At 40.1% G+C, this 109,603-nt stretch overlaps 2 protein-coding genes and 1 long non-coding RNA gene across 3 annotated transcripts; 2 read left to right on the top strand and 1 right to left on the bottom strand.

Annotated features, from left to right (window-relative positions):
- Window positions 1–2,725: 2,725 nt before the first annotated feature.
- myt1la (myelin transcription factor 1-like, a) lies at window positions 2,726–96,087 on the top strand. Its single transcript, XM_085381652.1, has 24 exons — window positions 2,726–2,900; window positions 26,098–26,195; window positions 27,269–27,323; window positions 28,079–28,112; window positions 36,824–36,886; window positions 51,686–52,179; window positions 54,943–55,573; window positions 57,041–57,462; window positions 59,273–59,407; window positions 63,315–63,405; window positions 69,922–70,032; window positions 70,912–71,135; window positions 72,630–72,913; window positions 74,945–75,169; window positions 81,423–81,547; window positions 84,536–84,604; window positions 84,996–85,058; window positions 85,177–85,260; window positions 87,066–87,287; window positions 87,517–87,608; window positions 87,790–87,893; window positions 88,841–88,984; window positions 90,502–90,564; window positions 92,441–96,087. Exons 3-24 carry the CDS (start codon window positions 27,269–27,271, stop codon window positions 92,579–92,581), a joined length of 3,876 nt encoding a protein of 1,291 aa, XP_085237778.1. The 5' UTR covers window positions 2,726–2,900; window positions 26,098–26,195; the 3' UTR covers window positions 92,582–96,087.
- Window positions 17,551–31,203, bottom strand: LOC146652740 (uncharacterized). The gene is made up of 3 exons (XR_014907545.1): window positions 30,948–31,203; window positions 29,414–29,511; window positions 17,551–19,818 (listed from the first exon to the last, which is right to left on the bottom strand). It is a non-coding gene; the product is annotated as an uncharacterized LOC146652740 (long non-coding RNA).
- A 2,283-nt stretch (window positions 96,088–98,370) lies between the features above and the next one.
- On the top strand, window positions 98,371–103,879 carry e2f6 (E2F transcription factor 6). Its single transcript, XM_085382909.1, has 9 exons — window positions 98,371–98,626; window positions 99,047–99,349; window positions 99,940–99,974; window positions 100,156–100,211; window positions 100,478–100,664; window positions 100,910–101,065; window positions 101,764–101,878; window positions 102,099–102,249; window positions 103,318–103,879. Exons 1-9 carry the CDS (start codon window positions 98,510–98,512, stop codon window positions 103,353–103,355), a joined length of 1,158 nt encoding a protein of 385 aa, XP_085239035.1. The 5' UTR covers window positions 98,371–98,509; the 3' UTR covers window positions 103,356–103,879.
- Window positions 103,880–109,603: the final 5,724 nt, after the last annotated feature.

Here is a 109,603-nt window from a genome sequence, read left to right as displayed (position 1 = left end):
CAGTTACTAGTTACTTCTTCAAAAAAGTAACTGAGTTAGTAACTGAGTTACAATATTCTAAAAGTAATTAATTACTTGAAAAGCAACTATTGCGTTACTTTAAAAAAAACAACCCTCTGTGGTCCAGGGTATAATTGCATATTTTTCACTACTTTTGATGTTTCCTCTACATTTCACCTTTAAAAACTATTTAATTTGCCTTGTTTGGTATCATTCTTTTCAACACAACCTTGCGTGTCTGAATTTACAGTTATGTTTTCATTTTGACATACTGTATTAACACAATTGATCTAAAATCAGACAACAAACAAAATCAGAGTAGAAAAAGTTATATTTTGTACTGTAACAACCACAAACATGTTTATTGAATCACATTTCATAACTTTAAATGCAAATATAAATTGTCATTGTTTTAAAATCATATGCAGAAGTTTTGCAAACAACAAAGTTATTTGCAGCCATTTACCTTTTACCCCTTTTTTAAAATAATAATTTCAAACTGTTTACATAACAATCAGCTGTTCTGCAGTCAATAAGATGCCACACAAATTATTTGTGCCACTTCAAATATTTCTGTCCACTATAAAGGAGAACATCACAGCCTGATACCTGCAGGTCTGACAGCAGCAGGTGTATCACTCCTGTTCTTTACCTGAAGACAGCAGTCACCTCATTGTTCTGACACACAACACAAAACTATCCACAACACTACACACTAACTACACAAGACAACACATTAACTACAAACTACAAACACGTTAAATGTCACAAATCTCTCACATCTCAAAACTCGCTCTCTGTGTTTCTGCTGTCTTTCTCTCTCTCTCTCTCACCGTCACTCCTAAAACTTCCCCCTCTTCCTAAACAACCAAATGTCATGTTGCCATATAGTTTTTGATCGGTTGGCATGGTGCATTTTTCCACCAAGATCAAAAGGCTGTTTTTTTGTTTTGTTTTGGGTTTTTTGGTCATAAGCATGGAGTGCTTGCTAGCGCTGTCCTTGGACGTTAAACATGAAGAAACTATTAAGGAAAAAACGCCGCTTATATATTGTTTATCATGACTCTGGTTTTACGTGGCCTATCAACACAATTTAAAAAACTGGTGTATATCACCTTGTTGCTTTGTCATCTTGATGTGGTCATGTGATTGGCTTACCACGACTACTTTATGCTTCCTCAGTCAAACAGCAGCACTCATGCGATTGTTTTGCCCCTTAGCTCCAGGTGTTGTGCCAAAAAGTGATCGTCGGGCAGAAAGTGATTGCCTTCCACGGGAGCGCGCGCAGCTGCTTAAAGCTGTAGCGCCCAGATTACTTACAGCTACTGCCGTGCAACTGATATAAGGTAAGCTGAACACAGCTTCAACCGTCTGTTTGTTGAAAAATAGTAACGCGACTGCACCGGTAACGGCGTTGTAACGATAGAAATAGTAATTAGTTAGATTACTCGTTACTGAAAAAAGTAATGTCGTTAGCAGTGTTGGGGAGTAACGGAATACATGTACCGCCGTTACGTATTTAGCTATTTTTCGGCTACGAGCCGACAGGGACCCCACCGTATTAGTCAGAGGTCCCTTTACTACAGTTCGGAGTCGCGGACCTTCAGTAATAGTAATAAATCACACAGCAATAGTACATTCACGTTGTTGTAAAAAGCACGATAATATATTAAGTAATCCAAAGTATTCAGAATACGTTACTCTCATTGAGTAACGTAACGGAATACGTTACAGAATACATTTTGGGGCATGTATTCTGTATTTTGTAACGGAATACATTTTAAAAGTAACCTTCCCAACACTGGCCGTTAGTAACGCCGTTACTTGTATCGCCATTATTCCCATCACTGGCAACAACCACAGAGTCTTGCAAGGCAAGTAGAGGCAAAACAAAGAGCCTCCACCCCACAGCATCTACTTTAGATGAGTTATAGGTCATTTATTTTAGCAGCCATCCTCTAAAATGACACTTGTCAAGCATGCTTGTCTTTTTGCCTCTTTGATGCACCAGGGAAGCAGTTCCACTGGACAGTCTGAGCGCAAATCCTCTGGAAAAGCTGCAACACATCTGTGCCAAATAAAACCTGGAGAAGGAGAAAAGGACACTTTCACAATCTGACACCCCAAAAGTTGTGTTAATGAACATTTTACTCTCAAAATAAAACTGCAGTGTGAGTAGTGGCCTACTCCAGCTACTACTAATGAAGAGAGTCTAACCTCTTTGTTCACACAGAGCTGAACAAAGGGAATTACACACTGACACATTTCAACGCCTATGGAGAGACTTTTGTCTGTGTGTGTGTGTGTCTGCAGGGTGCAAAAACAACACACAAGCACACACACACGCTCTCAGAGTCTACAGGCTTGAAATTAATTCAGAAAAAAAGCGAGTGAGAAGGAGGGATGAGGAGGTGGCGCGGTGGTGGTGAATGCATCGCTATCCTTGGAGCCTGCACGCGCGCGTGCACACACCATCGGGAGCGTCGCTGGGCTTGCGTGCGCGTCCTCGAGAAATAAAGAAAAGAGGATCAGGAAGAAGGTGAGAGAGAGAGAGAGAGAGGGAGAGAGAGAGGTAAAGGCGCCGTCTTCTTCGCTCTCTGCTGCAGTGTCTGATTCTCCCTCCACCATCTTCATCAACATCATCATCCTCTTCTCCCTCCTCTCTGTCTGTCTGGCCCCCCCTTCTCCTCCTCGCCCTCCTCCTCTTCCACCCCCTCCTCCCCCTCCTGTGAAGGCATGGCCAGATATCACAGCGACAAAAGAGAGAGACAGTGGTAGAGAGACCTTTAGAGAGAAAGAGAGAGAGTGAGAGCGAGGGAAGAAGGCTGCAGACTTTCAGACCTGAGAGGAAGAGGAGAGGAGGAAGAAGAGATAGAGGAGTCTCCATCTTCGCCATTTCAGTATGTTTTCCTTCTCTGAGGTTTCTCTCATTCTCGCTCTTTCTGCGGCTCCGGTTACGTTGAGCACACTGCTGTAATTTTCCTATAGTGTCACGCTCGCGTTGTTTCACAGCTCAGTTGTGTTGACAGTCCTCTTATTATTCCCGTAAGAGCGCGAGGCTGTGGAGTGTGTCTGTGCCGCTTTCTGCGCGCCTTCGCGGGAACATTGTCTGACTGTGGCACCTCTGTAATCTCCCTGTAGTGAGTCAGTCATGCTTCTGTTGTTCCCATGATATTTTGCACATGTTTGTCATGTTGTGCGTTGTTTCTATGGTGCCGTGGCGCTTTGCCTCACTGTGCCTTTTGTCACGCGTTGTACTGACTTTAATATTCCTGTCCTGTGATATTCCCATCGCAGCGCCACAGTGAGCTGTTTGAGCTGCTCAGTCTGTGGTGACCTTATGCCACCTCTTTGATTATGTTTATGCTCATTATCGTGCTCGTTTATGATTTCACTTTTATTGCTTAGAGGTGTGAGTGAGCAGACCCGGGGCTCCGTAACATCCCTGTAATATTTATGTAATGTTCCTACTGGGTGCCATGAAGCCTGTATTGTTCTGTATGGTGAGTGTATAGGATACCTCTGTAGGATATGATAATCTGGGCTGAGACCACTGTATGTAATGCTGTTTATTCCTACTGGGTTACCAAGTAATTTTCCTGTAATGATTTATGCAGAGCTGAAGTGAAGTCTGCGTTGACCTTTTGGAACCTTTAACATCTCTATTTTCAATTTGACATGTTTGAACAATCTGCTTTTCCCTGCATGGGAAGAATCTCCATAAAATTAAGGTAAATTGCTTAAATCCTTAAGAGATTATTGACTTCTACAGTAAAAATAAAAAAGTAGTTACATTTTTAACACTTAAAGTAACTTAATGCTGCATTTTCATTGTTAACTTTTAACAGCAGGCAAGAATGCAAAAAACGTCATACAATAACATAAAATACATGCTAAAATTGACTAATTTAGATTATGCGACAGCTTCACATGAAACCTGGATTACTTTTAGACTTCATCATCCAACCCAACCATCAGTGGATTATATAGGAAAATCTGCCCTGGCTTATCTTCAGTCTGCTAGCTGTGCAGGCGCCTATGCTGAGCTTATTGTACATATTTATGTCGAACCCAGTGCGCAAATTAAAGTTGCTTAATTTTAAAAAAGGGTTAGTACAGCCATGGGAAATTACATCACTGAAACTCTTGAATAAGAACCACCTGATTTCCCTGCAGGGGGAAATTTTGGGGGGATTGGAAGCTCTGAAGCAAAATCAGGGCATCTTTAACATTTATGACTCGTGTCTTTACTCAGATATTAACTCTTTTTTTCTTCACCTAAAGTTTCAGGAACTTTCCCAGAATTAAGGTTCCTTCAGTGCATTTCCACACAAGGGTCAAATCCACAGGAAGATAAAGCAAATTATAGCCTGCTGACACATCAAATCTGGACAGCAAACCCAGTTTTCATTGGTATAAAACCTCCTGTGCTTCCTGATTATCATCTGCTACAAACTACAAATAACAAAGAACCGGTGTGCAGCTGAAAGTTTTCCAAAAAAACTGGGTGAATAAAATTGCTGTTAAAGGCACTAACACAATCAGTGCATTCCCGACAGGTACAGTACACGTTTATGTTTCCCCAAGGACCAATTACTGGGCCCCAAAGTAACCATGTGTTTCTTCTTAAGGTCCTCAAAATGCACATAGAAGTTCTCAAGCAATAATATTTGTGCAGCTGTTTGGTAAAAATAGAAAAAATAAATATTATGATATAAAATATTAACTTTATTGTTTCATTAAAATCAATATATATTACAAGCTTCCTTCTTTTTCGTCTTGCATATCAGCAGCAGAGGTTTGCACACAAGAAGGTCCTGGACTTTGAATCTTCTGGAGGTCTTTGTGATTCTAAATTGGCCAAAGATGTTTAAAAGATAAAGAGTTGTGAGGTGAGCAAGGCTAGAAAAGTGCCTCACAAATGTCATTTCCACATGTACGAATGAATAATAAAAAATAAACCTGTAAAAGCCCCTGAGCCCAATTTTTCCTTTTTTAAAGGGTCCGTTTCTGTGCCGTCACATTAACGTGCAGAGTTCTTACCAGAGGTTCAACACCGGCCTCTGTAGGGAACCAACCCTGAGGGTGCAAATAAATACCCCCAGTCCAGGGTACAAAGGCAGGTTGTTAATTAGGAAGTTCATAAGAAGGTTTTGTTGCCGTCATGAGCATCCGATCAGAATGCACTTAATTAATAAGCTATTAGATTATTATCCAGTGAACAAAGGTTTATTATCTGACTTAAAGTTAATTTCAGCCACGATGAGAAATGTGAGAAAGATGTACACTGACTGCTAAATTGGAACCGTCGATGGTGTGAAGGTGAAAAAAGTGAGTGCTGCCCTCAAATAAGGTGTGACAGGCGAATTCAATGAGGAAATGAGCAGGTGACAAAGGAACAGGAGAGCAAGTCAGTGATGAGGAAAGGATGCGAAGTGAAGAAAGTAAAGAAACATTAAAGCCTTTACTCAATTAGATAAATATAATATTCTACAAAAACCATGCGCTAGCAAAATGGAATCTCATTTATTTATTTATGATTATGTTTGTTTGTTCTTCTTCTGTAGTTTTCTTTATTCTTATACAGATCTTATAGTTGGGGGTGAAAAGCTAAAGAAACTAGAAATCTTTCCTGCAGCAGCGCCTTAAAAAGCACTGCTCAGTGTTGTAACTACTGGGGAATCATTTTGGGGGTTAAATCATTCTCACTGGAAATGGATTTAGACCCTGGCTTCAGGTACACTTGACCCTTGAAACTGGAGAGGTGGGCCGCTGTCTGGACGTACAGTATAGTCAGAAATCAGGGACAACATTCAAGCTTTTCCATGAATGAGTTCCGATTTAATGCAGGATTTCTTTAAACTGTCTGAGGTGTTCACCAGTGAATATAAAAGAGAACTTTAGAGGTCAAAGGCAGGCCGTCTTAGCGTAGGATGAGTGTTTGCATAGATATCCTTTATATATAAAATATACTTTATTCCTTGTGTTTGTTTGGTTCCATTTAAAGCAGAAGTTCATAGTTTTGCAGGGATAGCAAAGTGTCGAGACTGTTGTCTCGATCAGGCGTGAGGACTTTTGTCCAGTTTCCAGCGGCTTTATTCCCTAAACGTGTATTAAAAAAGAGAGACTCTCAGATGCTTCTATACATGACGAAAGATTTTATGAATTTCATGTGAATGCGCTCTGCAAAGTAATGAAATATTCTAGCTCAGGTGTTGGTTAAAGTCTATATTGTACTTTTAAGTGAATCATTTGCTGCGTTAGCATCCGTTCCTGTAGAAGGTCCACTGCATCAAGTGGTTTTTCTCCACTAACCGACCTTAAGTTGATTTAGGTTATAAAACCCACCAACAGCAAGTCGGCACACTATTCAAGACAGTTTGTGATGGTACAACTGTTTATGTCTCATGTCAGGGAAACTCCACCTACTTATGAATTATGCGTCATTAGATTTTTGTGAAAAATGTCTTCGTTTTTAGATGATTTTGTAGCCTTTGAATTCAAATTTTTTTGAATTTGTGTTTGAAGCTTTAAGTGTTGTTGCAGATGCTGAAAGTCGATAGTTTTCTAAAACTTGTTGCTGTCCTACCTGCTAATTTAGAGCCTGAGGTTGTGTAGGGTGAAAGGCCCAAAACTTTATTTACTTTTTCATCCTAAGACAGTATGTCTATGTCTGTATTTAGACATTTATAGATGTCTGTATTTTCACCTTTTGTCATCATTACTGGGTGATCACAGTGTTCTTGGCTGAGCGAGCTTTGATCTTTGACCACGTCTCTGTTGTTTGTCGTATCGCTGTTGTCGGAGGGAATGAAGTGGACTTTAGTTCAGTGATGTCAAACTCGTGCTCCAACCCGGACAGATGGGAAATTTTCTGTGAAAAGGTTTAGGATCACGCTTGTCGTTGATCTCAGCATGTGGTTTTGCGTAAACGGTCTTCTTCTCTGCTGCGATGAAGAATGAGAAGAGACCTGACGAAATATAATCTTCCTGTCAAACCGGGTGTTGTGGCTCTGCATGAACCGTAGGAGATTTCTCTCCTGGCTGTTTTGCTGTGTAAACAAAGACACCAGGTGAACTCAGTTGAGAAGTAATGAAAGAAAAACTCCTTTATTTTCTGTCGGCTCTCTGCAGAGTCTGAGTCAGAGACAGGCCAGAGCCCGGCGATCGTTCATAACTGCAGAGGAAAATAAACCTGCCTCATCTCCGCAGCCCAGCACCACCTGTGTGTGACAGAGGATATTAAACACAGGTTCAGCTTACACTTGACCAGTCATAGCAGACTGCTGGTCACAGATAAATTCTCCATTCACACCTGTGGGTCTCTTCACATCACAGATAAAATAATTCCTGCTGCTGCTCTCCGTGCTCAACGAGCTGTTGTGTTTCAATTTGCAGCATTCGGGAAAGTTCAGCTCAGTTTCTTTACAGCCGGGATGAGGATGTCACTTTGAACATCAGGCTAAGCTTCTACTACGCAACTGACTTGCAAATCAGTGGTTGAATGCAGATTTACAGCAGTAAGGTGGGGAAGTTGGAGGAATTTTCGCAAACTACAATTTACAATGTAGTGGTTTACACATTCATCTAACACATGAGAGATCTCGGGTTCAAGTCTTGGAGGAGACAAAAATGCCTGGGAGGGTTGTTTCGGTAAAAATCTGCCAAATCAAATATGTGGGTCCATCTGCTGTGGGATCCCCTCGTGAATAAGGGAGCAGTCAAAAGAAGTTTTAAACGATAGTTTGCAACAACTTTTAAACGATAGTTTGCAACATGAGAAAGTTTGGAACATTTCACCTAACAAACCAAAGCTATACTGGTTACCCAGACACGAAAGAGCCCAGTCATTTAAGAAACAAAGCATAATACTGTCACAAACTAATTTTTGGTAGTTATGACAACCAAGGGGAAACTTCCTGTGTTGAAGTACCAAAAACTGCAATTCCTCTAATGGCCACTTGAGGCTTCCTCTAACAGTTTGTCAGTCTTCCTGACATCTAAATGTCCAACTTTAAAGCAGAAATAGACAAAAACAGCTTGGAGCTCCTCCTAGTTCCCTATTCTTAACAGCTGAAACACCTGAATTCATTCATGTGTGTTTAGGCTTAATTTAGGGGCGTGGATGCTGTAGCTCAGCGGTCCCCAACCCCCGGGCCTCGGACCGGTACTGGTCCGTGAGTCGTTTGGTACCGGGCCACGAGAGTTGAGGCTCAGGTGTGAAATGTATGGTTTTCAGGGTTTTTATCGGTTTTCAGCGTTATTTTGTTATCGTTTTTATCATTTACTCGGTTTCCCTGGGTCTTTTCACGTGTGTTATGAATAAATCTTCTTTTTTCGGTACCGGTACTAGTTTTATTTTGTTGTATTTATCCGCGACACCTTAAAGGCCGGTCCGTGAAAATATTGTCGGGCATAAACCGGTCCGCGGCGCAAAAAAGGTCGGGGACCGCTGCTGTAGCTTATTGGTGTATGGGCCTCACTTCCACTAATTTAAGTAAGTGAACTGCTGTGCAGGTAATTGTAGTTGTAGCTGTTGCAAGTGAAATCCTGGTATTTAATTAGTCTGTCACTTAGTAATAATTAGCAGGGATTGTTGCATCGCTATATCATTGAGCAGTTCTTAAATCCACCCATTATATAATAAAAACTATAACTAATACCAGAACTAAAAAACAAAACAAAAAAGAACTTAAATGAGCTGAAATTTGATTTAAAACTAAAACTGCAGAATTCTCGCAGTGAACGCTGTGGGTCAGCAGTCAGACCGTTCTCATTCTGGGGGTGTAAAATAATGCTGTTGTATAGCAGCTGGTATGCTGTTGGTTATGGTAGTAGTAAGATGGTGCAGTCAACCTGCAGTTTTTCAGTGTGAAGGATTACAGGGTGTGTTATAACCCAAACCATGATCTTTCGGCTTTGGCGCTGGTACAATTCCACCCAGAGACTTAAATTCCTATTGGGGTGGGGTCAGTGAAAGCATCCTAAGAGCTACCAACTGTGGCAACTCCTTTTGGTAAGGAGCAGCCGACAGTAACTTTCTAGTAGCGACTGTGCAGCATTCAGCTGTCGGAGACAGACATGAAGTCACATTGCCTTGTGAAAATGTGATAGATGGCAGCACCATTTGGATCTCTGGGGTTCAAAAAACTCTGCACCCACAGAGCTGATGAAGACTGGAGGAGAAGCTGAAATTAAATCTCAACAGGGCAAATGTTATAGCAAACGGTTCCCTGGTTATAAAGAACATCACATATCAGAATGTTGGTCGTCATGTCTGCAGACAGCTCAACAAATGAGGAAACACATGAGGTGGTCCAGGGGCAGCGCTCGATGTCATTTTAAGTGGGCCAAAATGGCTTTTCCTTCATAATGTAGGACATAGCAGCACAAAACATAACAAAATGAGCTATTTTCTTCAAATTTCACTTCTTGTCTTATAGCCATCATGAAAGACTACGCATTCTTAACACATACACATGCAGTGCCATTTCAGTAATGGTGTATGAACTGTAAACGAGTACAAAAATGACTTTAGCCAGCCTAAAACACCATCAACCCCAAAGATATGTTACAAGGAGCAACCAAATTGCTTTTATTGTTCTATCAGTGGCTCAAATAACAACACTGCCATCGCCATTTTACCTTTGCAGCCTTCATTCATGTGGTGGATCTCTAAGTTGGCATATCAACTTTGAGAAACACTGCCCTAAACACAACCAGCAAGAGAAAGTGGGAATATAAGAATCAGCTAGTGGTAAAAACCAAACATGAATAAATACAAACTAAAGCCTCCTGGCTGGTGAACCTAACACTTCGAGCTATCCAAAAACGGTTGTATCTCTCCATGGCCAATATTCCCAGTTGGTGCACCAACACCAGAAGACGCCTTGTGTCTAACAAAGGCAGAGGAAACATTACGTGATGCTCTGTGATTAGAACACACTGGGTCTGTGCTGGAATTATAACTGACATCGTTTGTGGTTTTCAGAAAATTCCAGCTCAGGAAGACGAGCACCATACGAGACATTGGCATGACACCGACATTTGCAGGTTTACGTAACATCTGAACATCTGACAGTCTTTCTCTGTGATGTCACACTGTCAAGTCAGACCGACACGACCTCATCTGAACTGCCCGCCTGCATGTCTGTCCGTCTGTCTGCCTGTCTGCCTGCGGTTTATTAAATCTAAGCTGCTGCCAAGACTGCCATCAATCTGATTACCTCACTCTGATCAATGGAGGTCACACACACACACTCACACACAGACACGATGCAGAAGGCTTCATCACAGTCTATTGTGGAGCCTCGAATGACTCATAGTGTAAAAATCACAGACGCACACACACTCTCTGGATAAGGACACACACATTTTCAGTGATTCAGTGTGGGTAGATTCTGTTCTCTATGAAGAGTGTGTGTGTGTGTAAAATCATTCATGTTAGCAGACCGACAGCTGGTTTCTGTGGAGTCCGACTCAGAGCGTTGATTACTGGAAAACTTAGTAATATTTTTTCCATCTTTTATGGCCTCTGACCCCTGAAACATCTGTAATCTTATCTCACAGCTGGAGTCTGTCTGGGTGAAAAACTCAAATATCTTAATTGTTAGGCTTCCTTCCTTCCTTTAAAAATGATTCAGAGAGTCACCTCAGATTTGGTTGGATGTTTTCTGTTCCTTCACTCACACACACACACACACACACACACACACACACACACACACACACACACACACACACACACACACACACACACACACACACACACACACACACAAATTCAAGCAGGAGTAATGATTGTGGATCTCTGTAGCCACTCACGACCTGCTTTGTCTGCTTGTTACAGATCATTAAAGCTTCACACATTGACCGCATCCACTCATCATCCTGTCAGTCACTCAGCCCCGCCCCGCTGCTCTTTGCCACAGAGGTGAATGATGGGAGGTGGAGGAGTCGTTAGCGGCCAAATCTGTGTCTACATGATGAAAAATGACAATGACGTGAGCTGTGAGCTGGTATCTAACACGTCAGTTTCTTGCTTTTAGAAGCAAAGTGTTGTTTTTGCTCCAGTAAACCTGCTGAAGGTTGGATAAGATTTCCTTACTTTTATTCATTTTTAATTTTTATTTACTTTAAACCTTTTGTCCTCTGTTTAGTTTTTGTGGATGGTTGTTTCATTTGAGTGCTTTCTGTTCCAACAAATGTTTAGTTTCACTTAGGTTTGTAATAGTTTTAGTCTTTATATAATTTGCATAGCGTTTGTCAGACAAGCCAGTTGTCAAATACCAGTCATGTAGACATCACAGCCTCAATAAACAGAAGCACCAAAACCTCCTCATGCTTGTTTCGTTGAAAGGCATCAGCCCAAACAGTTGTTTCTTCTTTATCTTTTTTAATTTATAAGAATACTATATTATTACACCTGAGTTTTATGCCAGTTAACAGAAACTTTTTTTCAAGGATCCACTGCCCCAACTTTGTCCAGCTCCTCCTAAGTAAAACAAACAAACAAACAAAGAAATACTATAATTTGACACTGAGTTACATTGTAATTAACTTTATGGAAATACCCGATCCAATACTTGTGTTTGATCAATAAGCCAAATTCCTCACTCTGTGGAAGAGACTGGGAATCTTTCACTGACGTTTAGGGCAATGTTATTTTACCACAAGTACAACAACCGTTTTCCAAGAACGTGGCACCAGTATGGGTCGCCTATTTAACCCGTTGGTTAAATAGGCGACCCATACCATATGAGGTAAGGCTAATGTGAATGCCTGGGTCCAAGTCTGCTTGGATACCATTTACTGAATGTCTTTCTTCCAGCTTTCCCTGTCTTGTCTCCGCTAGCCTACCAAACAAAGACTAAAATGGTTGCAGTCATTGGAGCTCTTTAGTCCTGTTGACTTACTTAATCACAGTTTGTGTTTAAGCACAAAAAATTGCAGACATACAAAGAGAAGCTGTTGGTGTAGCACAGCTGAAACGCCTCCAAACTGCTGCCACTTTGCTGTTAGGCTCCTGGATGATTTCTCTCAGTAGAAATCGCTGCAATGCTTTAAAGGTGCTGCAATAAAAACACAGAACAGCATGAAACTGAATTTGATACTTAGCTCATCAGTGCATTGCGACCTATAGTGTAGTTTTATTGAACTACAATAACAGTAGATGTCACAAATTCATTTCCACATATAAACAATTACAATAAACAATTTTTATTTTTAGAAGTTTGGTCAGTCAGTCACCGTACTCAGGCAATTAAGATGCAAGCAAGTTTGCATCATTGCTCTCCAGGCTCTTGTGGTCAGTGCCAGTCTTTGATACTTTTTGGATAAAGTAATTACACTACATTGCAGAGTGTAATGTAGTGTCATTATTTTATCCATATAGGGGACATTATTTAAGCTGGTTCAGCCTTCATAGATTTGCTTCTGTCGCTGCAAGCCTCTTTGCAGCCCACCTCAACTCCTCCGTTTCATGCTACATTTGACTTAATCAGTGTCATATCGCTGGTCACTGATGACTGCTCTGTCTTATTTTTTGGTCTTGCTCATGCCTTCCTCACTTTTTCGTGTTTTCTTGTCTGAACACGTAAGTACTGGAAGTTTCAGAATAGAGCCAGACTTTCAAATCCACCTTACTGCAGACAGAACTCCCGTCTTGCATCTTTTGGAGAGCAGTTCTTGCCCTAACATCCAAATTTGTGTTCATCAAAATTGACTTGATGCATGCTCAATCATCCGGGTAAGGAAATCCCAAAAAGTTCATTCTGTTCATCTGGACGTAGGTGAAGAAGTCCCTTGGATGAGTGACGACTTGTTTCTCCCGCTGAAAACATTCCAGATGAACAGAATCAACTTTTTTGGGCATCAAAATGAACGTTTAGCTTTGCTTCCTGTTTAATGTTCTGGAGTGTTCATTGTAAGAAGCACAAGTTACTGTACATGTTCTCTACACACACACTTATCTTGTTATTAAGAGACAAAAAAAAGCACACTCAAAGTGTGTACTTTGTTACTGGAAAACACAGCATAGAGTAATGATTCAGACTGACACTGCTGGACTGGGTTTGGAAGTAGTTTTGTTTCAGTAAAGTTGGAAGTTTATTGTCAGGGATCAAAACTTTGTGCTGAGCCTTAGCAGGAAGTAAGAGCCTTCCTTAATTCTTCCATATCCCTAAGTAAGCTTTAGAAGACTAAACCTCAAGATAAAGTTATTTGAAAATGAAGATCCTGAATGTCCATTGAGCCAAATCCTTCACGTTCAGTACATTACCCTGTGGAGTTTTTTTCTGCATCCTTCAAGCCTCCTCCTCAACACGAACCTGAAAGAAATCGAACTCATGTTACTGGAAAAAAAAATCCAGATATCGAGAAGCACGACTTGTTGCTCACAGTCATCCTGTTAAGAATTCATAGCATGTTAAGATGCTGACTTACATAAGAGTGCTGCGAGTTTCTTTGTGAGATGAAAGCAGGATTATAATATAGTGATCTGATGACTCACTGACACCCATGAATTAATGTTGGCCTTTAGCCTTTTGGCATTTTACGACCTTCTGCTGTATCTCTTTTATCAGTTTTTCAGTTGTCTAACAGAAACAGACACATACCTGCATGTCAGTGATTGACAACCACTGCTGTATGGGATCATTTGAGGTCAAATTCAGCTTTTAAAACTGTGTCCGTGTGTGAATCTTCACAGTTATGAAGTGAATAATGTTTGACAGAAGCTGTTCCAAGAGCTGAGGAGGAGTTTTATCTCCTCTGAAGTGCTGACGTGACACCTCAGACCTGGTCATCTAACTGGAAGAAGGAGGAGGCCGGCAGGGTGTTTGTGTCCAGGTCTGAGGATATGAAACATGGCACTTCAGATTCCCACATTTACAGGAGGGCACATGGAGTGCAGCAGGGTTAATTATGGCCAGCACACCCTGCAGGAGAGTCAGGTCTTTGGCAAGCTCATGTGTGAAGTGGGCTCATGTATCCGTACATTTATGGAAAAAATTACGCCGAGGCAGAAAACTGCATTTATTTCCGAGCTGCAGTTACCAAGAGCAAGCGTAACAGGCTTTTGTTCATATTTTGCGAATTATAAAAGTGATTTTACTGAAAAAAAGTAGCTGGGAAATTATGAAAATAATAATGAGCTTCAGTCCTGTAAAAAGTCATTAAAATGACTCCACTGTGAACAGCAGCAGCGGAAAATGACTCTCACAGTATTTTTGCTTCTTTTAAACACAATTCTCCTGATTAGCCTCTCATACTTTTACTTAAATATCTCAACAGCTCAACCTCACCTTGCAGCAGAGTGATTTTACGCTGTGATATTTGCCTGTCACGCGGCACCGAACGCTTCTTGATCGACTCGAGAAGATCGTTTTTTGTTTTGTTGTATTTCGCCGTTCGAGCTTTTGGATTCTGCTGTGACCGAACCTGCAGTTCACAATGAGCTGCTGCTTCTCAGCCTCTCTCTGTGATTGGTCAGAGGTTAATTGACGCGGCTAATCACCCGATCAGTCCAGTCTCCATGGAAACCAGAATGGAATGAGGGAGGTGATGAACGAGGAGTCGAGGCCTTCACACCAGGCTTAAATGCTGCAGCTTTTTTTTTTAATAGTGTCTGTTTACACCACAAACTGTACTGCAGTACTGTTTGTGCACCAGTGTAACAGCGTGAGGATCCGCTCTGTCCTTTGTATCAGCTGTCAGTCCTAATAGCACGAAAATATTTATCTCCAGGCTGTGAGTGCAGAGGTTGAGTAAATGTGGTCATCTTTTGTAGACACACCTTTACTGTGTTAATATGAACTTTCAGAAAATACAATGGTTCAGGTGAATGAGCAGGTGGTTACGATGCAAACGAGAGCAGTGGATCTCCACTTGGCTTCTTGCTATCTTTCCTTTATTCCTCTCCACTGTCTGTGTCAAAATCAAGACAAAATTCCTCAAAATAAATCTTAAAATAATAGAAATAGCATGGAGTGAAATAGCTATACATAATGTAATCTGCTTATGCACAAGATGTTCTTTGACGCTAGCGTCCTAACGCATTACCTGCTGATAACCGTTGCATCAGGGTACAGATGGTAAAGGATAGCTTATGCATCCATGAGCCACAGAGACCAGCTTGGACAAATAGCACTATCTGATGCCACAGGAATAATACGGACTGCAAATATAGCCCATTCCAATGCCTGGACGCCCTTTAGATAAGCAGAAGTTTTGGCATCTGTGCCTTGATGAACTGGAAACTCAATGCCGGGACATGACGGCCTCTTTTAACAAGCTACAAAATCCTCATTAGGAGGTTTGAAGTGTGGCGGTGGAGTCAGTTGCAAGTTCTTCACCTTCAACACCTTGGTTCACGTCTCGTGGTTTTATTTTTCAGTCACTTCTTTTCTTTTGATTTCACTCGCTGATGTTTGAAGAAATTAAAAATAGGGCTGGTCTCACAAGTGAACTCGTTTTGGTGGATTTCCTGATTATCACAGGTTTAGACACAGAAATAAAAAAGATTGTTACAATGAGTTAAGAAACTAATGTGAACACTGGCTTTATGGTACTTTATTATTGTTGTTGTTAGACAACTTCTGGGACTGACTCTGAGAGACACTGGCCATTATTTTTTATGCCTATGCATGGTTAATATGCTTTTAATTGCTGAGGACTGTCTTGCTGTGGACTACAACTGTATGGCTGCTCAATCAGGCTTTAAAATGTGAAAAAAATAGAACAGTTAATTAAGACGTTCTGCAGAAATTTCATGCCAATCCATCAAACAGCTCCACTGATATTTTGGCAAGACCTTAAGTGGTCAAGCAGCTGCCATCGGCTCTAGACTCGCACGGCTCACATAAATAATATTTTATAGGTCACCAATAAAAGCAGTTTACATCCAGAATAATAAAAACATTCTGCAATGATATGAAGACAAACACGAGGCAGCACTGCACCTCTCTCTCTCTCTGTTCATTTGTGCTGTTTGGTTTGTGCACTGCAGCATCACATCACACACCAGGTGTTTCTGTTTGTTGGGTTTGTTAAAGTTCTCTGCTGTAATAAAACACAGAGCTGCTGTCTGGCTCTAGCACAAACACACACCTCACCTGGCTGCCTGATCTGCGCGTGTGTGTGTGAGTGTGTGTAAGCTTGTTTGGACTCACAAACATTTGCCTGTGAGTGTTTGGATGTGTGCAGCAGATTCTCTGCTCCAGCCTGAAACTGGAGCAATTTTAGGGAGCGATGACAAATGATTTACAATCATTTTTAGGTATGAAAGTGGGTCCTCGGGTTGTTGAGTGATTTCCTGTCCGTCTGTCCATTCATCCATTTTCAGCTGCTTATCTGCAGTCGGGTCAAAGTGGCAGCAGACTAAGCAAATTAGTCCACACGTCCATCTTCCTGGCAATATCTTTGAGCTCCTCCTGGGTGATGTGGGCGGCATTTCCAGGCCAGATGAGATAAATCATCTCTCCAGCGTGTTCGGGGTCAGTTCTGGAGTCTCCTACCAGTTGGTTGGGTCTGGAAATTCTCCAATGGAAGCCACCTAGGAGGCATCCTGAAACACGTAAATTGGCTCCTTTCTGTAGCTCCTCGCTGTGTGAGTCCAGCCACCCCGTGGAGGAAAATAATTTCAGCTGCTTGTACTTTCTAATCTTTCTTTCAGTCACTACTCAGAGCTCATGACCGTAGCAAGGACTGAAACATAGATCGAAAAGTTAAGCCCCTCCTTTGACATTGAATTCCTTGTCTTCGGGTTGTTCTGTCGTTTTCTTTAATTGCTGGGAATTACTTTATGCACTCTAGGTTGAAGTAAGTGTCATTACAGCAGGACTTTTCCATTACTTGTATCAAAAATCCCTCAGCTTGGAGTAGAACCCTGGACTTCAAACATTTGGCTTCAAAGGTGGTCCCAACTTCAATTTTAAAGCACTTTTTTGTGGTACTGATTGATTTTCAGTCATACGCCAGGCATGTAAAACTCGTCAGTTTTCAGCCCACTCTTGTGTACTTGAAGGGTCTCTATGGCTTCATTACACATAGTACAGTTATTGTACAAAAACATCAGCTGATTCAGGTCTCATTCTCTCACAGTCTCACCAACAGCTCAATCCAGGCTCTGCACATGATCAGGGGTCTCTGGCTCCTCCCACCAGGGTGCTGAACAAATGCAGTTCATGTTATGGATACAGTAAGCCACATGTTTCCTGCAGTACACGGTTAGCATGCATACAACCCTCATGAATCTCTTTTGTGTGCATGCATGAATGCCACAACGTGACTGGTTCATGTGTTTCAAGGATCGGTTTTTGATTGGCTCGTTGGGGGGGCAGGCCATCTCTAAGTGCCATGCCTCTCCTTTCTAATGTCTATGACATTGCACCCCATGGTGTCTTGATATAGAAAGTAAATGATTTGATGGTGCTTGCTCCGCCTCCTCCATGATGTTCTTACATTGTACTGAACTTTGGCACAGTTTTGCTAAAAAAAACAAGCCCGTCACAGATATAGTTACTAAGTGCTGAGATGGCTTTGACCTACAGGGCAATCTGCAGCCACCATTTCTTTTTAATGTGGCACCTTTAGATTGTTTTCAGGCAAAAAAAATAGTGCAACAAAAATGAGAACACCGTAATGTACATTTCTGCTGTAACCCAAAAGTGCGTGAAACTCGAATGAATTTGTGTGCATTTGGAAGACTGTGTGTGTGTGTGAGGGTACACGCTTTATATTGAAGTGTGTTCCTCAGTATAGGGGAGCTCTGCATCATATTGTACCAGACAGGCAGAGTGCTGGACTGAATACTAAGCAGCAGGAAGCTCCTCTTCACACAGCGCCAATCCAGCCATATAGGACACAGTGACACATACACTCGCTGGCTGAGAGCTTCTATTTCTTTCCATTTTTCACTTTACTAATTCAGGTTGGTCTTTCATAGCAAAATTAATGGACATCTAAGAGGCGCACTGTATTATTACACGGTAATTACTACTCCATAGCTTAATATTTCTTATTATTAGACAACCAAACACATATGTTTGTATGCTCTTCTTGCAGGGGTTTCATAAACATTATGCATTTTATAGCTAATAACATTATTAAAACCACAAAATAGTGAAATTATGAAACTTGATGTTCCAAAACGGCTGCTATTTTAAAATAATATACATTTGCAAACCTACAGTGCATCCTATGAAAACAACACACCTTTCCTTCCAGCTGAGTCCTTTCAAATGCCGTGTGACTTTCAGAAGTTTCTAAGAAAATGCGGGAAGTTCCTCATTTTCTAATGTAATTTTCCAACTTAGTGTCATTTTAAATGTTCCTATTTATGTCATTGCTCTCAAAAAATAAATTTCTAATGGTTTCAAATATGCCCTTCTTTTTGAAAATGTTTTTCCTCACTCGCAAACGTCTATAACAGCCTTTCTTTCTCCATAATTCTACCGTCTTCACCAAAAATGATGCTATATGAAAATATCCTTTTTCATATAGCATAAGATTATTGGATAATATTGATATCAGAATTTCCCCATTTTCCCAGTAAGTCCTTTAATATTATTTCTTCTCTCCAAAAATCTGATAAAATATAATTTAAAAAAATCACAATTCAAATTAATTTTTAAAAATGCTGTTCACCAAAATCTGTCTTCTTTCCAAACACAGTCTGTTCTGACTCTACTCAAAATCCCCCCAATTTGTAGAGATGCTCTCACTTTTCAGAAATAAGAATAAGTTATAATAAGTTAACTTAAAACGTTCTTCTTTCCTCCCTTTTCTGAAATGTTTTTAAAATGATTTTTTCAGAATTAAAAATCGGTTTCCACAAAATCTCCTCAATTCCTTGTTTTCAGAAGTTTTTTTCTTCTCCCTGTTATAAAGAAGTCCTTGTCCTCACTCAACAGAAATCTTCTCTTATTTCAATAAGCCCTCTTTCCAACAACATTTTCATTATCCTTGACTTATAATAATGCCCTTCCCCTTAAGAAACAGAAAGAGAAAAAGAAAACAAAAATAATAAAATGTTAAAATCAGTTTCCCAAAATTTGACATTTTGTCTCATTCTTTTCTTATTTACCAAAACATGTTCTTGATTAAAAATACAAAAATATTACAACTTTACATAGTTGTAATATTCATCATAGTTTAGCATGTCCTTAGTTTCTAAAATAGCTCACACTTTCCACTTGATGTCTTTCATTCATGTCAGTGCCAAAATGTCTTTAATTCCTCTCTTTACAGTATTTCTTTCACTCTTCTTATAACGACTTGCTGTTTAACAATTCCAGATGTCCTCCCTTTTCAATAATGTTTTCCTTTTTCGAAAAAAGTCTCTGACTTCCCCCTCCTCTTATTATTCTATTTCACATTACTGTTATTTTGTCCCAGTTTTCCTCACTTTCCAAAACTACTTGTTATTTCCCCCTTCATTCCGTCTACGAATATACCTCTCCACAAATCTCCTCGCTTTCCAGAAATGTCCTCGCAGTCCTGAAAGTCCCCGTGTCCAAAACCTGAGCGCGGTCCTCAGAAAGACAAAGAGAACCACAAAGAGGATGCAGCCTATAGAAATGCACATTCATAAAGGCGCAGTAGTGAGGTTAGCGCACCCTCTGCACGCGCTCAAACTCACATTACTGCGCGCACATTAAGCGTGCAGCCCACTCAGTCGTATAGTTTCCAGGGGAGGTGGAGGAATTTTTTTTCGGCTCAGCTCTTCACAGCAGAGGGAGGGAAGACTGTGTTTGATGTAGGGCGCGTTGGAGCGCCCTCAGTGAAGTGGCGGCCTTAGATGCACCCAGCCTCGGTATGCTGTGGAAACATAATGGGAGCTGGTTGAGAGTTCAGGCGAGGCTGTCCAGAATTTACATTTATATTAAGGCTGCAAACCCCCCTGAGCTGCACTGCAGCCGAGGAGAGACGCACTCGGAGCTGCTGTGTTCACGTCTTCATGATCAAACTCTTGTTTCACTCTTGTTTCGCTCCGTCTTATGTTGCTCTTTGCATTGAAATGCTCGCAGCAAGATGCTGTGGAGATTTTTGGGGGGCTCATTTCATCGCAAGATGTGGTTTTTGCGTTGCTTAAAATGTCAAAAAGATGCAGTGTGTTGGTTCGGTTGGGATTTTACTGATCTCAGCGCTGCATTAATGGTTTTTTAACATTGCATCATATTTCACAGAAGAAGCACATTATGAGAATCTTAAACATTGCCCTAAATCACTCCCAGTTTCATTTATCATACTGTGTGCTGTAGTCACACTATACTTTCTCTGGCATCTAAGTGGCCCTCAACAATTCCCACAGTGGACAAGTTAGTGTTGATGGCATGCACTCAGCTTTCTACTACCTATTTAAAAATGCAGTACATCATATAAGAGATTTCTTCCTTCGGCTTCTCCCTTTGAGGATCTCCAGAGCAGACCATCAGCCTTCATCTCACCCTGTCACACCAACCCCTGTATGTCCTCCTTCACTACATCCATGGGTCTTCTCTGTGGTGTTCCTCACAACAAAATAAGATCATTAAAAGGTTTATGGCAAAGAACCTGACCTAAAATGAATCTATTCTGATATTTAACTATATTTAACAATATTCCAGTGCAATCCTTGACCTGCTATGATGCACATGAAGATGAAACTAATGAGGAGAGGTAGTAGTTTTGTTACATAAAGGCTTAAGGGTTCAATTTAATGGATTCTGGCCAGATGAAATCTACTCGATTGGTAATAACAAGCATATTTTTCATAATAATTAATCATTTCAATTCAATTTTATTTATTCAGCACCAAATCACAACAACAGTCACCTCAAGGTGCTTTATAATCTAAGGTAGACCCTACAATAATACATACAGAGAAAAACCCAACAATCATATGACCCCCTATGAGCAAGCACTTTGGCGACAGTGAGGAGGAAAAACTCCCTTTTAACAGGAAGAAACCTGGTAAAGAGATGTTAGAGATTAATAACAAGTATGATTCAGTGCAGAGAGGTCTATTAACACATGGTGACTGAAGAAGAAATACTAAATGCATCATGGGAATCCCATTATCCCATTATTCCCATTATTTCAATAAGACTATATAAGACTATATATCTATATATATATATATAAGACTATATATCTATATATATGTATATTAGGGGTGCAACGATACACAAAATTCACGGTTCGGTTCGGTTCGATACTTTGGTGTCACGGTTCGATATTTTTTCGATACAAAAAAAATGTTCATGCCTTTTTAATTTGTCATTTATTAAAATTATAAATATATATTTTAACTCAAAAGTACAGTTTTTAAATTTAACCCTAACCCTTGTGCGCGTTTTTTATTTTGACAGCGAATGCGCACCTGCGGACCACTTATGTGCAGCCCTGGTTATTTAGCTCGTCATATTGCAGCCACAGAAATTCTTTTGTCCATGAAACCATGAAGCTGCACTTTCTTTTTGCCTTATAGTCTGATTTGTCATAACTTCTCCGTTTTGTGGTAAGCTTTTCTTTGGCTGTCACTTCTTCACCCTGACCTGTCTTATTTGGCTCAGAAGAAATGAAATATATATCCTCAACCTCTCACATGTTTAAGCTTGCTGCGGGAGATTTCACTTGTCATGTTTGCATAGTAAGCTAACGATTAATAAGACGATGTCAGAGGAATTGGTGCACAAATTTTCATCACTCACAGATCAGTGCTGTCGCTCTCTATACACAGTTCGCGCGATTGCAAAGTGAAAGCAAAAAAACAAGCGCAAATTCAAACGCGACTTCAATATGTCACATATTGACAGTGGCTCACCGATGCCAATGACATAATTACCCAGCTACATTTCTGAAAGAATGCAAAAGCATTGACATATATTTTTCCTTCCTACAATAGCCCGACGGGCAGGGAAGAGATAGATTTTGGTAGCCCGACTGAAAAAAATCGCTAGCCCCAGGACGTCGGGCTAGCGATATTGCAAGCCCTGTATCTGATTGAGGAATCACTCATCTTTGGAAAAGAGAGTTTATTACAGAGAAATGTCTCTTTCCAAAATAAAAGCTATACTATCCGCTTCTTCTGGGCTATATTCTCAGCAGCATAAGGAGAATCATGTGCTAACAGCTGTCTAAATGACTCGGCTAAAGTTAGTAGCATGCTTGTTGTTTTTGTCTTTGCACTAGGATGATGTCGGCGTAAATGTGCAGTCATATTCGTTGTGTTCCCACTAGTGATTTCAGGTTAATCTCGTTGAAATGACCTTAACGCCATAACACGGCAAATCTCCGTTAACGAGCTACCGCCGATCGCCCCGTGCATGGGGCTAGACGGCCAACACGTTAACGAGCTAACTGCGCTAACACACTAGCTCCCACCCATGTAATTGAGCATTGCACGGCACATCCAACATACTGTTTTACTTTAGTCCATGACTCGCTTACCTTCAGGGTCATACGTCACATGAAAACCAAAATAATTCCAAACGCCAGATCTGGAGAGCTTAACTTCTGTCTTGCTAGCTTGCCCTGCGCTCTTCCTTCTGACTATGCTGTCTGTGTTGAGCACTCAGTGGATCTGCGCTTGACAGTGCAGCCTAGGCGGAGTAGTCGAACGCAGATTCACTGAGCGCTCAACACAGACAGCATCGTCAGAAGGAAAGTTGATAAAATAAATTACAAATGTTGTATTGTTCGATACATATGCGTACCGAACCGAAAGCACTGTATCGAACGGTTCAATATCGATACGAATATCGTTGCACCCCTAATGCATATATATATATCTATATATCTATATATATATATATATATATATATATATATATATATATATATATATATATATAAGACTATATACGACTATATATCTATATATATATATATATATATATATATATATATATAAAAGACTATATATCTATATATATATCTATATATATATATATATATTTCAGTTACATTTTACTAAAAATGTTTTTGCTTCAAGAATATTTTTTTCGGTGTGAAACAGGAAGTGGAAACAAGGGAGGCAAGCAAAAGTACCACATGTTCAAAACCGAGGGAGACAAAGTATATAAACATCAGAAACATGAGAAGGAATAACAAATCAAAACAGTGACCAAATTTGGTTTTACTTTCAAACCCTAACAGAATATATTTACTGTGAAAGTGTAAAAATAAAAAAATAAATCTGTGGTTCAGTGTAGGACTTGAAACGTGATCTCTGGTGTGATCGATCTAATTATTCTTGCCTCTTGCCTCCGAAACGTCGAGTTTTGAGCCCTGCAAAATCTCAGCTTCGTCTACATGTGCAAAACTCAACAGATGTCGACGCGGCCTGATGAGAAATGTGTTGATGGGAAGGAATTCAAGCCTCGAAAACACATAAATACCACGACTGTTTCAGGAACACAAATGTCTGCCTGCAGACACCGACGCCGACGTGTGCAAAGTCATTAGGAGAAGACCTTTCGTGCGCAGTTTCAAAGTGCTTTTCTTCTGCGTTAAAAACGGGGAGGCTCTGACCCTCTTTTAAAGGTGACAGATGTCGAGGCTAGAGCAGGGCGATATGGCCAAAAATATTTATCACGATATATATTTGAAAATTTGCGATAACGATATAACCGACGATATAATTGATGCGAGACAAAATACAACTCCACAACATTACTAGTGCAAAAAGACAACCTTTCATTTATTTTCACATAAACAAGAAGCTGGTTTTTATGTACATTAAAGCTTTATAAAAATTTAACAGTGCAAATGCAAATTCCTTGCTGAAAGTTTAACCAAAAGGCATTTCCAGTAGAAATGGGCTGACATATCCTGAGCATAACCATGTATAATATCCACTGAAGTTAAAAAGAGGTGCTTTGCAACATTAAACTGCAGTGTGCAGTACGCATTTTTCGGACCATAAGGTGCACGGGATTATAAGGCACATTAAGCGAAACAAAGCAGTCAGATAAATCAAACTTTATTAAACTCATTCTTCTTGCTTCCTCCACTTCTGTACCATTGATTCATTAATGTTGAATTCTCTGGCAGCTGCTCTATTCCCATGTTGTTGCAGTATATTAATGACTAACCTCGTATTGTGGATGGATTATCTCAGTTGTTCTCCTGACTGAAGTTTGGTCCGTTTACAGCATCCTGCCATGCGATTGCATTTGTCTCTAACCATGAAGAACCTTCACGTTAACTTTTATAAGTGGAAAAGTGTTAGTGTTCGTCCTCCAGCTTCACTGTTTATGTTATGCTAACATAGCTGTGTCGCTAGCGATCACGTAGCACATCATTATATACCAGCTAGCCCAACTTCAGTAACCCTACAAACATCACTGCTGTTTAGTTTCCTGTCTTCATTTATGTTGGAAGTGATAGCAGAGCTGTACGTTTGATTTTTTTCAGAAATCTCTCAGTCAGAACATGCTATATCAGGGTGATCCGAAGGGCCAGCTCTGTTCTAGGATGCCCTCTGGACCCAGTGGAGGTGGTGAGTGACAGGAGAATGGCGGCTAAGCTGTCATCCCTGTTGGACAACGTCTCCCACCCCATGCAGCAGACTGTGACAGCACTGAGCAGCTCCTTCAGTGGGAGACTGCGGCACCCACGGTGTGGGACGGAGAGATTTCGCAGGTCTTTCCTCCCCACTGCTGTCAGACTCCACAACAAAGACTTTAACTGAACAAACACACACATCCACACATGTGCAATAACACTAAGTGCAATAATCTTTTCTGGCATCGTTGTATTTTTACTCAGTTGTATATAGCATTCGTATTCTATTTTTATCTTATTGTATATTTTTATTCTATTTTATTCTACTGTATATAGTATATTATTTTATTCTATTCTGTACAGCTGTGTACTGTATTTATTCTTATTGTATTCTAATTTTTGCGTCATAACTTTTGCACTGTCCACTTCCTGCTGTGACAAAACAAATTTCCCACGTGTGGGACTAATAAAGGTTATCTTATCTTATCTTATCTTATCTTAGGTAACTAGCGAAACTAGCGAGCTAACTTCCGCTAGCTTCCTGCTAACTTCTAACTCCGTTAAATGTAATACATTTTGTTTTCATGGATGCCTGGAAGTTAAACTTTATAGTTACACCTGGTAAAGCAGCAATGCTGATCGTTTTATTAAAGATGAAAGAATTTAGACAGTTTTTAACTCTAAGTGATGCTGCAGTGTTGTTTGACCTGAAGCATACAGAGTTTAGGACCCAGATTACTCCCAGATTTAAGAGCATCTTAGTCCGACAAATATGACAATAACAACGGCCGCTTGCATGTTCTGCAAAAAAATGTGCTTTGTTGTGTATCTGACGGACAAACACCAAACCAGTTCCACATCACGGAAGTTGCACCATTTTTACAAACCAATTCTGGTTCATCTGTTTCACTCAACAATCGGCCATGTGCGTATGAAAACAAAGGCACCGCGCATGCGCGTTTTACTCCCATTCTATCGCGATATTTCATTTTCCTATCGTTGCCTAACATTATACCGGTATTACCGTGAACGGTATAATATGGCCCAGCCCTAGTCGAGGCGTGGGGGAGTTTTGGGTTTTTGTTACTTGCTGACTAAAATGCTGCTTGTGCTCAGATGCTCCTTAGGAGTCATAGTTTTTTATGCCTTTACATAGACTTGCACCTTTTTTCATCAAACGTGCAGGGAGATGCTCTTCTTTTATGCTGATAATTCAGACAGGTATGTCTTTGAAGCACGTTATCCTTCCAGGGGTAAGATTTCTGTGTAGATGGCCTTATTATCCATAATTTGCAGGTCATGCTACGGGTTTCTGAAATGTGTTTAGCAGTGACTTTCAAGGACCTCTCTCGAGAAACACCTAATTGACTGGATGAATTAAATCTCACATTTGAAAATATCAGTGAAATGTTTAGACGGTATTTGGTACCAGTCTCTCGAGTCGTGAAATGTCATTAGGCTTCATAATTATACATTTCACAGAGACAATGAAGTTCGCCACCTTTCCACACATAGTGTCTCGCTAAAGGAAACTACTTCAGAGCAAACAGCTGCAGACAACAAATGTCTGGCAGCAGAACTGAGAAAGTGTTTTTTGTTTTTTTGCAGATCATGACTCTGGAAGATGGTGTCTGAGATTTGAATTTGAAGTCTAAAGCTACAGGACCAACAGCAGATACAGAGGTGCCACACTGAGCTACAGCCAGGTATCGTCACAACTGACTGGTGTTTCTATTCTTTTTGGCTCAAAGTATGGTGGTAATTGCTTTTTTATAGTTGATTTGTTCTGATCCTGGGACTAAAACCTCAAAAATTTTAATTCCAGCAGCAATCTGATGATAATCTCTGCAATTAAACTCTTTTTGTGCACAAAATCCGGATAATTTCAAGAGAGTCAGATCGGATGGGCTTTCTCTCACCTAGTATTCAGCAGGAAACAGGGAGCTCCAGAGCTAGCAGGTTAAAGACTGACTGATTAGTGTGTCTACAGGGTGTGTATGGTTGTAATGGCTTCAGTAGTCCATATAAAGAGTTGTTCAGAGTGGTTTCCAAGTGGTGGTTTAAGTGGTTTTATATCAGCCACATGAGAACAAAGAACCTAAACCGAAATCTTAAGATAGAGTAATGCATTAAATACTTGCTGTAGTTGGTGATATCATTATTTGCAAACTTGTGCACTGGTGTGTTTGGGTTCTTCTGCAATCACAAGAAAAACTAAGCTGAACAACAGCTGAAACACAGGAAGGGGAGAAGAAATCAGGGCTGATTGAGTCTAAATGTTCAGCAGATGCTCACTCCGCTGCACTATTACATTTTCTTTCAGGAGGTTTGGTCTTTGTGGTAGTTAATATACCTTAATGTGTTTGCACAGACAGACCTATTAGGATTCTTGGGGTGCAGGCCAGGCTACAGTTTAGGCTGGGGTATAGAGTGACGCCGTAGCCTTTATGGTGGGTTTAATGCAGAACTATAAATCACGCATTCAGCTGTTTTACTGCAGAACTGTCTATATAAATTAAATGTTACTTTGACATATCCACATTAGCTTTTTGTTTGCACTATTTAGTCTAAACAGTATCTGTCGGAGCTTTTGGAAACTTGGCTTTCCCGCTTGTAATTAATGACTTTGATGCTGATGTGAATGATGCAAATGGGAATTAAAGTCCTCATGTCTCCAAGGACAGCTTAAAGCAGAGGTGGCACAGTGCCTCACGGAAATATGAACACAACTACTTCTGCCACTGCAGTTTCAGGAAGCTAACTCGTTTTCCCTCTGCAGATGGAGGTGAATGCAGTTGAAAAACGCCATCGAACGCGATCCAAAGGAGTCAGAGGTATGTGTCTGTCCATCTGCCTGTCAGGTTTTACAAATGTTTTTTTTTTTTTTTGCCAGAGTGGCTCAAGACCGCTGAATGAATCACCGTGTATTAGGAAAAAGCCAATTTAGACATCTAATATGTTAGCTGCTCCTGTCCCAAAACTTTTATTCACACAAATTTGAATGTAACAAATCTTTCAACATCTTTTCCTTGTGAAAAGTCTCCATGTCAAAGTGTCCCTGTGCAAGATATTGAACTCCAAATTGCCTGTGATGCATCCATTGCAGTGTGATTGTGTGCATGATAAAGGACATATAATAAAGAGATGTATGAATGAATGTGTGTGTGTGTGTAAGCGGGTCAATGTGGCTTGTACCTTAGAAAGATCTCTAAGGGCTCAGTTAAGGTAGAAAAGCACAATGATGCCTGAAAGCAGGACCCAACCTGTTAACCTGCACGCAGGATTAGGTTTATATATCATTTTTAGCGTGGGCTATTATTTCTCTTATAATCCTCGGTGACCTGTTGTATTATAAAAAGGAAAGTAAGTTTGTCTACAACAGTAAAATTAGAAGATACCTTTCTAGTGATGTCCAGTTAGTAAATGGGGAAATTTTAACATATTTTACAGGTTGTATTTCTGCCTCCACTTCATGCTAACTACAGTGGGATCATCTGAAGCACAATTACAGTGGATGTGTTTATTATTGTTAGCTCGTGACTGTTGAAAGCATTAACATTAATCTTTGGTGTTGTGTCCCTGTCTGCAGCCGCCGTGGAAGCAGTAACACAGGAGTTATTCAGGTAGGTAAACCTCTGCTGATCTCGTGCATCCATCACTGTACTGCTCTTTTTTTTCTTCTTTTTTTATTGCATTTTGGCTTTGTATTGAGGCAGCAGCTAGCATTCATCAAAGAAAATATTACTGAGAGACTTTTCCTGTATAATCAGTTATATGTCATTTCTATCCATCATCTTGCAGTTCTTATTCTCAGGCCCACCACGTCTGCTGCTGGGGTCCAGCCTGTGAAATACAGGAATTGGCCTGATGCAGTACATCAGATTTTTGAGCCTGAGCTGAGCTCGAAGGCGATAAATAAATACCGTCGGTCGCGTGTTAATTTGTCCAACGCTGTGTATTACACGAACAGCTAATTTAAATTAAATGCAGCCAGTAATTCATTAAATTTTGATGACTGACTAGAGAGAATCAGCAGCAGCTCCTGACAGTGACTGCTGAATACCACTGCTACCTGTGTGTGTGTGTGCGTGTGTGTAAATGTGTGTGTGTGCGAGAAGGGCAGGTTTCTGCTTCACTTAATCTCATTTAGTAAAACTGACAAATATTGGTGTGTGCAGCAGATTATGGTCGAACCCAGTTTGATCCAGGTCAGCGCTTTACTGTAAACAACATGTCCTGCCTGTGCCGCGTGAGCCCGGAGCGAAGGAGCAGAAAACTCGGCGTGATTCACCCTGAATTTAAATCTGATGGGTGCTGGTGAGGGCCAGACACGGACAGGACAAAGTCAGCAGTAAATCGTGGAAATGATTCACAGAGTAAATACTGCAAAATATTATAAGAACATCATGACCAATCGCTTAAATGTGTTCGTCAGTTTTATTTTTTCATCACAGTTGTTGACTAATCTGACTAATCTTCGGGGATAAACATGTACAAATAAATTTGTCATTGCGGTGTGATGCGGCAGATTGGGGGGGGGGGGGGGGGGGGGGAGTGAAATGAAAATTCTACCATGACTTAATTTAAATTGCTAAATAAATACATCACATCTGTCAGCTCAGTGGGAATCAGAGCTGCAGCTAATGCTGCACCACAGCGATGAATTTTAACTTTAGCTGCAGTAATTTCTGGGATGACTAATGAGTACAGCTAATGGTGGACATTTACAGTTCCCTGCGGATGGTGTTTTGGTGGCCCCCTTGAACTCTCTTCTGGTGTAACCATTGGGCTGCAATTTCAGCTTGTACCCAGGAAATGTCAACATTTGATGAGCACACTGTGGGGACAAACTCTCGTCTAAATCCCGGTGTGCCTGATATGTTTCTGGCTGCAGAAAACAAAAGGAAGAAAGCAAAAATCATACCTGATTGTAATCTAGCTGTTATCCCCTTCAAGGTTGACTCCTTTTGCAGTCCATTTCTGAGCCAAGAACATGTGCTCCCACGATGTGATTTGGATTTCCTTTGGGGAAGAGGACAAAGGGTGCATCAAGTCACATGACCCTGACCTGATGTGTCAGATCAGTTTCTTATGCAAATTTATTAGCTTTGTTAGCTTTTTCTGCATTAACTCAGATCACGCTCCTATTCTAATCTCAGAATGATGAAGCTTAACTGAAGTTTAAATAGGCAATGTCACACCTCTTATTCCGGTGTTTTCAGCTGCATTGCCACACAGGTATAAAATCAAGAACCCAGCCACAGTCTGCCTTAAACAACTGGTGAAAGAATGTGTCGTTGTAGTCGAGCGTGGTGCTTTAACAGGACGCCACCTCGATGTTTCATGATCAACTGATTTTGATGTTATTAGCAAGTGGAAGTGCTGTGGCAACTCAGCTGCAAAGTGGCAGGATTGGGGAGTGCCAACCTGCACAGAATGCTCTGGTGACTGAACAACTGCAGAGCTCTGAACCTCCTCTGCCTTTAACATCAGCTCAAATACTGTGTGCCGGGAGCTCTGTGGACGAGCAGCTCCCTTGAGAAGAGCTGGCCAAACAGAAGAAGAATGAATTGGATTGAGGAGATGAGCTGACTGAACGGACAGGATACGTAAAGTACAACTACAAGATAAAGAAGAATAGTTTTTAAATATTAATCATGCATACTCCAAGAAAAGTATGGAGCTAGTATAATGGGTCCCCTTTATTTGATATTATAATGCATGACTGGATGTTTGGTGGAAAAAAAACAGATTGGGTGAACATTTTTCTGTTTGTGTGTCCACCTATCTGAGACATACTGATAGATGATAGGAGTGGGAATGGGATACTTCTTTCTTTATTAATGCAGCCCTGCTGTTGGTAATCAGTCATTTTCAATCAACTTCAATCAGTGGATTTGAATAATTGCAAACAATAATCAGAGAAACAGAAGATCAGAGGGTGCAGATTTAAAGAAAGCCATTGTATTGCGTCACATGACTGTGTCTAAACTTTAACTCAGGGAGGGTTAGCACACAGCAAGCCATTCAATCTCACAATGAATCTAAAAATGCTCTTCAGATGAGAGCGACTTGAAACTGATTTCAATAGTACTGTATGTCACTGTGCTGACATCAGTAAGACTGATTATTACACTGTGACCGGGAGAATAATGCTGAAGTCAAAGGTATATTCAGCTGCTGTGGAAACAAGTGGAAATATCTCACCGCACAAGAGAAACAACATTTTGTAATTTCAAACTCGGGCTCGTTAAGGTTAAGGTCGCACTGATGCATTGTAAAAAAAAAAGTTTTACCGTGTATGTTTGGCTCTAACCACACACACACACACACACACACACACACACACACACACACACACACACACACACACACACACACACACACAAAGCTGTGGTGGGATCAATAATGCAGTGCTATCAGTCTCAGCTCCCACACCGGGTGATGAGCTGCCTCACCTTGAACAAACCATCTCCTTCTCCTCCTCTCCTCTTTCTCCTGCCATTCCTCCTCCATTTGGCTGTTTTTTCCTTCTTCTTCACCTCTCCGTCACTCTCTTTTTGTCTTCCTACTTCTCATTTTCCCTCTCTTTTACTTCCACTCCTTGTTCCAATTCCTCTCATTTACCTACCTGCAGTCCTACTCTTCTTCCTCCTCTTTAACCTCCTCCCCTCTGTTCTCCACCTCCTCTGCCTCCCTGCGCTCGTGAGCCTCACCTCTATTTTCGAGCAGCTCTCATTTTAGCCCGAGGTTGCAAAGCATATAGATCAGGTGATGTTGGGTGGGTGGAAGGGTGGGTGGAGCTCTGCAGTGCGGGGTCAGAGGTCGTGCTGGGTGTGGAGTCCCTGAAGGCAGGCAGCGTGATTTGGCTGAACGGTCTGCGTGTCTTCACTGCAAAGAGGTTTGAAAGCGTGACTCAGAGCTCGGGAGAAATCTACAGCTGTGATGCAGAAATAAAAAAATTAATTAATAAATACATAAAGAGATAAGAACTGTTAAAGCTGCGGCTGACAGATGAAAATGTTCCACATCTGTCTTAATGAACCAGAACAAATGCTGATAAAAAAAAAAAAGAAAGATGCAAAACATAATCCAGGAAATCAAAATTGGATCACAGATGTGATTTTTAAGGTTTTGTCCAACAGCCAGTGCTTCACAGGGTTTTATGATGCTGCAAGGGAAGACTGATAATCATAAAGGGAACAAGTAGAGATGCACGTGCAAAGTAATCTGCAAACAGTGCATGCTTGTGTGTGGGTTTTTTCATGTAATGAGAAGACAAACAAGCTAAATCCCTGGGACAAAAACATCATCTCCTCTTGCTGCGCTGCTTTGCTTCCAGCATGACTAACAACTTTACATCGCTCTGTCAAAGGCTGCTCTCTGACCCAAACACTCGCGTTTCTGTCATGTCCGCTGGATCCCTTAAATTTGAATTTCATTTTGGCAAAGAGGACAATATTGCACGGAGCCAAGTCTCGCAAAATTTTCTGCACACTGCACATGAGGTCCATACTGAAATCGCAGGTGCACGCGTGCCTGCGGTCTGAACGGGATATCCATGAAGCAATAAAACAAAGACAGCAGCCACACTGGCAGTGGTTACAAGAAGATGAAACTGAAAGTGATACTGTTAATTTAGATAGGGCACTTTCTTTTCTTTCAGTGGGAGGAGTGGTCCAGTGGTTAGCACTGTTGCATCATAGTAACAGGGTCTGAATCCACCATGCTGGCTGCATGGAGTTTGCCTGTTTCTCTGTGCCCGTGGATTCTCACCAGCTACTCTGGTTTTCTACAACACTCCAAAGACGCGTGTGTTAAGTTAACTGGTGATTCAAAATTTTGTTGGTGTGAACCGCGTTAGTTGTTAAGAGGATGGATGGATCCTTCTGGTGGGACCTTCTAAATAAGCTCGTTTTTCGGCAGACAGGTCTGAGTCTGTGAAGTTTTTCTGTATCACAACAGACCATTAGGTGCTGTGGGTCCCTAAGCATGAAATTTCAAAATAGACCTATTATGGTTTTCCTTATTTTCTGCTGTTACAATGGAAAAAATATCGAAACCAAATAACGATCTATTCAGGACAAAAAAATCCACACTGAGAAAACAAAAAGCCCACTCTACATGATTAGATCTATGAGTTACTTTTCCAAAAATATTATCTTTTATCTTTTGGGTTCTTAAACAACTGAGGTAGAAACTCGGTAGAAACAGCTCTGTAGAAACAGCTTTGGTTCTAGTGGAATTTCCTTTGAGATAATTTTCTCATATGCCATGCTGAAATCTTTCCAGAATCTTTCTGTGAAGCATCTCAGTACAACTGTTATTAGGTCATAAATATGTCTTTATGATATTGGGTAGAAGTTACACTTGTTTGCGATAACCAGTTAAAATTTATTAATCCGTGCAAGCAATGAGCATAAACTGATTTTTGATCTGCTAGTGAAATTTCAGTTTCCAAATCTTTTGTTGTAACCTCTCTTGGGAGACAGACACTATCTCTACTTTTAAGATTGGGCTTAAAACTTTACTTTTTGATAAAGCAGTTAGGGCTAGATCAGGTGACCCTGAATTCTCCCTTAGTTCAAGTATGCTGCAATAGGCCTAGGCTGTGGGGGATTCCCATGATGCACTGTTTCTTTTTCAGTCACTATATGTTTATACACCAATCTGCATTTAATTATCAGTTATTATTATCTCTGGCCTCAACCACAACTGGTTGCGGCAGGTGGCTTCTCCTCCCTGAGCCTGGCTCTGCCAGTTTCTTCCTGTTACTGTCCTCTGGTTGTTGGGGTTTTCTCTGTATTATTGTACGGTCCTTATCTTACAGTATAAAACGCCTTGAGGCAACCGTTATTGTGATTTGGTGCTATATAAAAAATTTAACCTCTTTGATGAGCAGGATGTAAGGTGATAATAAAATTTAAACATTTGTTTGTCGTCAGTATTTCAGTCAGTTTTTCGGGGCCTAGTAAGTGAATTATGCTTTTATGTACAATTGCTTGTATTTGATTGGCCAGCACTGCACAGTTTTGCTGGAAAAGGTCATCATATGTGCTGAAGGAAAAAAAATAAAACTGTTATCCTTGCATTTTTGGCTGAAGCCTTTTGTATTGGTGCCCCTGTGGATTAGAAATGAATGAGGAGGCTGAGTTGAAGCGCTGTTGTCTGTCTGATTGCCGACTGTAAGAATAATCCAATGAAAAGCAGTGGCCTTGAATTTAGAGGAACTACAATGGAGTCCAGTGGTGAAAAAAAAAATCACAGATAAGACAGTCCAGATCACAACAAGCTAAATGTGGACAAATGTGGGATGTTACTAATGCTGAGTTTACACCAGCTTCACACGGTTGTGAGTAGTTTTCCATTTTTACCTTTTCTCTGTGCTAATGTCCACGTTATTCACTTTAAATCTGTATAAATTTTGACTTTGTGGTAATTCACATTTCTTCCCAGTTGGGCTGCTTTTTTCAAAGTTACTCTCTCTCCTGCAGCATTTACCTTTTAGAACTAGAGGCCCCAACACGTGAAAAATGGGATATTGCTGTACAATCTCAAATAATTTTAGAAGAAGCCACCTCCTGTGGAGTTCAGAGATGATGGTATAAACAGGATTATGCAGCATTTTTTTTTTTTCCAGAGGATCATCTTGACTTGGACAAAGTAACTGGTGGCAACCAGTGTTGGTCAAGTTACTTGAAAAAAGTAATCAGTAACTAATTACTGATTACTTCCCCCAAAAAGTAATCCCATTACTTTACTGATTACTTATTTTCAAAAGTAATTAATTACTTAGTTACTTTTTAAAAACACGATTTACAACCTGAAGAGGTGATAAAGCGATAGATCTTTCAGCCCAATTCTACTTTTTCTGCATAATCCATCATACAAAATGTAATCAAATGGAAAAGTCTCTTTTTTTAACTTGTTTTATCAGTTTTAATCTTTTAACTTTATGCATCAAGCAAAAATTTAATTATATGCAACATTCTCTGACTTCAATAAATTAGTTTAACATTTAAAGCTATTTTCTGCACATTCCAGCACATAAAATAAAATTTTTTTTGTGTTTACACTCACTCTTTCAAATAGATGCAAGTAAAACACAGCAGAAAATCAATAAAGTCAAAGACTCAGCGGTGCTGTTGCTCTATTTTCACCTGTAAAGCAGGACTGGCATAGGCGGAGGTTTACCCTGGTGCAGTTGTGCCGCGGTCAGTTGAAGAATCCGCGACTTTCTCTGTGAATTTCCCATTACGTCATGGCGCACTCGGAGCTTGCTTGGAAGTTTAGGGTTTTTTTTCGCTGTAAAAAGAAGTTTTCTTCCCACGCACAATGGACGCTAATGTTTTTGTCACTTTTTATGGAATCAAACTCAAAGTAAGGTCAGTACTTCCACGCTTTAAACGCTGCACGCTCATACTCTCTCCTGCACTCGATATGTGATCCATTGTTGATCTGCACACAGCTGTTGTCACTAACGGCGCACTCGCTTACGTCACTGTCGTGAGACATTCTCGCAAAAAATCAGGTTTTAGTAACGCAGTAACGCAGCGTTCCTACGGGAAAGTAACGGTAATCTAATTACCGTTTTTGCAATAGTAATCCCTTATTTTACTCGTTACTTGAAAAAAGTAATCAGATTACAGTAACGTGTCACAAGTAACGCGTTACTGCCCATCTCTGGTGGCAACACAAAGCTGAATAATTTTAAAGGTGGAGTGTTGGAAATCTCACCACTAGATGTCAGTATATTGCAGATTTCATTCAACTGAATTCTGGTTTCCTATCCCTCGAAATTCAAGTGTAAAATCTCAGCTGTGGTGGTGGCCACTGCAGAGCAAGCATGATAACCGGCAGTGACGTAATTTTGTGGAAAATGTATTTCTTTTTCCTATGGGGCATTTACGAAGTTATGCTGGTGCTTTTAAAATTCATGTTTGAGTTTATGCCTGTGTTTTTTGCAAGTTTGGATTATAATATTTTTGTTTTGTTTTGTTTTTCCCGCAGTACATAAAAATTGGTGTATCTCAAAAATAAAACTATGAAGACACTCAAAATAAATTTCCTGTGCAACTTTTTGGCATTTACAGTTTTGAGGGATATCTCTCTAAAAATTCTCTAAAATAGAAATATGTGTAAAAAAAACCCCCAAAATGATTTTTTTTTTTTAGTTTATTGCGCTTTTTTGCCATTCATGTAGGTACTATGGACTTGAATGAATTTGGGATATAATGGTTGTATTGATATAGCAACTTGAAGTACTCCCAAAAATGGCACTACAGCATGTAAAAATTTAAAGATGAGCTCTGGGTTCTATGGTAGGTCTTAAAGGGTTAAAATCTTTCTCTCTCTGTATTTAATGTCATTTTTTCCCAGCGCTGGTCGGGTTGTTGCTTTCCTTTATTTTTTCACTTCTTTGTTGTAGAGCAACCATTCTCAAATGATAAAACTTAGCTATGATCCTTCATATCTTGGGTCTGAAGGTGCAGACAAGAATTTAAATTTTGCCTCCACCACAGGTAAAACACCTACGATTTCTCCTCTCCTACATGTTTTCCATACTGCATATGTGTCTTTAGCCACATACACAAAATGCGGTCTAACTCGTCCACTGTATTCAAGATGGTGGAACAACATGGCAGCTTCCACAAAGCGGTGCCCACACCTATGTGTTTTTAATGTTTTAATGTATTAATTCTGAGTTTATGAGAGTGCTTCAGTTTATTGGAAGACGCACTTACACACTATTCAGTGTATATTTATGTGTACAATATTTGTTCTATTAAATAACCTCAAAAAGTAACTCACTGTACCTTTATACTGAACAAATTTCATGGCCATTAGAGACTGCTTTGTGTACAGAAGCTACTCTTTCAGATTAAAACCCTTGTAAGTGTAGTGGTATCAGGTAATAACATACTTATAAGCATCTATTTAACTTGCATTAATCTGACTGTATTGTAACCTTTATGAGGATATTTTCTCTCGATGCATGTCATAGATGCAAAAAAGCATACTTAACTGTTAAAAAATGCATAACAGTGTGTACACAAGGAGAACAGAAATACTTGGAGAATGTAAAAAGTCAGAAAAACACATGTAAGCGAAAGTCTTAAGAAGCTATACAAGCTATAAAAAACTGCAGCAGGGCATGAATGATAGATATAAATAGGCTGAACGTGCAGCCCTGGATGAACCTCAGATATCATTATATTTTGCGTGCTGGATTGAGATGGTCTGCGTGCGGTACAGGAAAAATAAAATCCAGACTTGCTGAAGGACAGATGATGTGCTGCTTGTTTCTTTCTGACCATGTGTGTTTCCTTCTCAGCTGTCCCACCCCCGGCTGTGATGGCAGCGGTCATGTCAGCGGGAAGTACGCCAGACACCGCAGGTATGAGATGCTCGACATATTTTCTACAGTGTAAATGACGCTCTTAGATACTCTTAGAATAATGTTAGGTGTTGTAATATATTGTCATGTCAGTGTCTTTGAGCTGGCGCTGGTCTTTATTTTCCTTGTGCCTGAGATATGAAGCTGCTTTAAATGAAGCCAGTGCAGCTGAGGTCTGAGGGAGCTCTAAAATATGTCCTGTATATATGAAAGGTTGGGATATCGTCCTAATCAGCACACGTCATCGGCTCGGTCCTGCCGACACTTGTGGAACTAATCATCTTTATTTAAGCACTGGACAGCAAATAATCTGTTACAAGGTCCTTTAAACTGAGTATTCAAATAAAATTAAACTGATGACATGAACAGTTGTAAGCTAAAAGACAATTTAAAGAAGGATATGACCTGAAATAAAGTGGAAAAAAATGAATATAGTCAGGGAAATACTTGCATAAATTTTCAACAGTCCATTTTAAATAGGGGTTTAGGAGATGTTAATGACACCACCAGCTGGTTTCCTCCGTTTCAGAGCCCCGGAGCCTCGACTTCAAAGACCGCTGAGACAGATAAAACACCTCAGCCTGTGAATTGTAAACGACATACCGAATTGTATGGTATTACAAGGTCATGTAGCTGAGAGAAGAGGCTTACTAGTGAGCCATCAACAGGAGCTTAAAGTGAAATCGTAAATGCACTAGTTTACTAAGAAACTAAGATCAATTTAGCAGCAGCTGAGAGACCAAGAAGGGAACATCTAATGGTAATTTTTTTGACAACTTTTTGACTGCTTGCTTTTGCCAGTAAAGCTCATCAAGAAGTTGTTTTTGGTCCACATAAAACTCAAGGTAATTTTTTAGATTGACAGAGAGTAAGTTTCTTAAACAAAACTGTGGATTTTTCTCTTTGTGTTGGACAAATTATCAGTATATTCTAATCATCTGAGGTGCAAAAGTAAAGAGGTTCATTACACGTGAATGTTTTCTATTTTGGGTGTTGATTGACTCTTAGGTTGTGTCACATCCGCCATCATTAGCATTCCTGTTCAGGATTCTTTTAAAATGTCACTGGAAATCTTAAGCTAGATCACAATTGAAGATTTCTGCATGGTCTATCACATGACCCAGTTACTAATGGACAGTACTGGCTCATTCTGGAGCTATTTGGGTAAATGTACACATACAGATGTGTGGGCTGTGGCATTGCAGTCTTGTGCGCCGCTATGGCACAATCCTGCCGTAACGATCAGGGTAAAATTGATTGCATTGGAAACAATAGCTCAAATTAACAGACCTTCATTTGGATGGAGTGATCCTGTCTTTCACTGACATGTTTCAGAAATATGGCTTGGCGAAGACAGAGAATTTTTGGACATATCTACCACTGACAGACTGTATTACCAAAGGCCAATTTATCATGGACAAGAACCCAGTGAGGGAATTTTTTGGATTCTCCTGAGATGGTGCATTAGGCAGCTGTGTTTTATAAAATATTCAACCAATTTAAAAATGATGCGTTTAATAATCCGACGATTATTTGGCAAAAGGAACGTAGATACATTGTAACTATGTATTACATTTTATTTTTTCTCCCTCTAAACTTCATAGTAAATAGACTAGTTTTTACATGATGCTGTTCTGCTCTACTTGAGCACTTGGATACAACATGCCTCATTCACACACATGGGGGGAAAATTGGGGTTTAGTATCTTGCCAGGGATTGAACCACCAATTTTCTGATTAGTAGCTGACCTGCTCTAGCTGCCCCCAACCTTATAGCTCCTGGTATTTCCCAATGGTCTCCCATCTGAGATCAGACAAGATTGGGCTTGCTTACACTTGATGTCCAGCGACATATGCTCGAAATGCAAAGCAGGAATATTTATACATTCCAGTCAATCTTGGCCACTTTCTCGATCAGTTGGAATCGTTGACCCTATGACTAAGGAAAGACACTTCCTCCTCAAACATAGAAGCTACGTTAGAAATGATATTATATTAAAAAAAACATGTTGGCAAGAGATCATAATGGTATTGAAAACCTCAGCAGATCTTTGGGATGGATTTTTATTGGCGATGTTTGAAGTTGTAAGACATGGTTGTTGCCTTCTTTGTATCTTTCTGTTTCTATGCCGTTGCCCCTTCTTTCTTTCTGTATTCATGTACTTAAGTAAAATAATGGATACAAATTGTGTATATTGTGAAATATGACAATACAGGATTTGAACAGATAAAATGGAGAGAAAAGTGAAAAAGAATAACAAAAAAGTTGCAGACTTTTCTTGGCGGTGGCTCACAGGCTTCAAACGTCTCACTCAGCAGCTGAGAAAACGAATCCTACCAACATTAAATGGGCTCATGTCACGGTTTCAGACCTCCTCGATCGGCAGGTCACAGCCTTCATCTCAGTAAATTCGTCCCTCTGTCACGAGGCTGCAGATAGAAAAAAAACCCCAATCTGGTGGAGTGTGGCGCTGCGAAGTCCTCAGGTCACATCACTCGGGCTGTAGGACAGATGGTTTGTGCCTCAGATCTCTATCACCTCTGGAAATAGTGAATTACCAACATAATTAGAGGAGCTCTAAAATTTAAAAAAAGCATTAAAAACTTTTTTTCTTGCCAAAAAAAGACAAAAAACAAACCTGAGGAAGTTATGTATGCACAAACATAGAAGTGAAACAACATGAAACCACCAAACTTTTTCTGCACAAATCCTGGTAGAACACGTATGAATTATAAAAACCAGGTGAAATATATATCAAAGCAAGTCTGCTGTATCTCCACTGAAGTAGACATGGATCACAGAGGTTTTCCCTCAAAGAAGATCTATTTGAAATCTGAATATGAGAATATATATATATAGATATAGATATACATATATACATATATGTATGTGTGTGTGTGTATTCATAATAAATGTATATATAGAGATTATATACATATTATATATATATATAGAGAGAGAGAAATTTATTATGAAATCCAAGCACTTGGATTTCATTGGAGTATGTCCAAAATAAGCATAAAATATCTTTTTTAAGTGTAGGTGGTTGGTCTGTGTGTGCGTGGGGGAGGGCGGCATGCAGAGGGTGCACAGCTAAGGACAGCATTTCGATAAAGCCCGTGGTAACAAAGAGATAATGAGGAGGGCATGATGGTGAATCGCTGGCAGGGCAGACGGATGGCGCAGCGAAGGGCACAGAGGAAGCTCGGGAATTTCAGTGTTGGGCGAAGAAAGAGTCAAACGGGGGGGAAAGAGTGTCAATATAGGAAATGCACACCTGTTTATTAACGGTTTCATGTTGGTGAGACGACAAAGATGGGATTTGCTGTAGTATTGCCCTTACATCCTTTTTCATTACTCTGGTTTTACTGTTACTCAAAGTGTTTATTCAGGCTTAAGGAGTTGCGATGTCGATGCATTTAAACTAGATTAACTCTGTTTTGCTGTTGCTTGCTGGTAGTTCAGCACAGTGATTCAGGTAGTTCAGTGAAAGGGAAAATATTTATTTATTTATTTATTTATTTTATTTCACCGTTTTTTTCTCTATGTAATTAAAGACTGTTCAATAACATTGCACTCTTTTTTGTGATGATCCTGAGTGTGTGACATGCGCTGCAAATAAAGGCTGCATGTAGTTTCTGGGTCTGAAAAGTGAAGTCGGGGCAGAAGTGGCAGTCATGTTTTATGCTTTATTGTTAATTTGACTCTAAATGGGATTGCAATGTACAAAACAACCGTCTTTTTAGTTAGAAAATGAGATAATATTCCCATTGTCATCATTTTCTTTTTACTCAAACCTTAAACCATGTGAGCATAAGCTTCATTTACCAAAGGTCTGCCTTTTATTTGGAACCAGAAACCTCACCCCCTATTAGCCACTGGAAAAACTGCAGCTTGTGGTACTGCTATATTGTCTTGACTTTGCAGATCCAGAGGATTTGGCCATCTTTGTATACAGTCTACTATGTTCTGTCAAGAAAATTAGATTGGATTTTTTTGGCAGTAGCAATAAGAAAAGAACCAACATTTTATTATTTAAATCAGTCAATAATATTATATATAATTTTCTTATCTCATGGACAGACTCCAGTACAGTGCTGGACTGCAGTAGGCGATGGCAGTCCTTGTTCTGCTTTGCAGCCTTGCTTAGTTACAAAGCAGTGGCAGCAGCTCTCCAGCTGCTTCAGGTTTTGGTTTGAGTGGACCTCCAGCTCACAGCGCATCTCAAAAGAACAAGGGCTGCTGTTTCCAGCTGCAGTTCAAGATGGTGGGCATAAAATGGGACTTGAGACAGCCGAATTACATTGAATGTGAAAAAGTGAGTGGTGTTCTTGTGCAAGACAGGTTGCTGATTCGTGAGGGACTGAATTTCAAAATAAGAATAATGGTATTGTCCACCAATCCTTCAGTCGTCATAACAGATAAAAATACAAATGAATTGCAAATTTTACTTTGGTGGCTGACAAAAAAAAAACAAACCCTAAGCAACCTGTCCAAGTACAGTGTGCATGAGAAACCCTGGAGTGTATATCACTCTAGAGAATACTACATACCACAATGTGTTACATTAGTGTGCTGTTTATGTGCAGTTTGAGTTTCCCATGTGGAAGATTTTGTGTGTTTATATGGGATTTGTTGGCAGTAAGCTTTATCCCTTTGTCTCGTCTTATTCCCCAAACCCAACCTCCTGCTTTGAGGATCCATTCACAATTTCTCCCTATTTCTCCCTATTGTTCTGCTGGGATCAATAACTCCTTGAGGCAGAGACGCAGTTAGTGCTTTCAGTGCTGCTGAATGAGTTTGGGGAGGAGACAGTCAGGTTCAGAGTCACTGTCTCTCTCCCTTTCTCCATGCTTCTGATTCTCCCTCCTTCCCCTACCTCTCTTTCTCTCTCTCTTTACCTCTCTCGCTTTCTCTCTGGAGGATGTCACCATGGCGACAGCACTGTGCGGATGCTGCAGTATGAGGACCAGGAGGGATGCAGCCTGTCTCCCATGGCAACTGCTAGTATACGATGTGAACATTGTGTCGCCCACACCACCTCCCCCCCACCAACTCCTTGTATCACTGTCACCACCCAGTCTCTTATAGATCTCCTCTGTCACCTCTGGCACCAGAGCTGAGGGCACTAATCCCACACATGCTTGGATATAATTATCACACAGCTGCCGGTTTATTAACATAAGTAATAGCAAATGGAAAGCTGATTTTAATAAACAATAATTTATCCTCTTAATGGGGAAAATATATAACTGTTAGTCTCACCTTAGCAATGTTTAATAATAAATGAACCGCAGTCATGTTATAATGATTTCTGATTTTGCTGACAGGTGTTAATATGTACGATTAAACTGAAGCTAACGCTGATGCTTTAAGCTCAGATAGACTGACTGCAGGGTAAACTGAAATAAACGGACTCTCTTTGTTACTTTGGTAAGTCAGCGTGTTCATGTAGAGACAGTAAATCCCTCACAGGTGTCCTCAGTGGAAAAAAAAGTGACTCTTGTACTTGTTTCACACCAACACTTGGTGTCAATGCTGGTTGGAGCCCAGTTCTCCCTTGGTGCCTCGGGAACCAGCAGGTTTAGTTTGAAGAAAATTATGGCAAGCAGAATCTTGTTGGATCCATCTGTTATTTATTGATGAATTGATTTTGACAGATTCAGCGTTTTATTGGCCAGTTTTGCATGAATCCATTTCAAGACTGTGTACCTGCATTACTTTGGTGGATCAGAGGTTTAAGAGCTGAATGAGAATACTCTCTAAATCGAATAATGGAAAATATTTTGAATTTTCAGCCATCTAGTCATTGATCGTGATGTAGATATAAAAATGTGTAAATTCAAGGTGTGCTTAAAGACAACTGCTAGTTGTCACACACAGACAATATAAAGCACTCCAGCTTTTGTTTGAGTCTTCCCATTCTGAGCTTTTTGGCCATTGGCATTTTATTTTACTGCTTCGAAAACAACACTGCATGTTCATTTGCTATAGCAACTCGATGGCATGAGAGTTAAATCCTAAAGCGAACCCTTTAATGTCTATTTGACTTTAAATAGGGCAGAAACTTAGACAGTGAATAACATGAGGAATTTAATAAGACATTAAACTAGAGATTGAGACATAAACTCCTCAGAAAGGTGTTTAATTAAATACATAATCAAGAGCAAACTATCAATTTTTTCTCACAGACTGCTACACAATGTTACCTCTATTTGCAAATCGCCACCTGCTGGCCATTAAAAAGACACTGAGACAAAAAGGAATATCAGGTGTAACTTTAAGAGACCAGAATACACTGTTCCTTTCCATACAGAAAAATAATGCCCTGTAAACAATTGATAATCTACAGAAGTCCTCATAGAAATGATGATAAATATGTGGGTGTCTTTGTTAGGCACCTCCACTTGTCCTCATAGCCACATAAATGGACTGCAGTTTGTGTCACAGAGGCAGTAATGGACTCTGGCTGTCCAAAAAACACACAGAGTGTCCACTTAGACACAGTAATGGATAAGCTGTCATGCAACACTGTGTAGAGTTCGCTGTTGCGTTGCATTCTTTATTTTATAAAAACAATATCTGATGTTGGATATTCTAAACTGCACCAAGATCCAGATCCTCATATAGATAACCAATAAATTATTAAGTGATTCAGCCCACAGTATGTATTCAATCATAATGCTTCAAGACTGCAGCACACCAGTTTAGAATGAAGAAAAAATGTAGTGTGTAAACCCACCCTCTCTTGTTCCCTCTCTCTGTCGCTCTCTTTTCCTCCCCGTAATTACCATGCGTAGTCTCTCGCCCTTGTCTGCAGTGTTCCCTCGTTTCTGATCTGCTTTAATTACCACTGGAATTTTAATTGGCGGGAGACAGCAAGGTGGCCGAGGTCACACTTGCACACATGCACAGGCAGGAAGGAAAGTTGGCAGCCTGACAGCCTATAAGGTAAAAGACGAAGGGATCATTTGAGGAGAAGCGTGTTTGCATGTGTGCGCGTGTCATCTTGAAGGAATATTCACTGCAGTGGTTTGTGGTGAATGAGCAGCTTTTAATCACTGTGCTCGCTCTGTTCTCCTTCTACACTCAAATCTGAGTTTTAAAAAAAATCCAATGTTGTTGAAATATTTATGCAAAGCATTTAGTAAATAAAGAATAAAATAATAGATGCCTTTTATTTCCCAAATCAGTGATTATATATAATGAAATATAATGATGCAATTTTATACATAATTTCTTGCAGACTAGACATAGATTCATCTGTATATTAAGCCATATTAACTTTTAAAATGATGGTAATTAAACCATTACTTGAAAAGCTGTCACATGACTCAGGCATCTTATTTAATTGTAGACCAATCTACAGACATCTATCTAAAAAAAATCAGCAGTCATACAACAGCCAACTGACGGCAGTTGATTCAGAATTCATCACATTTCATGAACAGTCCTAAAAGCCCTGAGTTCAGTGTTTTATGCTGTTGACAATAATATTTTATTACAGTGATTAGAGCATGCTTTATTAGTGGTTTAGTGGTTTGCATCATATCTATCCAATAGACTCCATTTTATTCATGCGAATGGATCCCTTAGCTAATAGCATTATAACATTATACATTTTCATTGCTTTGCAGATGACACCCAACTCTATCTATCCATGAAGCCAGATAACACAAACCAATTAGTTAAACTGCAGGAATGGCTTAAAGACATAAAGACCTGGATGACCCTTAATTTCCTGCTTCTAAATTCAGATAAAACTGAGGTTATTGTACTCGGTCCTAAAAATCTTAGAAATATGGTGTCTAACAAGATGCTTGCTCTGGATAACATTACCTTCAGTAAAACTGTGAGGAACCTTGGTGTCGTTTCTGACCAGGTATGTCCTTCAATACACATATTAAACAAATATGTAAGACTGTTTTGTTGCATTTCCACAATATCTCTGAAATTAGAAACATCATTTATCTGGGTAACTTTGGATATGGCCAATACAAAGTCAAGCTCAGGCTTCACTGTTGAACATCAGTTACGGCAGAGGATGCTTTAAAACATGTATTGTTGAAACATTTATTCAAAGTTTCCCTGAATGTAACAAAAGGAAAAAGGGACAGGTCACGTTCTTGTGTACTTTCAGAAAGATTGGATTTGGCATTTTCATGGTGCTTTTAAGGACAGGCTGACGGTACACACCTGCCTCTACAGATTTTCCCTCTTTGTCAGCTTTTTGAGAAGAAAAATTGGCTGAAGCTACAGCAGGAGATTCAGATTCAGCTGCCTGTTTTGTTTTTCCACCGTCAGAGTTTGAGTTTCAGACCGTTCTGGCAGCTCATATAAACAGACCGCAGATTGGAGAGCATTGGGTTAAGGTTATGTACACTGGTCTGAGGTCAGTGCATCAGAAACCTGTGCCAGCAGAGACAGACTGCATCTGTTGTGTTAATGCTAATAAGCATACTACTGGTGAGATGTTTCAGAACTAGCATGACTCTGACTCAATTTGGTAGAAAACAGTGTTTGCATGTGGGACTGTTTCAAATGTCTTTATTCATGTTGCCAGATGAAAAGAGACAGAAAAGCAAAGAAGTAAACAAACCCATTTTTTAATAGACTGCTTGTGATAAAATGAGCTCATTATCGCCTAATGAGGCTGATTCCTTCAAAAACTGTCTGACTGACTCTTGGCCTCGTATTTTCATTCAGCTAGGAAGTGTAGCAGACAGACGCACTACAATGTGCTAAGAGTTTTGCAAGCTACAAATGTGTGTCACTACACCATTTATGGATTTTATCTGCTTTAATCAGATGATTGATGTCACTCAGGTCTATTTTCAGCAATTTTGTACACTCATTTGGTCACTTCTGAATGTTTCTTTTAGCATAACAGATTTACTTCTTGTTCTTCAGATTATAAGATAATAGGAAGCTACTTACTCCTGCTTGAGAAACAAAATATATGTAGTCAAGTCAAACAAAGTCACTTTTATTTGTGTAGCTGTTTTGCAAAACAGCAGGAGTTAACCCAAAATGCTTTCCAGCTGATTGTACAAAAGAAGCATACAGAATAGATAGTGACAGCACCGAATAGCTAGTGCTAAAGACTTTGAAAGAAACGACAAGAGAAACATGACAACCACAAAATGTAAAAGCCACAAAAACATGGTGGCAAATAGCGTAAATAAAGGAATACACTATAAAACAAAATCGGTACAAATATGTCCCGGTAAGTTTCTTTCTTTTCTTTTCTGAACAGTAGTTTATGTGCATTTCAAAGCAAAAAGAAAAAAAAAGAATCGTTATATGTAACTAAGTGTAAAGTAAAAGAAATCTTTAAAACTACAGTTCAGTGAACTGTTTTAAGATAAAGAAATTTACAGTATTTCATTTATTTATCTATTCTTCTATACATTTTAACCACACATTTAATTGTACCATTTAGGAAAACCTTTGTTAGAAGAAAATTACAAGCATTTGTTTTTTTTGTTTTTTAACAGTGTAACTTACTAAATGTAAGTTAAATGTAAACAGAGTCCAGTAACTTAACAGAGTAACATGAACTAAGTAAAAATAGATGGCTTTTAAGACCTAATTTAGCATTTTTAACACCTGGACTTGACTTTATGTGGACTGTATGCAGACTATTGCAGAGCCTGGGGGCAAGCACAGAGAAAGCATGGCCACTTTGGAGAGATGAGGACTGAGAAATGTTGGTGGGAGGATGACCTAAGAGACCTGGAAGCAGAACGTATAGTCAGTACATCTGTAATATCATCACTGTGTTACTTATCCATTTAAAGTATGACTTCTCATAAGTACTTTTTTGTACCCTTGTTGTGTACCTGTGGTGACAGATTTTGTACAACCTTAATATTATGGTACAAAAAATGATATTAAAAAAACCCCCAAAACTTCAAAATCTGACATTCTTGGCGGTGGTAGGGGTGTACCCATTATTATTATTATTATTATTATTATTATTATTATTATTATTATTATTATTATTATTATTATTCACACACTTAAAATTGCCATTTGTGCTGCAATGTTTTAGTCTTACTGTCGCCACTTACCCTAACATGCATGTCATTTGACTGTGGGGGGAAACAAGAAGAAGAACGGAACGAGCTGAACCTGAAGCCTATTTGCTGAAAAAGATCTCAATTCTGCACCTTGCTGCCAATGTACAAGACTAAAATAGAATTAAACTTATATAACTTATAATTTGTTCATGCATGTCTTTAAATGTATCACTCTAAAATCTAGGATCTATGTACCTTTTACTACATAGAGTACATATTTAGTTACTTGACCCTCAAAAAAGGTTCATATAGTAACTTGAGGGCCAATATTTAGCCCTACAGAGTTTGTGTGTTTGTATCTGTAGGGCCAAAAATGGACTTTTACTATACCTATTTTTTGACAGTACAGTGAAAAGCCTAGCACCTGGGTTTTGAACCATTTCAATCAAGAAAGGTTAAAAATTAAAAACTGTTTTAGATACTTTGCCTGAATATAATAAATGTTACACATATTTAGCATCATTCTTTGATTCTTTCTTTGTGATTCGCATGTTGCTCAGCTGCCCTTCCCTACCTGACCCTCACCATTTATCCCGGCTTGGGAAGCGGCTTGTTGCCCGCTGTGGCTGGGTTGCCGCTTTCTTTAGGGGTCTGTGGTGAACTCTAAAGGGAACCGCCAAGTAGAGGAAGAAGATATGAAATGTCACATTTATTGTTGTTATTTTTATCATTAGGGAGATAAATATGCTTAAGGAGGGGTAGATTTTTGTTGTTGTAGCAGTTGCTGCTTGTTTGCATCACCCACGCACGATCCCTCATTTCTCAAACTGGGATTTTTTGGCTTCGGTAGCAACAAAACCTAAATTCTAGGCTTCAAATCATCCCTTTGGAAAATGCAGAGGGATCACAGGAACACTACAGATGTGTTCTTTCTAGGTTAAGAAACTCTCTTAATGAGCTGCTTGCACTTTACTGCTTTAGGAAGGTTTCAGAATGATCTCAGAAAATTCCTGGGACGGTTTCTTCATGGGCAATGATTTAGCAGTGAGTTCAGTAATATAGACCAACGCCAATAGGCACTTTCCTACATTGTTGTTGAGCCGGTGAAATTAAAAGAAGAAAGTCTTTTGTGCAGGTTTGTGCAAAAAACACGCAGCGGTTTTTGTCAGAAAGACACAGCCACCTCCTCCATCTCGCCCTCCAAACATAAAATAAGCTCTTTCATATGGAAATGGACTAATTGATTTCCTAAAATCCACATTAAAGCCGTGTATAATTGTGCTCACTGTTTTGGAGCAATTAAAGCAGAATTTTCCCAACAGTTAATGACTATTATGGGATTTGCGTAATTGAGGCCCCGCTTGAATAAGCTTTGTTTGGTTTTTTTTTTTCTCGCAGCAGATTCTGGGCCTCAGCGAGAGGAAATCCACTCCAGTGTCTTAACACATGAGCACACAGCAGTGGGAGTCACAGCTCTTTGACCTTTGAACCTGGTGCACACAAAGCCATTCACACTCATGACCCTCACAATGTCTGCACACATCACACTCTTGGTTTCTCTGCTTGTTTGAGCTAAAAAGAAACAGTTTTCAGGGAAAATCTGACTTCACACTGTAATGTGACATGTGGGGAAGATTTGGTAAAATGAGTGAGATGGCAATACGTTTTTAACAGCATATATTTATATATATATTTTAATACTATATCCTTTGAAAAGGTCTTGGAACGAAGTAAATGTTGGTATGTTGCTCAGTGTGTTAAAACATTCACCTGAAGACTCCTCGTGCTGTTCACCTTACTAACAAACACTAAACATTTTATTAAAATTGTTTTCTACTTTTTTTGAATGTTTTTGTTTGCGCTCACTTGTTATCGACAGTATAATAACTTTTTGTGATAATAGCTTTTCCTAAATACTGTGCGGATGTGTTCATGCCTACTGTACACGCATGTATAATTTGTCTGTGGAGAGGTTCACAACAAAAACCAACGCAGTGTATTGTCAGGAAGGGGATGAAGGAGGTGTGTGCTATTGCAGACAGCAACTCTTCAAGGCCAAAACACAAAGAACTCATTCATTCAGTCATATGTTATCTCATGGGAGCAGAAATGTGTGAAAAGCCTCCATCACAGATTTCAGAGAGAGGAGGAAGGATCCAAATGCAAGACGCATAAAGCGGACGAAACTTTACAGTAGACGTATAATTAGAGCAGGGCGATATGACCAAAAATATTTATCACGATATACATTTGAAAATTTGCGATAACTGACGATATAATTGACACTAGACAAAATACTTTACAACTCCACAACTTTATTAGTGCAAAAAAACCCTCATCAATGTATTTTCACTTAAACAAGCAGCTTTTTTTTATGTGCATTAAAGTTATATAAAAACGTAACAGTGCAAATTCCTTGCTGACAGTTTAACCAAAAGGCATTTCCAGTGGAAATTGGCCGACATATCCTCAGCATAACCATGTATAATATCCACAAAACTTAAAAAGAGGTTATACACGCACAATACGGTAATATTATGTTGAAGCACAGTACGTATCACTCCGCCAGGCTCCTGCCTACGGTAGCCGTAATGTGCTGACAATCCATCAAGCAGTGCGGCTTCGTAGCTTAGCAAAGTCGTACTGAAACATTTGACAGATTTTCGAGCGCCACGCAATCGTTTCGAGGTCAGTAAACACAACCAGAATTCATACATGAGGCACACGGATTATAAGGGGCACTGTCGATTTTCAGAAGAATCAAAGGATTGATTTTTAAGTGTGCCGTATTTTCCAAACAACACGGTAATAACGACGGCCCGCTAGCATGCTCTACCAAAAATAGTGCTTTGTTGTGTATCTGACGGACGAAAGCCAAACCAGTTCCACACCACTGAAGTTGCAGCTTTTTTACAAACCAATTCTGGTTCATCCGTTTCAATCAACGATCCGCTTACGCCCTTCTCATTCTGCATCGCCGCGCATGTGTGTATGTAAACAAAGGCACTGCACATGCGCGTTTTACCCATATTCTATCGTGATATTTCATTTTCCTATCGTTGCCCAAAATTACACCGGTATTACCGTGAACGGTATGATATAGCCCAGCCCTACGTATAATCAATTTCAATCCAAAAGACAAAACAGCAATCATCAGTAACAACAGCACAAGTAAGCAGTGGTTCCTGTTTTTTTGAGATGCTAGAGGAATGTTTCTGTTTTGTTTAGAAGCACATTATAAAAAGGAATTAATTGAAACATAAATTTATACCTAAAGTTTCTCAGCACAGTGTGAAAGGTAGGAACATTACTCATCACAGGTATCTGAGTTGCACTTGCCCATCTTTGAAGCTTGTGCATCAAGCTATATGCTACACATATATAACAGAACATTCCTGATCATGTGACTTTAATATCTGACTTTAGTTACCACATTTAAAACTTGATATTGAAACAGAATGAGGGAACAATGTGGTCAAAGCGATCAATATTACGGGACGCTTAGATTTGAACTCAGTATCACACGTCGACATCCACAACTTGAGCAGCTGCTGCAGCTGCCACTATAAGGAGACAAATGATCAGCATGCATCATATGATTAATAATGCTCTCTGCATTCATACATTCAGTGTTCTGCTTCTTTAATGTTTTAGAAAGTTCATCATACCAACTGAACAGAACAAGGTCCCACCTTTTCAAACCCTGCTTTTTACTCCTGCCACCCTGGACTTACAGAGTTTGATAAGGATACCAGTAATATTTAACATCCTTTCCAGATATGAGCCCGTGCTCTTGTAACTTAGTCAATAATTTACAATAATTAATATGGTCAAAAGCTTTTGATTTTGAGGAAGCACATAAATATAGTTGGGTTTTGCCTGTTATACTTGTAAACATCTTATGTGCACAGTTAAACTGTCTTTAACCCTTGTATGGTGTTCGGGTCTGTGAGACCCGTGTTCAGTTTTTTTCAAAAGAAAAATTAAACAATTAATTATTTTTTCACGTGTAAATGTGTTGTGTCTTTCCACTCACTCCACTTGATTATAACTGATTTATTTATAACATTTTATATAAAAGAAAAACGAGAAGCACATTAATTCATAAATGTGATCTAACAAAGGTAAAGGGAAAAAATTAACCATGTTTGCTGTTCATATGTCTTGTAATTGGGATGAAGTAAACATCTGTTGAGTAATTTAACATAAAATTGTTTGATAGTGTTAATTTGGAAAGCCAAAACTCTAGCGGGTCCACCAGACCCATGAACACTGGCTGAGTAACAAAAATACGAACACCACACAAGGGTTAAGTCAGACAGAGGTCATACTTGTAAAACAAACGCTTCTGACAAAAAGGCAAGAGGCACAAACAAGAATGTTAAGAATTACTCTTAAATTTCTCTAAGAGGAAATCAGGTGGTATTAATTATAAATAACACACCTGCCTCCTGCACCCCGTCCCCTTCATTTACAGTATGATCGGTATTACTCTTCTGGATTCATATTTCATGGTAAATTTGGAAGTTTACCTGCTTCATTGGTATGAGAGGCCAAATACGAGCGCTCTCTCTGGCCAACCTGAGCTGATTATGGCTAAGTGCCGGTATGTGTTCTGGCTCAGCAGGATCAAATGTGTTTGTCAGATTTGGCTGTTTTTAAACTTATTTATCCTCTGAATCTGTTGCAGTTTGCAGCAAAAGGGCAAACGATCAAAGAGTAAATAGGAGAGCAAAGATGGTTACTGATCATGTGTGTGCCCTCTGTCCCATCTCAGCATCTACGGCTGCCCGCTGGCCAAGAAGAGGAAGGCTCTGGAAAAACAACCGCTGGAACCGGCTGCCAAGAGGAGGCCCTTCCTCACCTCCTGCCCGGGTGAGTTGGAGGAGGATGCTGGCAGCTATGGCAGCTATGGGAACGAAGCCATGGAGGTGGGGCAGGAGGGGAAGGAGCAAGGGGAGGTAGTTGAAGAGGACGAGGAGGAGGATGAAGGGGAGAGGGAAGGAGATGAAGAAGAAGAAGATGGCGAGGTGGAAGACGAGTTCTCGGAGGACAACGAGGAGCAGGGAGAAGAAGAGGAGGAGGAAGAGGAAGAAGAGGAGATAGAGGTGGAGAGAACAGATACAGCAATGGAGGGTGAGCAGGTGGAGGAAGAGGAAGACGGGATGGATGAGGAAGAGGAGGAAGACGGCTATGACGAGGAGGAGCAAGATGATGAGGGAGAGGAAGACGAGGAAGAAGAGGAAGAGGAAGAGCAGCGTCGTCAACAGGGTGAGTGTGCGGTTTGTTACTTTAGTTGCTTGGATGAGAAAAAGATGAAGGACACGAGCCACGTCATAGTTTTGCTTTGGTTCATGCAGATTAAACGAGTTGCTTTTCAGGATCTGGAGCTCCAATCAGGAAGAAGAGTTTATTGTTTCAGCAGCCACGTAGCCTAATGTATGACTTCAGCTGTTCATCAGTTTGAGGCCTTCATTGTTGTGTTTTTCATTTCACAATCTGCCAAATGTTTCCATTTAGTGACGGGTCGAGACTGCCTAACTGCCAAATGGTCTGAAGGTCGCGGCCATTCAAAAACTACAGCATTGCCACACAGTGATTTTTGATCCTCTGAATCTTTTAAAAGCCTTGAGTACATTATGTGATAAAATTTCCAAAATTCTAGAGAATTTGTTAAAATTTCAGGTAATAGTACAGGACACAATACAGGACACAGTTAAAATAACTAAAAGTGAATTTTTTTAGGTTGAATGCAAAAGTCCACAAAAGTCCACAGGCTTAAATCCATGAATAGCGAATGTGGACAAAGACTAGATCACGGAACAAACAGACAACCAACAGAGTGTAGACATGTCTATATAGACTCTAAGGGTAATCAGAGAAGTGGGAAGACACAGAGGAGGAGAGAAGAATACTCAAGGAGAAAGTCTATAACTAACACAAACACCTAACACACAGAAAACGTACAAAATCCACAAATTATAAATAACACCTAGGAAACTGTCGAGACTAGTAAAAGAGAGAAATCAAACCTTGAGGAATAGTTAAACTCAAATACAAATAAAAATTCAAAAATACATGAAAGTCAAGAACCAAACTGATCATAAAAACACAAAAAGAATTCAAAATCCCAAACTCAAAAATCCTGTGTAATACTAAAATCCTTTTAGTATTACACAGCTTTTCCAGTCCTTTGTTCCAACCTCTATAAAACACATTGCCTGTTTCAAAATGACAAAATGAGTTTATATTTGTAAAAACGCTGTGAACTTTTTCACATTCAACAGCTGATGGGTTGTCCTTGTGCTCTTTTCAATTAAATATAGGACTTAAAAATGATTTTCAAATCACGACTTTCTCTCTTTATTTTAACACTTCGTCCTTACACCTTTGGAAATAGGGTTGGAGAATAATCAACACTTGAGTCATTTTTAAAAAAGGAATGTACAACAGTGTCATGCTAGCAGTTAAATTCATAAAGTGAACTGAAAATCAAGGTGGAGTGGCAGGTGGTTAAATGAAAAAGTACTGTAGTGAATAACTGAACCACTGCTGATGCATGGTTTATCAGTATAGCACATTTCAACAACAGGGAAATTCAAATTGCTTTACATAGCATACAAAAGGCCTTGGTGTAAAACAAGCAAAACGAGACAATGCAGATAAAAGAAATTAAAAGACAAAAGAATAAAAATTTGCAGTTAGGGGAAGAGCAACTTTTTGTATTAATCAAAAACTGCAAGAACTGATTCAGATGTCGAGTAGACAAAGACTGACAAGCTGCAGACTAAAGACACATACAGGGGAGTGAAAGACAGTAAGACACAGGTGAAGTCAAGATTATAATGATTATAGGAGAAGGAACAAAGGAGAAGGCAAAGAAGGAGAACCTTTAAAATAAAACAGGAAGTAAGTTAAAAAAAAGGTAGAAAAACCCAGAGAGCACATGGAAGGAAAAGACAGGCTCAACATTATAACTAAGCTTAGAACAAAGCAACAGAAAGAACACATGGGCTTGCTAAACAAATGCTGTAAACATTTGTTGTTGTTGCACTTTTCATGAAACCGGTGCTTCTGGCCGGGACATGCCTTCAGTGTTGTGTGCCAGATATTCTGCGAGCACTGCAGCTCGATCCGTGACGGGGCCACCGTGTTTGTGCAGATTCGTGGAACTTTTCCAACCTACAACACGTAAAGATGCCAAAAAGCTGTCGAATTAACAGATGGATAAACGCAGCAATGTCGCAGATATTCAGGTCTTGTTCTGTGTCGCGCTGATGTCCACTTTTGCATGCGGTTTGCAGAAGGAGAGGACTAAGTGATGAGTGCTGCTGAGGAGGGTTTGGTAGACCAGATGCTCTGCGCTCTCCCTCCCACCTCGCTTCCTTCTCTCCCCCCAAACACCCCCCGTGTCCTCAATCGCTTCTGACAGTGCCTCACGAATAAATGGGAGAGGAGCTCTGCTGAGTTATTAACTCCCTCCCTCCCCTCCTCGTTTGCCTCCTCGTCTCGGCGGACGTGTCACATGTGCTCTGCCTCGGTTTCTCCTCCTGAGGATATTTATGGCTCCTGAATCGGAGCACCTCACACGCCTCCCTTTTCAATTTCTCTGCTCTCATTCGCCGCCTCTGTCCCCAAAATCAACAGCGAGGCTTATCGGAGAGAGCGACACTGCCGCGCACCGCTCTGGGTTGTATGTTTTTTGTGAGTAAACAGTGGATCATAATTGGGAGGGATGAAGATAATACAGGCGAGAATATAACAGGGGGAAAAAAAGAGTTCATCAGCACTGCTGACATGATTAGAGGATAAGGGTTTCATTTCCACTTCATCTGCAGGATTTTGATTCTATAAATGGACTGATAGTTGTGTTACCTGCAAAACAAATCACTTTCCCTCACATTTTTCACAAATTACCTGCTGTTTATGTTGCGTATAGCGTGGGTTATTGCGGGAAACGTTTCTTGGCTGCATTGTGAGATTCCTGAACAGTATCAAGACAAAGGGATTTGTTTCTTGCTTTCCTGATTGCAGAGAACCACTACAAACCCGGTGGACAATCAAAGCTCATTCCAATTCAGAAGGACGACAACAACAACAACAGCTGTACCATCAGCGCCGGTAACGGGACCGGAGAGGAGTACGAGAACTACGACGAGCTGGTTGCCAAGTCACTTCTCAACCTTGGCAAGATCGCCGAGGATGCTGCCTACCAGGCCATGACCGAGTCCGAGATGAACAGCAACTCCTCCAACAGCGCCGGGGAAGACGACGATGACGAAGAGGACGACGGCAGCGAGCAGGGCGAGAGGAAGGGTGAGCTGAGCGTGGACTTGGACAGCGACGTGGTCAGGGAGACGGTGGACTCCCTGAAGCTTCTGGCGCAGGGTCACGGCGCCATGCTGCCTGAAGACGGCTACCCCGAAGACACCATGGTGAACGACGGCAGCCATACAAACGGGCGGCCCGGCATGGGAGTCAGGGGTCAGACTGAGGAGAGCGAGGAGGAGGTGTGTCTCAGTAGCCTAGAGTGTCTGAGGAATCAGTGCTTTGATCTGGCCCGGAAGCTGAGTGAGACTCAGCCGTCTGATCGTCCTGTCCACCACGTTCTCCACCACCAACTCCAAAATCCAGCAGACCACCAGGGGGTGCACCACCTGAACAGGTAGATAATCTCTTAAGAGTTCACAGATATGATTTTAAGATTAAAATAATATGCGCATTACCTCTGTCTGCCTTTGAAATATGTTGACCTCATTATTGAAACCTTTGGTCATGTTTAACATGAGCATCTACAAGTAAACGAGGAAAAACATAGTAGGTAGCTTTTCAAAACTACATAGATGGTACTGATGGTACTTAATACAGCAGTAACGCAGTAGTTCTTATGCAAGCATGCACGCATGGAAAGGGTAGAGGGCACTCTTCTTTTCTTCCATAGCCAACGGCAAACTAAAACTTGTAGTCCTTCTGATGCGTGTTTCTGTTCATGAATGGCGGGACAGAGATATCACTAGCAAAGAAAGCATAGATAAAAGTGCTTCCATCACTGGGTGAATGAGGCAAGTTGCATAAAGTGCTCTGAGTGCTCACAGTAGAAAAACACCATAAAAGAACCAGTTTATTAACCATTTACTATCAGTAATGCATGAAGTGTGAGGATTTGCATAAACAGTGCAATGGAAAAAATGTTTTGTTTTCAGTTTGGCCTGTCTCCCCCTTGAAGGCTGTCCTCCTGTGCATTTCTGGATCTCTTCCTGTATTCCTTTAATTCTTTGCCCTTGCAGCTGTCATGCTGCTTGTCCTCCACTGACTCTAAATGCGAACTTTTAAGTTTAATTCCATTATGATGCAAAGGACAAACCACAGGGAGCTTGTGGGTAGCTTGGGTTTTGGGTGTGTAGGATAAAGCAAACTAAAGCACTACTCCTCCAAAATTTCAGACTATGCTATACTGAAAAATGAAAATCGCTGTTTGCATTCTGAGCTATAGCCTCACACCGGCTCTCATTTATAATGATGATCTGCAAAATAAAACTCAAGGTGATACAGAAGTCAGACAGTGAAGTATGAAACGTGCATCTGCAGGTGCTCATTCTGAATATAATGCTCTGCATGGTCCAGAGGTGCACAAAGAGACAGCCTTGAAGGGGAGGTCAGACATCTTAATCAGTTTTTTGTGGGCACGGTCAGAAGACCTTTGATTTATCTTTATATTAGTCCTTTTTAAATGTGAAAATGTACTTTCACAAACCTATTAAGTATTACATTTTTATAATTATTAAACATTCAATTACAGGTTTCATTTGTAAGGTTGCAGGATCTACTTTTAAAACATAACTTTATCCTTTTTAATATTTGATAACATTTTTTACTTTGACTGTTGAGCATACATTGTATAGGTAGCCTTGCTTCTTAAACTTCAAGGTAGCTCCAACAACAACAGTTCCTAAATTATTTCAGAAAGTTTTTTTAATAAATCAAAACTGTAATAAACCTTTTTGTAGAATACAGCTGAACTGGCAAAATTGTGACCCTTCATTCAAGTTCATTTAGTTGAATAAGTTAGGAAATATAAAACATCCTTTTGATAACCTTTCCACATATTCGCATCTTGACTTCAAACATTCAGGTATGACAGCTGCCAGCAGGGTGCACAAGACGAGCCCCGGTCTCTGGAGCGCAGCTACTCCGACATGGTGAACTTAATGAAGCTGGAGGAGCAGCTGAGCCCGGCGTCCCGAGGCTACCCGACCAGCTGCAGCCAGGAGGGCGACGAGGACACCACATCTGTGGCCTCCGACCGCTCGGACGAGACCTTCGACATGGCCAAGGGAAACCTGTCGCTGCTGGAGAAGGCCATCGCACTGGAATCGGAGAGGGCAAAGGTCATGAGGGACCGGATGGCCTCGGAGCACGCGATGCCCCGTCGGGATCACCACCACCATCATCATCGCGGCCACGGCGAGCACAGCCCAAGGCTGAGTAGCGCTGCAGAGGAGCGCAGGTCCAGGATGCAGCAGGATGGGTTGAAGAGGGCGTACTACCCTAAAGGTAGGCAAGGAAAAACCCACACACTGACCCTGTCTGTGTTATTATCGATCTACACTCTGCAAACTTGGAAAATTATACTGTAGCATATGTCGATTTTCCATGTTCCATGTGTCAGGTCTGTTAAGTAGTTTGGAGCCAACTTAAGGATCTTTTAGGCGTCATTGCTGTTTCGACTTCCAGTGTAAGATGTTGCGTAACATGTTTAAATTGGAAACGTTCCTTCATGTCCACGAGGAGTCTTTTCTTCATTCACACGGTCCTGCATCTGGTTTTTCATGCCAGGACTATTTTTACCACAAAAGCCTGGACACTGAGAAACGAATTTAGTTCAGTCAGCCCTCTGTAGCTCGACACGATCACGCTGCATCTGATCAAAATAAACTTCCTAAAAGAAATGTGCCTTTAATTCAGCAGTAAAGGTTAAATGTGATGGTAATGAACAGGATTCATTATGTAGTGGTTTTACTTCCATGTTTCCTCTTTTACTTTTGTAAAATTGCTGTTTTGCTCTTTGTCCTACAGTAAGCTTATATGCCGTGTATGTGTGTAAGCACTTTGTAGCTCCTGTCTGAGAAATAGATATTGCTTGCATTCCTGCTTCTTCTAACCTATTACTATATTCACAAAGTTGTCAAATAATCATGCTTCTCTTTAAATTCTGCCAGTTTCCCATCACCTTTTCACATCATATTTAACCATAGCCATATTTAACTCAAAAATGTTGACCCCGGGTCAGCAGAGAGGGAGTTTATCTTGTCTGTCTGACTTATTGAAACCCTCAGTACAGCAGCAGCCAGGGGCTATTAGTGCTGCAGCAGGAAAAAAATAATACATAAAAGTAACTTTAATGTCTTTTCCTCCCTGATTTGAGCATTTTTACGGACACTGCTGGACTGAATGAGTTTTCTGACCTCTGGGCTTGGTTAAAATCCGGCTGTGTTATTTCAGAAATGTTGTACATGGCTGCAGACGAGGTAATGGGCACTCATTTTCTGCATTCAGGGCTATACACAATTTGGGGTTTTTTTTATTTTGCAGATGCATGGTTTTCCACTGACAGCAGCTTATGTTGTTAAAATAGGCCGGTGTGGGAACATCAGACGGCCAGCTTGTCAGGCATGAGTAATGGCAATCTGCACGGCCCATTAGAAGAGCAAATCTCATCTGTGGGACGCTATCTGCGGCCTATTTCTCCAAATCCACTCATATACAACCCCACTACCACTGGTAGGGAGTCGGCACTGTGCGGTTATCGTCCTCACTACAGACTCAGATGGGCTTCAGACTGTTTCATTAGCACAGAGAGAGTCTTTGTTAACCCATAAGAAGCTGTTATTAGTCCAAAGGAAGGCTTTTATTATGATGTCTGCATCTGTGCAAGGACAGCTTCACCTATTCAGCCTGATATTGTGGTTTCTTGTTGGGAGGGGGCCTATTTTGTTCTGTTTGTCCCGACTTGTCAGTGATTTGCAGCATGCACACCCAAGTGAATCTCATCCGTGCTTGCTAGCTGAGGTAATGAGTTGATGATGCTTAATTCGGCATGATAAGCTCTGATTGATCAATTGTTTCTTGAACCAAATGAAGCAGCCATCAGTGGATCCAATATCACACCTACAGTGTTTGCCTTGCTAAACAAATCTGAGTTGTGGGTGGTTTTTAAGAACCAGGCTACTGGCCAAATCCATGAGCCATATACGGTCCGTGTTCAGTCCTTTCATGGCCAAAAACTGCTCCGACACTTGGACGCCGATTACCTGTTGACTCAACTCCACCTCCGTCTAATTTTCGCTGCCCCTTGTCTTCACAGACTCTTCCAGGGGAGAGAAGAAGGAGAGCAAGTGTCCGACTCCAGGCTGTGACGGAACCGGTCATGTGACGGGGCTGTACCCGCATCACCGCAGCCTTTCTGGGTGTCCCCACAAAGATCGTGTCCCACCTGAGAGTAGGTCCCTCTGTTTGCATGTTGTACTGCATTGACAACACAAACTCAGTAGCACTCTGACAAGTCATTTCACCCAGAGCGGTATTTCAGTCTTTTGGTGGGGGTGGCAGTTTTATATGTGCAGACATTTCTCAAAGCGCTCTGGAGGCAGGAATCACCTTATTGGTTGAGTAAAACATCAGATGACAAGGACACGTTTGCTGAATCTCCAAACCGTGGCCTGAATAATAAAAGGTACTTTTATGCAGTACGTTTTTAATGCTCTGCTCTATAAAAAGAAGGTTTTCCTTAAAATCCTGAAATCTGATCAAAACATTCTTGGCTACATCAGAAGCACTGAAATATCGTCATAACCTCAAATGTCTGTGTAGATGCTCATCATCCAGGCCACAGTGGTCTTAAACCTGGACTTTAAGGCAGATGGACTTCTTTTCAACTTCACAAAGACATCTCACCGTTTTCCAGAGAGGTGTCTTAACATACAATGAAGTCCCAAGTAATTAATCTGATGATATTAGTCACACTTTGGCTCATAAGAGGATGAACTACACACATGATGACAGGAGAGGTCAGCAACTACGGTAACCGTAGACAATAAGATTCACTAAACACAAGCTATCTGCAGAAAAGGGTTCTCCAGAATAATAAACACAGTTATTAATGAATAAATATTCTGTAGTATTTCTAAATTAATGTGTATAAATGTATAAATAACCACATGTAAGCACTACATAAATCTGTAATTTGTCATCCTTCTGTGTTAAGATGTAGTTACAATATTTTTCTAGTCTAAAATGAACCACTGAGGCGTCAACAGTGACCAACGGTTATCCCATAATAACTTGTAATGAAAAGAAATGGTGACAAAAATTCTGAAAAGCCAACATGGAAAGAAAGAAATCCAATAATGAGTCTAAATCTTAAATTTAGTTAAAAAGAAGTAAAAAGATTCTCTGCGTCTGCTATTCACTGCCACATATTTGTAATACAACATGGATAATGAGTTCTAGTTTGTTTGATGCTTGAAATGACTACAAAGTTGGTGATAAAGGGAGCTGCACTTCAGTGTCACAAACCTCTTTTTTCTGTTGTGTTACATTAACGAGTGAGCTGAATCGTGTTTATTTAGCTGCGCACTTTGAGGTTTTACTCATGCAGTCAGATCATTTCTGCCTCTGAGAGTTATATAAGACTGAGAGCACAAAAAACATTTCACATCAGACATCTACCCCCAAAATTTGTCTTTGGGACCAAATGGAAATAATTTACTGGTCAGAACTGTTTTTGTTTAGTTGTACTTCCAATTTGAGGAGATTTAAGGAATAAATGCTGACTTCAAATGACTTGTTAGATGGATTGTATCACAGTTAAAGTCGGACAGTGCTGGCAGTGTTGGCTGTTCACCATCATGCATCTGTCCTGCATGAGTCTGCATTTGTGTTCTGTCGTGTTGGACGTGCTAGATAATCTGGTTTTAACTTTGTTATGATCACGAGAACTTGTGAACGTCTTGTCTAATCATCATGCGCGAATGAGCTTGTTTAACACATGTTTGATCAACTGAGAAGGTAGACCTTGATTGCTGCCAAACTTTATCAAGGGTTTTGAGTTTCAAAACCAACTGCGCTTTAAATGTTTATTTATATATATATATATATATATATATATATATATATATATATATTAATGTAATTTCACTTCTGTCTGTTAGGAAGTCTCTACTAAAGTATCTTAATTATCTAAAGCAAACATACTGTAGTGCTGTTGTGGACACAAAGCTGCTTCTGTTCATACTCATGTTTACTGTGGCACCAGAAATAGTATTATTTTTCTTTTTTTGGTTCAATTTTGTGAACTGCTTTACTTTCTTTTCATTCTCCTCATCGCGTCTGCCTGAAGTCTTGTTTTGATTTCTGTGTCGCTGTTGTAACGTGAACAGCATGAAGAATCAGTTTGATCAACCTGCTGACTAAAAAACCTCAAAAAAAGACCTACATGAAATTACTTCCAACCATCTAAGCCTGCTTGAAGCATGCTCACTGAACTCACAGGTAAAACATTACATTAGTTTAGATGAGGCGTCATTCACCCTGGTGGAACAATTGAACACATAGACTGTACAAAAGATCGATAAGACATCAGCAGTTTGTTAGTCGTCAGTCATGCATGCCCAGAGACCGGTCAGTGACCCTCTAGTACCTAACGGTCACTAGGAGGAAAAAAAAGATATTCCCAAAGCTTTTTGGGAAGTGGATGCTGGAGTTTGCTGGCTGTAGCAAAGTGAAAAGGATGCAAAGAAGGTGCTGCACCAAAAACCTTCTTGCTTTGGCTATTTGCAGAGTACCACATTCACCCACAGTTTGAATGAAAGATGGCAAGTCTGCAAACACTCAAAACTGAAACTGAAACTCAAAAATGTGTGATGCAAACTGGAGACAAAGACCATTTCATGTCTTACTGCTGAAATCAACACATTTCACAATGTGCAACTTTTACTCTGAAGGTGAATTTTCTCTGTTTCCAGTTTTAATCACAGTTTGTTTGGTTTTTTTGTTTTTGTTTTGTTTTTTACAATTTCCCAACATTTAGCGATTAGTTGGGGAAGGCTTGCAGATAAATTAGCAATCAGAAGGAGGTTTTCAGTATGGCACTATATACCTCTAAGGAAAGAAAAATGAATAATATATAATAATAATATTCACCCAGCAACATCCAGCTGTCTTGACCAGCCACTCGTCATAGGGGAATACACATTTTCGAGGCCTGCATGACTGGGTCTCAGCAGTCAATTTCACAGTGACTAGCAGGAACCACTGACAGCGACTGAGCCAATCAGAATACTCATTTGTCCCTAGCGAACGGTGGTTGCCAGGTGGTTGCCAAGCAGTCTCTTGTCCTCTGTGAACGAGGCCTGTTCAGAAGTCTTGCACTGAACATTTTGGCTTTTAGCATCGTGTTGTTTTGAGACCAGGCATGGTGGGAGAGGACCGTATTTGATCTGTCAATCACAAGTGAGCCCTTGTGTAAACCATGCCCCGCTTTATCATCCTGCCTATTTTTCGAGTTGTAAGTCAGTCTGGTATATAAAACAAAAAGAAAAATGTATTGGCAGCAAAAACATTCAGCCTTCCAAATGAGACTTCACATCCTTTTTTACATGTTGCATACAGAAGATAAGCTATAAGGTAAAAATGACAAAAAGAAATACCTGCATGGACAATACAGAAAGATATTCAGACATACAGGTAAAAGCTTGCTGGGCTTTTCAATATCTAGAAACTTAAACTGTATATGAAGATTATACATATTTGAAAGAAACGATCTGAAACAGAATTTTAAACCTTCATTTATTACCAGACACATTCCTCTTCCTCCTGCGGAGTCATCAGCCATCCTTAACAGTGCATGACGAACTACTGCATCCAGTACAGTCTCATCTCATGAAATTTCATGACATGACCGCAGTGATCAAAAGGCAAATGAGAGCTGTGTTTCCTCAGTAGGAAGGGAATACTTGGGGCAATCATAACTACAAACGGAGAGCAGTTTAGAGGAAAGTTCGTGGGGAAAAAGGCAAAAAACACAGCACATTTACCTTAATCTTTAAAATGATTTTTGTGACAAAATAAGCCCCATGAGGAGGCATGTTTCTTAAACCGATGCAAAACATGAAGCACAGCTGAATCTGAGGTGGCTACAAGGGAAACAAAGAGGAGAACTGGCGACTTCCTGCTGTTGACGCACTTTGTCTTAGCGTTCATGCCCGTTTTGTGAAATTCTTGCCCACTGTCACATCAGTCGTGCAGCTGTAATCTGTGCATGCCTAACCGTCGAGCTGAACACCCGTTAACTCTCCTGTCTGCTCCTAACCCTGGCTGTCTTTCTCACCTTTTCCTCTCTGTCAAAGTCCTTGCCATGTATGAAAATGTTTTAAAGTGCCCTACTCCTGGCTGCTCTGGACGGGGTCATGTCAATAGCAACAGGAACTCGCATCGCAGGTGAGTGAGTGGCCTTTCGCCGGGCCGCTATCAGCTGATCCACACCTCCATCGTACAGATATCGTCAGTGTGTGTGGTTTCAGGAGCACATCTCCAGTCAAACTACTTGCTGATGCTTAGGTCCTGTACTCCATAAACTCATAACTCTTATAGAAACATTGGTTTTATCAGCATTTGACCAGCATTTCTGAACAAGTCCACAGACTGGGCATCATTAATCGCTATAGGGGGTTTGGTCATGGACCCCTGCTGTTAGCTAAACCCTAACAGAAATACTGGAAACTAAGAATCAAAGTCTAACCACAGCATAAGTTAAATAATAGTCACAACACTAAATTGCCTCTGCAGAAGTGTTCGTTGCTTATAAAAAGTAAGTATGTAAATGAATAAAAACACAAGTATGTGCAACTTTACTTCTCAGTATGAAGGAAAAAAGTATAGATAACATAATCTATGTAAGTAAACTTCAGTGTTCCCTCTGTGTGGTTCACATAGTCCAAAAACTTGGAAGTTATGATGACTGGTAACTCTAAATCACCCCTAGGCGTGAATGTGAGTCTGATTGGTTGTCTGTGTGGTTATTAAAAATAGCTCTCTGATTGACTGGGTCACCCCACCCCTCTCCTAGTATAAGCTGAGTTTGGCTCCACCACCCACACAACACACTACAGGGTAAGAAGATGTAGCTAACAGATGGATGGAAGTATCAAAGTCCTAAATGCCTGAGTGCAAGTGAAACTCAAGTTATAAATAAGTATTTCAGGTTTTGAAAAATAAAAATGTGTTAAAAGTCCAGCATTAAAAACTGCTGCTCAATTTCACTTGTAGACTGTATATAAAAGAAGGACAGAGCTCCTGTGACATCACCCACTTGTTTATAAAGTGCTAATCTGGGGCTTTACTGACTCTTTCAAGCTGTTGGATTGCTGTTGTTGACTGTTTGGTGCTATATAAATAAAATTGAACTGAGACTTTGTTATTTGCTAGCTTGGTCCTCAGAGTCCTTATAATTCTTCTTCTAGACTTTAATATTAACAACTTTATTTATAAAGAATGGAAGAAAGTACATAAGTACTTTAGGACAGTACAGTCCAGAATTACACCTCCTAAACGGATTATTAACTCTGTTTGCAACATGTATGCCCAAAATGTAGAAAAAAGTAAATGAAACACATAAAAATGAATGAATTACAAATCAAAATAACGAAATGAGCACATTCTTGGTCTTGATGCTACAGTCAGAAAGCAAAGGGCTATAATAAATTGTATTTATAAGTATAACAAATTCCTGGCTTAGGGTTTTTTCACCCATTTTAGAAACCTGAATATAGAATTTAATATTTTTTTATTTATTTTAATATAATGCAGGGAATTTACAGTGGGGCAAAAAAGTATTTAGTCAGCCACCGATTGTGCAAGTTCCCCCACTTAAAATGATGACAGAGGTCAGTAATTTGCACCAGAGGTACACTTCAACTGTGAGAGACAGAATGTGAAAAAAAAATCCATGAATCCACATGGTAGGATTTGTAAAGAATTTATTCGTAAATCAGGGTGGAAAATAAGTATTTGGTCAATAACAAAAATACAACTCAATACTTTGTAACATAACCTTTGTTGGCAATAACAGAGGTCAAACGTTTACTATAGGTCTTTACCAGGTTTGCACACACAGTAGCTGGTATTTTGGCCCATTCCTCCATGCAGATCTTCTCGAGAGCAGTGATGTTTTGGGGCTGTCGCCGAGCAACACGGACTTTCAACTCCCGCCACAGATTTTCTATGGGGTTGAGGTCTGGAGACTGGCTAGGCCACTCCAGGACTTTCAAATGCTTCTTACGGAGCCACTCCTTTGTTGCCCGGGCGGTGTGTTTTGGATCATTGTCATGTTGGAAGACCCAGCCTCGTTTCATCTTCAAAGTTCTCACTGATGGAAGGAGGTTTTGGCTCAAAATCTCACGATACATGGCCCCATTCATTCTGTCCTTAACACGGATCAGTCGTCCTGTCCCCTTGGCAGAAAAACAGCCCCATAGCATGATGTTTCCACCCCCATGCTTCACAGTAGGTATGGTGTTCTTGGGATGCAACTCAGTATTCTTCTTCGTCCAAACACGACGAGTTGAGTTTATACCAAAAAGTTCTACTTTGGTTTCATCTGACCACATGACATTCTCCCAATCCTCTGCTGTATCATCCATGTGCTCTCTGGCAAACTTCAGACGGGCCTGGACATGCACTGGCTTCAGCAGCGGAACACGTCTGGCACTGCGGGATTTGATTCCCTGCCGTTGTAGTGTGTTACTGATGGCGACCTTTGTTACTTTGGTCCCAGCTCTCTGCAGGTCATTCACCAGGTCCCCCCGTGTGGTTCTGGGATCTTTGCTCACTGTTCTCATGATCATTTTGACCCCACGGGATGAGATCTTGTGTGGAGCCCCAGATCGAGGGAGATTATCAGTGGTCTTGTATGTCTTCCATTTTCTGATGATTGCTCCCACAGTTGATTTTTTCACACCAAGCTGCTTGCCTATTGTAGATTCACTCTTCCCAGTCTGGTGCAGGTCTACAATACTTTTCCTGGTGTCCTTCGAAAGCTCTTTGGTCTTGGCCATGGCGGAGTTTGGAGTCTGACTGTTTGAGGCTGTGGACAGGTGTCTTTTATACAGATGATGAGTTCAAACACGTGCCATTCATACAGGTAACAAGTGGGGGACAGAAAAGCTTCTTACAGAAGACGTTACAGGTCTGTGAGAGCCAGAGATTTTCCTTGTTTGAGGTGACCAAATACTTATTTTCCACCCTAATTTACGAATAAATTCTTTACAAATCCTACCATGTGAATTCATGGATTTTTTTTTCACATTTTGTCTCTCACAGTTGAAGTGTACCTCTGGTGCAAATTACTGACCTCTGTCTTCATTTTAAGTGGGGGAACTTGCACAATCGGTGGCTGACTAAATACTTTTTTGCACCACTGTAGTAAAGCAGAATTTACATTTGATTACATTTGGTTACTGTTATGATGATGATGATGATGATGATGATGATATTGTTGACCAGGAGTTTTCAGTATTACTCCAGACTTGATCAGGTGCATCCAAAGGTGGAGACACAGATATCTTCAGTTGCAGACTATTAAAATTAAAGAAAGTCTCTCACAAACTTTTTGAAGTGTTTCTTATTATTTAATTGTTAGTGGGTTATATTGTTTGTCATGTGTTATAAATGCTTCAGAAAGCACTAATAGCACAACCATCATCATGAGGTCCAGTTGAGGGAGTCCTTACCTGTCGCTCAGAGCAGAAACAACCAGAATAAGACAAAACTTTAAGTGTAAAAAAACATTAAAAGATTCGAACTTTGTAGAGTTGATTTAAAGGGAGAAAACTGCTAGAAAGAACAAACCCAGTTTTTGTAGCTGGCTGTAAACATGGACATTTTAACATGGGAGGTTGTGGGGATTGAAATAATTTTGGGGGGCAACCTCAAGTGGCCATTAGGGGAACTGCAGCTTTTTGACGCGGTGGTTTCAGTTCTCATTTCTGGATGCTTCTGGTTGGGTATTGCTTTGTCCTTAAAACTGCAGAAATATAAATAAGTGCTCAAAATCATCGTAGAATGTGAAATCATAAATAGTGTTTCTGTGTTTTACCTGCCACTGTGTGAGTTTTCCTCTAAACAAGAACAGTTTGCAAAATCAGTTTTGGTTTTAACTCAACTCTGGCACAAAAAAAGTCACATTTTCTTTCAACAGCATGCAAAATGTTGTAATGTATTCCCGTTTAGGTGGAATTGTGGAGAAGGGACTGGAGAAGGAGAACCTGCATCACATCAGCAGTTCAGCTGTTTAACAGGCAGAGCAGAGCATGAAGTGCAGGCAGCACATATATGCACACACACACACAGATACATACTTTTGAATTATGTAAAGTGATTTGCTCACACATACGTAGAGCTTTAGATGACACGCTGTTTCATTTGCACACAGCCTGACACACACACACACACACACACACACACACACACACACACACACACACACACACACACACACACACACACACACACACACACAGTCAGACACTTACAAATGAGCTCACAGACAGCAGCACACGTGTGCTGGCAGACAGAATACACTCACACACACACATACACACTCAGACATGGCTGCAGGGTGTGTTATGTAGCACAGCTCCACTGGGAAAGGAAACAAAGCACTAGCTAGCTAGCTTAGCTACTGTTAGCCACCAGCTTTCATGTCTGGCAGTCACCATGGAAACGCCTTCATAGCAGCAGCAGTAGCAGGCACTGCCGTGCTGATCTGTCACACACTACTCACACAGTAGCCCTGCCATGCTTTAAAACGAGTGTGTGTGTGTGTGTGTACTAATGATGTTTCATAGCCTCTGTGGGTATGAAGCAATTAGGAAAAGCCCAAAGTGGCAGGAGGGAGAAGCCACATCCCCAACCAATCAGCTTCTCCTTTACCCCTGTTTGCGCCACATGAGGGTCAGCAAGTCACACATTTTAATGACTGGTACATCTCAGAAGTACACAGGATTTTCCGTCCGACATCAAAAATTTTCTTCTGTTTATTCCAATTTTAATTTGTTTTTAAAGAAATTCACTTATCATTGTTGATGACATTTAATTATTTTCCCCAGAAGACCAAAAGCAGCTGCTTAATGAATGTGATCTAATCTATCACACAATCAGTCAATCACTGCAGCGGCCGATGAGCAGGATTAGATTTGTGTTTCTGCTTCCTGTGAGGTTGCACTTGGTTACGGAAGAAAAACAAATTTAATGATTAAAAACGGAGAAGGTGTTACCTTTTAACACTTATCACTGGGAGTTGGTGGGAAGTGACAGTTTTGTTAAGTGGAAGTGTCTTGTGGGACAGATAACCAAACTCTCCCAAATAACTGGAGAATACTCCGTGTGTGTGTGTGTTGTTAGTAAAGAGGCATCTGCCAAGAACTATTAATTTAGTCACTTATTCAACCAAGTATTCAGTTGCTGTATAAAGAGTCATGGGAGTAGATCCAGATACAAACACTGTAACAAAACAAATTTCCCACGTGTGGGACTAATAAAGGTTATCTTATCTTATCTTAAACTTTAAAGAGGATGAGATAGAGTGACCAACGAAATAAAGACAAAGGCCCGTTTTGGAACATGTCATTAAGGCTGTGAGGGAGTCTGAATTGGTTGATAAAAGAAAGATCATCAGTTACGCTCGGTTTGGAGCTTTGCATGCAAATCAATTCATAACTTTTATGAATGTTTTTTCTGTATTTTTGATATTCTGTCTATCTCCATTAAAATGGTTCAAGGTTAGAGGTTTTGCCGGTGATGTGTGAAGGAAAAATATGCCAAATCTGTGCTGCTGTTCTGTCAGCTAATCATCTTTGATGATTAGTTGTTTAGTCAGTTTTGTAAATATGTGAAATGGGAGGACAGTAAAGAGATACAAGAATGCTGTCACCTGGTCATTTACATACCCTCACTTAGTTTCTAGTCTCCACTTTTACTAGCCTCACATTATTGTTTTGGGCATCACTATGTTGATGTTTTTGGAGCGAGGACATCAAAGAATGCATAGACAAAGATACCCGGTCATAGCTAGTGCTAAATAACAGCCCAATAAAACAGGACAATTTATTTTCTTGCCATTTCCAAACTACAGCTCATTTAAAAGGTACCAACAGCACAACCACAGGCAAGAGGCCTGTTCTTATATGAAGCTGTAAACATTCTGCTTTCATGGCTGAAGTTGTACATTGATGTGGGAGTGGACTAGTGACTAACTTTTTGAGCCAGCCTCAGGTGGACATTAGCTGAATGCCAGTTTTGCACTGGCTTCATTTTCAGCCTAGAATTTTGCAGTTTGAGTGATGTACAGCAGCGGTCCCCAACCTTTTTTGCGGCACGGACCGGTTTATGCCCGACAATATTTTCATGGACCGGCCTTTAAGGTGTTGCGGATAAATACAACAAAAATAAAACTAGTACCAGTACCGAAAAAAAGAAAATTTATTCATAACACACGTGAAAAGACCAAGGAAAACCGAGTAAATGATAAAAACGATAACAAAATAACTCTGAAAACCGATAAAAACCCTGAAAACTATACATTTCACACCTGAGCCTCAACTCTCGCGGCCCGGTACCAAACGACTCACGGACCGGTACCGGTCCGAGGCCCGGGGGTTGGGGACCGCTGATGTACAGAAGCAGGAGTCACAAACATGTCTGTCTGTAAATTTAAGCAATACCTGTTTAGAAAAAAGTCACACAGAAAGTCAACTGATAAACCAGTTTGTCTTCTGGAAAGCAAGTCATAAAGTCAACACAAAGAAGGCCATTTTTAAATCCATAATTCATTTTGAACTGCTGGTACTGACAGCTGAACCGCTCTTCATTGAGAGCCAGATGCTGCATGTGTGTGTGCGTGTGTTGGTACAGTGTGTAACCAGGCCGTGTGCTGTCTCCCCCTCCCTAATCCTTCAGTCTGTCCGGCTGTCCCATCGCTGCTGCAGAGAAGATGGCGAAGGTCCACGAGAAGACTCACTCAACTGACAGCGGCAGTAAGACCAATCAGGCGTCAGACCGTGTCCTCAGGTACCGCCCACTTCAGTACAGTAAAGCAGCATATTTTGAATTCTGATAGCTTAGCAAGGGATGCCGAATTGCTCACTGAACTCTGAATATGGTATGTTATGGAAGCATTTTTTTTCTTTGGGGTTTTTTATATCTGGGATGTTGAATGGTGCAATGAAATTCCCACACATACAGCTCCAGATCATATCAAACATAAGGAACTGGGGATGCAGAACAACTAGTAATCCTCATTATATCTAGGTGCAGGTCACTAGTACTGTACATTCAACCACATGTGTGACTAGTTCAGATATGGTGGGAATTCCGGAATCAAAAACTATCCTGTGAATAATTAGCAAACACAAACAAAAAATTTTATTACTAAAAGTTTGCACTTATTTTGATGGAGAGCATCTCGCACCACCTTAAATGATCGGGGCAAGCTTAATAGTGTCTTTAAGCTTGAGACTTGCAAAATATTCCATAACAAAGAAAACCTTCATTGTTTTCTATTTGATGATGCAAAATGGTTTAACAATTTCCTGGTATATTTCTGAGTTGTAAGGCAATCTGGGAATATATGTTGCCTTTTTTAAACAGAATGTACTGAAAGCTGAAAGGATGTCAGCTAGCAACTAAATAAAAAGCTGGGCTTAAATATTCTTCCACAAAACAGAAACTCACCATCTTCTTCCACTAATTACCATTCGAAGTTTTTTAGGGATGCTGAATGGTGCAGCCAATTTTTTGGCGTAAAGGTAAATAACACAGACTGTTATTAGTTCTTTGAAAAAACAAAACAAATATAAAAAAAAATCCACTTTTTAATCCGAAGTAGGGATGCTAAATGGTGCAGTGAAGTTCGATCCCAGCCTTATTTACCCTCTGGCTGCCTTTCAGACCAATGTGTTTTGTGAAGCAGCTGGAGATTCCTGAGTATGGCTACAAAAACAATGTTCCCACCAGCACGCCACGATCCAACTTGGCGAAGGAGCTGGAGAAATACTCCAAGACCAGCTATGACTATGGCGGCTATGATGCCCAACACGGCAGCTACGGAAAGAGAGGTCTGACGACCAAGTCCCACCACCACGGACGAGACACCTCCCCGAAGGGATTCGACGGTGAGAAGAATGAACATACACAATTGCAAATCATCGGTCCCACATTTAGATCATGTGACAACAATTTATCGTATATTTTGATTGGTGATTTGCGTCTTTTGTTTGTACGGGGTCTGACATTCTTCTTACCTTTTGAAGAATATTGGAGATATTTATTTGAGTTAATGATGGATCCATGTGTCTAAAAAATTTATTATAGGTAAATTCAAAATCACCGTAAAAACCATGGTCAGGCTTATTGTGATTCCTTTTTTTGTTTGTTTGAAAGGAAAAAGAATCCTTCCAGATGATCCCACTCTTAGGGATTACTATTCATTTTCCTGTTCTGAGGAGAACATTTTGTATCCGATGTTAAAAGCATTATAACGTGCACAACGACACATGCTCTGTGCTGCTTGTCTTCTCTTTGTTATAGAGCTAAAAACACTGATGTTTTCGGCCTCTCCACATGGCTGGAGCAGAGTTATGGAAATGCCAAGCTAAGAGCCTGCCTCCTCTGAGCAGAGGATGGAGGGATGGAGGGAGGGAGGAGGTACAGATGGAGGGATTGTGAAACAGGAGAGATAATGGAGGCGAGCCCTGTTTCTTTGGCTGGGAGCCATTAGTGAGAAGCAGGCAGGAGGGAGATTTTTAGACGAGGTGTCTGAGCTCCCCTCTGTCACGACTCCCTCCCTGCCTCCCTCCTTTCCACCATTCTTCCCTCCATCAGCATCGTTCCGGCCTGCCGAGGCCGGATTCACCACCACGCAGCGTCTTTCTCTGGCTTTGCCCAAACATCTGTTTCTCTGTCTTATGTTGAATGACTCTATGTCTCCCTACTTAGCGCATAAGGCTGGTGTTCATATATGTTTTCTATCTGGCAGCAAATCCTTTAAACAGACCAAAAATGGCCTCTAAATACTTTGCTTATTGTTCCTGTGGGTCCATTTTTACATACTGAGGATACAAATATTGTAAGTAGTTACTTTTTAAAAAAAAGGTCAGTTATTTTCTGGGACAGCTGGGCATTGTATTCTTTCTTTTTTTTAGCAAATGTTACTCACAAAGAAGGAAATGCTGCAGTTCTTAGAATTTGTTCCAAATAAAAATCAGATGTAGACATCCAGTCCAAAGCATTTTCAATTCAGTTCTGAGGCAGGAACAGTCTTAAGATATGTTATCTTGATTTACGAGCTCTGATTTTGGCAAAGTGACCAAAAAAGTTGAACAACTTCAACAATCTCAGGCACTGAGCTTGTTTGAATTTTAGTTTGGAGTGGATTCTTGTTCTGGTCAATTCATTGTTTCCCCACTTAATCCTAGAAAGCCTTAAATTTCAATCTGTTTCTCTCGCTCTTTCCCCTCACCAGTCTGTCTTTTTTATTGCATATTCTTAAAAGCTAGAGGATCTCTCTGCAATTTTAAACCCCGTGCAAAAAACCCATCTGCTGAACAGCTTGGCCAAAAGCCAGCATCAGCCTAACAAATCAGCCATACTTGTGTGCACCCCTGCAGCTAAGCGCTACTGTAAGACGTCCAGCCCGGCCAGCAGTACGACCAGCAGCTACGCTCCCAGCAGCAGCAGCAGCCTGAGCTGTGGAGGAGGAGGAGGTGGAGGAGGAGGGGGAGGCGGTGGAGGTGGAAGCAGCGCCAGCAGCACCTGCAGTAAGAGTAGCTTTGACTACACCCACGACATGGAGGCGGCCCACATGGCGGCCACGGCCATCCTTAACTTGTCGACACGGTGCCGGGAGCTCCCGCACGCTCTGGGAGGGAAACCCCAGGACCTGCTGACACAGGTAATCTGAGGCGCTGCAAGTAAAAATGGGATGCCTGCCTTATTACATCACATCCCTAAACAATGGCAGGAGTGGGGGAAAAATAAGACAAGGCAGCTTTGTCTAGAGAGCGCAACTCAGAGACGAGCATTAGGAAAACATATCTAAATGTAATTTTGCCTAAAATTCTTCATACTCGTGTCGGACTTTTGGGTTTTAAGATATATTATTGACACATCAAATTTATTCTTTCACCATTTTATAAAAAAGGTGACATAAGGCTATGAGAAGAACATTCAAATCGATGTTCGATATTTTTAACTATTTGTATGATTATATTTGACTGATTTCCCAAAAAATCTCATCTCCAGAATTATTCATACTCTTTCTCTGTAGCCTTTATTTGTAGCTGCAGCCTCCAAGTACTTTATGCAGTTGAATATATTTCTACACGTCTCCACAATGATTTTGGTGAACTTCTCCAGGTCCTCAAAGTTTGAGGGTTTCTTTGCCATGATCTTGGTCTTTAGTTCTCTCCAGAAATTCTAACCGGGCTCAGGCCGGTGCGCTGGCTTGGCCACTCCAAAATATTTAGATTGTTGTCTGCAAATTGTTCCTTTACTAATTAGGCCATATGTTTTTGGACTGTAATCTGGTTAGATGGTCCATGCTGCCCAAGAATGCTGGATGAATGATTTTAATGATTCCTTCAGCTTTTAAAAGGTTCATCTGGGTCCATCCCGCCTTAGTGTTTGACCAGTGAGACTGTGTTTTCTGGGTGAATGCTTCACATTTCTTTCACCAAACAAAAGCCACATCTCTGTGGCTGAAGAGTTCCCATCTGACCATAACACTGGCAACCAAAATTGTAGCTCTGTCAGAGCTACAGAAACTAGATGAGCTTGTGTGTGCCTGTGTTGGAGGAGTGGTCACTGTCCATGAAAAGCCCCCTTGGATAGTGTTTGCTGCTGTATCTTCTTGAAATCTGTGTTCTGGTGTTGCTCAGATTTTGTAGAATAGTCTTAGTTGTGATGTGTGGGTTACTGCTGGCCTCCCATAACACACTTCTTCCCAGATGGCGTGTAACTTTGGGCTTTCTACGATGTCTCTTCAGGTTCTTGACTGTGTGGAATATCTTGTTCTTGTTAATGATGCTCTGTGGGTACAGGGACCTGGAATCATTTGGATATGGCTTTGGAGTCCATGGCATCCTTGACAACAATCAAAATATGTGACCAGAGCTCCTCACTTAGTTCTTACTCATAGCACATTCTAGTGCTGACCATGAACTGGCAGCATTTTTACCAGCTCCCCTCAGCTTCTCGGCTTCTGGACTTTTCTAGAAATTGACATGGATTTCTTGCCTAACATTGCTGAAAATACCTAAAATACCTACACTGTAAAGAAACAATAATCCTAATATTGAGGCAGGTGAAGAGTATGAATCATTTTGGACAGCATGTACAAATTATTATAAGTATTAGTATTTTTATTGTTATGCCCATTGTGTAAAATCAACATGCATCTGGAACATTCTATCACAACTACAATAAACTGAATAAAGTAAAATTTCACCCCTGAGCTTTCATGTAAAAGATTTCACAGGAGTACGAATAATTATGGGCATTACTGTTGATACAAATAGAATAAAATCATTTAGGCTAGCATATAGTAAGATAACAGTTAGATTGCAGTGATAGTAAAAGTAAAGGTGCAAAAAAGAAACAAATCAAAAGTAGTAGAAAAGTAGCATCACATTTAAGCATCACCTGGAAGTCTAGGAAATGTAACTGGATGCCAGCAGAGCAGGAGTTTAGTATGGAGAAGGGTTTATACAGGTCTTCTGGTTTGGCAGCAGCTTTTTGAATGACCTGAAGACTGAAAACATTTAAAACCTCTGTGACTGAGACTGTGTGTATACTAGCCTGTAACCTCCTGAGAACTTGTTAGAAATGATAAAATAAGCTTTTTTGAAAAAAAGCAACAATAATCACATAACAAAAATAAGCCCTCTGAATACCTCACCAGTATTCAGATTCCTTTGCTCTTCAGAGTCCAGTTGGCGATCTGGATGACAGCGGGGCGGTGGATGTGGCTGGTCAGCCAGGTGGCCCTGAGGGCAGCGGGACGGTGTTAACCCCGCTGCAGCCGATGTCTCCCCAGCGGCAGGCTCTGCTCAGCAGCCGCTGCTACCAGCTGAGCGACACCGACTGCTGGGACCTGCCCGTCGACTGCAACAAGATCAAACGTTTGGGAGACGAGCAAGACCACAAAGAGGTAACGGGAAGGTCTACACTGTGCAACACTTACAGAGCTTAGAATGAGCATTATGGGAATGAGGTTAAATACAACATGATGTTATTACAGCTTATATAGTTAATGAATGCATTAATTATACATACAAACAACTCTGACATGATACTTTTACTTCTAGAACTTATCATTTGGATGTTATGAACAAAACCTCAGAAATCACAGTTTGCACATATTATAAAGCTACTATAATATAAAATACAATATTTAATACAACACAATATAATATAAATATAATATAAAAGCACATTAACACCTAAATGTTCATAGTTAGAATACATTTCTGTTATGACGATGTTTCCAGAAATTATTATTATTATTTTTTTTTTTGGGATGCGTTCAATTTAAAAAATTTTATTTGCAGTGCTGTTCGAATGTGTGTTTTTGATGCTGTTTGTCTGCCTGCAAGGTTTTTCAAAATCTGCCAAGTGAAATTTCATGAAACTTGGTTGAAAAGAAGAGCACTGACAAAGCACGTCTAAACATATTTCATTAAAATAGATCATGGGCCTTGGTAGAAGGTGTGTTTTTGTGGTTGATCTGATATCCTCGTGTTGGTGTTGTTCCCAGATCATCATACTAAATGTTCCAGGATCAACATTGCAAGTGACCAATCAGAATGTTGTGACGTCATACTTTTGCGACTTCGGGAAAAACCGGCGTAAAACAAAAAACTGTACTAAAGCTGCGTGAAACCGCCTCTGTCCGCCGATCAACGGACCCTGACCCTAACCCTAACCGTAACCCTTTAATAAACAGTAAGCAGAATTGATATTGTCCTTGCAACATTGGAATTTTATAAATGCACGAATGGCTTGGCGCGCAAAGGAATAACGTCACAACAATGTGATTGGTCACTTGCAATGTTGAACCTGGAACAACATTTTCATGATGGTCTGGGAACAACACCAACACGAGGATATCAGATCATCCGTGTTTTTGTAGGTATTTGAAAGTTTCCTATAAATACTGACTTTTTATCATAGGGCGATTAAAAAGTCCTGACACTGTTGAGTTTATTTTCTGTTATTGTTTCCTCACAAGAGGTCTCCCGATTCACTGATATCGTTAAATAGACTATGATGCCCTTTTACAACTTGATGCTGTTTATTATTTTACTTTTTAGAGTAGCTTTGCATAAGTCACAGATCAAAATGAGCCTTACAGCCTTTTTCTAGCTTTTTTTCATAGCCTCTATGAAAAAAGCGCTTTTAGCTCCTTCCTTTAGCCTTCGCTGCGGTGGAATAGTGGAATAAAATCGATGGGTGGATGCAAATTCAGATATTCCTCTACAAATAGTGACGTAGTGTAGTATGGTGATTAAACGATACTGCATCTGTGACATCTGCTTGCAGTTGAAAGTGGTCACCTAGAGGTTGAGTGTGCAACACCCTGAGGCTCTGTAGTAGCTGTGGCAAAGAAATACTTACAATCACAAGGAGGTTTACTAGTGTGCCTTTGCCATTAGATGCCCATATAAGGATAACCCCTCCCAATGACATCATACAGAGCCAAGAGTAGAAAAAAAATTTGAAACTGGGTGTTTAGAGCAGTAGAAATCCTGAGCTTTCAGCTCAAAGGGACTACTTGCACATACACTGACATCATCATTTCAAACTTTGGCCATGTGTAAAATGGGCGTAGGTTATATATATATATATATATATATATAGGTTAACTTTAATAAACTCAAATAAAAAATGCAGCCTTTGTTAAAACTTTGTTAGCTTGTTGTAGATGTTGAGCTGACCTGCTGTGCACTGACTTACAGACCAAATTACTTAAGCAACTCATTTGAAATTATGTGACTTGTAGGAAATAAACAATTATTTATTTGTAGCAACTGATATACGTCGTTCAAAGAGCCTTCATTTGAAATTATAAACCAGTTATGAGGAATTTTCTGGCTTTCAAATCAACTGTTATCTGAAGTTCTGCAAAATACTTTTCAGAATCGCTGATCACATTAGCAGCATCTACACTACATATTTAAAATCTACTGATTTAAATGCAGCAAAGAAGACTAGAGTTTGGTGTATTTAGTGTTGCGGCAGATTATTACACAGCTTGCAGGACTCGTCTTTACAGGAGGTTCTGCACCACTCTAAGTAGTTTATATAGAAACGCAGCAGGGAGCAGATTAATATTTACACTGACACAAACTAATGTAGAGAGTAATTTCTGTACTACAGTATGCTTGATTAAAACTTAAAATATTTAATGATATGGAGGCAGAGACACCTTGAATTTTTCATTTTAGGATTAAGGTGACAAGTGCTTTGAATAAGTAACCTGAAGAGGTGGAAGTTAAATATTTTTAGGCCACGCTAAAGCTCTAAATGTTGCTCTTGCTGCACTCTCTGCCCTTACAGTTATGATTAAGGGTTTTAAGCACTTGATTTAAGATTTATTTAGGCCCCTAATCGTGCAAAGTAAGGATAATTTCAAGCATGAAATTGAGAGATTTAAGGAACCCAGAGTTTATATTATGTGTTCATGCATAGATTAGAAGATGATCATAGTTTATAAGCTGTTAGAAGGGAATCCTTATTCTGCGGTGCAAAGCAGAAAGGGCCATAGAGAAGTTCTGGGCTTATTTTTTGCGAGGGTGTACTTCTGGTTGCCGATTGTTACGCATAATTTTTGCATCACTTTACATACGCAAGAGGAAATTTTGTGAGTTTGGAAGGGTTTATTATGTTTGCATGCACTTCTTCACCAACCCAAGGCATTGAAATGGCACAGAACGATGGTGCTTGCCAAAATTGTACATCGCCGCTCAGTTTCTGCTGTTCACCCCTCACCCTGGAGCCACCAAACAGACACAGTTCAACAAAAGAATAATAAAGAAAGACCGCTGAAGAGAGAGATTGCAAAATCATATAAAAGAAGAAACGCCATCACACATCTCACACAAGAGACTTACAGCCGAGTGTATGAGTGAAAACAAAGAAACAGAGCTTTATTGCTGTTAGTTACCTCAGTGATGTTATTCTGCCAAAGCATAAGTAATTTAAACTTTAAAGTCGAGCTGTGTCTTTTTTTAAGCCTTTAAATAACACTTTATAGTAACCATCACATATAAACTGTAATCGTTAATAAAACATTAATAAGTAATTATTTCGTTTTTTTTAAAAGTAGATATTGCACAATGCATCAGTTTTTTTAGACATTATTTTTGGTGATAAAAGTTTCATTTGTATTTCTCGGGGCATCAAATGTTGTTTAGTTTGTGTTGCTGTTCTTATAATCATGTGTCTTATTTTGGTGAATCTTTGACATGCGAAGAGCAGATGAGGAGGACAGAAAGTCAGACACAAGAATGGGATAAAGAATAAGTTAAACTTTCAAAATAAAACTCCTTTTTAAAATGTTATATAGAAACAAAATGGACTTTATTGTTAAACATGGCAGAGAAGTCCAATTTATTGATCTGAGTAATGGCCTGGCAGCTGTGTCAGAGCACCTGTCACTGAAGATGGCGACGCCCCTAACTCCGTTATACAGTTGGATGAATGATTTTTTTTTTTAAAGCACTGATATGGAGGGGGAAAGATACTTATTTCTGCTGTAAAGTTGGAGATATTAACATGAGAGTCTGAGGAATTATACACTTTCAGAGTCAGCCTCAAGTGGCCATTAGAAGAACTTCAGTTTTGGTGCCTCTGCACTGGCTTCGTTTTTCAGCTCTGGAGGTTACTGCTTGGTCTGCAGAAACTGGGTCTTTTATTTTGAAAAGATACTTCTTCTTTTTTTTTTTATCCAGCTCCTTGGTGTAGCCTCCTAAAAAATAAGTAAATAAAAAAACAAGATCTGACTATTTTAAGCAAGTCAGCATCTAATATATAATCTAATATCTATAATATTAGATATATTAAATATTAAAAACCTGTTGAATTAATTATCCACTTTCCATTTATGAAGATTGTTGTTATTGTGTTACCAGTCTTTAATACACTACTGTGAAATTAACTTTATATTACACACATAAAAGGGAAGTCGCTCATGCTGCGGAGATGCGATAGATCAGAGAAAATCTTACAATGTGGCACGGAACAAAAGGATCAATCGGCTTTAGTCTTTTAGAACAAAAAGTTGTGATGCAATACAAGCATAAATAGGGTTACAGCTCTTCATCACAGCCGTTACAGTCCATCCACGTTGTCAGTGCACTGCAACACTAATCTAAGATCTAAGTGAACAGAGACAAAATAAGTTTGATAAATGGGTTTTAATCTAAAGTTTCTGGGGAGTAAAAGTCAAGAATTTCCATTTTTATCTCATGCAAGTTCAAATTTCTCTGTGCAGTTTGATAAATAACCCTGGCTGATAGGGTGGATGCAGACAGGCTCTCCGGAAGGCTCAGTGCGCTCCCATGTGGCCAGAAGCAGCACTGCATGGTTCAGACTAAATGAACGCTTCAGGAGCTCACACACGGTGCATTAAAATACTGAATTACAGCACTAATACATAAGTAAAACACGATAGATCATCGGCACGCTTTCAATCCTCACAGATCTGATATCACACAGAGCAACCCATGCAGCAAATTGCTACATTTGCCTCGTTGGATTTAGAGCGCTGGAGTGAAAGGTTTTAATCAGGAGAGTAATTGCGTTTGTTAATGAAGCACGACATTGCAGAGGAGGCCGGAGCCCAGAGCGAGGCGTCTGATGGGATTTTCTCCAGACAGTCCACAACGATTTCTGCTCCCGACTGAGGAGGTGTGATGTGTGGACTGCAGAGCAGACTGCAGTGTTCTTAGAGCCACAAAAGCTTTTTGTTCACAAACTGCTGCAGAAAGAAGCTCGACCTGGTTAACAAGCAGAGAGACACGCCTCTGACACCTGTGCTGGGAACACATTTACCTGGAAAATCATCTGGCAACCAGTACAGATCTGCTTATTATGACCAGAACTTCAGGGACACTAAATTGATATGACTCATACAGCTACATTAAAAAAGGGCCTAAATGCTATAAATCAGGCTCTTCTTATTAGTTATTCGTACACACATAAATGCCATAGCACTCGATTTATGTCCACAATAATTCCCTGGTATGTTTATAATTTGTTTCTTAAAATTAAATTTATATAAATATGTTTAAAATGTTCCACCACACAGAGAAAAAAACATAATATACATAAAGCACAGCTATATAACAAACCTGTAGGTACATATAGGCTGTTTATGTGTAAACAGCCTATATGTATGTTTTCAGACCTTATGCTTGGTAGCTCTCTGGGCACTGACACACTACGCTGATCTAAAAAAGGCCAAATGTTTTCTAAAACACTGATTATAATGCACTTTTTTAGATCTATATACCAAATACATTCCTGAGGATTCTAGAATATTTTTTTTAAACTTAATGTAAGGAAACACTCCATATTTTATTCAACTCATGTAGAATGAATCAGGTTTTCTTCTGAATTTTTGAGATAAATGTGTTGTGTGTAACTAATGTGAGAATCGTTCCAGTCATTTTTTTCTCTCCTAATCCTGCTTTTAACTGTTTTATATATAACGCACATGTTGTAATCTGCACATTTTTATAAGTTAGCCTTTAAAACTTTCAGATTGTAACATTTTGGATGACACCTAAAAAGTTTTCACTTTGTGACATATTGATTATTTTTTTTTACATAAATGAGATGAAGCCCTGTTGTGGGTTAAAATCAGCTAAACTACAGTGGAGGGTAATATTCTTACTTACGGCAGGAAACGTACACGTATGAATGACAATAGCACATATTCTGTGAGATGACATAGAAGATTTATACATTCTGACATTAAATTCACAAACTTAATGTCTGACTTTTTAATGTTATTTCTTTACATATTACCCTCTTCGTTTGCATCTGTAGTTATTTTTTATTTCAGTAAATTAAAATGTTCTTTTAATTCTGACTTTTTAATTTATTTTAATTACTTCTAAAGTTGTTATGGAACACAAATTAATTTACTATATCATAGCGATGTGTTCAGACATGAGGAATGTCTAATTAATGTTACAGGGAATCTAACGACTGTTTCACTGAGGATAACATTATCTTTGACTAAGGAAAACCTAACATTACCTGATAATGCTGTTTTCACATAACCTTGTTGTCTCCTGTGTTTGAAATGGGAATGTGTTGTGAAGTTTGTGTAAATTTGCAAACGAAGAGCTTTTAGTGACGCGCTGTAGTCGGCTTATTTCTCGTCCTTACACCAGAGCGACGAGCTGGATCCCTTCCAGGAGCTGCTGGACGAGCAGCACTACCCGGCCGAGGTGACCATGCCCAGCCCCAAACACCACAAATACCTGCCCTGCAAGGAGAGCAAGAAGGAGCTCATCACGTAAGTAATCCGACTGCTGCACGCTGTTACCCAGCAGCCTCTGAGCCAAACACTCTCACGTTCAGGTCGAAGGATGGCGAGAAACCCTCAGTCAAAGGCAGCTGAGGTTCACTATGCGCTATATGTCACTTCACTTTCCTGTCTCATTAAATTGATGGTGCAGCAGTCTTACAAAAGTACATAAATATAGACATAACCCTGAAACATCAGCAGATAGCAAAGACAAACAGCACGAGTTTGAAGCGGGAACGAAACTAATTAGCAACCTTGTAAATTTAGAAACGGAGATCGGCACATCAGTACGTGTTTTAGTCTCCGTGGTGTTTCTGATCTCGTTGAGAGGCTTCATCAGATGTGACACAGGCGTTCGCACCATCTTCTGTCGCCAGCTGCCGAAGAGCCAATAAGACAAAGGCTAACAGCTCAGGATTATTAATGACAGGAATTCACAGGCCAAAAGAAAAAAAAATAGTTTTCATCATTTTTTATTGATATATTGCTTTTCCCCTCACTGTAGCTCAATAAGTGCAGACACTTCACAGCGCACACGTATCAGGAGATGTGTGTGATATAAACAAGTAACTGTGGAGGAGCTTGCTTCGCTTCTTTGCTATGCATAGCATGTGTCCTGATCGAGCCTTTTCTTTGGGGTTTGGGCAACTGGCCAAATTGTTTTTACTTTCATCAGCTTGTGTCACGGGCGCTCGTGTAAGCAAATAAAATCTGAAACTCTTGACTATGAGGCAGGCGTCTGAGTTGGAGGAGGGTCAGACATCAAAATCATCCCAGAGCAGTTTCCCTTAATTGATCTGGTTAATTACTTTGAAGACTGCATAACAACCAACAAACAAAATAAGTAAGACTTCAGGCTGTGAATTTTTTGCATGAGTGAAGCAGGATTCATGTGAGGACAGAGAAAATCTCTGTTATGCGTGTTTAGCCTAATCGTTCCCTACAGAGGCTCATCACTTCTGCGCTGCAAAGTTTACGTTTTACTTCTGCTTAGATGTTATTTGACCTGTTTCAGCAACTTCAAGTTTCTTTCATTTCAAAAATTTTAAAGAAAAAAATTAATTCTCGTAGAGATTTTAGTATTTCCACACTTTGGATTGTGAAATGTGGAAACATGATACACTCAAAAAAAAAAGGATTCTTTGTCATCAGAGTCTAAGGAGCTTGGACGGAAGCGACTGGACTTCTTTAAGTTAAGAGTCGCAGGTATGTAAACCATAGTGGGGAGCAGATGAGCCAAGGTGTGAAAAACGGCATGGGTCATTACCACCAGGGTTTAGGGTGAAACTACTTTGAGACCTAACCTCATTCTACCATGTGACCTATAGAGGTCACCTGACACCTGGGAAAGGATCTTAAGACTCCACAGTTGGTGTCGTGAGCCACCTCCTCTGTTCAGTGATGGACAATCACAGTGGACATGGATGGTCTCTTTTACCCTGCTTTCAAACCATCTGGCTTCCCGTCAAAAATGTGAACATTGGCATCTTCAAAAGGCTGAACAGCTTAACCCATAGTATAAAACTACATGTAATCAGATTACTTTCATTCAGAATTTGGGACACAATTTGGCTGTTACTCCTGACTCATCATGTTTGGTGTGAAGAATAGTGTTTTGTCCCAAATCCCGATCTTTTTCCTAAACCAGTTACTTCATCATCAAAAAAAAATCATCAGCCATCAGTTAACATAACACCGTCAAGAAAGAGGACTTCTATCTATGAAGTGTATGTTAGCTCCACTGTTTTGTTCACTGACCATAAGTAAGGCTATTGTTTTCCAAACAAATGATGCACTTTCTTCTTGTTCCTTGCAATCAAATTCAAATTTTATTTGTCTCACACACACACAACCATACATGACATGGGGGTGAAATGCTTGTAGCTGTGCAATGCCCGACCATTGAATGACAGTGATTTTACAGTATTTACAATTTACAGGTTACTACAAAAATTTACAAATTAACTTAGAAATTTACAGTAAAAAATGTGCAAATAGCAGAAAGAGATTATAAAGATTATAAATTATAGGAAGTGTGCATAAAGAAAAACCAGAGTGCGTGTGGTGATGTGATGTGTGTGAGAGTCCAGTCTTATAGTGATGTAATGTGTGTGGGAGAGTCCAGTCCTACGCCTGGTTCAGGGTCCGAATAGCCTGGGGGAAGAAGCTCCTCCTCATTCTCTCTGTTTTGGCCTTAAGGGAGTGGAAGTGCTTCCCAGACCTCAACAGTGAGAAGAGTCATCAAATCAAATAATCAAGTAATCAAATGTCTTCAGCAGAAGGTGTTTGGTCTTTGGGAAGGAAGGTGTTTGTCAGATCCAAGTCCTTTTTCTTGTGCTTTTGTGTGCTGTTTTTGTAACCAAATAGTTGAACTTAAACCCAACTAATGACTTAGAAATCAAACAAACTGTAAAACTCAAATTTCTAAAGGAAGCACAAATCTTGGTATCCTGGCTAGTAAGCCTTTGGCTTATGGAGTTCATTTTTCCAAGTAAAGGCCTTACAGTATAGTGAGAAGCTCATCAGTCAGGCAATCCCCTGTAAGTGACTGATTGGCAACAGTAGTGAGGAAGAACTGCCCTTTAACAGGAAGAGACCCCAGATTTAGTGGAGCAACCAGAGGAACCCACAAACAATAAGCAGGACAGACACAAAATACAAAAGATGACAAATGTTAACGACACCTGGCGCGAGTAGCACAGTGCTGCCACAATGCTGGTGGTGAGTTTCACCAGCACCACCTAGGTGCTTGCCATAGGTCTGTAAAACAGGATCTTTATGTCACAGTGGCCAATGTTCCTGCAGCCAGTCCAACAAGGCACTGTTGCTAAAAAGAAAAGAAAAATAACTCTTGTGTGTAACAGTGAGACACAGCCATCGTCGGAGAAAACCACATTATGTGTGGCCCTGGGATGAGAGCATGTTTGTAAAACTGTCGGTGGTGTTAAAGTAATAGTGGCTCTTCTCCTCCTGCAGGTTGTCAAGCTGTCAGCTGGCCGACAAGAACATCCGCGGGATGATGACCACTAACTCACAAGAACTCAAGTGAGTCAACAGGATCAGTGTATCACTGGTGTGTTGTTCTCAGCAGAGTGGAAAGTGTGGGAAGGAAAGAATGTTAAAAATATCGACTGCTGTCCATTCAGTGTCCTTTCATTTAAAAGTGTGTAACTTTTTCTATGGTTGGATTTAGAGCCCGCTCTTCTCTGGTTCATCCGTCATCGGTTTTCCTAAAACCATTTCTTCCTGTCTATGATGCTTTGGGTACCACTCTAATGTGTTACTGTAATTGATTTGTGAGAACTGCGAGTGTCTGATGTCAGACATTCACGGAAAAAGAAAACATTTTTCTGGATGTAGTCTTTCTTTTTTTTTTTTTTGACACAGGAACCATTATGTGATAATACAGTTGTTTGATCTTGTATTTACTCCTCAGGTGTCCAACGCCCGGCTGTGATGGATCTGGACACATCACTGGAAACTATGCCTCCCACAGGAGGTACATTCGTAAAGACTATAATATACAACTGCGTGCATGAAATCACAGACAAACAAACAGCAACAGTAAACCATGCTTCACTGAACGCACATGTTTTAAGTAATTTTCTGTTCTGCAGTCTCTCCGGTTGTCCACGAGCCAAGAAAAGTGGCATAAAAATCCTCCACAGCAAAGAGGACAAAGACGATCAGGAGCCAATCAAGTAAGGAGATATTTTGGAGATATGTCACAGCCTTAATATTGAGAATATTGGAAAGTGTCAGATCTAAGCTTAAAAGTAAACCCAAGCAAAATGAGGGGCAAAGACAGTGCCACTCAAAAAACTACCAAAGCTCTGTCATTGAGACATTTAAATATCTGGATAGATTCAAGGTTGTGCATTCATTTAAAGTGAATGCACTTCTTAAATATTTTCCTATGATGTATGAGGCAGTTTTTGCCATATTTTATCAGCTTCTTCCCTGGTGTTGTTAAACTGTCTGAGACAAAGCAAAGAACAAGTAAAAAAAAACAGATTTCAGACCAGTAACTGAGATGTTGCTCATAGATTTTATGTAAGGTCCACAAATACAGGGCTTAGGTGTCCTGTTTTTTAGATCTTACCACTATATTAAAGCTTATAGAACAATAACAGCGCTTTAGAAAAGCAAATTCTAGTTTCTCTTAAAAGTTTTTTTGCTGCTGTTGGTTTTATTCATGCTCATCAGCATCTTTATGTTCCTCTCTTAAATGTAAAATAATTATTTTAAGGCAGATATTGGATTTTAAGAGAATAAATCTTTGAAACAACACCTTGCCAAAAAATACAATAAGTCAGAGAGAACAAAACATTTAGTGATGTCAAACTCTGAGGGGGGCATTCTTTGGGTTGTGCAGGCTTGTTGGTGAGGTCAGTGGGATTGGAATCTGGGGACTTTGGAGGTGTTGTGGAGGATTGCTGCACATGCTAATGGATATATGAAGAATTAAAATAACAGGTTAAACTGTTGCCGTGTATTTTAAACAGGTAGAACAGGATTCTCATCTTCTGACAACTTTTTTAGAGAAAAGAGAGAAGGTGCATCAGTTAGACTTTTCAAATCATCAGCAAGGAGGAAGGACTGGCTTGTTTCGTTGCCTCTTAAAAGCACATTCCAGGTCCCATTATTATGCATTTTTTTTGCATCAAGGTCAAAGCACTTTGTTAATGACAGGTTCATCCATCATCCCTCTCTTAAAATGCTGCCTATGTAGACTGACCTTTCTAACTTTTGCAAAGAATATTGCAAAAGCGGGGAGCCGCGGTCAGTGCTGCACTCCACCTCCGGCTCCCAGCAGACCAAGTCCAATAAAGGTTAGCGCTAGTGAGCCTTTGACATTTGTGTTAAAGCTGAGCCATAATGCTAAGCCAATACGACCTTGTGAATAATCTAAAGTTCAGCTTGTGTCAGTCTGTAGCCAGCTGCCGCCGCCGCCTCTGTTCCATCCACCATCATCATTAACAGTAGAATCATAATTAAGCTTAACCTGAGCTCGGCTGGGGAGCGGCCTGTGGACGCTCGGCTCATTCTAATCAGCCCAAATGTCACAGCGAAGGGCGTTTTGGGATGCAGGAGGCAGAGCTGAGTGTCTGGAAGCTGAGGAGGTGATAGGCGTTTGTCCTGCTCATCGTTACGCTGCTGTGGCCTTGAGGCCTTGGAAGGGTAGGGGAGGATTGTAGATGAGGAAGTGAGTCGTGACTCAATGTCCTCCCCCATTCATCAAGAGTCCTATGGAGTGCTGTGGACAGTTTCTAAAGCAAAGTGTTTCTGTCCAGCTGATCAAAGAGCTGATGATGGTTAGTGTGGCTGGCTGCGTTAGTCTTTTCTTAAACTAAAGCTTTTTGGAGGTGACAAGACTTCACTTCAGGTTAGAACTGTGGAGTGTTTTCAAAGGAGCTTGCAAAGAAAAGCGTCTGGACTTCTTTAAGTGGAGTGTTTTAATTTTTTTTTTGAAAAGCAAACGGAGACCTTTACACTTGTTTCTCAGGTGTCCAGTGCCAGGTTGTGATGGTCAGGGTCATGTGACAGGGAAGTACGCTTCTCATCGCAGCGCATCAGGCTGCCCCCTTGCGGCAAAGAGGCAAAAGGACAGCTACGTCAATGGCTCGCAGTTTGTCTGGAAATCTGGCAAGACAGATGGCATGACCTGCCCGACCCCAGGCTGTGATGGCTCAGGGCACGTCAGTGGGAGCTTCCTGACCCACCGGAGGTAAGATCTTTCTTACTTTAAACAAAGTTTGTCATCAGTTCCAACTTTTTTTATACAATTTTGGGGGTAAATAATGACCAATATTCAGGTCCTCTCCTCCTGCTGTACATGCTGTTGGCTTTTGGTCACCGTTTTTCAAATAAGGCAGCGATTTGTATGACGTTATCTATGCAAAAATAAGATAGATTTTTTAACTTGGAGAAACATTTGGTTTATGTTTTTTTTTCAGTCTCTCCGGTTGTCCCCGCGCCACCTCAGCCATGAAGAAAGCCAGGATGAGTGGCGTGGAAATGTTGACAATCAAACAAAGAGCAAGCAAAGGTCAGAGCTCAAGAAACAGAAGAAGCTTTAAGTGAATTATTATATATATTATTATATATCTGAAAGAGTGAAAAAAACCTAATTTCCTTATATTAGACATTTTACATGTGATAAAATGCGGTAATGCTGCTTTGACTGCTAAGTCAGGGGAGATGGATCTTTTTGGGGTTTTTTGTTTCAGGTATCGAGAACGATGAAGAAATCAAACAGCTGGATGAAGAAATCAAAGATCTGAATGAGTCCAACAGTCAAGTGGAGTCAGACATGATAAAACTGAGGACACAAGTAAGATGGTCTCTGTTTGTTAATGTAACATAAATACAAATACGTAAGACACTAGTTGGGTAAGAAACTAGACTGTCCTGTAATAGACAGAGATAAAGGTGTCCCAGTAAGCTGCTATTTCCAGTAGAAATGTTTTTGTCACATTATTTGACAAAAAAAATTTCTACTCGATATTTTAATTATTTGATTATTTGAAAATGATGCTGTTTTTTAAGTTCATGAAAACCTTCAATGTTTTCTTTTTCTTCTAATAAGAAGAATAAATCTTGCACCTTAACTGCACTCAGACTTTTAATCTGAAAGGGTTAGAGGAACTTTTGGCATTCTTAAAAAATACTTTCATAAGAAAATCCTGCCCTCATCAGCCATCTTGCTTGGTTTCACATGCTTTTTAAGAGGTTGAAGAGAACTTCTTTAAGTTTGTTGAAGATCAATGTTAGTTCTAAAAAATGTTTAGAATTGAAGAAGCCTCTTGGTCCATTTTAAAATCCTAAGATGAAGGAAGATGCAGATGTTATGTGACTTGGATGACTGAGAACCTGCACGGACATAACATCTGCATTTTCCTTCATCTGCAAGACTTTCCTACTTTACCTGACAGATGTGCACGTGTCCAATGCAATGGGTTGGACACAGTGTTTAATCTGCCATCTTTGAGTACAACAATCCGTGTGATCTTTCAGCTAATAGTCAGTCAGTGCATTTAGGGTGGGCATCGTGGGTTTTCACGGAGGCTCCTTAAACCAGCTCCAGTAGTGCAAATGCAAGTGCTGTGTGCTACATGGGAGAGAGGACATCTGTGGGCAATATGCTGACTCAGTTCTCCTAAAATTGTCTGAAGTTAATGTTGGTTGATTGTTTGCACTCTTCCCAGCCTTTTTGCTAATGTCACTATTAATACAAAAGCTTTAAAAGGTCTCCTACTAATTTATTTCCTCATCCGGTAGATAACCACTATGGAGACCAACCTGAAGTCCATCGAGGAGGAGAACAAGGTGATCGAGCAGCAGAACGACTCCCTGCTGCACGAGCTGGCTAACCTCAGCCAGTCGCTCATCAACAGCCTAGCTAACATCCAGCTTCCACACATGGTAAGAAAAAAAATCATCTGTGGCATGAAGAAGTAAACCTAGGATGACTAATAATGTGACAAGTATTCTTTTACCACAAATATAAGCTTCCGTAACGTGTAATTTAAATATCTAGAGACTTATAAATGTCAGTTAAATATTTAAAATTTTGAATTTACTGGTTTGAAAATCTTGTATGTTTAACATCAGTATACAACATGCTTTAAATACAAAGACAAATATAAATAATTACATCTCAGAACAAATATACAGCAGTTTTAGAGCAGTGTTGGCTTTCTTAGCAGTTTAAAGTGGATCTTATTTTTATTCTTGGACTTTACTTTGAATGTGTCACAGTTAAAAAAATTCCCCTCATAACAGAAGGTTTTAAGACCAGGTGGGTGGGGCTTCTGTGCCTGAGATGACCATATTTGGGATATCTCCACTATCCGACATCATGCAGACCCAAGACTAGAAAAAACAACTGTCTGAAGCTGAGTTTTTAGAGCAGTGAGAGTGTAGTAAAGCCTAAAACCAGCATGCTTAAACCAGCATGCATTATCCAATCAAAATGGACTGAAATGCAAATCTATGTATTTATTTCTATGTTCTTTGTCTGACATGACCTACTATATCTGTTACAGTTTGTGTAATGCCACTTAGGAAATGTTATGATTGTGTTTTGAGTGTTTGTTGGAGGCTTTTCTGTTTCACGTGTTGTAAATGAAATGTAGATCTGAGGCCAGCTGTTCATGATTTCAACCCAGGGATTTTTAAAAAGCCTTCTCCAGCTTCTTCCCCCCTTAGCAACACTCAGGTTTTTCTTCATCTGCTTCTTTCTGTTCTCCACCTTCTTCTTCTTTTTTTTCCTCCCAGCAGTTCATGCTGTGCTTCTCCTGTGCTTTGAAACGCCTCACAGATTTTCACATAAAGAAACGGCCCGTTGTTTTCTTTCTTTTGTTGTTGCTTTTTTGTTTTTGGTTGACTTTCAGTGAAGTTGCTCATGGCTGTTTTAACGTCATGTTGTCTCAGTGTCGGAAGAAGACTGGGGCTAATTGGATAATCTCTTAAAGCAGTAAAAACAGGAGGTGCTTGATAACTGGACTCTCTGCTTCCTTTCCTTCTTCCTTTAATGGGCGGGAATGCTTCATATCACACTGTAAGAAAAATATTCGCCTTAACAAGGAATTCTCAGAAAGACGCGATCTCATTACCAGAAAAATACTGAACTGAATCCAAAGTTCTGTTCACACTGCAGGACTTAAAATCTTTGATTCTAATTTAGCTCGCAGTGTAACAGTTAGTTCTCTCAGTTGTCTCTTTATTTTTGGCATTTTATACCTCTTTCAGTTCGTTCTGACTTTAAAATTATTCAGAAACTGGAAGCTTGCTGCAGTCTGAACAGAGCTGCAGGGCGAAAAGACTTGTTAAGGTGGACATTATGTTTTTTTCACTCCTCGGTGTAGCTTATGAAGCTTTGTGACCGCCGCTGTGTGTCTAGCGGGCTAATAGACTTCTCTGTACACCCTCTCCTGTAGAGACCGCTGCCACAGAAAGAGGCCCCAGTAAAGCATAACTGCTGTTTACAGATGCCTCCCAGAGTAAGAGATCCATTTATCCTTTATCCAATTATCCTTCTCTTCTGCACTGTCATCCCCCCTTCCTATAGTTCCTGTAGCTCACTGTGGCATAGGCACATCCTAGCTATCCATTTATCCTGCAGCTTTCAACTCAGCCATGTTGATAGTGACATCAACTGTAGATAACCGCTTTTCCTCTTTATGACAAAAAATATATTGAGAAGCTAAATCTATCTTTAAATCAAATTTAGCCCCAGCAGAGAGTGTGAGAAATTCTCCTGCTTTGTTTTTTCTGACTGCACTGAAATGCTGAAATCATTAGATAGATAGATCATTAGATAACGTGACATTAACTGCAATTCTGCGCCTTAATGACGTAATGTTTTTTGTTTTTTTCGCTTACCTATAAACTAAACCTATAAACTCATCAGGAAAGTACTTAGAGAGGTAAAATCCCCTTGACTACTTTATGAACTGAAGTATGTCTGTAAACATAGGTATCGCCCCCTGGTGGCCAGTAAAAAGAAAGTTGGTTTACGCTTCTTTCTTTCAGTCCCAGAAGCCAAGTCCTGCTTTTTATGGTGTCTATAGTCGAACGGCATTATCTGCTTTGCTATTGCACCAGCACTGAGAAGCTAAAATGAGCATTATTCGGTGGGCACATACACTGAAACCAGATTCACACACATCTTTTAACTGTTTTCAGTCCATTAAACGACTCCTGTCAGTCCCATAGATTTGCCCGCAGGCAGCCTCTTCCATCAACTAGTAAGCTCAGTAGTCTATTATCACCTCATTTAACGGTGGGCATGTCACTGGGATTTTTTTTTTATCCTACTGATTACAGTGGGTGATAACAGTCTTCTGGCATACTAGTATTAAAGGTAGGTTGTCTAAGATCTAAATTGACTTATTAATTAAAGAGCATACATAACTGAAATCTTTTTATTGTCCATTTAAAGCCCTTTAAATGAACAATAGAAAGACCTCTTAGTGGGCTCAGTTGATCGCTTCATTTAAGGATTACAATGATCAGTGATTAGAATGGATGATAACAACCTTCCTGTCTCCTCTTAGTACAGGAGGGCATCTAATGGGGGTATTATGACCAATCATGACCATTAAAGAGGCTAATAACAATGAAAGTGTGTGAATCATTTAACTTGAGACGTGGATATTTGACTTTTATGTGCCAATTAAAGACGGATCATTGGCTTTTTGAGGCTCTGGACTCAAATTCTTTGATTGGCTGAGTCAGTGTGAAGTTAGCAGGATGCAATGACAGCAGTGCAGTTAAGTGCAGGGCAACTGGCTCAGGCACCGAAATAGTCATTTGTATTAGTGTCCCTTAAAACCTATAAATGCCAAGTATTAAATGGAGGTCAGTGAAGACCTCAAAGACTATAGTGACTCTATAACATAATGTGACATTTAAGGTGGGCAATCATCAAATAACCCACTAAAATTCCTGAAGCCAAAGCTGCACTCTCCCAGAGAAGTACTTGAACCACCAAAACTCCCAGTTGGCAAACATGACTTTCCAGTTATGTCTTTCCCATCTGCTCATTAGCATCCCATTAGTTTTTATCATCACAATTTTGTCTCCATGTGCTTAAACATTAACCTTTCATATACCCACCAGCTAACCATCTCTCACCTGGTTTTTGCATGGTTTGGAGTTGCATTTTCGTAGATAATCGGCTGATATTACATCAAATATCGTACATTTACTTTTTAGAAAGGGAGTATTTTAGTGAAGCCATGCTTTCCCAATGGTGTCCCTTCCTCCCCCTGCCGCCCGCCTGTCTTCCAAACCTCCCCCCAGTGTCTGAGTGAAAATAAACCACCACCTTTATCCCACCTGATTGTGTCTACATGGGTTTCTTTCCCCTCACAGGAACCAATGAATGAACAGAACTTTGACACTTATGTGAGTACACTGACAGACATGTACACCCACCAGGACCAGTACCAGAGCCCGGAGAACAAGGCGCTGCTGGAGAACATCAAACAGGCCGTGCAGGGCATCCAGGTTTAACTTTGACTGAGGCCGGAACAACAAATGCAAAGCAAAAGCAACAAATGGGGGGAAAAAAAGTGGAAAAAGCACGGAGTGGGTTGTTTTTTGCTGCTGTAATCTATCATTAGTTCTTTAATTTCTTCTGCGGTAATGCTCTCAACTCCATGGGTATCTCTTTTTTTATTATGTTGATTGTTGTTGCCTTGCTTTGAAAAAAAAGGTTTTAAATGAACATTCACGTTTTGTACATTTTCATATGACCTAATATAATGTGATGTACTGTTTATAGCTGCTAATGTATGCACATTCTAGTGTATATGTATGTATTTATTTATTGTAAGCTTGAATCATTTTTTATTTTAATGCGATTTTTTTCATACATCAGAAAAAAAAAATACAAACTGGGCGTCACGGGTTTAACAGGGAGCAGAGCGGCGACTGGAACATGAAGAGCAACCACTTCTGAAAAGCTTCTCACGAGCTTGGAAGTTGCTCATTAATTCTTTTTGTTTTCCTCTTAATGTCTGGAAGCGGACACTAATGTAAATCTTTAGCAATGATGAGAAGAAGCGATGCTATGAGCAAGAAGATTTCAAACATCACGACACGGAAACTTTTTGGTGCAAAATCCCATCATCCCCTTCGGAGTTGTTCCGTTTCAAAGCTGTCCTGTTCCGCGGCCCGCTTTTTCTTTGTTCGTGGGAGGGAGTGCCAGTGGAAAGACCAATGGCTGCAGAAAATATAGGAGACAATCTGCCATTGTGAATTTATTTGAAATCATCAACCTCGACTAGCTAATAGAACAACGTGTCAGCAATATTGGTATGATAATATTAAAGCGTTTGTTTAGATATGGGATGCAATCTATATGAAAAAAAGTTGTTTGGGTATATGCAATTTCTTATGAATAAAACTAGAAAAGAGCTGATAGATCTTTTTACTAACTATAAATGTATTGCGTTTTGTATAAACCTTTTACTACAATCATGTTTTAGGAATCTGACACGGGTGAGAGGACTTTGGTTCTGTCATGTTCGACTTTGCACAGGGACACCTTTGTTTCCATGTTTTGATGTTTTTATTGCCCGTTAAGAGGCACTTAGCAGGCAAACGGATCTGTAGATATGACTTTTCTTTCTCGAGGCTGACGGCTCCGCTGGACTAACAGGGTCAAAGTTCCCATCCTTCATTGTATATTGCACTCGTTCTGTAGAAAACGTCTTTCCAGTCATGCATCTTGTTGTCTGAGCCACAATGAGACATGATGCCAGACGACGTGATGACCAAGCACCGCTTTTCTTTTTTTCTTTTTTAAGTCTTTGTAATTGAAAAAGATGAATGAAAACTAGAGCCAGCAGTCGTGACGTCTGTGCACTGAATTTACCGACTGAGTATTTGATCTGAATCGGCCTTACTGATGACATTCGGTCTGAAATCACAGTACTGATGGAACATGTTTTCTCAACACCGTCGATCATGCATGCACTTTATTGGAGTATGTTAAAGTATTATCACGTGGTAAATGAAGCAAAAACTGTACAGCGAGTTTGTGGAAACTGACTTTGATAAGACTTTGCGCTGGAGATGCCTGTTGGAAAGCAACTTGAAGCAAATTTCACTGAGTTGATTTATTTAAGGGAAAACTCCCCCTGTGGTCTCTCCCCAGTCTCCTTTATTTCACAGTCCAAGATTTAGCAGAAGAAAACGTCTTCACGGTCAAGCTTTTGTCTGAAACATCACAGTTCAGGATCTCTTCTTTGGTATGCAGACACATTCTAAAACGTGTTTGCACTGGATAATAAGACAATAATCATTTTTTAATATGTCTGCCATCTTTTCCAAAATATGGTGTCAACAGAGTGGAAAACTGTAGTGCCCTTTTATTTTCTGCATAGACATTGTAAGATGACTCCTGGAGGACTTAACCTCCTGAGACCTGGGCTCATGTTTGGGTTACTTGGGATGTAACAGGCCTGTGTTGGTTAGAATGGAAGGAGGGTGTGTGGTTCCAAAATGAGTTGAAAAAATCACATATGTTTTCTGTGTGTACATAAAAACGTGATTATATGTTGTAAGCCGATTACAAGCCCCAATGTTTCCAGAAGATTAATTCAACCAAGTGTAACTTTAGGTTACCCACTAATAACACTAACAACAAGTATAAATCAAACCTAATTCTTTATAGAAACAGATAATATGATGGGAAACTGTGTTTATGCAATGCAAAATGTTTAAACATTTGCACATCTGATGGGCTTCTCTGCATATGCTGACTGATATATTACTGTAAAGCCACTCTGGACCAAATTAAGACATGAATAGTATCACTGTATATGATCCAGGAGCCTCGTGAGAATCTAGGATGGAAATGTTTGAGTATATTTTTAAAATATATTTGTTTGAAATTGTAATACATGGATAAAGACAAATTTTGAAACTTGCACTATACAGCTTAGTTATAGCAGTTAGACAGTTAAAGTGATGAAAGGGTGAAATTTTCCTCACTTATACAAGCATAAAAGTTCAATTTAATGTTTTAAAGGAAAGCAATTTATTGGATTGTTTCTAAATAATACATAATTACGCCACCATAATTACCAGCAGAAACACTTGATACAGCTGGTATCCATATGAAAGTTTTTAGACAAGCGGTACTAATGAAAGCTGAAACTTCAAAGTACAGAAATGTTGATAAATCTTTTATGGAAACTAAACTGCATTTCTGTGTAATCAGGTGCAGCAGTATGTGCTGATATATTTAAACCTGCACAAATAACCAGCTCGTCTAGATATGAATATAAATGAGGGGAAAATATTTACTTGTGTAAAAAAACTACAAATTGTCTCATCATACTAAAATACATTTTTTATGTATTTTTTTTTTCCACACAAGGGAGAAACAAACTGCAAAGGGGGGAGTTTTCTTTTAAGACTTCTTTGGACATTTACTGCAAAGTCTCATTCCCTGACTTTTACATCTTCGTCCAGAACTTGGCGTCTGCAGCTTCCTGCCAGTAAACTTCTGCGTTAGATAGACTGACAGCTTGTATTTTTTATTTAGTCAGTTATTCTTACTGATAACAAAGGAAATGGGAGTAAAAGCACAATTCTGCCATTTAAAGACAGTCGATAGACTAGATATTGTAATAACAGATGTAAAAGCTAAACTGTAACTATTTACATAGAGAATCTCAACACTAACATGTGACACGCTAGAATGCAAAAGAAAATCCATATGAATATTTGTGAAATCATCAATTTATGAAGATGATCGTTTCTTTTCAGCAGTGCACAGATAAGGGGTTTTTATACAACATTCATTTTCTCTCCTTTTACCCCTTTTTCTCTGTTACTTGCAAAACTTTCGACAGCAGTTTTCTTACCACATGGCATGGGTTTCTGTTGATATTTTTGCTGTATGTTTAAGGTCATGAGTTGCTATGTGATATTTTAATTTGACTTGTGAAGTTTGTACAATTTTTATCATGCTGGTGTTGGCATCTCTTGCTCTGAATAAATCTTGTGTTGCAACACTGATTATAACCTTCACTTTGTTTGTCATTTTTAAAGCTGACAGTTAGTTGTGTTAATAGTGTGCAGTCGGCAGACATTTAGGGATTTTTATTATTTATACACCAATGAAAAGAGATCCAGTTGCCCAGTTACCTTTGTGACTGAAAAATAGAATATACACCAATTTGCCAAACCATTAAAACCACTATGATGTAGGAAAAAGGAAAATGTAAGGATCTGTGTGACCTTGACAAATGGTAGTTTGAGTCTGAGACCATCTCCAGTAAAGCAAGCCTTCCCAGGATGCACTGGCTAGTTTCAGTACCTAAAGTAGTTCAGGGATATCTACCTGGGTACTGATGAAACGCATTAGAGTTAAGGCTGGGTTTTTGTTTTAGCCACATTCTAGATAAGCATATTTTAAATTTTATTTGGTTTAGGTGGGCAAGAATTCTGTAAGGAGGGGTGGACATTAAATCGACCCAATCCCTAACTCTGAGTCCTAGGTAGTTTATTGATGGACTTAACAGAAATGGGATAGCATACACAGCTTCTGCAGCTGGTCAGGATCTTACTATCTACTACTGGTGGCACCTACAAGCACGTAAGTGTTTGATCTGAACCAGTGATTTTCTTCAGGTTACCAATACCTTACTAGTACCAGGTTGGATCCCTTTTGTCTTGAGAGCTGCCTTAGTTCTTCATGGCACAGTTTCAACAGGGTGCTGAAAACAATCCTCTGTGATTTTTGTCCATATTGACGTGATAGCATCGCACATTTTTTTGCAGCAAACTCATTGCCATGATCAATCAACCAGTTTGAAACCAACTTTCTGACATGGTGTATTACCCTGCTGGAAGTTGCCATCAGAGATGGGTACACTGTTCATACAGGAATGAACATGGTCAGCAAAGATACTCAGGTAAGCTGTAACATTTAAAGGATACTCAAGCGACACTTAGGGGCCCAAAGTTTGGAAGAAAATGTCCCCCATGCCATCACACCAATAACACTATCCTGAACCACTGATAGAGGGCAGAATAGAGCCAAGCTTTCATGTTGTTGACCCTACCTTCTGAATGTCAGCAGAAATTGACTCGTCAGACCTGCTAATGTTCTTCCAGTCTTGTGATTCTCCAGTTTGGTGAGCCTGTGTGAATTCTAGCCTCAGTTTCTTGTTATTAGCTGAAAGGAGTGGTACTTGGTGTGGTCTTCTCCTGCTGTAGTCCATCTCCTTCAAGGTTGAACATGGTCTTCTGCATACCTTGGTTGTAAGTACTTATTATTTGAGCTTCTGATGCTTTCCTACAAGCTCAAAGCAGTCTGGCTGTTCTCCTCTGGCATCAAGATAAGATAAACCTTTATTACACGTGGGAAATTTGTTAGGTCACGGCAGAAAGTGGACAGTACAAGTTACAAGCAGCAAAAATGAAGAAAAACAAGGAACAGGATAAGATCAAATAGAGGGGATGTTGTCCAACAGGGATGACAGCTTAGCCTCCATTCTCTGGTCACTCACCACCTCCACTGGGTCCAGAGGGCATCCTAGAACAGAGCTGGCCCCATGGATTTGCCTGTTCAGTCACTTTCTGTCCACAGCAGAGATGGTGCTGCCCCAGCAACAAGGCAGAATTGCTGTTTAGTATAAAATAGAATAGAATGCCTTTATTGTCACTATACAGATGTACAATGAGATACAGAGCATCTCCTACTCAGTGCGAACATGTGGGAGAAGAAAGGAGGGTGAGGTGCACAGTTTCTGCAGCACTATACATATGAACACACACTCCCCGTTTATGTATAAGGGGGCTAAGTCTGTGCTGTGCCTCCTGAAGGCGACAGTGACCTCTTTGGTTTTCTTGTTGTTCAGTGCCAGGTTGTTCTCTGAACACCATGCTGCCAGCTTCAGGATTTCCTCTCTGTAGGCTGCCTTGTCTCCCTTTGAGACCCCTCCCTTAGAGATTGTTGTGTGAGCAAACTGAGCAGTTTGAGAAATCTGCATATTGCCTGTCTAGCAACAACAACGCCACTTTCAAAGTCACATAAGTCACTTTTTTATGAAGTTTCAAACCAGCCTGCTGAAGTTCAGTGTCTGCTTGTCTAAATACAATTGGACATAATTTTTGCTGTACAAACATTGTAAATAACAAACTGTGATATGTGAATAAAGCTTTAAAAAGAAATTAAATCCATAAATAATTCTAAAACCACAAGTTCGGTAGAGGGCGCACATGCGTTATCGCAATCGTTGGCCTGCGTTGTTGTACTTCCGGGTGAAAACATGTCCATTTCCGGCGTGGAAGACGACACAAACAAACCAGTCGTGCTGTGGCGGGTTTTTATTCCCCGTGTGCTAACGGTTACAAACGGGCTGCGGATGTGCGCTTTGCCCGCTCGGTGTGTTGAGGCTGGGCGGTGAAGAGACGATTACCATGGTGAAGTGTGTCGTCTCTGGGTGTCCGAACCGCATGGTTAATGTTAGCCGGGGGCTCTTCAACAGACCCAAGAAGAGGTTCTTCAACTTCCCCCAGGACCCTGCGCGTGTCCAGGTAGGGTCAAAAAACTTTGAGAGTTACAACATATTTACAAGCTACATGTTTGAATAGCGATCGTTAGCATCTCTTATATCTGATTCTACCGGCTAACATGACGCTAACATGATGCCAGTTAAACAGCTGCTGTTTAAATAACCCTGATGACATGTGTTAGCTCATTTACTACACAGCTGGAGTGAACAGGAACCCATTTCCAAAACATGGAATCAGCTGTGCTGTTTACGCTATTTAAAGCTAGTTTGGCCAGTAGACGAGTAAATATTGTTTTCTTTTTATTTCTACCAGATAAATGCAGTTTTAATCACAAATAACTACCAGGTTACCAATTTGGCCTGTATCACAATATCTGTGATGGAGTAAAACCCCAGCCAGTCAAACTAGAGATCAATAAAGACTAACTGTAACTGTGTTCAGGTGTGGCTTGCAGCGCTGAGGGAGACGGAGAAGCAGGACTCTGTGGAGCAGCATCTAATCTGTGAAGACCACTTCTTGCCAGAGGACATCTCGGATGAGGGCGTCAGCAGCGACGCCATTCCCATAATGCCCCCCTGCCTGGACGGAGCCCTGGGTCTGCTCAGTCAATGGGGGGCCGAGTCGTCCGAGGAGGAGGATCAGTGGGCTGCTGGAGGAGGAGGGGGTGAGGAGGAGGAGGAAGAGGAGGAGGACGTTAATGTTCCTGTTATACCTTTTGCACGAAGACCTACTCCACATAAGCAGGTAAGAAAATGTCTATCTCTACATTTCTTTGTGTGATGTAAAGTAAGGTCCAGTTCACAGCTGGTTGCTGTTCCCTGTATAGAGTCATACAGCGTCGGTCTGTAAGTGCCAAGTTTGCCAGTTTTGTTAAATACATAAAGGCCTCGATGACCTGTGATTTGGGAGTGAGAGTACTAGAATGTATTTGGCCTCCGGTACCACTGTGAGGAACTTTGGAGTCATTTTTGACCAGATTATGACCTTAGTTGAGTGGGGGGATAAAGGGATGTCACGTCACGTTGATGCATTTTTTTTAAGTTAAAAACTTTTTTGTTTTGATTTTGTTTACTTGTCAGTTCCAAACTAGTGACTTACTGAATATATATTTTACGTTGAAGACATAACTGAGTGTATAAGTAGTTACAATATTGTTTAATTTATTAACCACAGTGTTTGAAAACATGTATTTAAACAATCAGCTTGTAATTGATCGTTTCTTTTTGGGTTGATTCTTATGTTTTGGTGTGAATAAGTTGGTGTTTTATCACTTTTTGGTGGACATGAAATCATTCTGACTTTGATCTGCTTTGTTTTCACTTTTTGAACTTGAGGAACCAGATGCCAAGACGAATTTAGGAACAAAAAGGTAAAAAACCCCAAAACAACCCAAAATGTTTCTCTTTTTTTTTTTTTTTTTTTTTTTTGCTTTCTTGCTACATTTTACAAATGGCGGTCAAGTTGTAATTCCACTGCCTTTTCTTATCTTTTCAAACATTTTAACGATAAATGATAAGTGAATTTAGTTCATTTTTTATCTTTCTTTCCAGGGAAATCCTCAGTCATTTAAAAGAGATGATACAGACCAGGATATCCACCCGACAAGGTGCATCCTTCTTTGATATTTATTATTTATTCAGATTTTTTATTAGGGTTAGGTTAGATTTGAAATACAGAGAAGTAGTGGACAAGATCGAGTAAATGTTCAGCCAGCCAACTGGAGACTCACGGATTGGGACTTTAACAGCCACGTGGTGTGTAGTCCTAACCTGTGCTGTGTTTGCAACATCTTTTAGTGGATAACATAGAAAGATGTAGACTTAAAATGTTTTTATCCCCTTGTTCCGCCTCTGAGTGTCATGGTGGTTTCAGATGCGTCTCTGGGAGTTTTGACAGTGCGCTTCCTGGAGCTTCTGCTGATGTCGCCCGATGGCACGATCGACCTCCGGGAGGTGACGAAAAGCCTGCAGACCCGCAGGCGACGAGTTTATGACATCACCAACGTCCTGGAGGGCTTCAACGTCATTGAGAAGCAGACGGCCAATAAGGTTAAGTGGATGTGAGTGAGCAAAAGTTAATTTCTTACTGTTGAGTTCTGAATACTTTGTGCGTTTAATGTTAAACGCTGACAAAATAAATTTTTTGGTCTCTTTGTGGGTCTTCACGGACATCTCTTGGGTTTCTATCAGTAGAAAGAGGTTGCTTAAAGATGTTTTGTTTAGTTTTTGTTTTCTTTAATTAAACTTAAGGTCCTGTGCGCTGTCTGTGTAACACAGTGTAACAGTGAACTTGTTGTCTGTCCAGAGGAAGCTGTCCAATCTCCAGCTTTCTGCTAAAGAGCAGGCAGAAGTTCCAGAGAGAGCTGGAGAACCTGAAGCTGGTGGAGGACACACTTGACAGCCTCATCAAAAGCTGCGCCCAGCAGCTGTTTGACATGACTGACGAGTGGCAGAACGCTCTATATCCTTCTGCATTTCTATCAGGGACTCAGGACAGTTTGAACAGAAGTAATGAAAACAATGCTCCTGAATGTAAAACATGATTTAACCACATCAAAGTTTTCCTTTTCAGAATGAGCCTAAAAACAAGTCAATTTGCATGACTAGGTCATTTACAGTAAAGGTAAGAAGTTTGTTTTTGCCAATTTGAATGGAAATTAATGTAAATGTTCTTTATTTAAAAAGAAAAGTATGTTATGCTTGAGTAAACAAAACTCCAAGTGAGCTGAGACTCCTCTGGCTTTCTGTAAAAACTCTGAGCACCAAAACGTCCTCTCTTCATGCATGAAAAAACCTGCAGTTTAATTAAATGCCACTTGATGTCACACCTGCTGATACAGAAACAGCCCCTGGTTTGCAGAGTTTGCTTTCGAGATTTTAAGAATACAATTATAATTGTATTCTTATTATAATTCCATATTTGTGCTTCCACTGCCCCCTTGTGGCCATTACATTAGTTACTGCAGGTTAGATGAGAGAACAGAAAATCTGTCAACGATTTACTCTAGCTGCACATCTGAGAGCATCACTCCTGACACTCTATAAAGATTAAAATGTCACTTTCGTCATTGGCATGAAAAGAAACCGTGAGGTCTAAAACCACCCTGTAATAACTGTTAAGTGAATAGAAGATAGTTTTCTTTAACTGTCCTCCTGCACATTGGCCTACGTGACCCATGAGGACATCAGCCGGCTCGAAGCTTTCCAGGAGCAGACGGTGATCGTCGTCAAAGCTCCAGAGGAAACCAAACTGGAGGTTCCTGCACCGACAGAGGTAAAACAACATAAAAATACTAAAATATCACAGACTAGGATAAAGTTCATTTTCAGGATGATCTGGTCTCTTTTATCTGAGTTCAACTCCAATAAATGTAGCATGATTAAAATAGTGTGTAAAGTAATCATTGTTTTTGTTGTTTTTCAAAACCTGATGATAAATTTTTCTAAACATACGCTGAAACTCGGGGTACATTCATGCATGTGTGTTGGTGCAGGACAGCATCCAGGTCCACTTGAAGGGGGGGAAAGGCCCCATCATGATGATGACTTGCGATATTGGGACGGGTGAAGCTGTGACAGAAGAGATGAGCGGCTGCTTTGTGACACTGGAGGAAAGCCGGATAAAGACGACCACACTGCACAGAGGTAAAAGGAAAAAACAGAGTAACACAGGGTGATAAAACCTGAGGTTTCAGTAACTCAACTGGTTCAGAGAGACTGTTTAGTGTTGAGCTACACACCGTGTATAAATGAGCTCAGTGCAGATGACCATCAGGACCTGTATTTATCATGGCCAGTGGGTTTATTATGTCACTAGTTTTTATACCTACATATTTAGCTGTGGAGTGTACTTTAAAGAGAGATCAGTGGGTTAGTGAGGCATGTTGAGCCTAAAGTCTGAGCTTTTAGGGTCACATTATTGGCTCTTTTACTAGCTAGATCACCATGGTAACTTATGCCGATTACATAAACCTGTCTGGATCAAGTTATGTTCCATTTCCATTTAAAGTCAGCCAGTCACGCCTCTTTTACTTTCAGTATGCCTTAAGTGCCATTTAGACATGCAGCCTGTTGAGCTGTACTTTACTGGCATTACTAAAGTTAAGCCTTTCTGTCCATCATTAAAGTTTCAGAGCTCCAATGTGCAGCTGATCTGTTACAACAATAAATGGGAGCACTCGGTAGTAAATCTATTCAATTATGACATCACAAATGTGTCTGACAGAAACAGGCGGCTCTCAGTTTATCCATTTTCCTCTTAAGAATGAAGTGATGCATCGAAGTTGTCCTAAAGCAGAAAGCCTGAGTCACCGGAATGTCGACAACCACCGTTGTGATGCATGAAATCTTTGACTGAGGTTTTAGGTTTTGTCAAAGCAGCTAACATAAACAAAGCTTGGATATGTTAAACTTGCTTCGTAGTATACCCCTCTGATGGAGGATGCATCAGGAAAGCCCTTTCCTCCTCATGAGCCTCTGCACTAGATTGAATAACATTTCAGTGAATGCAGTGGGCCAGGAGCAATAAACATGATCAGATCTCAGTGCGCTCAGAAAGCTTGATTATGTAATAGAACTCTCTAAATGACTTCGAGTATGTTTTTGCACTTGGGTTCTGCAGTTTCTTTTATGGGTGAGCATAAACACTAAATGTAACTCAGCTGATGTTTGTAGTCTGAATTCATGGTCATGGTGCTGTTGTTGCTGTTGCAGAGACCTCGATTCCACAGAGTCCCACACAGAGCACGTAGCTACCAGCTGATCTCCAGAAGTTATCGTCTGATTTCAGGGTTCAGCACAAGGAATTTGAAAGCATTAACAGAAACTGCAAAACATTTCTGAAAACGGTTTTGACTGGAAAGATCCAGAAATGAATTGTCAGCTAAATGATATTCAGCTGAACGTCATCAGCTGAGTCCTGGCATGATGGGGACTTTATTTATGGATCATTTGGCACCATGTTTCATGTAACTGATGTGGATGAGGACAGTTTAACCCAGATGTTTGGAGATTCATTTTTGTATGAAAGACTTTGGGGGGAATTGAGCTGCTGAGCCTCCATTCTGCAGATGAGTGCAGAGATTCTGGAGGCCTTGTAATACACATAACAGTTATTTACTGACGAACATTTCCTGTAAAATATTTTACCTCTTTGTATTTTGAGTTTGTATCAGTGTTTATGTCCTGATATATGAATATTTTCATCTTGGTTTGAACTTTCATTTAGAAACACACCTCCAAGATGCTGTAATGAATAAAAATGAACTTGTATAAACCTGAGGAGATGGCTCATTTCTTTCACCAGCAGCTGAAACGATTTAAATATGTGAATTTTGTGACCCCTGACCTTTTCTTCTCTCTGGTTACACTTACTCAATTCTCTTTTCTGAAACACCTCATCAAAGGCCTTATGGTTAATTCTTGTGTTTAAAATAATATTGTTATGAAGGCTAGATGCATTTCCAGGAGTGGGAGCTTCTTTAATCTTGAAAACTGCATGGCACACAGACAGGCAGAAAAGACCATTCAATGAAAATATCAATTCTGGGGATCTGGAACACGGAAAGTAGAATATCTAAGCAAATGTAACCAGCTAACTTCAAACACCGGTCATACTTTGAGTGTCTCCGGTGTTTTTTCAGCACCGGTTTATACACGCATACAGAAAGACATTACTATGACATCCACTTCAAATTGAACTACAGGGTGATGCTATGATACATGATATTGAGACACACAATTCTAATCTTATATGACATTCTTAGCAAATTTACAGCAAATAAAACAAAGCACAAATTCAAAGTTTTTTTATTTTAAATTTTTTATTTTATTTTGTTTTTCTTGGTTTGGCGCTGTTTCTGAACTCCAAATGTCCTGTTGTAATTGGACATTTTGATGTAAGAAACAGCAGCAAACCCCAACAACACTTCCCTCATGGTGCTTTATATTGTAAGGTCAAGACCCTACAATAATGCAGAAAAGCTCCAACCCCCTAGAGCAAGCACTTTGGCGACAGTGGGAAGGAAAAACTCACTTTTAAAAGAGAGAAACCTCCGGCAGACCAAGGCTCTGGGATGGGGTGGCCATCTGCCTTGGCCAGTTGGTGATGAGGGAAGGAAGTTGGGAGAAGAGTTTCTTTTTAACCACTCTGGTTTGAAAAGTTCATTTAGATGCCCAATCTACATGAATATTTTAAGCCAATTTAAGAGTTCTGTCACATAATTACATGCACGTGTCAGTTCAATTTTAGCGTGCACACGAGAAAACCCTAAAGATGATGTTTGGTCTCCTCAGTTTGGCATGTTTTTTGAAGGTTGCCATGATTAGTTTGTCAACCAATGAGTTGCTTGACCTCAGTATTGAAGGAGGCCACGTTTCTTGGAGTTCAGTGTATATTGTCAGGCTGAGTTGTTCAATGTTCTCCAAGGACATTTTATAGTTTTTGGACACAATTTTGTTCCACATCTTACCGTTAAGCCTCTGTATAGTAAACTCAACTATATCTGGATCTGCTGACTTTTTTCTTTGGTTCATAGTGTGCATTACCACATCTTCAATGACAGTTTTCACCACTTCCTTGTACTCTTGCCTGTTTTTAGAGACACTGAGTACTCTTCTTGGTAATGCAAAGAGGTGTTTTGTGAAGGCTGGGACAGTAAAGTTATCGAGCTGTTCCCTCAAATTAAAAATCAAATACTTGTCCTTGCAGTTGTGTGCTATGCAAAGATCCTTGAGAATGGCCCTGTCAAGATTTTTCAGCCGTTTTGGGGACAGATCCAAATGTTTCATTGTTTCAATTTCAGGCCAGATTTTCTGAATGAGGCGATCGCTGATGCAGTTAGGAGTGAGGCGCTCTGTGAAGAGCTTGTAATTAGAGGAGACTTTTTCTATGGCCTGTGAAACCACCAACTGGATCAGTCTGTTCACACACAACTTATCCTCCATTTTCAGTGCTTTCTCCCATGGTGATATTTCAGCCTTTGTCTCCTGTATTTGGTTGAGCTCATCTGCGCTCAGATACGTCTGGAGGATGTATCTCTCTGGGGTTACCGTTTCTACTGTCTCTGTCTTTGCCTCCGCTAATTCTTTTGTCTGCTCATCCGTTTTTTTCTGCATTTCATTTGTGTCCGTCACCATTTTCTGCTCTTCCAGGACTTTCTTATTTTCTTCCTCCAGGACTTTCTTCTCCTGCTCCAGATTCTCTCTGTGTGTTTTCTCATTAGACAGAGTTTCTTCCAGAGAGGCCTCATATTTCTGAAGTTGTGCGAGCTCAGCAGACAGACTTTCCTTCTCCTGTTTGAGGATCAGGATTTTGCTGTCACTCTGCTGAAGCTGCTGTTTCAGATGGTTCATCTCAAGGTCAAAGGTGATGGTATTTTCCTGACCTGAGATGAAAACGCAACAAGTCTGATCCCCTTTTTCGTTGGTGGTGCTGCTCATTTTCACTTTGCATGACACTGATTCATCAGTGAGTTGTCCAGCTTGGATCTCATACTGGTCCTGAATAAGGTTGTCCAGTGCACCTTTTGGCACAGTGCACACAAATTCTGCTTTTGCTTTTTGGTTGCTCATTTCTGACATTTGAAACAAAGCTAACAAAGCTAAAAACAGATATTGAGATAAGACTGAGGGAAGCAGAACAAAAGTTCATCCAATGAGTCGCTCGTGACTGTAAGTAAGAAACGTGCTTGTCCAGTGTGCGGTTTCACCTGCTTTTAAGGAGTTGAGTTGACTGTGACGTCACAGCCGGATTCTCTTGCCTTTCATCTTTGAAACTAACCCCGCCCACAGAAACGCTCCCTATTGGCTGATTGAAAATAGGTAACGCCCACAAAGAACAGGCTGTCAGAATTTCTGACGTCATGGCCCGATTCTCTTGCCTTTCATGTTTCAAAACGGGCTTTAATTTGCTTAAGCATTTGGGTCACTTCATCGAAAACAAACAAAAAAACAGTGTGATAAATTTTACTTAGGTACTAGAAACTTAGTGTTCCCTTTTGAGAGTATCTTCTTTAGGTCTTTAGACATTAGCGCCTTACAAGTTTCTAGTTGATTTAACAGACATCCAGTTCACCTTGTAGTCCTGTTTTGATTATGGATCAGTTCTGGGTCTGGTTGAATTGGGTTTTAGTCCCTGTGTCTTGATACAGCCTGATTTTGTTCTGCCTTGCTGCTTAATAAAAAAAAAAAAAGTTTACAATGTCCTGCATATGTGATATATATTTTTTCTTATATTAAGTTATTCTTTTTCAAACAAAACTCAAAACACAGGCTAATAAATCTTCAACTTCACAGCATGTTTTTCACTCATTTCTAACGATACTGCTCAAGGGAAGCATGTATAATGTAAACAGTACATAATTAACCTCAGTGTATGAAGAATACTCTCAATTTCCATGAACAAATTGGAGTCTATTAAATAGATAGGATACCAACCACTGCACCGCAGTACCTGTAATACCTACAGCATGTTCTAATCGCTCTAATAGAATATTATGGTCAACAGTTTCGACGCTGCACTGAGGTCAAGCAGGACAAGCACAGAGATGAGTCCAGTGTCAGAGGTCATAATAAGATCATTTGTAACCTTCACTAAAGCTGTTTCTGTGCTGTGATGAGCTCTGAAACCTGACTGAAACTCTTCAAATAAACCATTCCTCTGTTTACGTCCTATGTCTAATACTTAAAGTTATTTATTATAAAATCTTCCATCCAAACCCTGACAAAGACGAGCTGTAAGGGGCCAGCACAGAGCAGCAACCTGAAGATGAGGTGGGATTACGTATGTTTGCAGCTGCAGAAAACATGGCAGACCACTGTCCATCTGCCCCATCAGCACACTGCAATAAAAGAATGAGGAAGCTGGCGGAGAACTTCTACTCCTGATGCGCACTTTACATCCAGAGGACGACTAGAAGGAGGCCGAGTCATGTAGAATGTTTTAATCTAGATCACGTGGCTGTGTTTTGTAGCACTCCGAACTTTTGTCTGATTAGCCACAGATATAATGTCTGAAGGCATTACTCATCTTAATGTGGAGATTCATTTGAATATGCACTTTCTGATGTGCATTAAATCATTTCACTGTTTGGCATTTCACTATTCAAAATGAAAATAATTCATTGTTATCTGAAAATAATATTGTTATGAAGGCTAGATGCATTTCCAGGAGTGGGAGCTTTTTTTTTTCTTTGTCAAGGTCTTTAATCTTGAAAACTGCATGGCACACAGACAGGCAGAAAAGACCATTCAATGAAAATATCAATTCTGGGGATCTGGAACACGGAAAGTAGAATATCTAAGCAAATGTAACCAGCTAACTTCAAACACCGGTCATACTTTGAGTGTCTCCGGTGTTTTTTCAGCACCGGTTTATACACGCATACAGAAAGACATTACTATGACATCCACTTCAAATTGAACTACAGGGTGATGCTATGATACATGATATTGAGACACACTCTCACTGATGAGAAAGTATTCTCATTATCTTCAGGCTAGGTGATTGTAACCTGTCAGAGAAAGGTTGTGAGCTCCCAGTCTTCTTTCCTCAGAGAGCTGGACCTGAATGATAATGATTTATAGGGGTCAGGAGTGCAGTAACAGTTGCAGTGTATGTGGACCTAAAGCTGGCATTAAATCCTTCTATATAGTCTCTCATACTAAATAGGTTTTACTCTTTACCTTCTTCTCATTGGCATCCCTGGAGCCCTCATTCCCTTATCACTTTATATATGTATATAACTCACCTGGTGTTGTAACTAAATTTCTGTTTGATTGCACAGCTCCAAGTCCTGCCTTATACAACGGGACACCCACATTTATTCATCCGATCTTCTTTCGTATGGTAAACCAATCTAGAGGAGAATGCACTGACTACTTATTGCAAAGAAATAAATTACAATACACAAAGTTGATCTGAATCCAAGCTCACATTTCTTTCATCCAGCAAATCTGTTCTTCACATCTGTTTAGATGTGAAATATCAGATATTAAGTGATGAATAAGTGGAAAAAAAGCTATGAATGCATATGATTCCAGTATTATAATATTGTTATTTTAAGCTATTCAAAAGGACTGAAAGAACGTCCACCACCAGGAAAGGAAAACTTGGCTTCCTTCTGGACCTACTGTGTTCAGAGTGTGCCATGTTTATGGAGAATTTGGTCCTAAAATGGAGACTCCAAGGCAGGTTTATATGAACAAAAATTAACCTTTATGTCCAGGTGGCTGAAGAAAACAGGGTTCAAAAGTTATCCAAAACAGAAAACACATGAGCCAAAAACCTGAACACAATGCACACAGGAGCAGAGGCTATCACAATAAGACAGGACACAAACACTGAGACGAAGACACAGACAAAAGGTAAACAACCACCAACTATACATGGGACACCTAACAGAAATGCAGAGTAGACACAGGGAGCATAGGACAGGAAAACCTTGAATGACTAAAAATGATAACTATGAATACAGAATATGAACAAACACATAATCTAAGCAAAACTCAAAACAGGTTCAAATCAAACACAGAATTTTGAAGAGAAATTTAAAGTCAAAAACTGGAAACACGGAAACACTGGCTCCGAAACCCAGAATGTGTTACGATTCTGTACAAGTGGCAGATAACGACACAGACTGATGCCAAAATAAAAGCTTCTGAGAAATGTATGTGCAGCATAAGATAATGCTTACACACAGCCAGTAATAAGGAATTTATTTATAGACTATTACATTTTACAGTAGAATTAGCTTTATTATTTATTATTATTTATACATTTTATGATGGAAAGCACAGACTAAAATCTGCTGTGAGAAAATGTGTTAAAATAAGCAGAGTATGTGGCTTGGCCTGATGGACCAATCTCCTAGCTGGCTTTACTCTGTACATTCAAGTCCATGTTCACCATGTCTCTGTGTAAGCTGTGAGCAAATCTAGTTTTTGATAAAATATGCAGCAGTTGTAAGATGATTGTTTGCCCTGAACACCGTCTGACTCA

The sequence above is a fragment of the Rhamphochromis longiceps genome, linkage group LG15, assembly GCF_057381845.1.
Source record: "Rhamphochromis longiceps isolate RC_006_pf linkage group LG15, R_longiceps_female_GT1.1, whole genome shotgun sequence".
NCBI lineage: Eukaryota > Metazoa > Chordata > Actinopteri > Cichliformes > Cichlidae > Rhamphochromis > Rhamphochromis longiceps.
This window is presented reverse-complemented; position numbering and strand designations above follow the sequence as displayed.

Excerpts from the sequence above, each read along its gene's own strand:
- myt1la (XM_085381652.1), top strand. The coding sequence starts at position 27,269 with ATGGAGGTGAATGCAGTTGAAAAACGCCATCGAACGCGATCCAAAGGA. Across the intron at positions 84,605-84,995 it reads ACTAACTCACAAGAACTCAA|GTGTCCAACGCCCGGCTGTG; the intron begins GTGAGTCAACAG and ends TTTACTCCTCAG. Across the intron at positions 85,059-85,176 it reads AACTATGCCTCCCACAGGAG|TCTCTCCGGTTGTCCACGAG; the intron begins GTACATTCGTAA and ends TCTGTTCTGCAG.
- e2f6 (XM_085382909.1), top strand. The coding sequence starts at position 98,510 with ATGGTGAAGTGTGTCGTCTCTGGGTGTCCGAACCGCATGGTTAATGTT. Across the intron at positions 100,212-100,477 it reads CAGGATATCCACCCGACAAG|ATGCGTCTCTGGGAGTTTTG; the intron begins GTGCATCCTTCT and ends TGGTGGTTTCAG. Across the intron at positions 100,665-100,909 it reads GCCAATAAGGTTAAGTGGAT|AGGAAGCTGTCCAATCTCCA; the intron begins GTGAGTGAGCAA and ends TTGTCTGTCCAG.